This window comes from Podarcis raffonei, chromosome 5 (assembly GCF_027172205.1).
Source record: "Podarcis raffonei isolate rPodRaf1 chromosome 5, rPodRaf1.pri, whole genome shotgun sequence".
NCBI classification, from domain to species: domain Eukaryota; kingdom Metazoa; phylum Chordata; class Lepidosauria; order Squamata; family Lacertidae; genus Podarcis; species Podarcis raffonei.
This window is the reverse complement of record NC_070606.1, coordinates 60,077,785-60,199,680: the sequence shown is the minus strand read 5'-3', so window position 1 is coordinate 60,199,680 and position 121,896 is coordinate 60,077,785. Positions and strand designations below refer to the sequence as shown.

The 121,896-nt window shown below is 48.6% G+C and overlaps 4 protein-coding genes across 18 annotated transcripts; 3 read left to right on the top strand and 1 right to left on the bottom strand.

The window, feature by feature from the left end:
- Positions 1 to 1,395: 1,395 nt before the first annotated feature.
- Positions 1,396 to 16,110, top strand: HPS1 (HPS1 biogenesis of lysosomal organelles complex 3 subunit 1). Of its 4 annotated transcripts, none has more exons than XM_053389531.1 (19): positions 1,396 to 1,745; positions 2,949 to 3,065; positions 3,511 to 3,648; positions 4,357 to 4,499; positions 5,633 to 5,741; positions 6,386 to 6,546; positions 6,789 to 6,903; positions 8,072 to 8,164; positions 8,466 to 8,535; positions 8,958 to 9,025; positions 10,487 to 10,654; positions 10,732 to 10,911; positions 11,166 to 11,233; positions 12,863 to 12,988; positions 13,587 to 13,657; positions 14,344 to 14,483; positions 14,686 to 14,799; positions 15,167 to 15,249; positions 15,905 to 16,110. In XM_053389531.1, the coding sequence occupies exons 2-19, from the start codon at positions 2,949 to 2,951 to the stop codon at positions 16,065 to 16,067; spliced, it is 2,127 nt and encodes a 708-aa protein (XP_053245506.1). In that variant the 5' UTR covers positions 1,396 to 1,745; the 3' UTR covers positions 16,068 to 16,110. The 4 variants fall into 4 exon arrangements, with proteins under 4 accessions (XP_053245506.1, XP_053245508.1, XP_053245507.1 ...); XM_053389532.1 differs by having other exon boundaries at positions 1,397 to 1,745; positions 6,789 to 6,891; XM_053389533.1 differs by lacking the exon at positions 12,863 to 12,988.
- Positions 16,111 to 19,539: 3,429 nt separating this feature from the next.
- Positions 19,540 to 37,921, top strand: PYROXD2 (pyridine nucleotide-disulphide oxidoreductase domain 2). Of its 9 annotated transcripts, none has more exons than XM_053389522.1 (16): positions 19,540 to 19,749; positions 20,749 to 20,768; positions 20,977 to 21,070; positions 21,165 to 21,238; positions 23,025 to 23,180; positions 23,852 to 24,005; positions 25,003 to 25,064; positions 25,196 to 25,293; positions 26,532 to 26,673; positions 27,472 to 27,606; positions 29,262 to 29,328; positions 31,543 to 31,699; positions 33,277 to 33,431; positions 33,913 to 34,019; positions 34,276 to 34,396; positions 35,961 to 37,921. In XM_053389522.1, exons 1-16 carry the CDS (start codon positions 19,608 to 19,610, stop codon positions 36,029 to 36,031), a joined length of 1,755 nt encoding a protein of 584 aa, XP_053245497.1. In that variant the 5' UTR covers positions 19,540 to 19,607; the 3' UTR covers positions 36,032 to 37,921. The 9 variants fall into 9 exon arrangements, with proteins under 9 accessions (XP_053245497.1, XP_053245496.1, XP_053245499.1 ...); XM_053389521.1 differs by having other exon boundaries at positions 29,256 to 29,328; XM_053389523.1 differs by lacking the exon at positions 19,540 to 19,749 and adding an exon at positions 19,813 to 19,972 and having other exon boundaries at positions 22,993 to 23,180; positions 29,256 to 29,328.
- An 11,354-nt stretch (positions 37,922 to 49,275) lies between these two features.
- Positions 49,276 to 63,891, top strand: LOXL4 (lysyl oxidase like 4). The gene is made up of 15 exons (XM_053389519.1): positions 49,276 to 49,286; positions 50,508 to 50,792; positions 52,399 to 52,559; positions 53,034 to 53,239; positions 56,062 to 56,100; positions 56,469 to 56,685; positions 57,244 to 57,427; positions 57,918 to 58,072; positions 58,416 to 58,583; positions 58,822 to 58,984; positions 59,752 to 59,995; positions 60,521 to 60,636; positions 61,479 to 61,615; positions 61,734 to 61,845; positions 62,814 to 63,891. Exons 2-15 carry the CDS (start codon positions 50,534 to 50,536, stop codon positions 62,882 to 62,884), a joined length of 2,232 nt encoding a protein of 743 aa, XP_053245494.1. The 5' UTR covers positions 49,276 to 49,286; positions 50,508 to 50,533; the 3' UTR covers positions 62,885 to 63,891.
- Positions 63,892 to 70,634: 6,743 nt separating this feature from the next.
- Positions 70,635 to 107,752, bottom strand: R3HCC1L (R3H domain and coiled-coil containing 1 like). 4 transcript variants are annotated; one of them, XM_053389517.1, is made up of 7 exons: positions 107,695 to 107,752; positions 84,632 to 86,406; positions 76,432 to 76,607; positions 75,959 to 76,029; positions 75,725 to 75,820; positions 74,498 to 74,638; positions 70,635 to 70,887 (listed from the first exon to the last, which is right to left on the bottom strand). In XM_053389517.1, exons 2-7 carry the CDS (start codon positions 86,390 to 86,392, stop codon positions 70,832 to 70,834), a joined length of 2,301 nt encoding a protein of 766 aa, XP_053245492.1. In that variant the 5' UTR covers positions 86,393 to 86,406; positions 107,695 to 107,752; the 3' UTR covers positions 70,635 to 70,831. The 4 variants fall into 4 exon arrangements, with proteins under 4 accessions (XP_053245492.1, XP_053245491.1, XP_053245490.1 ...); XM_053389516.1 differs by having other exon boundaries at positions 107,639 to 107,729; XM_053389515.1 differs by lacking the exon at positions 107,695 to 107,752 and adding an exon at positions 104,269 to 104,522.
- Between the last annotated feature and the right edge of the window lie 14,144 nt (positions 107,753 to 121,896).

Below are 121,896 nucleotides of genomic sequence, written 5' to 3'. Positions count from 1 at the left end.
AGGAGACAGAGGAATCAAAGATAAAGGCAAGGCTGTCTGTCCCTGATCAAGAGGATGGATGGTGGTGTCAGTGGAGATGGAGTATGTACTAGGAGAGGAAGGCTTGTGGGGGAAAAGATAAGAAGTCTAGTCTTGACTATGCTGAGACTGAGACAGCAATAAAACATCAAACTATCAGACAAGCAGCTGTAGATATAGGACTGGATGGAGACACAAAGTTTTGAGGTGAAGCTGGGTATCATTATTGTATAGATGGTACTGAAATCCCATAAAATTTTATGCACTATTTTTACATTTATACCTCCTCCTTTCCTCTGAGGAACTCAAGATGGTGGGCCTGGTTCTCCTATTTTGTCCTCACAACAACCCTGTGAGGCAGGTTACACTGAGATTGCTTCCAGACCGTTGCTATTTCCAGGTGGGATTCAACCACGTGCCAGCAAATCAAGGCTGCCCAATTAAAATTGGTTTGGAGCCCTTGCACAACAAAGCCGCTTCCCAAAAGATCTGACTTCTGACGATAAGGAAAGTGTGGGTCAACACTTGCATGAAGCAACATCTTCTTACCTCAAGGTCACCTAGTGAGTTCTGTGGGTGTTTGAATTTGGTCCTAGCCTGAACCTCTAGCCACTAGGACACACTGCTTCTTGATGAAGTCACCCAGAGACGTGTAAGGCAGTAATGGGGTGTGTGTGTGTGTGCTGTTGTCCTCCACATCTTGCTGGAGCCCCTCGTCCATCAGTCGCAGCCAGCATGGCCAGTGGTCAGGGATGATGGGAGTTTTAGTTCAACAACATCTGGAAAGTCACAGGTTCCCTATTTGGTGGGGGTGGCAGGCTGAGTTTTTCCTGAGAACCCTAAGCAGCGCTGAGAAGGGTATACAGCGCAGGATCCGCAATGGGAAGTAGCGCCTTGTAGCATGCTTGCCACCAGTGAAGCCACAGCACCAGTGCTATCGTTAGGCCAACTAGGCAGCCGTCTGGGGCGCAGACCTCAGTTTTTGTTGTATCTTATAAATTTTTGATAATTTTTTACTTTTATTTTATATTTTGAAGAAACTTACCATTCCTACAATACACCTGTTTTTTGAAAATTTGAACTTAGCAAATTTTGGAGGGTGGTGTAATTAGCTAGGGCCTTGCCTGGGGTGCAAAACAGGCTGGCACTGCACGACCCTAGGGAGCTGCTCCCCAAAAGAAATCAGTGAACCTAGAGCACGGGAAAGCCCTGCCTTGCCAGCCCCGCGTTTCCAGGGGCGGGGTGCGTCCAGGTGCACAACCTACCTCCCTCTCCCTCTGCGCCCAATCGCTGCAAGGCAATCCTCCCTTCGCCCCGCCCTCGCCCCATTTCAAAGGACGTGGTTGGCTGAGCGGGCGCAGCCACCGCTCAAGATCTTCGCAGAAGTTTAGTTCCGGCTAAGTTTGCGCCTCCCCGCCCCCTGCGCCAGGTGAGGCGACAGCAAGTTCCAAGGCAGCCTCGCCAGGCGCCTCGACTCAGTCCCGGAGGAGGGGGAAGAGGAGGAGGAGCTCCTGGCCCCGCCTCGGCCCGGGCGGAGTCGCCGCGGCTGCTGACTTGTTTCCCCGGGACGGAGTCACGCGCGCTTTTCCTCGGGGCTGCTTTCGTGCAGCCCCTTCGGGACAGGATCGCCCAGCAGCCTGCGCGGTTCCCGCCCGCTGCGTCTGATTCCGGGGAACCGCCTGGCTCGCCGGCGACTTGCCTGGAAGGGGGTCTCTGGAGCGGGGAAGGTAGGGCTGTCGGCGCGGGCCCGGAGGCGCCCCTTCGCCTTCCGTGGGGGGCGGGGAGGGCGATCTCCGCGGGATCTTGGCACTTCGCAGCCAATGGGGCTTCCTCCCCCTCGCTTGCTCCCGCTTCTATTTCCTGCAGCGAACAGTGGACCTGCCTGAATTTCCTCTTTCCACCCCAAGTTTGGGCGAAACATGGTTTAGTTTCGTTGCACCTGGCCCTTGGGAAGGGAGGCTTGGATCAGGCCCGGGCAGCCCACGACGATTACTTAAGAGAGCTTCCTTTCTTTTACTAAAGTAACCCAGTCCAAAGCAACAGCAGCCCTTGTTTTACACGCTGCGTTTTGCTCAGCTTGCAGTCGCCCCATCTGCAACAAAACATGTCTCTACTGTATGGGATTTTACAGCCACAACAGGCGCTGTAACTCTCCAACGGTTTGACTCTGCCCCCAGAGGCACACTCCTCCATTGTCTCTGTAGACAAATGGATGCCAAAAAAAGTTGGTTCAGTGCTTTTGGATGGTCATCTTGTCCCTTTTATATTTATCTTTAATTTATGCAATACAAAATAGGGAAGAAAATTCTACCATTTCATACCTGCAGAGAATTAAATACAAACACAGTTGTTCCAATTGCCCAATAGCACAAGGATGCCTGTGGGTTTGTGAGCAGTAGGGGAGATGCACACTATTGGAAATTAAGCCTCCAAGCTCATCTATTGGCAGGGGGAGACAAGGAGTGCTTGTCAAAGGCAAAGAAACCAGGACATGTATTTCTCTGGTGTGGGGAATGGTTCCAGTGTCTCCTGTGCAGTGATAACCCTCAGCTTTTACAAATGAGCTTGCAAGCCTATGTTGTGTTCCTCAGCCGCCTCCTTCCCCCACTCTCCAAGAAAGGTCACCTCCAGACTGTCAGAATTTTGCAGGGATGGATTCACATGCATACTGAAAATGCATCATAGGACTGAGCTGAGCAAAATGGACTCTCCTCCCTCTGTTAACTCTAAATTTGTTCTGGTGTTCCCTCTAGTCCTCTAGAGCAGGTCTGGGGACAGGGTGGGGAATCCCATTGTGCTAGTATTAATCTTTGTGCCAGCGCAACTATTTAGTTGAATACCAGCTTGGGTTGACATTTGGACCAGGAAGCTAAGGAGCGGCCTTGTACCAGGGGCCTAGGTGATGCATTAATGCATATATTTATTTGCAGATGAAGTGTGTGCTGATTACTAGTGAGGTGGCAGAGGTCCTGTTCTACTGGGCTGACCCAGAATTCATGGCGATTCTGCACCAGCGTTTTGGGGGCCATGATCCAGGTGGTGGTGAGGTGAGATTTAAAGGGAGGGAGGGAAACGGAGAGTAAATGGATGCAGGGCCAAAATGACATTGTTGGCATTGCGTTCAGCGTTTGAGAAAGATGTTCTGCAAAGTTCCTGGAGTGATGGGGGAAAGTGTACTGGAGGTGGAAGTGTGTATGCTTATAAAAGCTTTGGGGCTTGTCTGAATAGGATCAGGTTATTTTTTTCCTGTTCTGGTTTTGCTTTTGTATTTGCTTTTTTTTAAAAAAAAAAAATGAATGCTATGTTTTAATTGTTTTCAACAGTACACTTCCTAGAAAACCCAAGTTCTTAGATGGCTATTGGATATGATATGTATCTGGGAGGGAACTGGGTTATGGCCTGTCCATGGGTGTCCATGCATATGCGCATGGGATATGGCAGGACTTGACAGGGCACAGTGACTGCTGCTTTTCCCTCTTTTTCTTTCCACAGGCCCCCGCTCTGGAAGACAGCATCAACACATTGTTTGCACCCATGATCATCTCCTGCACAACACTGCTAGAGAAACTAGGGGACACATACACTTGCTTCTCCTCTGAAAATGACGAACACCTCTATGTGTTACATATGGTAACCAAATGGGCCACTTGCTTAGAAATGTATAGATGTTGATGGGAATTTAGTGGACAGACTAAGGGGTGTGTGGGTGCCATCCAAGCACCTTTTCTTTGTTCCTGCAGTGGCAGGGAGGTCGTTTTCTTTGGCGATCACTCGTAGCTGAGTAAGATTGTCTTCCATGAACACGGTCTTAACATTGAGTCCGTAAGTGACTGTGGAGGCCAGTTCTGCATCCACACGTCCTTCCACAGTGGGGACATAGGTTTCCGGATGGGAGTTGGTACGGTGAGGGTTTGCCAAACATGCCTTCCTCTTAGCAAGTTTCTCCCTTTTTTCCTGAGTTTGAGTGTCTTCAAAGTCCATGACACCTTTGGTAAAAGCTGTTCTCCATTGGGAGCGCTCTCAGGCCAGTGTTTCCCAGTTGTTGCTGTTTATACTACATTTTTTTTTAAAGATTTGCCTTGAGAGAATCGTGAAACCTGTTTTGTTGACAACCAGCATTACGCTTTCCATTTTTCAGCTCGGAATAGAGCAGTTGCTTTGGAAGACAATCAGGCATCGCATCCGAACAATATGACATTGCGCAGATCTGTTTTATTTAAATAAACACCAAAATGCATCAATATTTTTGGAGCAAAGGGAACTTTCCATGATCATTTTACATCTGTCTTCATCTTCCTTGTAATGACTGAGATAGCAATCCTCTTGCTGCTTCTACAGTTTGGTGAGTGCCTGTACATTGCTGTGAACGGCGATGGCTCTGAGAGTGAGGATGACTTGCGCCGTAAGCTGTACGTGCTCAGGAGACTGGCTGAAGCTCACTTTGGACTAGTCACGCTTGACAGCCACCTCTTCCGCAGAGAGTAAGTTACCGTGCCAGAGTGGGGATTTCCTTCCTTCCTTTCTTTATTGTGATGAGCTTGTTTTCCTCCATCCCTGGATGGGATGTTTTGTTCACAGCATATGGGACCTGCTTTCCATGTGGTCTTCTCAGGCCCCTGTAACACTAAAGTCCCGGTGTGCTGAGCCACAGGAAAGCAGCTTCTCCTTGGTGCTGTTCCACACAGCTGGCGCATGTGAGACTAGTTTGTATGGATCTGTCATACTTCCTGGGCACATGAAGGAAAGGGAAACCTTAATGCAACAACCTTGCCCATGGAAGAGCAGTATTTTTGGAACACTGAGCAGTAGCTGCATGGGATGCCACCATAGTGCAAATTATGGTTTATATGCACATGAAAAGAGCCTGCCTTCCCTATAATTTGCAGAAAAGCAACAGCAAAGTAGGATCTGTTTGGGGGTTTGAGTGCAGCTCTCAACAATGCCTATGTCTGGGGATGGCTACACAGGTGAGATAAGACCAAGGAAAGATGAATTGTATGGCCTCTCTGCTCCACAGGCAGGTAGCTGACTTGAGTGCCCTGAGTGCAATCTGAAGATTATGAATGTAGCCCGAAGAAGTTCTCTTTCTGATTTGACTATGTAGAAATAAATTCTCTGCATAAGGTTTAAAGCCTTACTTGCAGAAACCTGGTTTAAACTTTACAAAAGCAATGAAAGATACATTGTCTCAGTTATACATTTCTAGTATTACATACACTGGTCGCAGTATAAGGCTCAATCTTTGCCAAAACGCAGTCATTTCAGCTGAAAAATAAAAGAATCCTCTCTGTTTTCCAGCTTGCTGCATTTTGATTAATGCTCAGGGAGATCTGTGTGTGCTTGAAAAACTACTCGTGAGTGGTGCAGGCTACTTCATTAACATAACTAAACACTTTGAAACTCTGTCCCCAAAAAACATAAAACTTAACTCACCCCATTTTTTGCAGTGGAAAAATACAAACCTTCAGCTGTGTGTTCATTCTTCACAGTAACTTGAATACAATACGACAATTATGCACCATTTTATGTAACATTAAATAACTTTAACACAATCTGTAAGTTTGAGGATTTCTGTCTCTGGCCTCCACTGATTTTGTGGGTTCTTGCTTTGTAGGCTGCGCCCAGGGGATTCTGAGCAGCGGGCTCACATTTGGGGACTGTTCCAGAGCCTCCTTCAGACCCATCACCAGCTCCGCCAGGATGACCAAAGCTTTGCTGTGGAGGTAAAGTGGACTGGGGCAGTCGATAAGTAGTGGTTGGAATCAAGCCAGGGATGCAGTTCTTCTACTGGGTAGCCTAGGATGGATGGAGCAAGCCAGGATACGTGTGTGTTGCTCCCTAGAACAGGGATGAGGCACCTTTTCCAACACACACACGTTGAGCCAGAAGCAAAAGAGCGTCGAACAATGGCTGTGTCTCTTACCATTTTCTACTAGGCTACATTCCAGGCATGCAAAAAAACAGAGGCTGCAACACACACCCTCAACACCACTGCATCCAGGGAAGCAAGATGCATTATCAGTATTAAATTGAATTTTTGATCTATATCCCACCCTTCCTCCCTAAGAAACCCAGGATGAGGAGGGGTGTGTTTTTGGAAGAGTCCTGGAGGCCAGACTAAGGGGCTCCCAGGCCTGGGTTCCCTACCCCTGAAGTGGGTAGCATTGTGGATAGTTCGTCTAGTCAGGCCTAGAAGGGAATGCATGTCCTGAATCTGCGTAGACTGACGGAGCTGGGGAAGTGGGCTTTTCATGTTGTGTGCCTCATGATAATTGCTGCCTGAGCTCTGCACAAGGGACCACACATCCCAGGGCTGGGAGGGAAGACCTTGCGCTGCAAACCTGTTCCTCTGCACCACCCTCTTTAGGCCGTGGAGCGACTGATCCACCCTCAGCTGTGTGAGCAGTGCATTGAATTCCTGGAGCGCCAGGTCGTGCAGCACATCAATGGCAGCCCAGAGCGTGCTGGACACGAAGTCGTGCATGCCTTCCTGCTCGTGCACACCAAGCTCCTTGCCTTTTACTCCAGGTAAACCCCCAGTTCCTCTCTGCAGTCTCCTCATCCTCCCCTGAGGCACGTCTTGCTCATGCCAGCCCAGCATCTTCCACTGTGCCCGTTGCCTCCTTTGGCACCCCGCACCTCTGCTTCAGTGCCAGCCAGACCACCCTGGGCCTCTGGTTGTCTCTAGGAGGATACCTCCCCCCTTCAGATATGTGGCTCCCCTAATAGATGGCCTTGTCTTCACCTCTTCTCTTTTACCTGCCTCCTAGCCGGAATGCCAGCTCTCTGCGGCCTGCCGACTTGCTCACGCTCCTCCTGATTGTGCAAGATCTGTATCCCAGCAGCGCTTCTGAGGAGCTGCCAGCCTCCCAGGTACCTGCCCAGGTGGGGAAGGAAACACATTCATACAAGGGGCTCTGTGTTTGTGGAGATTCCTCTTTGGGATCTTCTCAGACAATGACCTTGAGCTGGACTGAGCTGTGTGGAGTTGGGCATAAGTGAGATTCTGGGAGCTTGGTGATATTTTACTGTCACAGAGCTGTCTTCCAAGTGAATTGCACTTGCCTCTGCAATACAGGCCTGCATGCAGACTTTTAAATATGTGGCTACAGGCTTTGGTAAAAGGTTTAAATTGTGTTTTGTGCATTTTGAGGGGTGTATTGACCTATGCTTTATCAGGCTACTGTAACTAGATTTCGCATTTGGATGATTTTTTAAAATGTATATTGTATTTGGTGTGTAAGCCACCTTGGGAGGTGACCTAAGTGGCAAGCTTAAAATATTTAAATAAAAATGAATTAAATCTAAACAGGAGCTGGGATGGGTACCTGGATTAATAAATAATCATAATAATATTTGTATTTATAACCCTCCCATCTGTCTGTGTTGCCCCAGCTACTCTGGGCTGCTTCCAACACAAAAACATAATAAAACATCAAATATAAATTAATCTGTTCCAATATAAAAGTCACAATAACTTTAAAATAAATAAATAATATGAAACAAAGCAACATTGATTAAGAGCTGTTGCGCTGTGTGAAGTTTGTCTAGATGCCTGAATAGCTAAATGTCACAGAGAATCATTGTGGATTAATCATTAGAGACCACAGAGGCCCAGGTCCAAATTCCCACTGAATGAGTTTGGCCCAGTTTCTTATATGCCACTTTGAGCTCCTTGGAGGAAGGCCTCAATAGGCCTCTTAACCACCACTTTAATTTCCCATAATGTCCTGGGCTGACACTTAGTCCAGAGCACTGTGGGAAATTAAAGCAATGGATCGGCACAGGTTCCTTGTTCATTTGTAGGAGGTCCTCAAACACTTCTTTAAAGAAACAATTCAGATGTGGAAAATTTCATGGAGCTCAGGGTTTGCAAATTGTTTGCTGCGATTTTATTTTAATGTTAGTATTTTTCATGATAACGTTTTGTGCTGCTTTATTAGAAACGTGCTATTTCATAGTATAAGGAATGAGACTGTAAGCTGCCTTGTGAGGATAGAGACACTATCAAAGGCAAGATTTTTATTAAGATGGCTGAGCCTGTCTCTTTCAGTTCTCAGAGGATGAGTCAAGTCTCCAGAGGCTCCATAGCAGTGAAAACATCCCAATGAACAGCCCTTGTTCCCATGCATCTTCCCAAGAACAGGTGAGTATCTGCTGGGCTTTGGGCCTCCCATCCCAAAGGCCCAACCCTGGGTCCTTGGAATTTGTGGTTGATCAGGAGTTGGGTTGTAGGCTTAGCTTTAAAACCTGAGGGAAGCAGGGGAGACTAGGATGTTGCTGTGGCAAATGATACGTGATTCATTATTTGCTAGGAATGGTGAAGCCCCCATCACTGTCCTACTGGGATCCAATGGTGGAACCTATTTTGGCAGATGGGGAGGGAGCCATCCTGGGCTCGTGCTGAGTCTGTTCCCTCCCACACCCTCCCTTACGCCCTCCCTCAGGTAGCAGATGATCTCTCTATGCCCGAGGAGTTCTACACCCCCAAGGCTTCCCCTAGCCAACAGAGCACAGGTGAGTTTGGGGTCAGTGCGGAGGAGTATGAGAAGCGACTGTGGTCTCTGTAGATGTGGGGAGAGCTGTCAGAATGCAAAGAAAGAAAGAAAGAAAGAAAGAAAGAAAGGGTGACTTGCACGTCAGCTGGCTTGACTGAGTGGTGACTGTGTAGAAATCTGATTTCCCCCTCCCTGTTTTGGAAAGGGGCATTGCCCCGCTGCTTGGCTGGCACTCAGAAGGTGTGCAAGTGTGGCTCTAAAAGCAATTTCCTATAGCGCCTGCCAAGGGATGGGGTTAAGCGTAGGTGCTGCCCCAGCTAGGAGGTACCTGGATCAAAATGGTGTTCCGAGTCTTTTGTTAGTTGCTGTTGGCAGCCACCTTAACTGTTCCCACTTGTGGTGCTGGGGGTATCTGGTGTCTCTTCTCTCTGTTGCCTGAAGGAAGCACGGCCTGGGCTGATGGTGTGGACTTTCAGGGTGAGGGGGAGACGAATTCTGCTGACATCCAGGTATGTGCTTGGGCTTGGGATCGCAGCTCTGGGTTTTTCTGCTGGGCCTCCCTTTCTGCTCTCTCCATTTCCACTTTGCATTCTCTTCTGCGTCTGTCTGCTTTTTTGTTTTGTTTTGTTTTTGGCCACCTGTACTTCTCTTGTAGCCAAATCATATGGAACATGATCAGTTTTTTTCACCACCCTCATAGCTTCAGCCTTGCAGCTTGTGGTTATGTCCCCCACAAATGGGAAAATGAACGGAAGCAGCTTTCTCAGAATTGTGCAAAGCACCACATGTGATGAGAAACGGCAGCAAAGAAACTCCGATAATGAAAGCTGGACAAAGAGGATCCATTCCACAAGGATTTTAGGGCAGCAGGCATTAGGGATCCCTTATGATCACATTTCCCAGTTTGCTTGATAGAGGTGTTGCTTTCTTTCTGTATACTTAAATGTTTCTATACTTTACATCCCAGTTCTGTGAAATCTGGGACAACCTTCCCCACCACCTGAACCATTAACATACCACAAATGCAACCTTCGTGGTGTCATTAAGATTGCATATAAAGCTCACCGAAGCACATTGTAGTAAAGTTAACATTCCCTATGCTGGCCGACCAGGGTGTCTGTGGGTGGATGACCTTGGGGCTTAAATGAGGGGAAAAGAATGGGCAAGAGAGCCTTTAGAGATCTCCTGGCCTTGCAGGGAAAGGGTTGGAACAACATCCCCTCAGCTGCCCTCTTCCCCACCCCAAAAAAATGCAGATGGGAAAAACTGGCAGGGGAACAGGTCTATGCATTTGTACTGCCCCACAATTACCAGCAGCATGCGGATGGGAGCAGTTAGCCAGCTGGGATTGGGAGCTAGGCATGTCCTGTTTTTCATGTCTGTAGTCCCTAATCCCACTCCCTACCTCAGCCAGGATCCCATCAGCAGTGAAGGGGACTCTTCCCTTCCAGCTGAAGGGATCCTGGTGGTGGTTGAGGGCAAGGAGGAATGGAATTGGGCTCTGAGGCTGCATGTTCTTTGAGCCCAGGACCGTAAGCCTGTGACCCTCCAGGTGTTGGGATACAGACGAATGGCTGTGCTGACTGGGGCTGATGGGGAGTGGAAATCCAAGGACATCTGGAAGGCCACAGGTTTCCTCGCCTCTGCTTTAAACTAGGTGGGGCGCTGTCCTGCCTTGGCTTAATGGATGGAGGTGGGTGGGTGGACTAACTTGACTCTGGAGGCCTCCTTTCCTCTGAGCTCTGTTTCCCTCCCCACTTCCTTCGCCTGTGGAATTGAGTCGCTTTGCTTGTTTCCTAGAACTGGCACTAGATGGAGCTATTGCTTCACTTTCCTGTTAAGGGAGCAGCCGTTTAGTTCCTAAAATTGTGGTGAAACTGGAGTCCTTGGGACACCTCACCCAAGAATGTTCTATGTTCGGTCAGACAGATCCCAATTCCGTGACAACGGCATGCTAATCTTTTCCCCAGATGGCTGAGGATTCGCTGCAGTTTCTGGCGCCTCCAGCGCCAGAGGCTACCAATCCGCGGAGAATTTTCCTGGACGCCAACTTGAAGGAAGGCTACTGCCCCATGATGCCCCACATGATGTACTGCCTGCCTCTCTGGCCAGGAATCTCACTGGTGCTCCTCACTAAGGTGAGCCAGCTCTCCTGAGAGGTGTTTATGATGCCCAGCCTGCCTGGATCTCACCGAATGTCCCCTCCGCCTCGCAGAGCCCCAGTTCCCACGTGGCACATTCCATCTACCAGCTGCTGGATGGATTTCTGGTGCTGGAGAAGAAGCTGAAAGATGGGCAGGAGATCAGGCCTCACCTGCGCTCTCAGCCGGTCCTCGTGGAACTCCGGCATCGGATGGACAACTTTGTCAGGAGGTTGGGTGGGCAAGAGCCACAGGTGAGATTTGGCCGATTTACACAGGAGCTGCCCAGGCACAAGGGTGCTGGAGTGAGACCCTTTCCCAGAACACACTGCTAAGAGGGGCTGGGTGATGGAGTGTCTAGTGGGGCAGAGCTGGGCAGGCATGAACAGGGTGAGTTCCCATTTACAGGAGTAGGAAGGACAATAGAATCGCTGGGTAAGAGCAGACCCTGCAAAGAGATGAAATGATGCTGCATCTAGGAGCACCTCTCTCTCTCTCTCTCTCTCAGTTGCAGAATACCTGGCTGGAATTCAAGAACAGAGCTTTCTCTCGGAACGAGACTGGGAGTTCCTGCGAGTGAGTTACTGGTCGGGCTGGGCTGAAGTGAGGGAGATTAGAATACAGGGTTGGGATAGGAATTTGGGGGTAGCATCCTGGGGGCCAGTTACTATACCTTAGCCTCATCTGAGGATAAAATGGAAAGGTGGCAGTGGTGCAGCCATGCGTGGTCCCTTCACGGATGCAAATGTAGTGATGAAAAGGATGAATGGAGGTCTATGAAGCTTAAGGGCTCTTTGGACTGTGAGTGTTGTAGTCCTGGGACAAGGAAGCAGCTGGCTGGACATGCTGTGAGGAAAGGAGAACGTTCCAGGTCTTGTTGGATCTGAGCAACAAACAGACTCCTTTGCTGTCATATTTTGATTTGTGTGAGGGGGTGCGTGTGTGTGCATGCATGCCACAGCAATTCTCTTTCAATAGCTATGAGACACGGTTGCAGACAAATCTGGAAGAGCAAAAAATAGGAGGTAAAAATAGGAACCAATTTACAGAACAACCCGTTGTATAGCACTCCAGGGACTGTACCACTTACGAATGTGTGTTTGAAGCTCCCCTGTGTGTGCACAATCAAGCAAAGCTGCTTCTGCACATAGTGAAGAGCACATGAGGGAGAAGGCTCGGGTTCAAACCCTCCTCCTACTTCCAGACATGCAATAGACTACCGTGTGCCGAGTTCAAACTTTGGCAGGGGCCAAAGGAGGCCTGGCTGGTAGCTGAAGGGGGAAGATTTGGCGTGCATTTGGAAAAGGGGCTGGAGGGACAGGGGAAGAGAAAAAGATTCCGATTGAATAGAGTGGGGGAGAAATGGCTGAAAGGACCAGTCTGGTCTTTTCACCTATTGATTTGTGCTTGGGACACTAATGGAGTTACCAGCTGAATGGATTGAACAGTTCTTGCAGCTTGGGGAAAATGTTAACAATACCAAGTTAACCTCTATAGGTTAACGAAGATGGTGTATTGATGGAGACTACGTACAAATGAAACACAGTTTGAACTCAGGCCATTCCTACTGCTTTCTGCTTAAAAGAAGCCATTTTCTCTGCATGACTGTTGCAGATATTCCCTTTAGACAGGTGTTCTGTGGCGGGTGGGGCCTGCAACATGTTCTTGACAGCAGTCCTAGTGCACTAGTGGTGAGTTTGTTCTGCAATGCTTCCCTAATGCTACCACATTAACACTGTCCAGAGCAGCTGTAGCCCAACAAAAGGGGGGTAACCGAACTCCAGAACATCTGTGGTATGAAATGTTGCAGGATTTCAGCAGGAATCTGTGGAATCTGCGCTGATTGTAAATGAAGCCATGTGACACACACACACACACACACACACACACACACACCAATAGCATAATGTGCACAAATAATCGTGAACACACACAAAAAGGGACATGGTGGGGGTGATCCTGAATGCCCTTCATAGGTGACAAAATTCAGATAATGCTTCTGGCTTGCTTGGATGGGGGACAGAGGTGGGTGTGAAAACTGGCATTTCTGTACAGAGGTAAATTATGCATTTGTTGCTGTGGCCTCTTTTGCCTCTGGCCCCACCATTGCTCCTGCCATGTGGCCCCTGGGAAGGGAATGTGGCCCTCAATCTGAAACAAGTCCCTCCGCTGCTTCAGAGGCACACTGATCTCTCTTTGGCGCAGGCTTCTGCAGGCCTTCTGCCGCATCCGGAGGCAGCTGTGCGCCGTGTATCGGCAGCTCTTTCTCGGATCCTCTGGGACGCAGGGCCTGCCGCAGAACTTGCTGGACCAGGTGCAGCAGCTGACACGGTGAGTGGGATGGAGCGCAATGGCAAAACCACACAGGAAAGGGTGGCGGTGGCATACCTGAACTTGTATGCATTTGAGAGTTTGCACCTCATGATGGATATCCTGTAGGGCAGTATTGGTCAGTTGTTGTTGGACTACAGCTCCCATCATCCTTGGCCAGCTTAGCCATGGATGATGGGAGTTGTAGTCCAACAACATTTGGAGACCCGACATTGAGGAACGTTGCTGGAAGGTCACCCTGAGCACAGCTCTCTTCCACTCTTATATCCATTCAGTGCTGTCCAGGAGAAGCTGGTACACCCCAGTCATGCTCCACTCCTTGTGGCGGCTGCTGAGAGGCTTCTTGGACCCTCCACCTGAATGCCCATCTCTTCCTACCCCGTGCACTTTTGGGTCTAGTGCCTGCTTCTCCCCATGATAGTGGCCAACTAAGGAGGAAATATTGGGGAATTGAAAGGCTTGCTGTCTTTCCCCCCCAAGGTGGGGCTGGAAACTCTGGCTCCGAAGCCAAGCACCACTTGTTGCGAGGGCAGGAAGGCAACATGTGCACTGAGCTCTCGGCCCTTGTAGCTTATTCCCTGTTCCTTTTTGTTGGCAGGGACAAGCTGCAAGACTGGAGAGATTTCCTGCTGGTGAAGAGCAAGCGCAATGTTACCATAGTGTCATATCCTTCCATGCTTTCTCCTGGTCCCATTCACTTCTTTTCTCCTGGAGGACTTTTGAGCATCCCCAACCAAAACCAGGAGGTGGAGAGCTTCTTAGAGAAGTGATTGTGAAGTACTCCCCCCCCCCCGGCTGAAGATACCTTGGTCTTGTGGGAGAGTACTCCCTGCCCTGCCCCCACTTTGCATAGCAACCTTTGGGACAAGAAACTCAGCTCCCACCCCCACCTGGGCCATTTCCTGTAGCCCAGCCGGTAGAGACTAAGACTCTTAATTTCAGGGTCATAGGTGTGAGCCACACCTTGGGCAAAAGATTCTTGTATTGCAGTGGTTAGCCCTCACAGTCCCTTCCAATTCTATGATTCTGTGTCTTGGGCACAGAGCTGGAGCAGGTGAACGTTGAGGTTAGTTCTTTCCTGGGTTCTACAGGTGTTGGGAACAGGCTGGCAAAAGTTATCAGGTTGTACCAGGAAAGTACACTGTCCTTGGACAAATGTTAAGGTCTGGAGGTGGGGGGTGGGACGTTGAAGGATTTCCATCACTCACTTGGGTCAAGAACCCCATCCCTGCATTATCCAAGTTCCTTGAGAGGTTTTTGTGGGGAGGATCCTAGTGGGGCAGGCACCCAAGTTGAGAGGGGGCAGCTGCCTTCTCCCCAGCCACAGGCCCTTAACTGGCTGTCATCCACATATCTGGAGGAATTCCCAGGGCTGGTGCACTTCATCTATGTGGACCGCACAGTGGGGCAGATGGTGGCTCCGTCCCTTGGTGCTGCAGAAGACTCTGCTTCAGAGCTGGGCAAGGGGCCTTTGCCTGCCTTCATCAAGCAGAAGGTAAATCTCCCCAGCCTATACAAGAGCCCCAGCTCCTGCTCCCTTCCTGCCTGCAAAGTTTTCGCTGCAGCTCCCAGTAACGTGAGCATGTGATGGGAGTTGGAGGAGAGACCAAGAATCTTGGAGTGGTGATTTGGGGCTCAGAAAGGGAGGTCTTGGGGTGCCGGGTTTCTCTTTGTCTTCCCTGTCTCTTCCTCCCCAGGTGTGGTCCTTGGTGGCGCTAGCAAGAAGCTACTTGCAGAAGGGCTATACCACGGTGACAGTCCGGGACGGAGACTACTATTGCACCTACTTTCTTTGGTTTGAGAATGAGATGGTAGGTGCCGGAGCTTTGGGGGAGAGGGTGGGTGGGCTTGGGATGCAGAGATCTCCTGCAACTTTCTAAGATGTCGAGGTGATGCCCTGTCCTGAGCACTTACTCTGGATGTAAGAATCCCAGCACCAAATGATCATTCAGCTGCAGTCAGTCATCCTAACTTGTTCAGAGCTGATTTGAGGCTACAATTGATGCCTTCAGGAGGAAGGATAGGATATTGACATGGTGCATAAACAGTGTCCTCTGCTATGGTGTGGATAGTATGGGATGAAGACATTTGCCTCTACATAGCCTAAGAATGCCTGCAGTGGTCCCTAAGCTCCTGTCCTGTCCCTGACTTCTCCTTTCTGCTGCCACGCCCCTGCAGGGTTACAGGCTGGAGGTTACGGAAGTGCCGGTGCTTTCAGATGATTCAGCCCCCATTGGGACATTGGCCGGCGACTATTACAGGTGAGCAAGAATTCCAGTGCCCCAGATACTATTGGATACACAAAGGGCTTGGAGGGAGACTTCAGCCAGAAGATCCAGGTTGGAGAAGGGGAATCCTTTTACAGCTTGGCCATTACCCAGCCTCTTCCTCATCTTGGCACCTGTATACAGTTCTACAGAGTGCTGCCTACAACTTCATGGGAATTTCTATTGCATATAGTATAGTATATTTTTATGAACCGCCTTATTTCTGTGGCTGTAAGTTGTTTTAATTTGTTTTTAATGTTCTAACTTGCCCTGGGTCGGGATAGGGTGGGTAATATTATTATTTATCATCATCATCCCATGTTTTGGGATTTCCTAAGATGGGGGTGGAAAACCTGTGACTCTTCAGATGATGTTGGCACTACAAATCCCATCATCCTTTGACCATTGGTCCTGCTGGCTGAGGTTGGTGGGGAGTTGGAAGCTCCCTATAAGCCAGGGAGGAGCAACACAAGCCTTCAACTTGCCTTGGATTACATGGATGGGCTTCAGCTGTCTCTCCCCCCCCCATCCTGTCTCTAGTTTAGTGGTGCATCCTCTGCTGGCTGGGCTGGGGAAGCTATTTGGAATCCTCCTTGTCCCAGCAGCCCTGCCTCTTCCCCATTTCCTGACCACCGTCTCTCCCCTGCAGGAAGCTGCTCCGTTACTGCAGCAGGACCCATGCGAACGAAGTGGTGAAGTGCTATGAACTCCTCACCATCCACCTGGGTGTTGTGCCAACTGAGTTTGTGATCCAGCAGGCGTGTGACTTGGCCCGGCGACTTTGGGAGCCAACCCGCATCCCCTTGCTCTAGGGGTTTCAATTGCTGCCTCAGCGCCATGCTAGGGACTCCACTTTCTGGAGATCTCTAATGTCCACCTCCACCTCAGATCTCTAATGTCTCTGCTTCTTTGGGGTTCTGTTCTGCCTGCCTGCCATGCAGAACCAAATATCCTTGTCTCAAAGGAACAGTGGCTTTCCTCAGGACACTGAGACTAATAGGACCAAATTGCTTTCAAGGTCATGCTAGAGACACGTGGCACACTGACACTATGTGTGAAGTTTGACTCGATCAGCTCCATCTCCTTGCACACACATCCCCATACAGTGTTCTCCATCTGTGAGACAGAGGTTCGTAAGCCAGAAAGGTCAACCTGTGGCATGAGATGCCCACAACCAATTTCCCCCTGAAGCAGCTAGGAATAATTGGGAGCAAAGCTTTTCTTGAGACCATCACTTGTGGAAGGGTTTTTGAGAATGGGCTCTCAAACCTGGTGCCTGGTACATCATCAAACTTGCTCCGCTGTTGGAAGTTTGTCTTTGTTGCCATTGGGGAATCTCATCTTCCCATAGTGGAGAAGGAAAAGTGCGAGGAGAGCCAGCTGCATGTAACCCTCCCCATATTAAAAGTGACAGGTTTCAGCTGAACAATTCTGTAGGCTTGAGTGCCTTCAGAAATGTGTGATCTAACATAACAGATGGAGAGTTATCAGCAAATTAAACCCTGCACTTGTACTTCTGAGATGGAAGTTTGGTTTGGAGGGTGTGGGATGCTTTCCCACAGCACAGATAAATGCAAAGTGTCCCTTTCAAGGAAGTAGCCCCTGGAAAGAGGGAGATGAATAAACACAAATAAACCTTTACCTGAAAGCATCTTGCATACCAAAAAAAAAAACCATTGACTGTCTGCAGTGCAGGGTTGTAGGACAGAAATCTCTCTTGCAATTGGTATGCAAGTTGGCTACAAACTCTGGTAGCATTTTTAATTGTATGTTTTGGAAACTGGAGTAAGCTAAATGTTTTATAAATGTACTGTATTAGCTGTCTTAAAATAAATGTTACCCCTAGGTCACTATTTCTCTCTTTTGCGATATTCATATCCCAGATACAATACAAATTCAGTGGCAAAAAGGAGAGCTTTTATGTCTGTGAGGAATTAGGATTTCTTATAAAATGTTGCAAAGGAGAATAATGGGGTGGGGTATGAAAATACCCAATATAATCTACATTACAAAGCTTTATGAAAGACTGTGTCCTTATTGCAGTGCTTTCTCAGACTCAGACTCATGAATAACTTCAGAACAAGCTCCGCTGTTAGGAAACAAAGAAACAGGAGGTTGGACTAGGCCAGGGAAGGGGAACCATGCTACCCTCCAGACATTGTTGGGCTCCATCAGACTCGGCCAACTGTCAGAGATGGTGGACAGTCGTAGCCACAGGTTCCCCTTCACTAGACTGGGGTTTTTGATCAGCTGCCATAAAGCTCTTGTTTGATACAGAATTTATACTGCTGAACTCCCAGCTGAGGTTGCCACCTTTTCCTCTAAGCAAGCTCTGTGTTCTTAACAGCTACACGATGGACAGATTTTCCAAATGGGATGGCAATAAAATGAAGGGAGGGCTGTGCTTGCTGAATTTCTGCCTGTTGTGCAACTATTATTCTTTTTGTCTACTATTTATATCCTCCTCTGAGGATAGCTTTCAGCGGAATAAAGGATTTGTCAGGAAAAGGTTGGCTGCTGTTCTTCCAAGGATGATGGGCATAGAGCAAAGAGGACCTCGGCATCAGACTTTTATTAAAGGTTCTATATATACTAATAGTGGACTCCTAATCCGAGTGCGGGTGTTTAGCAAAAAAAGATACCATCCATGTGCCAGGAGGCTCTGAGAAACTCCCAGTAGGAAAGAGGGGAGGCGGAATGGTGTATCATGGATTTGGGGCATGGCTGGCTGCTTGGAACCCTGAATCGGGCACAGTGTTTTGCTGCAGGTCCCACTTGTGAAATAATCAAAAGTATGCTTCCATTTCATCAAAGATTGGTTTTCTAGGCTGAAAAGAGTGACAAACAGTATAAAGCTGTGTCTTTCTACATTGCCATTTCCTCCTTCAGATGGAAACCAATCTGTTTTTTAAAAAATTAAGTCACATGGTCACATTCTCATTAAAATGCTAAGCAGAAATATTCTTCAATCTCTGAGAGATCCCTATTTGCAAAGGGATGGTTTGGTACCAAAAACATTGTATAAGATAGTGGATATATCAGCCTAGTGTAGTATATAATTATACCAATAGATATCAGAGGTTAATTATTTCTTTAAACGCTTGACTGGAAACCCTTCTCATCTCGGCTGCCTGCCTGCGTTGGCATTCAGCAAGGGGAAAATTCTCTGCAGTGCTCTGAGCACAGTTCCTTGATTTGGTTTAAAGTCTTGCGTCACTTTTCCAATATCGTACTTGAGCTCAAGGTGCACCATAACATTTTAAAAGTAAAATATGTCAATCTATATCCACATTGGCATACCCAAGCACAATAGATGAAAACTGCAAAAACAGTAAACAATTCAATACACAATATAGTTCCATATACTTAAGTTCCTCTGGGTGCTTTTATTTAGAAGGTGGGGTATAAATAAAATAATTCAAAACTAATTATCAGAAAAAAATATTTATATTATTTGCATTACATTTATATCTCACTTTTCCTACAAGGTGGACAATGTGGTGTGCAGGATTTTCTCCATTTTATTCTCAAAACAACCCTGTGAGGTAGGTCAGGCTGAGAGATTGCAACTTATCCCAGGTCACCCAGCAAGCTTCATGGCTGAATAGGGATTTGTAGCCTAGTCTCACAGGTCCTAGCCCAATAAGTAAGCCTGACTGAAGACAGTGGTTTACCCCTGAGTAAACATGCATAGAATTTCACTGTTGAGTCTGACTGCTGCTCCCTGCCTGGAAATAAGAAATCCAACAACACAAAACACTGTGGCCAAGCCAAGGAAGCCCTGGTGTCTTCGTAGGTGGATTTCACGCCCATCTTTTTTAACCGAGGGTCGTTTTGAGTCGCCTCTTGCAGCCCAGACACAGATTTACCGCCTCGGTGAGTGCCAGGTTAGCCTTCCACATGCTTCAAGCTGATCATTGGCGTTGACAAGTTGTAAGGCTGACTCTTGATCAAGACAAATAGGCAGCTCGCCTGGAGCCGCATTAGCGAGGCTTTGCTTGTCTCGTCCCTGACTGAGGAGCTGCTTTGCGCGCTCACGTCGCAGCTCTGGCCCTCTTGCACTTAGTTTAGTACTCCCCACAACTCTTTACATGCGTCTCTTCGGCCAGATAAGGGCCCTCTTCTTGCATCGGATGAAGGAAGCTGCGACTTGCAGCCCAGGAAAGCAGATGTCTTCCCCCAATAAACTTCTCTCCTTCCTCCTTTCCCTGCGGACCTTTGCATTTGGGGCGGTTCACTGCCCTCCCTCCTCCTCTCGGCCCCTCCTTCCTTGCAAGCTCCCCGCCCCACGCCCCTTCTCCCTGGGACTGGACTGGAAGCGCGAGGCGAATGGCAAAGTCCTTCCAGGCGTCATGATGGCCGCGAGGCCCCCTCGGTGGCTGCGCGCTGCTGCTGCTGCTGCTCTCCTGAGGATCCCGGGGGGCTGCAGAGGGTGCCACGTCGGGGCTGCAGCCTCCCTGAAGCGGGAGTACGACGCCGTCGTGATAGGGGCAGGTGGGTGGCTCTGGCAGAAAAAGCAAGGGCCCGGCGTCCCCGCGGGAAACATAAAAGTGGGGGTCACTCCGTGCCCCTCCGAACAAGATGCCCAGGGCAGTCTAGCAGGGGGGGCCGTGCTAATGAATGCTTCCCACGAGGAAGAGGAAGGCACACTTTCCTGCAGGAGAAGAATTGCGAGTAAGTGGGCAAAGAATGGTCTTAGGCTGGAAAAGAGCAGAAGGTTGGTTTTGAAAGACGATTGGCCAAATATAGGGAGGAAAAGACTTGTTCGAAGCATCTAGCTGTGATGTCTATGCTCATCCTCCACAGTCGAGGCAGTCTGCTAGATGGGCCACTGACCTGATGCCTCAGGTTATCTATCTATCTATCTATCTATCTATCTATCTATCTATATCTATCTATCTATCTATATCATCTATCTATCATCTATCTATCTATCTATCTATCATCTATCATCTATCTATCTATCTTTCTGTCTATCTATCTATCTATCTATCTATCATCTATCTATCATCTATCTATCTCTATCTCTATCTATCTATCTATATTGCCTTTATATCCCACCTTTTTCTCCAAGGAGCTCAAGGTGGCATACATGGTTCTCCCCATCCACAACAACCCTGTGAGGTAGGATAGGCCAAGAGGCAGTGACTGACCCAAGGCGAGCTTCATGGCCAAGTGGGGATTTCAACCTTGGTGCCTTAGGTCTGGTTCCAGCAGGACATACTGGCTTACTGGTTTGGTGGTGCTATGCAAAGGGAGGACGCTTTAAACTGGAGGAAGGGTGGGTGGGATTGCCCATTTATTTGAGAGAAAGCTCCATTGAACTCAGTGGAGTTGACTTCCGAGTAAACATGCTTCACTTCAGACTGTGGGACACAGTTTTGGAAAAGAACAACTTTAAAGAAGCATTTAAAAAGAAGTGCATTGTGGCTATGTAAATTTTGGGAGGAGGAGGTGGCCCAAATCAAAGCTGCTCATCTTGTCTCTTTGCAGGACACAATGGACTGGTGGCTGTGAGTACTGAGAGCTCCTGAGGGGACATGGCGTCAGGCCTTTTGGGTCTCTGGGAAGAGATTGGCTCGGAGGGAGGGGGCTGCTGGTCCCTACCTGGCTTGTCATCTGGGGAAGACCATCTTCTTGCCAGGTGATTGTTCAGCAAAAGACATGGGGTAAGCAGCTGGGACTTCTTCATGGCTAAGGGGATGCTCCTTGCATCTTCAGGCTGCCTACCTGCAGAAAGGTGGTTTGAAGACAGCTGTGCTGGAGAGAAGACACCTCGTGGGAGGTGCAACAGTCACCGAGGAGATTATCCCAGGTAAGAGCTGTCCTTCCCGGTTGCTGCCCTCCTGCTTCTCCAGGCAGCATCCGACTGCTGCTCCTCAATGCACCTGACATGTCCTGTTCTACAGGGTTTCGCTTCTCCAGAGCCTCCTACCTGCTCAGTCTGCTGAGACCCCAGATTTACTCAGAGCTGGAGTTAAAGGTATGGGCTGTTTGCTTGTGCTGGTGGGGCAGGGTGAGCAATGACAGTGGGAATTGCTGGGTTCCTGCATGGTTTCTGGCCATACGTTGACCCTCCTCCATGAAAATAGCTGTTTACTTGGGAAATAGCTGTTTACTTACAATTTCAATTCAGTGGAGCCACCCTACTGCCCTACCCTCTGCTGGGCTTCCTGGGTCCTGGGACGTTGGCCTATGTGAAGAAAATGGGACTAGGCCGAATAGATTAGGCCTTGCCTTGCCTTTGCCCTGCCCCCTTGCACGCAGCCGATTTTTCTTGATTTTACTGCTGTGGTGTTTTTTTGTTTTTTGTTTTGGTAAACCACTTTGCAGGTTTTTAAAAATAAATTTTATTAAATAAATAAACAATAAATAAATACAAATAAAATAACACAAGCCAAAACACAATCCATCCTGTAGATTTAAGTATCTGTCCATAGTCGCCTACTTGTTATCAGAGGCCCAGAATCCACATTCCTTTTTAAGAAAATACGAAATAACGTAAAACCATTTTTGCAGGCAAAAACAAAACAACACAATGGGGGGGGGGGGACAAGAAATTTTCTGCACCAGGTACCACCTGACCTTTCTACGCCTCTGCATAGGCCCAGCCCTGTAGAATCCTATGCAAGCGGCCTCTAAACTCATACTGAAAAGTACTCTATTCTACTAGGCTTATGTAGACAATTAAAAATACATCTTTCCATAACAATTAATTCGATGATCTCTGGTTTTAAATTTTGTACGTGTTGTTATAAATTGATACTGTGGCAAACCACTTTGATATTTTAATGATATAGTGGTACACACATCTTTTAATAATTTTTTAAAAATAATGTTTTAATTTAATTTTTAAAAGTATAAACAAACAACAACAAAAACAATTCCAAATCCAAATATTGAGATTACTCTGAGCCTCCTGACTTCCCCCCTTCCCTTCCATGGGTCCTAATGATCATATTTACAACTGCATATCAGTATTTAGCCAAAAAAAATTCCTTCTAATTTATCCATACTTTCTGTTACTTTACAAGTGTGATTAAAATCCTGCTAATGTTTTAACTTGCTTACAGTGGTCTTGTAAATAAATTATAAACTTTTCCCATTCTTTTTTAAACTTGTCTTCTTGATTTCTGAGCTTCCCAGTTCATTTTGCCATTTCGGCAACTTGGTTTGCCATTCTTCTTTGGTCGGTGTTGTCTCTTACATCTTTTAATAAATTAATATGCTTGGATGACTAAGCTACCAGGTTCCTACACATTCTGACTGGAGTACCCCTGACACCCAAGTTGTACAGTCTGAAATAGTCATTCTCCATCCCTCAGTCTTGGTATCCCATTTGTCATTGAGGTAGATAAAGTCTTATAATCTAAAGGCTGTCAGTTACTAGGTTTAGGCTGAGAAGGTGAGGTTTTTATTCATTTAAGTTGAGAGATGACATGTGGTACAAGTCTATCCATGGTTGTTCAGAAGCGAGTCCCACTACATTCAGGGCTCACTTCTAGTTAGGTAGGCGCATGTGGGACTGCAGCCTTAATTGGCTGATGACACAGTTCATAAAATTCTGAATGATATGACCAATGGGCACAAATTCTAAGGCCAGTGTTCACAACTTGGTCTTGGTTGAGGCCCGTGGGCCTGTGACAGTGAAGCCTCTCCTAAAATCCAAGGACCCAACCGTTTATATCTGTATCTGCCTCACCTCGTGTGTGATAATTCAGCATGTTCTGTGTCCAGGCCTAGAGGCCATGCTGCCTTCTGTCTTCCAGAGACATGGTTTAAAAGTGCTTCCGCGTGACCCTTATTCCTACACACCACTGCTGGAGGATGCTCGGGCCGGAAAAGCCCCCCGCTCACTGCTGCTGGGGAACAACATGGCTGACACACAGAGCCAGATTGCTCAATTCTCTGTAAAGGATGCCCAGGTATTGTGGGGAAAACTTCCTCAGCCCAAGACATTTTGTTGCTGGAGGGGGGGATGGTCAAACACAGCCTCCCGCCCAGCCAAGTAATTTTGGCCCCTGCAGGGAAATCGCCCAAAGCATCCCTCTGGCAGTAAAAAATACAATAGTAATAATCATAGAAGCGGCTTGCTGGGTGGGCCAAAATCAATGTGCTAGCTTCCCAGCAGGTGAGTTGCTGTCGCTTACCAAGATGGGGAGCGGGGAGGCGGCAGGGAGCTCAGCACATTGCAAACACACTGGCAGGAGTGTTGGATTGGCTTCGCCATTGTGTTTGCACCATGACATCCTCCCTGCAACTTCTTGTAACCCACCTGCTGGGAGACTATTGTAGCATCTCCACCCCACTTGGTGAGCTGCTTCTGAATATTAAAGTAAATAATTTGCTTTCATGACAGCTAAAATCAGCTGCCTTAGGTAGCTTGCTCATTCTGCCTAGTGGTAGCATTGGCCTGGGCAAAAGTGTTGAATGAGTCAGGGCCACGGGGCACAGGTAACTGGGCCCAAAGACCTTCAGGCCCCAAACACTCACGACTGGTCTGTGAGAAAACATTCCCTTGGCAAATGGAAGTTGTTGTCTTGGGAGAATCTCTGCTTGACATGACTGATAGAACAGTTTTCTTTTTCCTTTGTAGGCCTTTCCCAAGTATGAGGAGTTCATGAACCGCTTGGTGTCAGCCATAGACCCTCTTCTTGATACCTGCCCTTTGGATGTGGCTGGTTTCAGCCAGGGCTCCCTTCTTCAGAAGCTCAGAGCCTTACGAGGCTTACGGGCCCTGATCCGAGCAGGTAAAGGATGGAGGGGCTGGACCAAAATTCTTGGGCTCAGGGTGGCCTTAAATCAAGAATGTGTGCCCACTGGATTTCCCCTCATTGGCCATTTTGTGTGTGTGTGTGTGTGCGACTGAACCTCTGACCTAACTACTTAAACCGAGGTAGCTAACCTTGTTGGTCTCAGACACACATTTGGAAATCTAGGGAACTGTTATGGGCACCACAAAATACCCATTTCACAAAAGAGAAATTGGCAATGCTCAGCCTTCCCCTTCAAACACAAAACAAATGGAAAAATTGCACTCCCCAAACAACTATATACGAGCCAAAACAGCAGGCCCCACCCCCCTCAAAAGAGTATCCTAAATAAACAGCCGATGAAAGCAACACTCAGTTGTTAAAAAATAAAAATTGGGAGGAGTAGGGAGATTGGCCGGCATCAGGGGGTGTCTGTAGCTCCTGTGGTGCTTGTGAGTGCCACATTGGAGACCCCAGATGTGGACGGTGTGTAACCCTATAATGGTTATGGGGCAACTTGTGGGCCTTTAGAGGTTGTTGAACTTCAGCTGTCATACTCCCTGCCCATTGGTCATGGTGCGTGGGCCTGATGGGAATTAGAGTTCAATGTTGTCTGAAGTTTAACAGGTTTCTCAACCCTACCCTTCATTTATCTCCCTACCAGCCCTTTGTTGCTCTAAGCACAGGTTGTTTACAACCTGAACAACCCCCCAGTGCTTGGGGGGCAACAGTGGGAGAGGGCTGCTGTCTTCAGGGCTTCTCAGAGACATCTGGTTGGCCACTGTGACAAAGGTGATGCTGAATTTGATAGACCATTTGTTTGTTCCAGCAAGGCTCATCCTTTGACTCGGCTCAGCCGCTGGCCTGACCAGCGAGAGAAGCAATGCTCACCTGGTTAAACCTTTCCTTAGGGACGGTCTGAGGTTCAGGGATGCTCTTTCACCTCTGGCTCTGTATTTGAACTACACCAGACCCCTGTTTTCCTTTTTGCCAGGCTTTACTCTGGGGAAACAGCTTCCGCAATATTATCAGGTTCTGACGGCCCCCATTTCCAAGGTAAAAACCACTGCATGACCCAGTCAGCATCTCTCCTGCTCATCAGAATGGTTTCTGCTCCTTCTATAATCACTTGGCTGGTTCCTTTAGACATTCCATACTGAGCCTGTTCCTCTTTCACCTTGTTGCAGATCTTGGCTTTGTGGTTTGAGTCAGAGCCCCTGAAAGCAACACTGGCAACAGATGCGGTGATAGGTGCCATGGCTGGTCCCCACACACCAGGCAGTGGGTAAGGTTCTGTTCAGGTGCACACAGCCTTTGGTTTTTGCCCATCCTGCCTCTGTGCACACCCTTCCCACTCCCCGTTTCAGGTCTGGCCCCAAACTCTGTTGCTTATGTGAATACCCAGAGTAGAAGTGGGGAACCTGGGGCTCTCCAGATGTTGTTGGACTCCAGCCCCCATCAGTTCCACCTGGTGTGGTCAGAGGTCAGGGATGAAGGGAGCTGTGGTCCAGCCACATCTTAAGAGCTTCAGGTTCCCCATCCCTTGTCCACCAGAGCCATCAGAGGTCTGCAGATGGGCAGTGCTCAACACAAGCAGAGATGAGTTATTCCATACTTAAGAACTTCGTGGGTCAGGTTCAATTAACTAGCTGCACTAGCAGAAGGCAGCACAATCAGTCCCGCCAGCACAGTGGGACTCCCCACCTTCTCAGTGCTGTTGTGTCCATATCCTGCTTGTAGGATTTCCAAAGGCATTGGGGATGTTGGACTAGATGGCCAGTGGTCTGGTCTAGCCCAGCAGAGAGCCAGTGTGGTGTAGTGGTTAAGAGCCGTAGTCTCGTAATCTGGTGAACCGGGTTCACGTCCCCGCTCTTCCACATGCAGTTGCTGGGTGACCTTGGGCTAGTCACACTTCTCTGAAGTCTCTCAGCCCCACTCACCTCACAGAGAGTTTGTTGTGGGGGAGGAAGGGAAAGGAGAATGTAAGCCGCTTTGAGACTCCTTAGGGTAGTGATAAAGCGGGATATCAAATCCAAACTCCTCTTCTTCTTCAGGTGCTTCTTGCACTCTTACCTTATGTTCCCTCCCTGCTCCCCCACCTTCCCATCAGCTGTGGCTGATCAGGAGAACCACCCGCCCCTCCAGGAGGAGAGAGGAGATTGTTCCCATCAGGCAAGCAGAAATGCTTGCGCCGACAGAGCGATCTCCTTAGCGCTGCTTTGAATTCTGCCCCAGGCTTTTAATTTTTTTGTCGGTCCTTTGGGACTGAAAATGTAGGGCATTAAATATTGTAATAAATAAAGCCATTAATGATAACAGTGTGCATGAAGGGGAAAGTGCCGTGCATTGTAATAGAGCCCTGCTTAGATGAATGCAAGCAGGAGGTAAAGAAAGCTGAGATGGCGCCAAGCCTGTCAAGCACGCCTGGCCAGCTTCTGCTGGGGAGATGCTGCGTCTTTTGCCATGCTCTGCGAGCTCTGAGCCCTGCCCATGGCAGCCCCTAACTCTTGGTCTTTCTCATAGGTATGTGCTGCTGCACCATGTGATGGGTGAGCTGGAGGGGCGCCAGGGCGCCTGGGGCTATGTGGCTGGGGGCATGGGAGCGCTTTCCCAGGCCCTGGCCAATGCTGCAACTGCACTCGGGGCTGAGATCTTCACGGAGAAGGTGGGTGGATCCAGTGAAGGGCAAGCAGTTCAGTGCAAGGAATACTCACATAATGGGATGGCACAGGGCAAAGAAGTTATCCTGGCACAGTTCCCAGAGGGGTAGTTGTGTTCATCTGTGTGGCAGCAAAAACAACCTAGAGTTTTGTGGCACCTTAAAGATGAACAAGTCTGGCAAAGGCTTTTCTGGACCAGAGTCCACTTTATCAGATGCACAAAGCCTAATCCTCAGTCGCAGCGACATACATATTTACAAATGAAGGCGAGAGCCTTGAAAGCAGTGAGGCCAGAGGGAAATTAAAAGCAGAAAAAGTGCAGGCAGAAGCAATGCAATTATAGCCAGAATGCACACAAGAGTCAGTGCAGTGCCCGTTTGCAACTGCAGTGAGAGGTGACAAAACTCAGCAAAGCTGAGTTAATTAACGTCTGCAGCGGGACAGGAAATCATTGTCTCTATTCAGACCCAAATGGATAGAGGCAAACCTCTCTGTGAATTGTGCTTCAGCAGACTCTGGTCCACAAAACACCCTGGTGATTTTCCTGGAGCAGTGAATGCAGTCGCTTGATCCCAATGGGATGCCACGTTTGGCATGCAGCAGAAGACAGAGGCAAAATGACACCCTCCAAAATGACAGTGATGTTGGCATCCCTGGAGATTTTGGTGGGGAGGATGAGAAGCTGAAGCCGGGGTCCTTCCTACCCCTGCTGGTATCTTGTTGATATGGGGCAAGTGGGAATTAGCTTTCTCCAGGGACGCATTTATACTCCCATTTACTTCTCCCTCTTCTCAACCCTGCAGGCTGTTGCCCAGATTCTTCTGAGCTCAGATGGGAAGGCGCAAGGTGTTTGCCTCCAGGACGGAACAGAAGTGAAGAGCCGCCTGGTCCTGTCAAATGCATCTCTGCAGCTCACCTTTCTGGAATTGACTCCTCAGGTGAGTCCTCCTCCTTGGCATAGCATGGGAAGCCTTGGGGGGATTCTCCAGACTTTTCCACTAGCCTTGCTTTTTCCTATCAAGCAGCAGGATGCCCAGAGCTTGCAAAGGATGTAAGGTAGGTCTATTTGCCCTCTGGTCCTTGAGGGACAATACCAGATTATTACAGATACCCTAGAAGAGTGGGGAGCAGAGGCGCCCCCTTTAAGGCTGAGCCCTCACCTAGGAATGATCGAGCAAAATATCCTGCTGTTCTGGTCCAGGCTAACTGTGAAAGCCCAGTTTCTACAACTCAGTAGCCAGTTGCACTGTCTTGCTTTCTGTACCTGCAAACCAGAGTGTTGCTGTGAAAGGAGGAACTGAGCTGACCAGAGACTGAATGCGTGGAGAGAGAGGGAGGGAGAGCTGAGGATGAGAGTGAAGAAGCTGAGCCCCAAACAGTGTGCTTCTGGTTTCTCCTATTCTTCCATAATATCAATGAACTATGTGTTTTCAGTAGAGCTGGGAAACCCTCTCAAATTTAATGTTTAATCTAATATTGGACCACTTTGAGCCACCCTACCTTAAAAACACTTCAGGGCTCTTTGGTCTGCTGTGTTTGGGATGGGGGGGAACTGTCTGGGAGTGCTGCCTTCATAGGTAGATTATTATTATTAGCTTTTGATGTTTTGGTGTGTTCCTTTATACTTCATTGGAAGCTGCCCATAGTGGCTGGGGCAACCCAGTCAGATGGATAGGGTACAAGAAATGTATTATTATTATTGGTGGACTTGTAAAAGGGTAAAAAAGTATTGGAAAATGATAAATAATGAATTGGAAAAAATGTTCAAAAGTACTTTTCCAAAAAAAACCCAGTATCTTTTCTGTTGGGGATAATTCAGACTGAAATTCCTAGGTGTCAGAAAAGGTTATTTGTGTATGCCACTACTGCGGCCCATGTTTTGTTAGCCCCCAAATGGAAAATGAGCAAGGTCCCAACCAAAGAAGAAGGGCAACTTAAATGGACAGAATATGTGCAGCTTGCCGACTTAACATATGGAATAGGAGAACAAGAATAACATACATTTAGAGAAGATTGGAAAGTGTTTATTTAATATATGGAAAATAACTGTGTACAGCTGAAAACGCTGGCAGCATTATGATAAATTCAACAGTGTAGATAAGTTTTGATGGATGTAGTAATGGAATACTGAATGGTATAGTTTTTGTAAAATATGCAGGCGTTTATGATATGCAAAATGAACCATGGAAAGAGAAGAAGGGAAGTCACTGATATCTTAAGGATGTAAAAATCAGTACTTTAAATTGTAAAACAAAATTTAATAAGAAAATTATATAATGTGTGTGAAATGTTGAAATGTATTATTTATTATTATTATTATTATTATTAGCATTAGCATTGGAATCAGAGGCAATGATCTGGCTGCCTAGGATGCTAGGACAGCAACACCCCTTTGGGGGACTGATTGCCAGCTGTTAAAGTGTGTGTGTGTGTGTGTGTGTGTGTGTGTGTGTGTATATGTGTGTGTGTGTGTGTGTGTGAGAGTGAGAGAGAGAGAGAGAGAGAGCGCGTAGTTCAACCTCCAGTTTTCTTCCAGATACCAAACTTTATCCCAGGAGCTCATTCTGTGTCTGGCTCTTCTCTCTAGGAGCAGCTGCCCCCAGAATTTGTCCAGAGAATCTCCCAGTTTGACTCACGCTCTCCAGTCACCAAGATCAATGGTGAGTATTGCATGGAGGCAAAATGGGCCAGATGCTTACATGCAAAGGTTCTGCACTTCCACGGTCCTGCAAACAGCAGGCAGGAGAAGAGTCACCCTGTGGATGAAGAACGTGAGCATTTACACGTGGAAGAGAGCGGAAGTCTTTCAATGTCTTGCCCAAGGGAGGCCAGCAGCACCGTGTGTGGCCAGCAGAGGGAGCAGTAACACTACTAATGGGTGGTTTTTCAAGAAGGTTTCAAGGAGCAGGTTCATTCATTTGTATGCCTCTTCCCTCCGCCTGCCCCCCCCCAATCATGCTCAAAGCGGATAATAACAAAGAAAACAGGAATGCATTTCAAGCAAACACTACAAAAACAATTTCATCACAACAGCAAAACAATAGCAAATGTAATAACATTTTTTTAAAAATGTGTTTCGATACAATAAATATAACAAGGTTGCTTTTTCAACATGCAGCATTCAATAGTAAACATAACAAGAGGGCATCAGTTTCACGTTTGTCCTAGAAACACCCCTTTCCCTGATGTTGCTCAGGGTCCCCCCCCCCACCCGCAGCATTCGCAAGTCTTCCAAGGGCAAGAAGGGTAGTGGTGGCTGGGAACATAATGATGTGGTCTAAGTCTTCCCAATAAAATGCCCAGGCTGGCTGCTGGGAGAATAGAGGTAAGAACTGGGGCAGCAAGACTCCAGGGCTCCCATTTTCTCTTCCGTAAGAGCCTTGGGTTCACCCTGCTCTCCCCTCCCCATGAATATTTATGCAGCTTTCTCCTAAAACCTCTTAATAATCAAAGAAGTGGTTGGTAGCCATTTTTTCCTTCCCCGCCCCCTCCCCTGCTGTTTCCTTGCTGATAGTGTGTTGGTGGCAGAGGGACATGTATCCAGCCAGGACGGAGGGACTGGATGCTCCCCTTCTCACAGATGACTGGCCTGCCTGCTCTTTCCTGAAGACGCTGTTAATAAATCCAAATACCACTTGGCTATAAAATAACAATGAGTTCATGCAGCTGCACCCGGACGCACTCTAATAAATTAGGTGCAATGTGCTAAAAAGTGCACCTCCCTCTTGCACCAAAAGGCAAGCCACTCTGACACCACAGAGGGTGTTTGTGCTTTATTTGGAAATGGGGACATTGCTTTTAGAACTTGGAAGCAGGTCCACCACACAAATGGGCATGGATGCAGAGCAGGGGTGGGGAATCGCATGCCCTGAAGGCCTTCTATCAAGTGTCCTTGGGACTCTTCCCAGAATGCATCCTCAGCCTTACTTTACATCCTTCTTGTTTTTGCCCAGCTGGAATGAAGATCATGAGTGGCTGGGGTCTCACTGGCACTGCACCTCGCAGAGTCCCAGGTGGCCTGAAAGCAAAGTAATAATAATTTATTATTTATACCCCACCCATCTGGCTGGGTTTCCACAGCCACTCTGGGCAGCTCCCAACAGAATATTAAAAACACGATAAAAGATCAAACAATAAAAACTTCCCTAAACAGGGCTGCTTTCAGATGTCTTCTAAAAGTCAGATAGTTGTTTATTTCCTTGACGTCGGATGGGAGGGCGTTCCACAGGGCGGGGGCCACTACTGAGAATTCTTGCAGTGAGGGAACCCCCAGAAGGCCCTCAGAGCTGGACCTCAGTGTCCGGGTTGAACGATGGGGGTGGAGACACTCCTTCAGGTATACTGGGCTAAGACCGTTTAGGGCTTTGAAGGTCAGCACCAACACTTTGAATTGTGCTTGGAAACGTCCTGGGAGCCAGTGTAGGTCTTTCAAGTCCAGTGTTATGTGGTCTTGGCCAGTGGCGTAGCGTGGGTTGTCAGCACCCGGGGCAAGGCAAGTAATTTGCGCCCCCTAACCTGTGGATTTGCGCCCCCTAACCCGTGGATTTGCGCCCCCTAACCTGTGGATTTGCCCTAACCCCAGATGTTGTGCCCGGTGCGGCCGGCCCCCCTGCACCCCCACGCTACGCCACTGGTCTTGGCGACCACTCTCAGTCACCAATGTGGCTGCCATTTTCTGGATTAATTATAGCTTCCAGGTCACCTTCAAAGGTAGCCCCACGCAGAGCACATTACAGTAGTCCAAGTATTGAAGATGAGGGGGAAGAAGTGGGAGTTGTGGGGCTTAGCACAAAAGACTTGGTTCTTGGGCCCCCTTTGCCCCTCCCCTGACATCACCCCTGTCCAGCCTCACCCTCCGTTCCTTCTGTCCACAGTGGCTGTGGATCGGTTGCCTGATTTCCGAGCGGCCCCCAATGCCAGGGATGGCTGCCCCTTGCCCCATCACCAGTGCTCCATCCACCTCAACTGTGAAGACATGCAGCTCTTGCACCAGGCCTTTGAGGACGCCTGCCAGGGGAGACCGTCAAGCAGGTATGGGTGGGAATGCTAATCCCCGCAAGGACTGACTGGCACAGGTGGGCAGGATGGGGAATCCTTTAGCTAAAATTGGCCCCATCCTAGCCAAGGAACAAGAACAGCTAAGGGAAAGAGTGTGCTTAAAACTGAGTTACAAGGGGCTCTTGTCTTGTGTCAAACAGTTGTGAGTGGACCTTGGTTGCTGCTTTCTTGCATCTGTAAAGCCCTGCCAGGCAAGTCCCCTGAGTGACCCAGGGCCTCATGTCCTGTTTCCTAACACTGTGCTTGTTTGCGAATCAGAAGAGCCCAGATTTGTCTCCCTCGTTGTTGCCAAAGCCCAAGCGGAGATCAGCTGTAAGAAGGGAGAGAAAATGTAAAAATTGCAGAGGAGAGCTGACCGCTGCAGAAACCCACATTGCTCACAGCAGCCTCTTTTTGGCATAGTTCCTAGTCTCAAGACCTTACCATGATACGATCCTGCTCTAATGAGATAAAACTCCTCTTCTTGAAAAACAAATGGATATTGTCAAGTTCTTCTCCAGCATATTTATAATCCTGTGTGTGCTTTGGGAAGCACTGTTTCCTACACACACAATTAGCTGTTTTAGACGCTGGAGTGTCTGCCAGCCATCTGCCCCAGGGATGAGTGCAGGGCAGACACTTTCATTTAGATGCACCTCCTGCACCGCCGGCTTTTGGCAACCGTTCTGCTCTGCCTTCCATTGCAAACTCCCTGAAACAGCAAAAGGCTCTGCTAGGTGTCTGCACCACACCCCTGTGTCGCTCTGGTTATTATCATTTGTTCAGCCCTTTAAGAGCAGAATATAAATTACATTCCCTCTTGCAGTTCACCTTGGAGTTCAACCTCTTATAGAGTCCATTGTACAGAAAACAAATAAACATGCATGAATGCTAAGTTCCACTGAGCTTAATTTTACTTACTCCTAGACATATGTGCATAGAATTGCATCCTTGGGCTTTAAGCATCGTGTTCTTAACAACATGTTAGATTAAGCTGGAAAATGGAAAGCTGCATCTTTCAGATTCAACACTCCGAAGCCCTGGGCCACATCTGTCACAAATACAGTACATGATTCCCTCCTCAACGTTTACTGTATTAGTTTATGGGAATAACCATTGCTCAAAACCTTTTTTTATTTTTGCAAGATCAGCACCAAGCAAGTAGGAAGTATGCAGCATTGTCCTGCATTGTTATCACTCTACATACTACGGGTCTTTTCAATGAGTTATTTCTAGGCTTGTGGCCATCTTCTCTTCTAAATATGTGTCCTCCTTACATCCCCTTCTACTGCAACAGTGATGGTGGCCCTCCAGAAATTGCTGGACTCCAACTCCCATCATCTTCCGCCAGCATGGCCAGTAGGTCAGGGATGGTGGGAGAGTCCAGCAACATCCACAAGTTCCCCAGTCCTGCGTTACGTGATACCTGCAGGTCTACAGCCAGAGTAGAGTCACTGCTGGAAGCCTTGCTGGTGCTAGATGGAAAGTTCAGTAGGGCTGAAGCAGCTGCACTGAGGTTCTTCTGGACTTGACCCCAAGGATTCCTGCTTGGCCTCTCTCTGCCGTTCCAGGCCCATGATTGAACTGTGCATCCCGTCTGCCCTGGACCCCACACTGGCTCCGCCGGGCTGCCACGTGGTCTCTCTCTTCACTCAGTACACCCCCTACACACTGGCCGGAGCGAAGCAATGGGACGACCGTGAGCGTGAGGACTATGCTGACCGAGGTACAGCCATTGCACGGAGGACTGGCAGGAGCAATGGTGGTTTTGCGCTGCCACTTGAGAAAGGGGAGAATTTTCCATTCTTGGGAAGGCTTACCACCACCCCAAACCTTACTCCTTTGGGCCATGTCTCCCATTTGCACACCCTTCTACCCTATGCTTCGCACCCCTTCTCTTTGGGGAGAGAACCCTCCTGCTTAAAACTGTGTAGCACAATCTTCTCTGGGTCTAGATGTTGCCCACTGGTCTTCCATGAGTCTCAGGGGTGGCTGGAGACCAATGCCCAGGGTCAGCTGAGAAGGGATTTCTCCATGGTGCCTAAGTGTGATTGTCTAGTCTTAGTGACTCCTGGGTGCTGAAATTCCAGTTGAATCCCTGTCAGAAAACCAGGTGTCTTTGGGGGGGTGGATCCTGGGTGACTAATACTTAGCCTTCCTTGAGGCAACTCTCAATCTTTCCCATGTGGCATCTCTTCCCCTTGTAGTCTTTGACTGTGTTGAAGCCTACGCCCCTGGGTTCAAGGCCTCTGTCATCGGCAGGGATGTCCTGACGCCTCCAGACCTTGAGCGGATCTTTGGCCTGCCTGGTGGGGTATGTACTGGCTGAGAATCTCTGCCCATAGACTCTCCTGCCCAGCTTTGCCTTGCCATGCCCTTCCAGGCCAACCTCCCCAAACTGACTGATACGGCTTAGATGTTGCAGATGAGTTTTAACACCCACACAGACTTCTGCCCCAGCTGCCTCCCATCTCCCAGCCTCCACTTCTCGCCTCCCTTTGTACTGGGAAGCAGATACAGGGCGCTGCTGCTTCCCAGCTACCTTGTCTGATGCTGCCTCTGGTTTTCAGAACATATTCCATGGAGCGATGTCTCTGGACCAGCTGTATTTTGCCCGGCCAGTGCCTTCCTATTCCAGCTACCGATCTCCAGTGGAAGGCCTCTACCTCTGTGGAAGTGGCGCCCATCCCGGTATGTATCTGGCAGGGGCAGCGCAAGGCCAGATGAGGCGTGTCTGTGCTGCTGCAACAACGAGGGAGAGAGCCTGGCCTCGGTGGGAGGGGGATGGCTAGAGAGGACCAGGGAGGAGGGTGGGGCGTCTGGTTGCGTTCATGGTCCACATTTTCCTAAAAGCCCACTGGATGCCGCATTGCTGTGGGGTGAGTTTCCTCTAAGGTGTCTCTAGAGCTGGGTCTCAGGCTGTGCCTCTGGGGAGAGGAGCAGAAGACCTTCTTTGCCCAAGGACAAGAGAGAGGGGGTACTCCATGGGTGCCCAACCCTGGAGTGGGTGGAAATGCTGGGTTTTTTTTTACTCTTAAAGATCCTGCCTGTGTATGTAAGCGTGCTTGTTTAATTTTTCAATGTATTTCTTTACGTTTCAGTTTTGCCTTTTGCCCCGCCCACTTCAGCCTTTTGCCCCGCCCACTCTTGGAATGTGACCCTCCACAGAAGGTTGGGCTCAAAGAGGTTTCCCACCCCTGCTGTAAAGGGCAGACATTTGTCTGTGCTAACCATTTCCCCTGTTCTGCAAATCCCAATGAAACCCCTCCTCTCTTTTACTTCACCTCAAGGAGAAGGGGTTTTTCACTGTGACAGGAGAAAGGGTTAACACCACTGACCCTCTCCCCCATAGCTTCTATTTAAAACAAAACAAGCAAAATTCAACATGTACATCAAATGCAAGCACACATTTTGTGCTCTGTGTCAGTGGCTTTGGCTTGGGTCTGCCTGGGATAGGTAGAGCTTTTGGTGTCTGGAAGGATACTTGGAGATATTCCCTGCCTTGTCTTCAGCCTCCTCCCTCCTGGCTAACGCTGGCTTGGGACTGGATTGTGAATCTTCTCTTAGGTTGTTTGAATTCTTTCTTACGATGCAGCTAAGAAGGGGAACGAAAGGAGGTGCTCTCCCTTCTCTGGGTTCTTGCTGTGAGGAATTGTAGTCCCTTCCTGTAAAGGGAATTGGGGGTTGCTCGTGCGTAAGGGGGCTGCTGCTCTAGGCAGCGTTGTCTGGCTAAACCTTTCCCTGGCTGGACAGCCCTTTCTCCGTGGCTGTGTCAGTCACTGGCAGAATCCGTCAGTGGGCGTTTCCTGAACTTCTTCCAACATAAAAGCTCTTTGACGCCAAGTCTCCGCCTAGCCTCCCTGCGCGGAAGTCTTCTGCGCAGAGTGGGCGTGGCCAGCGGAGGTCCTGGGCTCTCCCCGCTGGTCTCTGTGGAAGAGTCTTGGAGCCATCTCTCCGAAGTCCTTCCCTGCTCCCCTTTCTTCCTGGTGTCACGCCGATTTCCTTCCCCAAAGGAAGTGTTCTCTCTCTCCCTGCTGGTCCCTTCTCCTGCATCGTTGGGGAGCCTTACCTCCACTCTTGGCTCCGATGGCAGTTCCCTGACACTTCCCATTTCTGCCCTGCTAGGGGGTGAGTGAACTGGGTTCAAGGATTCCCAGTGGCAAATACCCACAAGAGTTCTACCATTTGGCTTGCTGGCTGTGGACCTGGTTAAGCTGCCCACCCCATTCTTGCAACATCTCCCTTTTCTTCCCAGGAGGAGGTGTCATGGGAGCGGCGGGGCGCAATGCGGCTAGAATGGCTCTGGAGGATTTTAAGAAGCTGTGACCTCCCCAGTAGGATCCTTGAGCTGCCCTGGCTCAGGAAAAGGGACAGACGAGAAGCCACTCTGCTGCAGTCTGTCTCTGGGCCCAGTGCTAGAGAGAGATCTCCAGTCTTTTGCCCTGGGCATTGCAGAGCCATGCAGCAGGAGGTGGGCACTGCTCTTGCAGATAGGTAGACACAAGTGTGCCGCAAGCGTGTTTGCAAAATGCTCTTGCTACCATTACCTCTCCCAGCTTTATAAATCAGCTAATGTGCGCTCCTCCTGAATGCTCCTATTGTACCCGAGGCTGCAGTTTCTTGCAAAAGCTCTGGTTTCTGCTTCCTTCCTCCTTGGGCTGGTTGGGAGATGCATCCTGTGCTTCCTGCTACAGGAAAAAGGGTAAAGCTTAGAGTCCTGGGTGAGGCTGGCTCCTGAGTAGAGACTGGGTATTTTAGTAGAATAGGGACCCACTGGGTTAAAATGCCCTGCAGTAGCAGCATTTCTTCTGAAAGCCCATCTCTGCTGCCAAACTTGGGAAATAGGAGTCTGCCTTTGAGAGTCTGACCATTGGGTCCATCTAACTCAGGAGTGTCTGCACTGATTGGCTGTAGCTCTCCAGGGTTTCATGCAGGGATTATCTCCAAGCTCTGCCTGGAGATGCCAGGGATTGAACCTGGGACCTTTTGCATGCAGGCAGATGCTCTGCCGCTGAGCTTACATCCCTTCCACCCCAACTTACAAGACAGCATCTTGGCTTCTTAATGCGCTAAAACACAGACATTCTGCAAACGTGGCTCCAAACACTGAACAAACTGTCCTGAGAAACAGCTTAAGATCTACACATCTCTGGAAGCTCAGTGTTTCATGCCACCCCAATCTCAGAGCGGCGCAGGATTCCAGAGTTTCCAGGCACTTACCCAGGGTTTGTGTTTCCTTTGGAAATGAGGCACAGCAGAGACTGTGGTGTCTTTATGATATATGGTTTATTTACACACATATACAACCTGAGCCTGCGATAGAGGGGTTCCCAGTATCAACACCCCACGAAGGTCTTGTTTTTCCTCATAGCCACAGCCTTGGCATCCAGCAGAAATCAATCATTGCTCTGCTTCTCTCCCTTTCCAGCTTGCTGCTTTGCTTCTAGTTCACATCACTACAACTCTCTGCCCTCCACTCTGCCTTTGTCCTTCTAAGTACCCACCACCCACTTGCACAGAACCCCTTTTCTTTGTTCCCCATAATGACCCATTGCCCATGCTATCGCCTCAACAGGAAGCTAGCCTGGCTTATGTTTTAACACTTGCTGGGTCCAGGGGTTAGGAGTGTTCTAGCATATAGCCTATTTCCCACCCCCAATTCATAACACAAGAAACAAGGCCAAGTTGTGACAGTGCTGCCTTAGCTAAGGGGCAAGGAGAGTCGGCTGCTGTTCATGTCTGTTGACCTTGTGCTCCCTATCCAAAGCCGGACATGCCTGGCTGAGCCCCAGTCCAAAAGGGCCATATTTCTCACTAGCAAAGAGCAGCTGCTTGCAAACACCTCTCTGCATTCGGACTGCAAATCCAGCTTAGGAAGTGGCCGGTAGCCAGCTGTCCTCTCTGGCAAGAGCCACTGTTGGGTTTTGTGCCTGAGGCAGCCTGAGGATCCCACGAATCAGTTGCACTGGCTTTCATCCAGTTCCATCCCATTGAAATCAATGGGGATAAATCAGCTTAAATCTAAATACTTTGCTTTAATTGGCGGATGGAACCTAGCCAAAGTGTGTTGACACAATAAGGAAAAATCGATAGCTAACTTTCCTCCCTAGCTATGATGGATTGATTTCATGTGAAGAAATGATTGTAAAATCATTGCCAACGGTACACTTAGAAAATATACGTCCAAAGATTAAAGTGTTTTTAAAAGACTGAGAACCCAATCTTCCTTTGTAATAATCTTTCTCACTTTTTGGGGGTGGGGGAGGGGGGGACTCTGCCACTGAACCCTGGGATGAGAAAGGCAGCCAAAATGCAACAGCTTTGCCGGTGAGGTTGCCAGCAGTCACAAGGTGCTGTTTTCCCAGGTATTCTTGCTGAGCGCAATATCCATTCATTCCAATGCGGCACAAAACTCAATTGAAATAAATGGGAGTTGTGTGCAGCAGTTGACGGACTTTCCCAAGGAGAAAAGTCTCGTGCTGACTTTGTGTTATGTAATGCTCTGCAACTGATGCCGTTTAAGTTAAGCGTCTTACACAATGAGGATGTCAGAAAGTTGCTTTGAAGAAACAGAAAGCACATTCTATACAATAAATAAATGCCAAGAGCTATGAACAGAGCTCTCTCCTCCCCCCTCCCCCCCCCCGCCGGAGGGGCTCCCTAAACATTGTCAACTCCAGAATATGCTGGCTCAGTCAAAATGCAACCCACGAAGCTTCTCTTGCTGCACCATTGCCCTGCTGATTCATAATCTGGCATCTTTCCCCTTACAACCTCTCGATTCCTTTCTTTTTAGTGTTTGCTTTTCCAGTGTATGACAGTGACTGGAGTTATAAGTGCAAGAGCAATTAATTTTGCCTAACGGCAAATTATAAGCTGATAAATTCTCTGTGCCCTGGCTCTCGGCTATGTAATGTTGCCCCAGCATTGCCATATTTTGAAGAGAGAAAAGAGGACACATTTGCCGACTTCTGCATTTAGCTATGGATCGCTATGACGACTCTACTCATGAAAAAGAGGACATATGGCTACCCTAGATGTCTGCCAGTGGATGCTTTCGCAGACAGGACTTTCCCCTCTCTGAAAGAGCCACAGCACAGCCTGATGAAAGCCACACAAAACCCACCTTAAATCCTTTGAATGTCCGCTCCGCGCCTGTTGGACCAATCGCTTCCGCTAGGTGGAAGCATTGCTCCTTTAGCATAATTTAGCAATGTTTAACAAGCGCAAAGCCAAATACAGCAGTGATAACTACCTTGCTAAAGCAGTTCCATACTTCTCATTGTTTTATGTCATGCCGGCCTTATGTACAGCTATTTTAGCATCGCCAGCAGTAGCTGGCAAGCACTGCACCCGCTGCATCGAGGCTGACGGAAGACCTTCCTGCTTGAGATATAGCGAAACGTGGCAGGGATGATGAATGCGGTGTTGGAGCAAGGCCCTGGTAGGAGCTGAGAAGCAGGCAGGTCTCCCATGGCCCGCAAGAGCCACAACTCCCCAAAGCAGGAGCTGCTGATCCTGGCTAGTGCATCTTGACAGCTCAGGTTCCTTAAGCTGGTGGAGCAGGTCACTCAAGGTAATAAGAATACTAACCTCAGCGCTCCCAAGAAGTGGAAACCCTTCTTCACTCAAGGTGTCCCTGCTTTTCCGACACCAGAGGGCAGATGCATGCGTCATGATTTCCTGCATGGAAACCAGTATGACTGACGGCCCTTTGTGGACGTTGTCTTCCCAGTCAGCTTACCCAGGAGGAGGAGGAGAGGGCTGAAATGTCATATGCTGCACTTCAGGGTTTCAGACACACCCAAAGCACTGAGGCTTCTTCTCTTGCTCAGCTGTCCATGCCTCCCTGCCCCTCTGCCTCCTCCCTGGCCTCTGCTGACCCATCCTTTATTTGACTTTGGGTTAAGCATCCCTGCAGTCCCAGGGACTGCTCTTTTTGCTCTGCCATTGGCTCACTCCCCACACCCTGGCTGCCTCTGGGCCAATGGGATTGCTAGAAAGCACAGCTTCTGAAATGTTTTTAACTCACCCCCTAAAGGATGAAGTACCTTGCTCAGTTCTATACATTTTATATTTGAATTGTTCGCTATGTGCAATTGTTTAAACAGTTTTTCTATATGTAGTAGTTTTATCACATGTGGACGGTATTGTAAGTTGTTCTCAGATGCCTGATCGGGAGAGATTCATAAATGAGAATAATAATACTGGATACATAAATGAAATAATGATGTTCTTGAGGAGCATAGGAAGCTGTTACGATAGTTACACTGTTTTAAAAATACAGTTGAAACAATTTACAATCAGAAGACTGAGAAGGGTCCTAAGACATCACCTATAAGGAGATTCCGACTAAACATCAGGAAGAACTTTCTGACGGTAAGAGCTGTTTGACAGTGAAATGGTCTCCCTCTGGAGGTTGTGGACTCTCCTTCCTTCCTGGTTTGGTGTTTTTTTAGCAGAGGTTGGATGGCCCGCTGTCACGAATGCTGTGGTTGAGATTCCTGCATTGCAGGGGGTTGGACTAGATGATCCCCAGGGTCCCTTCCAACTCTACAATTCTGTGTACTTATCTCAGCTGTAAAAAGTCAGGGTAAAGAAATGCTTCTTTAGCATATGCTGAAAGCTTTGCTAGGTGTACCTCTATGTGGAGGGAATAACACAGTTTAGGGGCTGCCACAGAGAAGAATCCCTCCCAGATAGCCACCCTCCCACCCCCCAAAAAACCACATTTGGGGGTGTGGAATTTCCACTAGCACCCCCCAAAAAGAAGCATTGCATGAAGAAGTTCATAGACCTGGCTTGGAACTGACTGCAGGCTTGGCACTCTGGGCAAGGTATGGCTCACAACACAGGCTCCCCTGAAATACCCGTCAACTTTAAATTTTAATCCAAACCAGGCTACAGGGTGCTTTCTGAAGAGGAGATGGCAGCCTCCAGCCTCCTATTGCACAGCATCTTGCCCTGAGTCTCCCTCCTCCTTCCATCTTCTCTTTGCCTGCCTTTGTGGGAAGAGGAGAAGCAGGGAGTGTTTGTGTGGCCTAAGGGTGCCCTCCCCATCCCTGCCAGCTCTCGCAGGCCAGCCGTCAGCCTCCGCGGGGAGCTGAATGCTCTTCTATCCGTTGGCTCGACCTCCGAAACCTCTTCCTCCTAGTGACGCTTCTCCCAATTGAACTCTGCGCCCTGCCTCCCACCGGCCCCTAAATAAAACGTCCCTGGAACGAGGTGCTGCACCTGAGACAGCTATATAAATATTGACGGGATGAGAATAGCTCCAGGCGGAGCTGTTTTTAGTGCTGCCTGAGCTGCTCCCTGGCCTTAACCACAGAACAACCCGGGCCAAGGGCCTGACACGTGCTGAGGCAGCAGCTGACAGGGAGGACCAGCTCGCCTCCTCCGCTCCACCCTGTGCCACGTTGGACTGGCAAACGGGCGTGCCCAGCCCATGCAGTCAATGACACAACAGCTTCCCAGCCTTGAGCTGTGATGGCAGCAGAGCTGAGTGCTCTGTGGGCAGGTCAGAGGAGGAAGAGGAAACACAACAAACAGGTGCAGGGGGAAAGGATGCTCTTATTGCCATGGGCAAAAGGCCTGCAAGGGATGTAGGGAAGGAAACTCTGCAGCTTAGTAGGAAATGGTGGTGGTTTTTATTTATTATGTATACAGTCCTGGGTTTAATTTCCCATTGAGGATCTCAAGTATTAGGGCTGGGAGGGTATTTCCCCCCTGCCCCAAGACCCGCAAAGAGATGCAGCCAGTCAGCCCTGGGCTTGATGGGTCTTTGGGAAAATAATAGGTAAAACACAAGAGGGACTAATTCCTGCCCGTCCAAGGTGGGCCATTTGACAAATATGGATGAGGGTAAAGCAGGTGGCATTCCTTTCTACTTTCAAGATTCCCCAATCATTCGTCCTGCTTTGTGTACCGCGTCTGAAGTGAGCTGCGCTAAATCAGTGGGGTGACAGGGTCCCATTAGAAGCCATGTGGGGCCCCGAGATATTTCCTTTGCACATGCATCTGCGCAGGCAGGTCTGGCTCTTGATGGATGAGTCTGAAGGAAGCGGCCCAGCTGGACTGGGGTGGAGAAAATGGATCTATGCTTCTCTGCAATCCTTTGGAGAGTCTTCTTGAGCAAAGCAGAGCCATTTTCAAACTGGCCAGCCTGCTATATTTGCAGGCTAAGCTGTGAATCGGCTTGTTCTCCTTTTCTTATGCAGGTTGTATAGGTTACACATATATTTCCTGATGTATTAACCACTTTCCATTGAACAACAGGTTTCTTTCCTTGATGTAAGATTCACTGCCAGTGTTTTGTTTGCTTTGAATCATAACCAGCATCCATTCTGTTCTTGGCTAAACCACACAGGTTCGTGGTGTCACCAGATTCTCTGTCTCAGGTCCAAAGCAGATGTGATGTGTGTCGCCCGTTATCAACCACCCAACACCCTTTTCTTGGGTTAAAAGCACCTATGAGAGAAGGAGTCATTTGAAAGCAGGCCATGATGACACTTGAGGAGGGGGCTAACATTCCCCCCCCACAGTCCCAGTAAAAACCCATCCCCGCAATTACAGTTGGCTGTGAACAGCAGGTGGGGGGCAGAAAAACTGATACCCATATATTTCCTGTCTCTCCTTCTCCCACCCCCATGGCTAATAGAAGTTTGGGGGGATTGAGATCAGAGGTTCTACATGGGGGGATCTGGTTAAGCCCCTTACCTTGCACCATGGCTGTGCTTCACCCTTTCATCTGTGTTTAATAAATGGGAGGCCTGATCAAGAATCTCCCAAATCATGTTTAAATTAGTCCTCGGTGCATGTAGGTTTGTGTAGTATTTTTGTTGTAATACTACTGGATGGCACTTGGCTAAGTTTTAGTCAGAGTAGACCTTTTGAAATTAATGGACATAACTTACCGGTAGTCACGTTCATTAATATTCAGTTAATGATTGAATATGTCCATTAAAGATGACATACTGCAAAAAAATTTTTTTAAAAAATTTAATATCAGTGGGTCTATTCTGAGCAAAACACAGCAGAATACCACCCATTGTGTACTGTTTTTATGTTGCATGCTTCCTAGTGCTCTTTTAAAAATATTAAGCTTGTGAGTTTATAAATGTTTTAAATAAATAAAACAACAGCAAATCTATTTTGCATTAAAAAAGTGCTACCTTTTGACCTCAGTGTGTACCTCTGAATTGCATTACTGTGGCAATGAGGCATGTGTGTAAAGCTGGAGCAAAAAAAAAGGGGGGGGAGTTAATGCCTATCTGCATTCATAAATTTATTATACCTTCTTGTAACTCAGAGCATGAGTATCAGCCCATATTATTCTGGCATGTTCTTTTGTCTCTGAAACTAATTTGATGCATAGCTAAGCTAGAATGTGTTTTTAATGCTTCCTTCATCTTATATACATGGTTTTATGTTCTCTTCTGTTGTTCCTAAATAACCATTTTTGTTTCGTTTGTGTGATTTGCCTTGGTTATACAAAAGCTCCGTCTTCCCACGCAGCCCTGGATTTAGACCTGAGGCTGGGGCGACATGGATTCAGATCCCCAGTTGGCCGCAATACTTTTCTGAGTGACCTTGGGCCAGTCACTGTCTCTCAGCTTAACCTACCTCACAGGGTCAGTGTGAGGATGAAAGAGGGACTACACTCCTTTAGAGCAAAGGCAAGATAGAAGTGCTACAGAAACAACAGCATTAGGAATCAGTATGAAAGTTGAGCTTGGAATCTCCAATGTTGCAAATAAACAGATGCTGCTGTGATTGAGTTAACCAGATTTACCTGTGTTGAGCTAAAACGGATGGTAAAGTGGTGGCAGCTCGTTTGAGATGCCATTGAGGAATTGGTTCTGCTCACTCCTTGTTTTCTATGCTATGACAAGTCACTCAGGAGAGGGGATCTGATTGTAAGAAATGTGCAAAGCATCTGAGCTGGATTGAGACAAGCATCCCTGATATTTGCAGATACTTGGCCAATGACGTGTCCTGGCAAATCTTCCTAGAGCTGGCAAGACGGGCAGGAAAACAAATTATTGTCAGCCCACATGGCAGGAAGAGTCCCCCTTTCTGGTTCATTGATGCTTAGGATGGGCAGAGCCTCCCTTTGATTCACCCCAGCCAGCCATCCAAAGGTCCTCTATCTTGCCTATTCTCCTCATGTTTTGCACAGAGCAGCTGCCCTGCTGCTGACAGCTCTGGGTCAAAGGCAGTCATTTTTGGAAGGATCTGGTATTTTGGCACTTGCTCGTGCCTTGACATCATATAGCCAGAAGCCACGTGCTGGGCAGAGATGCAGAAAGTGTGCCACTGCCAGCCTCTTGGTTGACCAAACTGGGCAAAAGTGGGTAGCCACAGGACTCTGCCAACAGACACGGGAGGATACTCCCCTGTGCCCTTCTCATAAGAAATAGGGGCATGAATTTTTCTTCCGTGGTCTCGGTCTTTCCCTGCAAAGGATTGCCAGAATGGTGAGCTCACAGGGGTATTTGGGGCCATGCTTTTTCTGGCTCCTCGTGCCAGGAACCTACTCCTTAAACTCTAAACAAACAGCCTGTAGCCACTGGCACATTCCTGCCTGGGATGTGGACTACAGCATGGGCAACACTACTTCCTGTTTATTTCCAGCCTTGTAACAGGGCTAGTTGCTGCTAGGCGGAGGCCACAGACCGTGATGGGCAGGGCCAGGATGAGTCCCAAGGAAGTGTTGCACGAGGAAGGCAGCAGCCCAAGGAGACACCTCGCAGGAGTACAGCTGTGGACCGTGGTTAAGGTGCCTTGGCAGAGCTGTCAGAAGAATCCCAGGAGCGAGAAGCGCAGAGCTAAATTAAAGCTGGCTGCAACTGATGAGTCGTGCATCTGTTGATGGCGTCCATCTGTCTTGGGAGACAATGGAGGAGTGTGCCTTTGGGGGGGGGTGAAGTCAAGCTGTTGGACAGTTGCAGCTTCTGCTGTGGTTGTAGAGACCAATGCAGGAGAGACATGTTTTGTTGCAGCTGGGGCAGACGAAGGCATCCAGTTGTGCTGCTGCAGATGCACCGTGGTGTTTCTTCTCTCTGTGCTCCACCCAGCAGTCATTTCTCCTCTGGCCACTGCTATTGATACAAGACCTGACTGTCTGTTTCCAGGCACAGCAAGGGATTCCCACAGGGTGGGGTTGATGTTGCCAGCCTTCATGTCACGTTTGCAGACATCTTTACAACACAGAGTTGGTCTGCCAACTGGCCTGGGGCTAGAAGCCAGCTCCCTGCAGAGCACATCCTTGCTCTACATGGAGTTCAGAAGTGATCACGAATCAGGGAAACGAGGTCTGTTTTCTGCTCCCATGTTTCTTTCTGTTTTGGAGTGGTGCCTGTGTCTGTGTGACCCTTAATAGAGCCTATTTTAGTGCATTTGTGCACACATCATACACCCACGGTCATGACCTGAAAATATCCTCACATGTTTCACAAGTGCCCATAGGCTCACTTTTTTTTACGCCTATAAAATTGACACACACATTGAAAACAAAGCATGCATCTTTTTTCACGCAGTGAGCCATTAATCTTCGCAGCTTGCAGCTAGAGGGCCAACATTCCTAAACACGGTTAAAAGACATGACTAGGCAAAACGAGGAGGAAATGGGAATATCGGTGGCTATTATTAAGCAAGACAGATGGGCGAGAGTTGCCCCCGTTGATGGTGTCCCCAGTCAATCAGCTTCTTGAAGGTGGAAATGATTGACAGAGAGCAGAGCTCTCTATTAGTATCTTGAGCTGTTATCCTCTAAAAGCCTTTGCTGGAGAGAGCAAGGAATACTCCGAAGGGACAAATGGTCACAACCTGTAAAGATGAAAGTTTACCCTGAAGCAATTTTGCAAGCAGAAGAGGAGGTATTCTCTCCTCCCCCCCCCAAATCTAATAGCACTTTAATAGTTGCTACTAGGGAGCTTACTGGGAATTTGGGGAGCAGATTTATACGGAGACAGATCATTGGCCCATCTAGTTCAGCATTGTTTACATCAGGGCTGGGGAACCTTTTCTCTATTGAGAGTTGAATTGCCACAGGCAATGCCCGAGTATGAGCATCTGTCAGGGCCCACATGCCAGAGGTGGGTGGGACTGGAGTCAAAAGGTGGTGGATCGCCCACTCTTGCCCTCCCTTTCTTGCCATCAGCATGGTATTAGGTCAAAGGCTGCACGTGGCCCTCAAGCTGACCCTTGGTCTACACAAGCTGCTATCAGCGGTTCTCAACCTGTGGGTCCCCAGATGTTGTTGGACTACAACTCCCATCATCCCCAAGCTCTGGCCTTGCTAGCTAGGGGTGATGGGAGTTGTAGTCCAACAACATCTGGGGACCCACAGGTTGAGAATGGTTCTCCAGGGTTTTGGTCAGGAATCTCTCCCAGTCCTTCCGGAGATGTCAGGAATTGAATACGTACAGCCAAAGCCTGCACTTTGCCACTGACCCACAGCCCCTTCTCTGGCACTTCATTGGTGCATTCCTCTGTCAAATGGTCCATAAGAGCAGAGGGGGTTCTGCCCACCAACCTCAGCCTGCCTTCTTCCAACCAAGCAGGGGCATCTCTGCCTGTCACTGGCTCTGGCTCCGCCTACTGTTGGTCTCATGACGCCTGCCCCACCAATCCCAGTGGGCACTGCACCAGCCACCGCAGCCTATTTGCACATAGTGGAAGAGGGCAGAACTAACCTTGTTGCTAAGGAATTACATGCTGCAGATGGGGTATCCTTAAGAGAAGTAGAATTCTGAATCTCCAGTGGAACAATAACAGCAAGAAAAACTGGGGAAAAAGTAGTTTATATTGGCACAGCATTCACAATGTCTTGGGGACCATTTTTTCTCTCTCCCCTACCCCAACAACAAGCTGTTTCAAAGATGGGAAAGGAACCTAGCTTGGGGAGAAGGCCTGGGGGAAAGGTTACAAAAGAAATACTGCCGGATGAATCTATTGATTCTCCTTGCAAATGCCTCCATATTATAATTAGACAACAAACACATTTGCTGAAGTAATGCACAGTTCCTCCCTGTGGTGGATAATGTGAAAAATAAGTATGTTTAAGATTAGTCACAAAGCAAACATTCCTCACAAGCAATGAAATTATCCCTTGAATGAGCATCATTGCAGGCTTTTTTGTTTGCATAAATGCCATTGGATCTCTCAGTTCTACAAGTGGGCTCATCTTCCATCAGGTCTTCCCGGATAAATGAAACAGAATCACTGCCTCAGTTCCTCTTTTTCCTCTATTCAGCCTGAATGCACCTGTGATTTTCTTGAATATCCTAAAAGGAGAGGCGTCTAGTCTGTGTACTGGTGAATTCCTTTGTATCACCAGTTCTGTTCTTATAGAGGAAGTTCATGGGACAATTACATTTTGCAAAGGGCATATCTAGGCTGTTGCTATTTTCGGGTGGGATTCCATCACACACCTGCAAATTCAGGTTGTACAATTAAAGTTGACTGGGATGTCAACTCAAATGGTCAGACTTTTTGTGATAAAGGGAAGTACTGGGAAATACTCTGGAAAGTGTGGGATAACACTTGCTTTGATGCAACATCATCTAACCACCCTGAAAACAAATAAGAGCAAATGCTCATTAAATAGTCGATACTGTCTAATATCCCCACAAACAAATCAGGATGGTAGTTTTTTGTTTTTTTTTAAAGGTTGTGTGAAAGTGCCCTTAGAAGATTCTTGGTCCTGCAATCTTTTGAAGGGAAGGGTTGTGTGAATAACCAGCAGCAAGCTGTTTTGGAGATTTGCAATTTTGTTGAGCAGACAATTGTTGTAGGTACCATCTTAGGTGAGAATAATTATGCAGATGTGTGCACACCGTGTTGAGATGTAATTTGGTGCCGACCCTACCATTAGGCAGAGTCAGGCAGATGCTCAGGAGTGTGGAACAGACAGAGGTGTGCAGAAGACCACATGACCAGCCCTGCACCCCACCCTCAGGCTAGCCTGGCACCCTCAGATTCAGTTGAGGGCATTGCCATGTTGCCAGTGTGGAAGAGTCAACTGCCAATGTAGCTGGTTTCTATACACTGACTAGGAGAAGGCACCATCTTGTCTTTCCTCAGGCAGAAAAATGTCTTAGGCAGGCTTTGATGTAAGCTGACTCCACATCCAAGGCCGGAGCATTTGAACCCTGCATTTCATTCTATTCACAGCCTTGGCTCTCTTGTGATTAGGCAGACTCTCAAATGAAAGGGAGCAGAGAGGCAAAGATCCTCTTCCTTTGTTGGAGAGAGAGAGAGAGAGAGAGAGAGAGTATCAGAACTGCTACCTGTGAAACCTAATGTGAGATCCATCATCCGTAGCCTTTGAAACACAGGCTTCTTATTTCCTTTGGAGAACAATTTTGGGGAAACAACTGCCTACCACTACTGCTTAGCGAAGTTAAGGAAGATGGTGAGACTTGGCTGTGGCCACGTGGGCATTCTGGGACAGAGCTAAGGTTTCCCATCCCAGGGATGTTGATGGGATCAATGCAGGAAAAGTTTACTCAGATTCCAATCCTGCTCCAGGAGTGATGCCAACTAGTAGGGTGTATCAGGAGCAAGTCTGTATTGCTGCTGCTTTAGCTTCCTCTACCCTTCTTCAAAAGAGAAACCTTCCACACACACCCAACAGGCCAGAGAGCCTCCTGGGTTTCCCCTTAAATATGTGGCATAGCTTATCTCTCCAGCCCTGGTCATCCAACAGGGTCACAGGATGCCCATGCACTTTGGGCCAACTCAATCCTGGACACGTAAGGTTTGGAGAGGCACAAACACAAGCATTCAACTGGCAGCATCCTGGCAGGGACTTCCCCATCCTCCCTGCAAATCACATTGCCCTTTTCTCTGCCCAGGTGCCCATTCAGGAGGATATCCAACAGGTGAAGTCTACCCCAGATGCATCAATACTTCAGCTGTTGAATTCTTCTCTTGGCAGCTTTCAAGACTGGGCTGGCGAACCTGTGAATCATAGAATCGTAGAATTGGATGGGACCCCATGGGCCATCTAGTCCAACCCCTGGGCAAGCAGGAATCTTCTTATTGGACTCTGGCTCCCAAAAGCCGGAGTCAGCAAGAGCAATGGTCAGGAATGATGGAAAGAGCCCTCCAACACTATCTGGAGGAGCACCACTTCCCCAGCCCTGATTTAAACGCAAAGGGACCTTCCAAAAGTGTTTTCCCCCCCTGAGATGGAGAAAGCAGCGGCAGGCTGCGGCCACCCTATTCGTGGGCTCTTACTGAAGGCCCCCCTCCCTCTTGAGCATCCAGGCAGCCGAGGCTCCGTCCTGCCCTGCCCATTCTCGGATCTGTCCGAGAGCCAGAGGGGGCGGCCGCCACGATAAAAAGGCTGGACGGGACGGGCTGCGGACGAGAGGCGGCAGCGCGGGGACAGGCTCGGCTCACATCTCGCTCTCTGCCCCGCGTGGACATCCTGGTCGGGATCGACGCCGCCTGAGCGCCCGCAGCCCCTGCGCTTCTCCTCTCCGGCTCCGTCGCTCGTGGCCGCCAGCATCGCTCACTTGTTGCCTGAAGCCCCGTCTCTCCTTCTCCTGGACTGGCTGAGCCGCGCGTGCACGTGAGTATTCAGACGGGAAGTCTCGCTGGGGAGAGAGGTTTTGCGGGACTGGCTCTGGATTTCTGGGGAGATTTATTATTTTGGGGGTGGGTGAGAGGGGGGGTCCCCTGCAACTCTTTTCCAAAAAAATTGGGCGCGTTAGTTATTTTGCAAGACAGAAACCCACCCCCCCAAAACCAGGTGGTAGAAAGAAATGGAACGTGGGTCCCAACAGCAAGTGCATTCTGTTGATTTTGAGGGGGGGTGTATTGGGAAAAAATACACGATAAAAGAGGGGAGGGTCCAGCAATGTTTCCTTTTCTCTCCCATGACGGGGTTGAACTAGATGACTCTGGAGTCCCTTCCGATTCTGCGAGCTCTGCATTCTCAGGTGAAAACACTGACAACCGCTACTCCCGTCCCCCTCCCCCCAAAACCACCCAAGGCAGCGTCTAAATAAAGGAAAAGCAGACAAACAAACATCTCAGCTCTCTGAATTGGAGGTATTCAGCAGAAGATTATAAGTCACCATCCCGCGCGTGTGGGTGGCTGGAATGTTCTTGCCTCAACCTGTTCACATCTGTCTCTCTGTCCCTCCACATCTGTCTGTCGGCCATCCATTCATCCTGGAGGAACGGGCTGTGCGTTTTTTGTTGTGTTTTAACCCTGTACAGAATCAGTGCTAGGTGCTTCGCGTGGGATAACTATCATCATTTCCTGGTCCTGAATTTTTTGTTTTGGCTGTTTTCACGCACACTCTCCCAAACGAGTGTTAGTTTTAAAATACTGTGTTACAAGCCACCTTGAAAGTCTCCAGTGAAAAAGCAGGATATAAATGTTTTTTAAAAATCAGTCGCAGTAATTAACAATAGAAACCATTTAACTGCATAGTTTTATTCTGTCTTCATTTGTCCCTAGCATGACAATAGGATGGGAAAAACTAACGTGATGACTCTGGACTACAACTCCCATCATCCCTAGCCATTGGCTATGCTGACTAGGGCTGATGGGAGATGGAGTCCAACAGCAACTGGAGGACCCTGCTGTAGTACAAAATTCAGTCTTTTGGGAAGTACCAACCCTGTTAGACTTACCCAGCCGCTTTCCTTCTCACCCTGTAACTTTGTGTGTCTGTAATGATACCTGATCAAACATGGATTCATTGTAGTAGGGAGTTCCCCTGACCTCGTTCCTTACCCAGAAAACTATGTTTCCACTAATCAGGTTTCTCATATTTCCCAGGTCTCCCAGTCATCCTTGGACCCACGATGCTCTCCCATCTCACCTTCCTCCTGCTGGCATGCCTGGCTGTGCCCAGCGGGGCCCAGCGTCCACAGATTCAGCTGCGGCTGGTGGGGCCCAGGAGCCAAGTAGGCGAAGGGCGGCTGGAAGTGTTGTACAATGGGCAGTGGGGCACCGTCTGTGATGACGACTTCAACATCCATGTGGCGGGCGTGGCTTGCAGGGAGCTGGGCTACGAAGGTGCCGTGAACTGGGCGCACAGTGCCAAGTACGGCCCAGGAGATGGTAAGGAGAAACTGGAATGGGGGGACATGGGGTGCTGCTGCTGCTGGGCTCAGATTTAGATGGGTTTCATAATAGAATCATGGAATTGTAGAGCTGGAAGGGACCACGAGGGTCATCTAGTCCAACCCCCTACAATGCAGGAATCTTTTTGCCCAATGTTGGGCTTGAACCTACGACCATGAGATTAAGAGTCTTGTGCTCTACTGACTGAGCTATCCTGCAGACTTCAGCCTTCTGACCTATTCCCAGTTTCCAAGCTGAGGACCTGCAAAGAGGACCTCTGAGCAGGTACAGAGAGCATTGTCTTCACTGTCAAGTAACCACAGTCCACATTAAGATCATGGGCCCTTGTTTTCAGGATCTGAAATGCTGCTTCCAGGCCAGTCTGAGCTGTGCAGCACTTTTCCTTTTTAGAAAGGAGTGCTTTGGTCAGGCTCTAGCCTTCTTATCAGCTCCAGTATCACCAAGGGCTCGCAGTGGGTGGAAGATTTGGTTTGGCACACCTCAGTAAAACTGCTCTCGGCAAGGGGCACCATAAAGAGCAGGGCAAGTGTGCCACCTGGAGTTTTTTTAGAAGGAACTCCCTGTTAATGGTTCACTTCAACCCTGTTCAGTGTTCCAAAGTGCTGGCTGCCTTGCCAAGGGCACAGAGATGCCAACCTGGAGTGGCACCAAAGGTGGAGAAATTACTTTTGAAAATGGGCTTGTCTGTTGGCACGCACAGCTGAAACGTACGTCTCCATCTTGAACCTATGCATCCAGGTCTAGGGGGCTGTGAAATGCCAGACCCCGTCTATGATGCAGTGTATTTCGTTCAGGCTAATTTATATCCATGGCGCTTTTTTCTTTTCTTTTCGGTCAGGTAATTCTACTGAAAATATCTCAGGTCTGAAAATATCTCATGTCGTCGCAGATAGGCTGGCATCCGATTAGCACAGTCAATCTGCCCAGAGAAATCTGCATGATAAATTAAGTCCTTGTTCTAATGTCAAATGCTTTGGTGTTGTGCTAATGGGAAGAGTTACCTTAGCAGGGATGGGCAGACTTCAGGTTTAGGGGATATACTCTGGATTCCCCCCCAACTTGAACCCCAATGTTCACCATCCAGAACCAGGTACAAAGAGGCAGATATTTATTTATAATGACTGAGCACATAAGCAGCACAGAAACCTGGTTTTGGTACCCAAACTGAACTCAGGGGTCTTTTTGCTCCAAAATCATCTCCATCTTTCCACCCACCTTCAGCAGCCTCATTTAGAAAAGGATGGGTGTTTTTTCTTTAACAGTACAATCCTATACATGTTAACTCAGAAATAGCTCAATGGGATTCCCTCCCAGGGAAGTGGGTACAGGAATAAGGCGTTATCATTCCTGTTTTCAAGCAACTAAAATTGGGAGCTAAGAAACCCTTGATCATCTACTGAAGATCACCCAGGGGTCTCCTACCAGTAGGTTTTTGTCTGCTTTCTGCCTACCCCTGCCTTACAGTATAAATAGGAGAGTATGGGTTTTCTTAGGAAAGTGGCACCTACCTGGAGGAAATCGGGCTGTGACAGCCATGCTTGGAAAAAGAATAGCTAGGAATCCTTGTTCTGTCTATGCACAGGCCCCATCTGGCTGGACAACATGCGCTGCTCTGGCACAGAAAGTTCCTTGGCTGAATGTGAATCCAACGGCTGGGGTGTGACAGACTGCAACCACAACGAGGACACAGGCGTGATCTGCACAGGTCTACGCCGATCCAACCCAGCTACGGCACGCATCCAGGTGAGGGCCTCTCATTGGACACTGGAGCTCTGCAAGAGGTGTTTAGAGCAGGTGTGGACAGCCTCTGACCCTCCAGATGTCGCTGAACGATAACTCCTATCAGTCATGGCCAGTTGGCCAATGGGTAGGGATGATGGGACTCAGAGTTCAGCAACATTTTTTTTTCTTTTTGTATTGTGTGTGGTTTTGCTCGTTTTTTTTTTTTTTTTTCTGTTTGTATTTCTAAAATGCAATAAAGATTATTTAAAAAAAACAGAGTTCAGCAACATCTGGAGAGCTAAAGGTTCCCCACATCTGGCTTAGACCCACATCTCATGCCTATTTGCTCAGATGTGAGCCGAACTGAGTTTCATGGTACATATTCCTCAGTAACTGGCCATAAATCTGCAGCCTAATGGGAGACAAACCCAAACATGTCTCCCCTCATCTGTGGACGAGTGAAGTAACACGTACCATTTCCTTTCTTTCGCGCAGGACTCCAGAGTGGAAGAGGTGCGTATCAAGCCCATCCTGGCCAGGGCCAAGTTGGCTTCCCCCATCACAGAAGGCGCCCTGGAAGTGAAAATCCATGGGCGTTGGCGCCAGGTGTGTGATGCCGGCTGGACACGCAACAACACTCGAGTGGTGTGTGGGATGCTGGGCTTCCCCAAGGAAGGACGAGTTGCCACAGGCTTCTACAGGTCAGAACCGGTGGGGGGAGGGGGCTGCCCAGGTTGAAGGGCAACTTGCCTTGTCAGGGCGCAGTGGTGCAGATACGGCTGAGAAAGCAACAGAGGGCACCCATGATGGGAGGCAGCTTGATGTGCATGCACAAAGGGCGCATATGCATCAGTACAGGATGTTTTGTGGGAAAGCATTTGGTGCATAGGAACACTGGAAGCTGTTTAAGTCAGATGATTAGGTCTACCTTGCTTGCTATTGTTACAGAAGCCTGGCACCTGTCCCTCTTTCTGCCAAGCCATGGCAAGAGCACACAGGATCTCAGGCGCCCACACAGATTCTGTGTCCCTTTTGAGAACAGAGGACACAGCAGAGGTTGTCATGCTTTAAGAAATAGGGTTTATTCGCCTATTTACACCTTCCATCTGCATGGAGAGGGTTCAGATCCTACAGCATGGTCCACAGCAGTGCAGGCAGTCTTTCCTTCACCCTCGCCAAGATTTCCCCCTTTCCCCGAGCAGTTACCCTGGTAACCTTCCAAATCTCCAGTCTCTGGTCAAACCTGGGACAAGGAGTTGTTGACGACCCTCAATGGCTCTCTAATTTTTATTATTTTTAATTTTTTGGAACACAAAATATAACAACTTTTCAAAAACAAATCAAATACTTTTGCTCCGCCGAGCACACGACTTCCCTCCTTCCCTTCAACTGGTTTCCCAATTTCTAATAAATTGCATGCACATTTCAACTGCCAGTTTCTGTCCTTCAATATATATCAAGTTATGTTTTGGTCCATGATCAGATACTATTTTTATGTTACATTACAAGATTTATTTCAGTCCTGCTAGTGTCTTCACATTTTTGCAATAATCTTTCAAGTACTCAATAAATTTACTCCAATCTCTTTGGAATTTCTGGCCGCCTTGGTTCCAGATCCTAAAAGTCAGCTTGGCTAACTCCACATAGTCCATCATCTTCGTCTGCCACCCCTCAGTCGTTGATGATTCTTGTGACTTTCACCTTTGGGCTAACAAAATTCTTGCTGCTGTTGTGGCATGCATGAATAGTCTTTGATCTACTTTTGCAATTTTGCAAAAATTGCAAAATGGTTCTCTGTTGCTCACAGCTCTGCTCTTCCCTCAGCCAGCCAGGAACCCCCTTGCAGCTTATATTCTCCCTTCATATCACAAAGAACCCCAAATCCTAGCATTTCTTAACTTCTAGGGTCGACTCCACATCTCTAACACTATTGTCTCTGCTGACTGACAGTTTTGGGGAGGGAATCTTTCCCAGCCCTACCTTAGAGATGCTGGGGCTTGAACTGGGGAGCTTCTGCTGCAAAGCAGATGCTCTACCACTGAGCTATGGCTGTTCTCACATAGAATCATAGAACTGTGGAATTGGAAGGGACCACAAGGGTCATCTAGTCCAGCCGCCTGCAATGCAGGAATCTTTTGCCCAACCTGGGGCTTGAACCCACAGCCCTGAGATTGAGAGTCTCCTGTTCTACCAACTGAGCTACCTCAGAGTCTTATGAAGTATGTGATTTGGGTTTTTTTAAAAACACCATTTTCACAATAGTCCTGCATACACAGGTGACTGGTGCGCATGAGTGGCTTCCTGGGGCACAATGGCCTCTCTATGTCTTGCCTCAGTGTCCATTTTTGTCTCTCACGACTGTCCTGTCCCATTCCTGTGGCTTTGTGGGATCTGACCATGCCCCCCCTTCACGTGCTGGTAGTCCCACGTGCCCCTGTTTTCTTCTGCTCATCTTCCATGCTCCACCCACCATTCTCTCTATAAATATAGCCCTGCAATGAGCAGGTGTGGGTGCCAGGACCATCTCTCCGGCGGGATGAGCCAAACCGCAGTGGGGTAATTACAGAGAAGGCTGGGGCTGGCCCAGGCAGCTTCTCACAGAGGAGAAGGACCTGCTGTTTCTGGCTCTGAGCCTGGGAGGCTTCCTCCCCAGACCAACATATTTCTTGCAGCCAAAGCAGGCTGTGGAGAGACTTGGGCCCATCTTCCCAGACCATGAGGGTGAGGATTCAGCTAAAGATGCCAAGGCCCTTGGTACAGCTGCACAATCTTGATTTAGATTACCCATCCTTTTCTGTGGCTGCTGGCACTCTTGTACCATTTGCCACAGCTCTGGAATTTGTTTACAGGAGAAACCGTGCAGCTTTCCAGCAGTCCGGTGGTGGTGAGGGCATGACAACAGTAGCAGCATCCAGTTGCTGTTTGAAATGTGGTCAGCTCCCCCAGAGGGAAAAAGTGGGAGAAAGGAAGGGCAGTTGGATGAATAAGGCTCTGGCAGGGGTTTTTACTTTGTATTGTGTCTTTTAAATTTACTGCTGTTTTCTGTGTTGTTGGTTTTTTTTACTATTTTTATTACATGTCATACATTGCTTTGAGATGTGTGAGAAAGGTGATAAATAAATAAATTGTTATGACTATTAGTAATAGCAGTAGAATAAGTGTTTAGAATCTATGATGATTAACTTTTTGATAAAGAACCCACCCAAACAAAAAGTCAGTGCTTTTTTTCTTAAAAAATGTTTAGGGGTACTCTAATTTTGACTCAAAAAATAAATAAATCACCATTTTATAGTTCAAATCGGGGAAAATAAATACAGTAAATGGACAAAAGTACAAAGATACACAAGATGTTTAGGGGTATGCGTACCACTGCGTCCCCCCAGAAAAAAAGCACTGCAAAAAGTGTCAATAGAAAGCACATTTGGGTCTCTATAGAAGTGGTAACTCCAGTCACACACCATGTGCTTGGTGTTCTCAATACCACTCTCCTGATGCACTGATATTCAATCTTCTCACCCTTCAGGAAACTCTGGAATCAGAAGCTGAAGGATCCACGGTCCAGGTGAGGATTTCTACTAGTCTTGTTCTTCTGTTCAGCAGTGCACAATCAAAATGTGATAAGAGGAGACTTGGAAATGCTAGGAAGGAGAAGCATCATCTCTAGAGGCCAGAATATGAGATCTCTGCACAAGGCTGACCCCTCTCACCTACCCTGTCCAAAAGTCAGAGTGGGCAACATCTGCTGCAGGCTCAGAGCCAGAAGTGAGATGTGGGTCTCAGGGGTTCGTTTGCCCCCCTCCCCTTTCCCTGCTTGCTCCCAAGAGTCCGTAGCATCAAATTTTTGAAGCACCAGCAAAGATTGTAAGAGGAAAGATCATTTGGGATGGGGTCCACGCACCTCCCTATCAGCTCCGCCTTTTAATTTTACAGTTTAAAGAGCCTGACCGCGAACAACACGTTTTGGATCCACCGGATCAAGTGCCTGGGCACAGAGGCCCATCTGGGTGAATGCAAGCTGCATGTGCCTCCCCCCGCTAGGAACCAACCTTCCTGTCCCGGGGGCATGCATGCCCTGGTCAGCTGTATAGCAGGACCACAGTTCCAGCCTAGCAGAGCCAAGCTGCCTGGCCAGGCCAAGCCCAAAGAGGTAAGCAGAAGGGGGCACATTTCCCACTGGGCAGAGTCGGTGTCAGACACACCTTGCAAGAAGGATTCCTTTATTTATTTCATAAAATTTAAACACCACTTGATTGTAAAGGGGAGAAAAACATCTCAAAGCGGTTTACAAAAGATAAGACTATAAAATCAAGAACTAGACCAAAGGCTTCCTATCAAGCGTGGGAGAACTGATGGTGCAGTGGAACTGCAGAATCCACCAGCAACTGGACTGTCATGGCAAAAAAACCATTATTTTCCTCTTGGTCTTCCCTGCCATTGCTACTTTAGAAGTCACCCAGTCCTATCAGCCAACTCCTGGGGGGCAACGTCCCTTCGGCCCCCCAATAAAATATTTGAGGGGGCTGCTGCCCCAAAGTTGATGGGCATTGCCATTCAAATGGTGTGCATGTGCCACATCCTGTGATAAGCTATGTGGGGTGGCACTTACCCGCCCCATACCAATATTTTATTCAAGTTGCAGTTTTGTTAAGACAGGCAGGTGCCCTCATGCCTGCTTTGTCTCATATCCACTTTTCCACTCCTGCAGGAGCAGCAGGTTCGTCTCCGTGCGGGCGCACAAATAGGTGAAGGGCGTGTGGAAGTGCTGGTTGGTGGCCAGTGGGGCACCGTGTGTGATGAAGACTGGGACCTGCCTGCCGCCAGTGTGGTGTGCCGACAACTGGGATATGGCACGGCGCGAGAAGCTCTTTCCAGGGCTCAGCTGGGCCAAGGTGAGTGGAGGATGAGGCTATGCAAGCATTACAGGGGCGCTTCCCTCATCCTATGGGGGAAGGAGAGACAAGGAAAGGACCAGTTCTGGGCCCTCTAGAAGACGCCACAGAGCCACACAGTTTGGAAGGGGAAAGGGAGACCCATGGAGGGTGGCAGAAGGAATCTTTGGTGACGGAGAGTGTGGGCTGGGGAGAGAGATCCAAGGGACTGTTGAGGCAGGGGAGGAAGAAGAAGAAGCAGGGAGAGGAAGAGCCAAGCAAAACATCCTGCTGGGATAGCTCAGTTGGTAGAGCGTGAGTGAGACTCTTAATCTCAGGGTCGTGGGTTTGAGCCCCACGTCGAGCAAAAGATTCCTGCATTGTAGGGGGTTGAACTGGGTGGCCCTCGTGGTCCCTCCCGACTCTACAATTCCATGAAAACAGAGGTTGGGGAAGCAGTGAGGCCAGTCTGGTGACTGTCCATCCCTACTAAAAGCGGCTCCTGTTACAGGCCTGGGTCCCATCCACTGGACAAGAGTGCGGTGCAGGGGCTACGAGCGCTCGCTGGCAGAGTGCCGCTCCCAAGGGGCGATGCAGACGGGGTGCCGTCACGAATCAGATGCAGCTGTTCGCTGTAATGTGCCCCGGACAGAAGCTCGGAGCCAGGTAAGACCTGATTCCTTGGGGGCACAAAGGAAGCGAGACAAATAACACGAGGAGGGGAAGCAGGTGTTATTCTTTTGGACTTTGGTAGCTGAAATGACACTTGCTGGGCCCAGTGTTCAGGGCTGGGGGGCTGGAAAGAGGCTGAGGCCCATCTCAAGCCCATGTGAAGACAAACAGCTGCCACTTGGTTCATCCAAGAGGTGAGGTGCCCTCAAGCCTGCATCCCTTAGTCACTGAGCCCTTTCCTTCTCTGAATTCTTAGCAGCGGCCATAGGTACACCTGTGACCCAGACCTCACCACACTGGAATGATCTAGCCCCATTAATCCATTTCCCCCTTTCAGGTACGCCTGGCTGGAGGGCGCACTCCAGAGGAGGGCGTGGTTGAGATCCTGGTTTCCAGGGGAGGTGCCTTGCGCTGGGGTGCCGTCTGCGGGGAACACTGGGGACTCCAGGAAGCCATGGTCATGTGCCGGCAACTGGGGCTGGGCTTTGCCAGCCATGCTCTCCAGGTGAGTTCTTGCACCCAGAGCCAGGTTCTGATCCTGCCTTGAGCAGTCAGCTGCATGTGGCTCACTTCCCCAGTCGCACAGATGGAGGCTGAGGCTTCCTGTCCAAGTATCCAGAGCTGGGGAGGAGTTGAACAGGGCACTTTGGAGCTTGTGCGATGAAGAAGGGCTGCTTCGCACGCAACGCTCCCAGGGTCGTGTGGGGTTTTGCTCAACAGAATTGCCTTTGCTCTCTTTCCAGGAGACGTGGTACTGGCAGGGAAACTCTGACGCTGCCAAGGTGGTGTTGAGCGGCGTGCGCTGCAAAGGCACCGAACTCTCTATCCTGGAGTGCCAGCACCATGGGCCTGTGCATTGCCCGTCCGGAGGGGGGCGCTTTTCTGCCGGAGTCACCTGCACCAGCAGTGAGTGGAAAGGGGAACAGACCAGCATCGGTGGCAGCACATAACATGATACGGCAGCTACATCTGCGGGGATGTAGCAGCCACGTAGAGAGCTAGTGTGGCATAATGGTTAGAGTCTTGGACCAGGACCTGGGAGAGCAGGGTTCGAATCCCTACGCGGCCATGAAGCTCTTTGGGTGACCTTGGGCCAGTCGCCTTCTATCTCTTAGCCTAGCCTACCTTGAGATCCTTGGAAGATAAAATTGGCATATAAACGTAATAAATAAAAAACATGAGAAGCATAGTTCTGTCCTGGGGGAAGGCAGGCAGATTCATCTCTGGCCAGGTCCAGACAGAGGGGGGGGCCATATGGGCACTTGGCCTGGGCCTCCGATTCCAAAGGGGGCCTCGGTCAGCATATTCACAATCGCAGGGGATGCACTGGGGTCTTGAAATAAAATTATTTGTCAGCATAACGTTTGTGAAAATTATTTATATACTTACTTATTTATAAGACCTCAGTTATCCCCAGGGTAGAAAAGGGGGGCCACATTATCTACCTGGTCCGGGCTTCTGCCTGGCTCTGCAAGGCCCTGTCTCTGGCCATATGCCAAAGCTGAGCCAAGGACTGCAGTGCTGAGTTCAAAGGATACAGCTACTCAGGAGGCGCTTGGGAGGGAGCAGTACGGCAGATCAAGGTTGTCTGTCCTCAGAGTTTAACCTCCGACTACTACACAAACACTTGGGACAGCGTGACACCTTGTGTAACTTTGGACTTCTCTTTGCAGCTGCCCCAGATCTGGTGATGAGTGCCCAAATAGTGCAGGAGACTGCCTATCTAGAGGACCGCCCACTGAGCATGCTGTCCTGTGCGCACGAAGAAGGCTGCCTTTCTGCCTCTGCCGATCGCATGGAGTGGCCCTACGGCCATCGGCGCCTGCTGCGCTTCTCCTCGCAGATCCACAACCTCGGCCGGGCTGACTTCCTTCCAAAAACTGGGCGCCACGCCTGGATCTGGCACCAGTGTCACAGGTAGGGGGTTCCCTCTTGACACAGCGCTGCCACTCCTGCCATATTCACCGCTAGCAGAGGGATGCAGGTGCCCTATGGAGCACGTGCAGGATTTGGAGCTGGATGCCAGAAACTGATTGTCAGGTTCTCCCCGCTATGCATATGTGGTCCAGACTTCCTTTCCTCTCCCCAAACCCAGTGGCTTCCTCTCCCTGTGAGATGAGGCTCACGTGTCCAAAAAGCAGCATTTACCCCCGGCGAGATGTTTTGTGGTGCGAGCGGAGTTTGTTGCATCTGGGAAAATAGCAACGTTGACACCAGGCTTGTCATTATGGGTGAGCGGGGTTGCAGAGCTATAATAGTAGCTCAGCCGACAGCCCCACCTAATCCTCCTGCACTGACGGGCTTCATGGATCAGCAGATTTCTGCTCCTCCCCACCCAAAAAAAGGGCTCCAGTGGCCACTACCCAGCCCAGCCCACTTTCTCCCCAACCCTCGCCTTCCCCTGATTGCACAGCAGGCTCCTGATGGCCCTTCCTCCCACAGACACTACCACAGCATAGAGGTTTTCACCCACTATGACTTGCTGACTCTCAATGGCTCCAGGGTGGCTCAAGGACACAAGGCCAGCTTCTGCCTGGAGGACACCAACTGCCCAGATGGTAAGTGCCAAGAGGGTGCAGGGGCAAAGCCAGAATCTGGGGTTGCCTCTACAGCTGGGGTCCCCCAACTTTGTTCCGAGCCACTTCCGCCCCCTCCCCCCGTTCCATAAAGTCCTCTCTAGTGCCCTCTAGGTAAAGGGTAAAGGGACCCCTGACCATTAGCTCCAGTCGTGACCGGCTCTGTGGTTGCGGCGCTCATCTCGCTTTATTGGCCGAGGGAGCTGGCGTACAGCTTCCGGGTCATGTGGCCAGCATGACTAAGCCGCTTCTGACCAACCAGAGCAGCGCACGGAAACGGCGTTTACCTTCCCGCCAGAGCTGTACTTATTTATCTACTTACGCTTTGACGTGCTTTTGAACTGCTAGGTTGGCAGGAGCAGGGACCGAACAACGGGAGCTCACCCCTTCGCGGGGATTCGAACTGCCGACCTTCTGATCGGCAAGCCCTAGGCTCTGTGGTTTAACCCACAGTGCCACCCGCGTCCCTTCAGTGCCCTCTACCTTACCCTTAAAAAACATTATCCAGAACAGAGGTTTGCATGACCCACTAAGGAAGACAATAGCATAGCAAAATTCCAAGGCTTAAGTCAGCAGGATAGCTCAGTCGGTAGAGCATGAGGCTCTTCATCTTAAGGTTGTGGGTTCAAGCCCCACGTTGGGCAAAAAGATTCCTGCATTGCAGGGGCTTGGACTAGATGACTCTCATTGTCCCTTCCAATTCTATGATTCTAAGTTATGCAGGCAAGCAGCCCCTGAAAGCAGAGGACCTCGGTAGTGATGCAGGGCAGGCCTTATTCTGTACCAGTGCATTGAGAACCCAACCTATGGTCATTCCCATACAGGACAGCAGCGGCGCTTTGCCTGTGCCAACTTTGGAGAGCAGGGTGTCAGCGTAGGCTGCTGGGACACGTACAGACACGACATTGACTGCCAGTGGGTGGACATCACCGATGTGCCAAGTGGGAGTTACATTTTCCAGGTAAGTGGTGGCAAGTGACAGGGATGGGCAGGTGGACTGTTCTGGACACAGAACATCCCCCTCCCACAATAGCTCTCTGAGCCACACTTACAGCAGTCTCTGCCCTCTGCCCTACCAGGTGGTTGTGAATCCGAAACACGAGGTAGCTGAGTCGGATTTCTCCAACAATGTCCTTCGCTGCCAGTGCCAGTATGACGGACACCGCATCTGGGTACACGGGTGCCACACGGGTAAGAAGAGAACAGCGAGGGAGCCTTGGCTATGGCCAAACCTGGGTGGGGGAGATGCGCACTGCAACAGCACTGCAGAACATGCATAGTGTTATGATGTTATGTTGCATGACAGCAAAAGGTGTGGGCAGAATTTGGGTCCTCAATGGGAATGTAAATGCCCCAAAATACATTCAAATGAAGGAAAGCTACTGCATATCAACCCAAGCAAGTTGTGTTTCCTTTTTCTGGTTATTTGGCCATAACTTTTGATAGAATACAGATAATTTTACAAACTTTGTTGCATTACATTCTTCATTTAATTATCTTTCCATTGATATATATTTTATGGTATTACAAAAAATAAAAGTGATGTTATGAGCCATCAAACCTTGGAAATACACTTTTTCCAAAAGGTTTCCAAAAATTTGGCCATTAGTGTATTATTATTATTATTATTATTTACCACCCATCTGATTGGGTTGCCCCAGCCACTCTGGGTGGCTTCCAGCAAACTATAAAAACACCATAAAACATCAAACATTAAAAACCTCCCTATGCAGGGCTGCCTTCAGATGTCCTCTAAAAGTCAGATAGTTGTTTATTTCATTGAGATCGGATGGGAAGGTGTTTCACAGGGTGGGCACCACTACTGAGAATGCCCTCTGCCTGGTTCCCTGTAGCTTCAATTCTTAAAGTGAGGGAACCACCAGAAGGCCCTCAGAGGAGAATCTCAGTGTCTGGGCTGTATGACAGGGGTGGAGGTGCTCCTTCAGGTATACAGAGCCGAGGCCATTTAGGGCTTTAAAGTCAGCACCAACACTTCGAATTGTGCTTGGAAACGTCCTGGGAGCCTTTAGGATTGGTGTTATATGGTTCCAGCGGTTGCTCCCTGTCACCAGTCTGGCTGCCTTATTCTGGATTAGTTGTAGTTTCTGAGTCACCGTCAAAAGTAACCCAAAGCCACTGTTTCTTCCTCTCACTTGTAGGCGATGAATATGGAGCCAACATAGAATGGGATGAAGAGGCACAGCAGAGACTAGCCAGCAACTTGGTCTGAGGCAAATGCGGTGCAAGGAATTCAGGTTCTCAACTGTTCCTGGGCCCAGAACCTGCTCAAAACTCAGAGCAAACAGCAGATACCAGCTGGCACAAAAATGATAGCTGAAAGGATTGTCTCCCTGCCTCCCTGCCTCACCACCAGCCTTGGGGTGACATGCAGCAGCAGCAGCAGCAGCAGCAGCAACAACAACTGTCCTTGCAGTGCCTGTTGCCCCTTGCCTGCTTATCACAGCCCAGCCTGCACGGTCTGCTTCCTATTTTTACAGAGGCTGGCAGCTACGGACAAAAATGGGGCTGAAATGAGCTGGGAGGCTATAGAGTCTTCTCTCTCCACCCCCACCCCTACCCCACCCAGGCCAAGAAAGTAGCACTGCTCAGAAGAGGCCCTTTCCTCTTGCCTCTCTGGCAGATGGGCACGGGAGCAGCCCAGCCCAGAGCGACTACCTCAACCAGCTCCACCCGCTGAAGAATTCTGCCTCAGGAGCCCACGTATTTGGGGGCGGCCCTGTTTGCTGGCTAGTCCCACAGGCATCCCCACCTCTACCACTGGCATGGAGGAGCCACCTTCCTGCCCACGGGCACAGAACCCTGTGACGTATCTCTGAGGGAAACCAGGCGTCTGGGCCCTTGCCTGCTACACGCTCCAGCCGCGACGTTCCTGAGGCTTAAACTTTAAGGGATTGGGGAAGAGGGTCTGGTGCTATCTGTGGAGTTATTTAATGTGCAATGGACTGTGATGGCCGACAGCATGGAGGGCAAAGGCCCTGTGTAGGGGGTCACTTGGTCACCTCAGGGAAGAGTCCTCGACCCCACTCCACCAGCCCAAGTGCCAAAGGGCTCTCCAGCTCCACATTTCATAGAGCTTGTTCCTGCCAATAAAGGTTGTTGTGTTTTGTTTTTTTAAAAAAACTAGGCGTTTGTGTGACTGAGTCATAGAGTGGAGTAAAAACACAGAGGTATGCAGTGCCTCCGTTGGGGGTTGCTGCTTCTTCGCTCTTGCTGCAGGAGGCAAGACCACAGGGGCAAGCGGAGAAATAGCAGAGGAAGGCAGAGGGGTGGGGGACTCTGAGGGCCACATTCCTTTCTGAGCAATCTTCCAGGGGTCCACATGCCCAGAAGTGGGTGGGGCAATGAATGTAAACATCGCCTATGGCATCCCTCTCCTCCATCCAGACAAGAGTTCCAGGACAAATTCCAGCCACTGAAAAGCTCAAGGAGCAAAGTGAGAGAAGGTTGTGGCCTGAGAGTCCAAAGGGCCAAACAGAGAGGGCTGGGGGCTGCAACTGACTGCTGGGCCTAACATTCCCCATGCCTGGAGAAGCACTACTTCAGGGTTTCCCATATTCCAGCTGTTTTTGGACTACAATTCCCACCATCCCTGACCACTGGCCCTGCTAGCTAGGGATGATGGGAGCTGTAGTCCAAAAACAGCTAGAGACTCAAGCTTGGGAAACCCTGCCCTACTTCACGAGCCACGGCATTTATAGGACAATCCCTGAGAAGGCTCTTTCTCTCCGCGGGTGCAGCAGAGGGTGGGAACAGCTGGTGACTATGAAGCCAGATGGAGCACACACCTTGCAGGAGGAGTGAGGCTGCTGTCCTATGATCAAGGACGACAGTGTAGATAGCTATCGATGTGTGGAGCCTTCATGCGATGTTTAAAGAAGTCGGGCTGAAAGTCCGGGTCATAGCAAAGTGGTACCTCTCCCCTCACTCAGCGCTGACTCCATTGCAGTGCTCCCCCTCCCCAGGCAATGAGCAAAGCCTGGAGAAATGGCAGATGGACAGCAGCTGCTTGCAATCCATCAGGTCTTGTGGGTTGGGGAGGGGGGGGTAGCCCTCAGGCCTGTGTCAAGGCATGAAGAGGAATGGGTGGGAGTGATTTATGCCTGCCTGCAGCAAAGGCAAGACCCTGCGGCCTTATTGATTCCCCAGCACCGCAGTGGAGCCATATACCAAGACCAACAGCTTCACTCTTACCTCTTGTCCTTCCTTGCCTCGCTACTGAACTCAAATAAAAGGGCCTGTCCCTGTTCCTAATCCTGGCCTGCAAGAGATCAATAAATACCTGAAGTTCTGCTAGCGTTCCAAAGCCCTTCTGGCAGTCAGCCCCACCCATTTCAGGGTGCATCTTGACCTAAGGAAGAGGAAGGGTGGAGGGCACAAATATATGCCTCTGTTCCACCTCCAAAGCAGAGCGAAGGGAGCAGAAGGGGGAAAGCGAGCAGAGGTCAGCTTGACCAAGGCACTCCTGAAGCATTTGGCTAGACAGGAAATTACAGAAAAAGCAAAGGCATATAAAGGGCCGAGCCAAAGAGTTGCACCCCCCAAATTAAGCAGCACCTGCTACATTCCTCTGTAGAGAATGTCTCACTACCCCTTCTAGCCAGCATCCAAAGTGTGAGCCAACATTTCGGGTTAAACTCTTTAAAAATCTTCTGTGCTCCTTTTGTCCAACCGATGTTAGGATAATTTGGAAGGGCTCCATGCTTTGACAGATCTGGACGTCCTGCTCCGTGGCTGGATCAGAAGAGCCAGCGGCAACCAGGGACACCTTGTGCAGCCTTGTTCATGTCTGGCTAAAGGCAGAGAGTATTAACTGGGTTCTGAAGAGAGCCTGTTCATAGCATGAAGCCCCAGGAGGGTGAGGCACCAGAAGGTAATCACTCCTGGAGCCTGGGTGGGAGAGAGAGAGCAAGGAGGAGTGTTCAAAACAGGAAGACTTCATGATGTAATAAAGCCCTTGTGTGGAATTTAGCGTCATTTTCAGTTCCCAGTTTTTGTGAAGAGTGTTTTTTTGCCCCTTCTTGCTCCCTTTTCACATTTGGCCGCCAGCCTCGCCTCCATTTCTTCCACTTCCAAAGTTTGGACATTCTTATGAATTACACTTCCTTTGGCATCCTACACCCACTGGCACCCCGTCCTCTGCTCCCTCCTTGCTTGGGTGGGGTTCCTTGTTTTCAGCTGCTTCCTGAACTTTCAGTGCCACAACATTGCTTTGAAGATCTGCCCGGTTCCTCCGTTCCCAATAGCTCTCATGCTCTTGCTTTGACTACAACCTCCTCTCTGATCTTGCATTAAACCATTTCCACCTGTTTACCACCCTCTTTTTACGCTATACTAAGATTAGCCAGCTCACCTACCACACAACACTTCAAGAGAGAGAAAAGGGAAGTGGGAAGCTTTCATTTCAAAATAGACCAGACTCGATTTAGCCTGTGGTCCATTCACTTCAATGCTGGGATTAAAAGGATGTGGGGCACCTTCATGTTCCTCCCTCCCCATCCTGAGCATTACAGCTGTCCAATATTCACTGGTTTCCTTTGGAGCCCAATACAAAGCGAGTGTTGTTGCCCTCCTTCCCTGGGCGCACTTGCGTCCTGCCCAGTTTCATCTCCTGTTCTCCGTGCCCCTGATCTCTCTGCTCTTCTGTCCCAGGACATCCCTACCTGAGATTTCTGCTCCTCCAAGCTCAGCCATCTGTTCTCTCAAAAGAAGGGCAAGGGAACCTTCTTCATTCTCAGGGCCGTATCTCCTCATAGGCAACTTTCTTGGCGATACGTGTCGACGGTGGACAGGGCTGGAGACCAAAGCAGGTGTAGCCACAGACAGGACACACACTTTGTGGTGCAGGCTACATTCCAGCCACAAGGTTTCTACAGAGACAAGCACCTCTTTGCTGTCACCCAAGCAAGCAAGAGGGGCTCACGGTTGAGCGGCACATTACAGCCTGGCAAAAGCACTCAGAGAGGGTGCAGAGCAGGACTGGTGGGCTGTGTGGGCTGAAGAGAGTGCAAGGGCCAAGCAGAGAGGCCTAGAGGGCTGCATTTGCCAGGCCCTGGACCTGAGGCACCTCGGCTCCTTCATTTTTGTGTTATACACTAATTCACAACCTTGAAAGGCTGCTTCGAAGATCAGGAAAGGTGTACTTTGGGAGATCCAATACAAATCAGCCATTGAAGATACTATAAGCTCAGTGGGGGGGGGGGGATGACAGGTACTGAAGCTGTACTTGTCATCTTCTTTTCCTTTGTAACGTTGCAGAGATAGTAGCGAGTTTGGGAGGCTGGGGAAATTAGATTGGTAAAACAAGGGCAGAAAGAATTAAAGGCACTCTCCCAGACTGCCACTTCCCCCATCTCTGAAGCAACCATATGGGGTTGCTAATTAGTAATAATATGTTTTTTTATTTAAAGCATAGTTCTCCAGCATTCTATATAGCTTGGCAGTGTAAGGCAGCCAATTCAGAGGGCATGTGAAAGGTAAACATTAAACTAGCTTGATGGTTCAGTTCTGCTCTCTTAAAATTCTCTTTCAAGTTGAAACCCACTCAGTGCAGGCTCCGGGCAATTTCTCATGTTGGGAAGCCAGGAGATACACATTGGGACCTGGTCTCTGGCTTCTGGGGCTACTTCAGCTGCTTCCCTGGATATTAAATCAGTCTTCAAAGTCTTGGTCTCAGTCCCAGTGGACCTGGGTTCAGAGTTCAGGTAAAACATTCCTTCCTGTAGAAGACAGCCTCTATCATGAACTTGAATTCCCAGTGATACGCATCCATGGTCACAATATACGTCGATGTTTTCAGGCTCATTGCACAGGGAGCCGTTTTTTTTAAACTCTTCACTTAAGAACTCTTCACTTAACTATCTATATTGCCATAACCAGAGTTTGCCTGACCACAATCTTCCAAGCGCTTGTCATTACCAACAAGTCCTATCCTACAGTTGTTTGCTGCAACCAAGGCTTGTCTGGTAACGCGCTATGCTGTCCTCTTGCAGAGTGCACATTTTACAAGAGGATGGCGGCCTTAAAACAAAAATAACCCACGTATTATCCTTCTGTACAATATGGGCCATTGTGTGCTAATGCACTGCTTTCCCCTCTCCCCGAGGTGTGATATACTCAAAACACGGTTGCCAACTATTTTTTTTAGAAAAAAAGCACTGTGTGTACACACACACACACACACACACAACCCACACAGATAGTCCCTACATTTTATTCTGAAGGCCTTCAAAACAATGGTCAGCTGCGTGTGTGGCACAAATTCTGTCAACCTAACACAAAGGCAATGAGAAGGAGCGAGGAGAAGAGAGACTGAACCAGGGTCCATCAGGATGGAGGTGTAGAAACAGCCACCCAACACAGGACTTGAGGCACAACTTCATGAGGAATGCTCTGCATTGTGGCATTAAGGCGGCCCTGACTAGAGAGTAAGTCCCACTGAACTTTTACTTCTGAGCAACACGCCTAGGACTGCATGAAGTCTCCTGATCAAGGTACAAAAGAAACAAGCCAAGCATTTCTGAGGGAAAGAGTAGCCAGAGCAGACACATTTCCAGCCCTTGTGCTGATGGAAACTCCCTCTCAAGTTGCTCGCAAGGCACAGATGGCTCATGGCTGCTGGCCTTTCATGTCGGCAGCCTCCACAGGCTGCCAGAAGCTATAAACAGGGGTGGGACACAGTTTAGCTGCTGCGCTGTATCAGTATTTAGAGTATTTAATTGGCCCAAATAGACGGGGTTTGTTTTCGGGGAGCAGCTGGCAGGCTGGAGCAAGCCAGGCCTCACCAGGGGGTTAGAGACTACTGGAACTGCCAGGAAAAGCAGTGAGCACCCATCCGCCTCCCCTTCCAGAACGCTGCCCACATCAGAGTCCCGGGCTCCACCCTGCCCAAGAGGAGACACAAGAGAGAGCTGTTCCAGCCAGGGAGATGCCTGCGAGCTTGGCTGGCCAGTAAACACTCGGCCTGCCAGCACATTCCAGGCTTGAGAGCTGTCTTGGCCTACCTTGACCTGACCCCGGGCAAAGCTAAACAGGACTGGATGCTTCTGAGACAATATTTCCCATGCAGCGTCTCCCCAGGCTCTGACAAGAGGGCTCCAGTCTCCTTTTTCCCTCTCTGACTGGAAATCAGGCCATGTGGCGCCACAGACACCCTTTCAAATGGGCTGGGAAAGTTTTGCAGCCTGGGGGCCACATGTCCTCTTTGGCAGCCTTCAGGGGGCCACTAACCAAAGGCGGGTGGGGCCAGAAGCAAAAGGGACTGGAGCAACAAGTGCCGATTTGCTCATCTCTCTGCATTTGCCATCCAGGCAGTGCAAGGATACAGGCTGGGCAGGCAAAAAACACTCAAGGAGGCTGCAATGCAGGGCCAGTGAGGGGCGTGGCCAGTGGAGGAGGGGTGTGGCCTGGGGAGAGTTCCAAGGGCCAAGCAGAGAGTTCTGGAGGGCCATACAGTGGTACCTCGGGTTAAGAACTTAATTCGCTCTGGAGGTCTGTTCTTAACCTGAAACTGTTCTTAACCTGAGGTACCACTTTAGCTAATGGGGCCTCCTGCCGCCGCCACCGCCGCCTCGCGATTTCTGTTCTCATCCTGAAGCAAAATTCTTAACCCAAGGTACTATTTCTGGGTTAGCGGAGTCTGTAACCTGAAGCATCTGTAACCCAAGGTACTACTGTATTTGCTCCCCCCCCCCCATCCCTGCCTTGAAGCATCAGCCAAGAGGACTCTGCCTCCCCACTCCCATTTAGTCCTCCCGAGCACCACTCCCATTCTTACGGCCTGTGAATCCGCTGCTGGGCCTGGGACACGTTGTGCTGCATTTGGGCTGCAGTCGTGCCTGCTCCCTCTGTGCTGTTGTCCTTGGGTCTCGAACTCTGGGGCAATCAGGCAGCGGCAGCCGCTACTCAGGGAGCCAAGTTGCTCCCAGGGTGTTGACCCCAAACACAGCTGGGAGAGTCTGACCACAGGAATCTCCGGCACAGCCTAGCAGGGGCGTGTTGTCGATGTCAGTTTACAAGGAAGTGGCCAATCTGCCTGCAGCTCGGGCGTTTGTAATCAGGCTACCTGGAACAGAGAGGACTTTGTCTGCTGGCCCTGGGGAGGCATTCCTGAGGGGGTCGGTGCCCGTAAAGTGAAATCCAACCTTTCCTGCAAGCTGGCCAGAGCAAGCATGTTTGTGCTGTGACCTGGGTCCGGCTGCTATTACAAGCCCTATATTCACAAGGTGGGAATGACATGCTGTAGGGGCCTCTGCCAGAGCATTCCAGCTATGAGGAGGGGAATCCCAGCAGCAGCAGCAATATCCTGGTAGGGCCAGGGATCTTGCATACAGCTTGGGTGGCAAAGGCCTCCGGTAAACATGCCAGCTTCCCAGCACGCACAAGGGAAAAGAGCATCTCAACACCAGCTCTTTACTGGATTCTGCTAACATACAAGAGTTGCTATTTTCTGTGCATCTGATGCTGACTTCTGGTCAGCATTTGGACATCCTGAGGAGCTGGGAGTAGGTCTGGTCCAGCCACAGCGTTAGCAACTCATTGGCTGCCACCACCGGCTGTTGCTGAATCCACAAGGTTGCGGAGGTTAATTCAAGAGCAACTTGGAAGGAGTGAGGCTGCGTTGCACACTGCACCACGTGAATTTTTTTAAAAATAAAAAAGCCTTTATTAAGAAACTCAATGGCGGGCACTTGATCATCCTAGAGGGCCCATTGTAAAAGCTGCCACAGCTCAGTCCAGTCCCACAGAACCCAAGGGCACCACACTGCTCAGTGGTCTTCCTGCTGCCCACAGTGGAGGAAGGCACCGCATCCAAGAAGGGCTGAGCCAACGTCCTTTGGATATTAAGGGTTATGTTTCCATGGCACAACAAGTGAAACAGTGCCCAGTCTTTGGGCCAGATGCCCAGTGGCAGCTCTTGCAGAGGCACTGCCAACTCCAGCTCCACTGTTTCAGGGTCCCAGGGCAAGGCTTGCTGGGGCTCATTTGAACACGTTTCCGCTGCTCAGGAGTGCCCATGTTCTTGCTGCTTAGCCCAAAGGGAGCGGCAGAACTTTCCCCGATGCTGCCGAGCAAACCTGCCCGCCTGCATCCAAGCCCCAGTCCTGCTCAGGTGAAGTCTCAAGGCATCTCTCCCCTTTCTCCTTGAGATGGTGCGGCCTCACTCACGCCCTTCCCAGGCATCTTCTCGTTGTTTCATCTCCAAGCGCTTCCGCTCTGCGAGGAGAAAAGGGGCAGGTGAAGCCATGGGGGATGCACTCTGCCAGCGCAGGAAAGCGCCACGCTTGGAAGGTGCAGGGGACTGCAGCCTGTTAGAATTCCTGCTCCATGATTGCAGTCATGGGATTGCTGTCTATCACATGATGGTATATGTTTTGACTCCACAGAGTGGCGCTTCTCCGCAGCCTTGGCGCTTCCTCTCCCTCCTTCCTCCATCACCTCCCGCCCTTCCCAGCGCACCAGGCTCCGCTCCCGTGACACAGCACAACCACTTTCCTCAGCAAACTGTGGTTGCCTACCCTGCTGGCACTCAGAAAGCATGTGCCCTGTGCTGACCTTGCTTCACGCCGCCATGTCCTTCCTCCCATCTCAGCCGCACTGTGCCTGCCCCTTGACCAGCCTCTATCGGCAGTGCCATGCCATGTTCCGATGGGCTGCGTCTCACCTGTGCTAGGATCAGAAAGCCTGCCTGGTGACCCGAGGGAAAGGCTAGTGAGCGGAGAAGAGCAGGGAGACTGCAGAGTTGGCAGCTTCAATTAAAACAAATCACCTATTCCTATGCATGACTTACACTGCCTCCTGCAGCTGGCACTGGCTCCCAGTTCCGCATCCTGGAGCAGTAATCAGGATTGGAGCACCACCTAGTGCCCAAACCTGAGGATCACAGACCTGATGCCCCCTCATTTCACCATATAGCATTTTGGGAGAGCAATTGAGGAACGGGGCCAAGTATATGGGAGCGCCGCTGCTGGTGCCTCCTGTCTCATAAGCATCTGGCCAAAGCCATAAACTAATCTTCCAGCTTTTGTCCCTCGCAGCGCCATGGCAGAAAAATGGGCAAAAAAGAAAAAGAAAAAAAGAATAAGAATCACTACTCTAATGTGGTCACAAAGAGGACATCTGCAAGGACAGTACAGTAAAAATATGAGAGCAGGGGGAGGCCTGGGCTGAACGAGGCTACAGTAACCTGGACATCATATGTATACAATGAGAAATCTGTTGCAGGAATTAGTCCAAAATGCTGTGTTCACAGGGCACACGCCATCATTGGCAGGGGTAATAGCGCTGGAAACGCTGCAGTGATTATTGGATTCAGATCCTATTCAAAATGCTAAAGTGAAAGCTATGGAGAAAAACAATTTTTAACAGCTTCTGATTATGCTGGGAATGTCAGAGAGACCCAGAGTAATCCATGCTCATACTCCAGTTTCAAAAAGAATGACAGAAGGTAATAGAGTCATTGTATGAGAGAAGCTTCCTCAGAAAACTCCATAGGAAGGGGCCAGGCTGTGCGGTGTGTGTGTGTGTGCGTGGAGTGGGGGCTGGAGAGGAGAAGGTGTAGGGGGAAAGAGGCTATATTAGAAACAGGAAAATCACGGGGAAATTTATCACCTGAACTGACAAACAACTATCAACACTTTTTTAATGTGCAAAAAACTTGTTGTTAAAGACATATACCTACAGTGACTAAAATATTTGCATTGTTAATTACCTGCACCCTCTTCTCCTGATTTTCACTGCTGCCTGAAGGGTCTTAGCAAGCTTAAAATACTGTGTTTTGTTTCAAAAAGAGCAGCAGGGTTTTTTGAAAAAGGCAAAGCCTAACTTGACCTCTCTAGGATGTACGGTGTGCTTCTTTGAGATCAGAGGCTATTCAGCTTCCCTCTTCAAGCCCAATCTTTGACTGTCTCTAGGGGGCATGATCCATCAGCTCTGCCCCCATCCTCCACCTGCTTCAATAAGAGGCCCTGCCTCATCCCACTTCCCTGAAATCTCTTCTTCCTTCCACATTTTAGGGCAGGGGTGAGTAGCCGGCAGCCCAAGCAATGCATGTGTCTGAAGCAGATGGCAAGGTGGGGCGGGAGGACCAGGGGGAAAGAAAGTGGCAGAAAGAGAAAAGTGGGAGAGAATGAAAGAAAGAGAAAGTGAGAGAGAGAGAAAGAGAGAGAGAAGTGATGCTCCCCACTTTTGGGTCAGGCTGCCTCCACTGCTGGCACACAGTCCCCAACAGATCATCCCCAAGAGAATGTGGCTCTCAAAAGAAATAAAAGGTCCTTCTCTCCCTACAGCATATATTCCTGCAACAAAATCAGAGGCTCTGGATAAACTGAAAACGAACATGGGAACCAAAGAGCTGCCAGCTCCTTTGCCCAACCTGCCAATCTGGAGTACAAGACAGATCTGAACATCTTCTAGACCACCTGCCCTCCAAGGCCCTTAGGCCTACTGTCAGGTTCCACTATATACAAAAGACTTTATTGACGTAATAGAATCAACTCAGCCCAGAGGGAGTCCTTGCCTGTGACTTTCAGTACCAACTAACCCTTTCACACCAATTCAATCCAGTTGCATCTTCCATAAAACTCCTCCACTTCTGAGCCAAGTCTGTGATCCTTGGTTCCACCTACTGCTACCCCTAGGGCAAATACTCGGCCGAATCAAAAGTCACATATCCATCAGGGTTAAGGGCCATACACCACAGGTACAACATGTGTGTGAATTTTAGTCTGGGAGAGTGGGAGCTTTGTGGAGAGTGGGAGCTTTGTGGATTCCCATGAAGACTAGAGATGTCAAAATATCCCAGCCCAGAGGACTAGGACATTGGGAGCTGGTACCTGGAGAGACAAGGTACTCCCTAACTACTCCTTTCTTAACAAAGGATGCTGAAGATGCGATTGACAGCTGTAGGACAGGAGCATAGCATCCTTAGGCTCCCAAAAGCTGCTCTGCAATGGCCGGCTCCTGCTACCCAACAGAGCCCTCCCAGTCCTAACAGAAAATAACAGACATGTGGGGAATCTGAAAGGACTTCACTGATCTCATTACAGTTTCCAAACAAGTATGGCAAAGCTGCGCACTCCCCAGCTAGGCGGGCACGCTCCACCGCTGTTATCTAGCTGGTGCAGCTGAAGGGCAGGCGGAGAGCCAGCTGCCATCGCACTGGGAAGAGACAGGGCCCTTAATGGATACAGTAAGCCCAGGACAGCAGCATGGCTGAGGTGGCAGCTCATCTGACCATGGGTCTCCTGTGCCCTGGAGAAAGCTGGTAGTGGTGGGGAAAGGGGGAAACAACCCCTTTCCCCAGCCAGGCCACCTGGTTCCCCCTTTGTTGTGCAGAGGATGCTTCCCTTTACGCCGTTCTGCCTTAGCAGCAGAAAGTGGAAGGAGAGGGGAGGGCTAAGAGGGAACCCTTTCCCAGAATGCAACACGACACCAAGGGTGATCCCCTCTCCTGTATCCCTGCATGTTTCCGCCAGGCACACTCGGTGCCTTCCGTGACCTAGACATTGGCTGCCTAACAGACTCCCTCAGGTCCTCAGGCAGGCAGAGCTGTCTGTGTGACAGCAAGGAGAGTGAGCGAGCACGTGGTTGGTGTAGCTTACTTGCAACCCCGCCTGGAGGCAGAGAGCCAGACTCCCCAGAGACTCCCGGGACGTGGGTAGTGAGTGAGAGCAGGGAGGCCTGAAGCAGAGACACTGAGAAATCCCCCAGCATCCCTCGCCTGCACTCCGCAGCACCGCAGCCTGGGCCACCTCCGTCTCCAACACACTTCCTGCCTCTACAACACAACGTCAGTTCACGTCTTTCCCCGCATCCTTAGGCTTACCTCGGGCTGCTTGCAGCTGCCTGCGTTCAGCTTCCCGCTCGGCCTTGCTTTGGTTGCTCCGCACACCCAGGGCGCCTGTCACCAGTCTCCTGGCCAGAGCGGCTGAGGTCTCGGGGCGCTCTTTGGCTGGCTGCAGGAATTCTAGAGGAATTGGCAGAGGGAGGACAACAGTCTCAGTGCTCAGAATCAGGATTCCCATTTCTGGAAGATGAGAGTATTTAGGCACTACATCAGCAGATGAGTCCTCTTCCAAAAGCACATATTACAGGAAAAGAGATAAGGCGGGGAAGAGCATCAACCACAGCCCGGGTGCTGCCCTCTATCACATACAAAGGAGGATAGCAGAGGAGGCTGAGAGCACCTCTAATGGTCAGGAAAACGGGAGTGGAAGCAGCTGTCAAAGGGATCTGCCATGGGCAAGAGACACGTGGGAGCAATGGGGCGACAGTGAGTGTGTGGGAAACACTGGCTGGATGGGGTATGCAGGGCTGCACTGTTGCCTGCCTGCCTCTTCTCTCCTGTGTGTCACACACCCACAAAGCTACATTGCAAACAGGCCATGTGACACCGGAACATTTCGAATTGTTTTAAATATCTGCTTCTAATGTTATCTTCTATTGACGATTTTAATGTTTGTTTAATTTTCTGTATTTTTTTGTAAACCGCATTGCAGATTCTACTTTCAATATTAATTTTGTTACTTTTTTTTTTAATGCACCTTTCAATTCCCTAGGTGTTGCCTGGCATTGCCCTAGGAAGGCAACCAGACTTCTTGTTATTCTCAGCCCCGATGAGATGCAAGGGTGCTCAGGGACTAGGGCAGCCGGCAGGAACCCAAAGGGGGGCAACCCATTCTTATTGATTCCACTGTTACAGTTAACAAGCCCTGTTCGGTGCTAGCAGGAGAACTTCCACTGGTTTAAACTGCAGCTGCTTCCCTGGAAAGGTGGTTGTAGGATTTGGGAAGCCCAGTGTTCGTGTGAGAGACTTCCAGCAGACCAGGTTTCATAAGCAGTTGTGCTGAAGAACCAGTGCTCATCAGCACCTGAGAGGAGCAGAGATGGAGGGTCCAGGTGGGTGGGTGGGGCTGTTGAAGCCCTACAATTATGGCTACCTACAATGATCCAGGATAATCTCTGCAAGGTACGAATACATAGTGCAGCTATGAGCTACAGGCTGGAAGATGCTCAGCACCCCAGGCATTTAATCTCTCTCTTCTGGACTCACCAGAAAAGGCTCGGGCCTTGGTCTTTGCAGCTCGCGTGGCCTGGGACAGCGGACGGGTTTTCACCATCAGGTGCTTGGTGCTGAGAGCATCTCGGGCTGCGAGAAGAGGAGCAGGTATCATATGGGGAAGAAGACTCCCTTCCCAGTGAATGCATTAGACAGGCCATCCCCACCAGGTACCAAGACAGCCGCTTCCTGTTGCCCAGTCAAGCCCTGCTGAAAAGCAAGCCTCACCTGTGATGGGGCTGGAGAAGATCCCCAGGGCGTGTGTGTCATCCACCCATTTAATGTCAAAGCCTTTCTTCCTGGAGAGCAGAAAAGAGAAATATGGGGACATCAGGGTTCTTGGAGGGGGTGTGCGTGTTCAGAGGAAGAAAAAAGCAATTGTGTGCAGTCCTGAGGGGAGCTCAAGAGGAGGTGCAGGGCTAGGGAGGGTTGGAAGGATGCCTGGTGGGTAGTGATGCCAGAGCATGCCTGGGCATCTTTGGAACAAGACTGGCCTTTGCATCTCTGAGCCAGGGGGGACATCTGGATCCAGGTTTAAGGACTCATAGAAGTCAGGAGGCCATGGAAGGGAAAGCTCCAGGTGAAGAGAGCCATCACCCCCAGCCCTGGTGGGAGAAGGTGGGACATGGGACATAGAATCACAGAGTTGGAAGGAGCCAGAAGGGTCCTCTAGTCCAACACAATGGGGACAAATGGCTCACTGGTAGATGCAGAAGACGCGCAGAAGGTCCTCGGTGCGAAACTCCGCTGGGAAGTCGTAGATCTCAATGATGTGGGGCAGCTCAGAGTCACTCAAGTCCAAGTCAGCCGGGGTGTAGTTGTAGTAGTCAAAGCGTGGCTCCTGTAGCCCCGCAGGGTGTGGTCTGTGGGGAGAAAGCTGGAGGGAGGAGAGAGGAAAGCAGTGAGGGGTGGCGAGCTGTAGCAGCAGCAGAGCAAGGCCCTCGGCCTCTTGCCCCTTCCCCCAAAGCAGCCCAGGCCACCGGTGGACCCCCACCCCAATGCCATTTCAGGGAGCTCATCCTGATCCCCAACACACCACCTTTGAAACGACAGCCAGGCGCTGCCTCTGACTGCTGAGCGCCGTGGTGCATCTCAGCCCCTGAGCCCTTCTGGCAGCCCTGGAGCGGGTGCGCTGGCTGATTGATGAAGCCGTGGGCTCGTGTTGCGGAGAAGGATTGATGGCCCATGGGAGATTGGGAGTTATTGATCAGGTGCCTCCTGCTGCTTGCATACTTTCCCCATTAACCGTTTCGCCAGGCTCCCTCGTTCTTTTCAGGGGAGGAAGCTGGAGTGGGTGCCCAGCTCCCCAGCAGATGTCTTCCTGCCTGCTCCGCGCTCCGCGGAAGGGCGTTGGTGGTACCCAAACCAAGGAAGCTGTAAAACCCAGCTTACAGAGCAGGCGTGGCAGCCCCCACTCCCCATGGCTAAGCAGGTGAAGCTAGAAGAAGTGTGGGACAGAAATAAAAGGGGTGATTGGGTTCAGACACAGGTGGGAGAAGACCTGGACCCATGTTTTACTTGCGATAGCTATTGCCCCAGTAAACTCTGGGCCAGAAAAATATATGAATTGCAGAACAGTTGGGAATAATGATAGACAGCAGCCAGAGATTTTTTATTCTTTTTAAGACAGGCTCAGGGAGGAGACAGGTGTGCTGCGACCCGGCTCCCGGGATGCTGTGCACCCCAAAATCAGAGAAGAGAGTGGGAGAATGAAGCAGGCTGATCTCACACTGCTCCTAAGGGAAACAAATTACGCTGTGATTACTAACACACTCTAGATGTGAGGTTGCCCTTGAAAACTTTTCAGAAACCACAGCTGGTGCAAAATGCTGAAGCCAGAATAATGTCTGGTGTCTGCTTTTCTGGCCATATTACACTGGCCTTGTTTAAATTGCAGCAGCTTTCAATTCATTTTCAGACCCAATTCAAGGAGTTGGTTATTATCAATAAAGCCCTAAATGGCTTTGGGCCAGGATATATGAAGGGCTGTCTCCCCTCACATGAACTTTCCCATCAGTTGTAGTCATCTTCCGAGGCCCTGTTCTGTATTCCACTGACAACATATGTGCATTTATTTATTTAGAGCTTTTATTTTCATCCCATTCTTTGGCTATAAAAAGCTCCCAGAACAGCTTATAAGTCGCTAAACAAAGATTTCTCTGCACTCAAGACACATCACAAAAGGGAAATGGATTGGGAGGGATGAGAAAATAAGCAAACTCAGGGTCAACTTCTTTGTTTACAAGCAGTTCCAATGGTGGAGGACATTGTCTTTTAGATGGGCAGTTAAGAAGGTTTTATTTCATCTGGATTTTAGCGTATATCCTATTCTGGATGTTTTATTTTGGCTTTTTAAATGCTTGCTAGTTTTAACTGCAGCGAGATTTTAACAGCTGTAAACCACCTTGGAGGATTTGCAAGAACTAAAAGCCAAAATGCAAACACGGTTCCTTCCCCTGCAAAAGCGGAGAGGAAAGAGACTCAGGCCTCTGGGAACAACCGCGAAATACTGGCAGATCTCATGTCTCCAGGTCTGCAACATCATGGCCTAATGAACAACGACCCTTCACTGAATTGCTTAGCCTGACCACTCAGCTCCCCTCCATACGTGTGCCTGGGCAAACCTTTACCCCCAAAGTCAACCATCATAGCTGCTGGGAGACTGAAAGCTGGATGCAGCTTTCCTAGGGAAACGCACTTGTGCTAGGTCCCTAAGCGGCACAGCTCCGCGCACATCCTGTGGGCAAGGGAGTCTATAATTCAGCCAGACTCTGTCTGCTTCCCCAAGTACCTGTACCAACAGAAGCCACGGCTGTACAGGGAAAGTCTATAAATTCCAGCTACTTCGGTCAATAAAAGACAGCAATTCAGATAATTTCTTCGGGAAAGTGAATTTGTGGGTGGGTGGAGCACGGAAGAACGAGCCGGCGAATCAGGGAGGAAGAGGTGGATCTGCAGCAAGAGGGACAGGATGGAGTGTGTGCCTCGGTGGATTTAACAGGATCCAAGCTATTAACTTGATCGTTAAGGAACCTAAGCGAACTACACTCGGTCGCAGCGGGAGCTGGCCAAGAAATGCTTGAGGGAGCAGCCTCTCATAACATTAAGTGGCATGGCAGATCTTCAGAGACGATGGAGAGCACACTGCATGAGCACCCCTGACCTTCACAAACCACTGGGTGCAGCAGAAGGCACACTGAGGGCCAGGAGCTGCCTGCCTCGCAAGGGTGGTAACAATCCGTGCACAATGCATAACATGTACAAACCTGCCCACAAAGCCTGCTTGTCTCTGCACACAACTTCAGGCTTGACTGATGTGAGCCTGCTCTGCAGCGACAAAGCGCACGCGTGTTTAGCTGGGAACACAGCACCGCATTCTTACAAATATGCTTGCAATGGTTCGCGCAGGGAAAAAGCGAGCCCATTAATGGGCTTCCTGTCTTGGGTTGCTTACAGGAACCGTGCGCCCTTGTGCCGCATTAACACAGTCCCAGCCTCCTGCTCGCAGTCTCCTTCCCAGAGATGGCTAATGTTCAGATGTTGTCCTGTGCTGGGAAAGCTTCTGCCAGCGGATGCACAGGCAGCAAGGAGCAAGAGGACACAGGAAATGAAGACTGTCTGCCACGGCTCAACGCTCTCCAAAGATTTATCCACGCTGCTGCGCTGACTCTCGCTCGCTCGCTCAGCTTTTGAGACGGAGAAGACAGTCAACATGCAGCGGGGGGAGAGTGAAGCACAGTGGCAGAGGCCGGAGGAGCCTTATAGAGATAAAAGCGTGTAAGGCAAGAGGCAGAAATGTGTGCCCGTGACAGCCTGCTCTAGTACACTCCTCCCTTTTGCAGACAGGGCTGGCTAGTTACAATCTCTCCAACAGAACTGGCCAGTTTAGCCAAAAATAATCCTCCCAGAAACAATGTATTACCAGCTATTGCATATTTTCCATGGATGACTGAAAAAAAGCGCATCACACGGCACACGCATTGGCCTCTTGGGTGCGCAGCCTGCAAGGACAGCTGGGTTGCTGGTCAGTGCTGGACACCCAAACTAGACAAGTAATGGCCTTCAAAATGACAGAATGAATTATTTTCACTTTTTCCATTGCATGTTAAAGTTTTCGTTCTGATTTGGCAAGGATATTTTCCTCTTCTTTTGAGTGAAGGGAGACAGGTTGGACCGGACCAAAAGAAACAGGAGGGATGGATCGAATAGCCTTTTGGTGGTCCCTTCCAACTTTGTGAAATGAAAATGAAAGAATCCACTCTAAACTTCAGGGCCATGAGGATCAAGGCTTGGCCCCAGAGCAAGACCCCCCAAGTCACTGAAAACAGGGTGTTCCAAAAAGGCTTTGCAGATTCCCAAACAGGAACCAGCAGCAGTGGTTTCTAGGTAGTGAGGAAATGCCCAAGGCCTGTGCCAGAAGAAGGCAACTCTCAAACATCTGCACAGGGCCTGAACATAAACCCTTACCCTGATCCCCAGGCAAGCCTGCACAGAAGCATTTACTCCCAACTCCACTCTTACACACAGAGAATTAAGCAAACACATCTCACCTGCAGCTCAGCACCGACACACAAGCCATAACATCAACTCATGCAAAGCACCCTCTTTTGTGTATGCCAAGATCTGATCGCTCTCATTCTAAATCCCACTTTCACACACCTGAACTCAGCGCAACACTCCTCCTATGCAACGAAATGAGTTATACTGACCTTGGTACGAGAAACTAGAGTGAGTTTTTCACCAGGGAAAGCAATAGCAGAGGAATAGCTTTATTTAGTCACGAGCTGTTTTCCCCCTCCTTCCATTTTTATCTCACCATATTCTTCTTTTCTTAAAACACAAGCAGGAGGATATAGATATGTGCATATCTGCATCAGCACAGTCACTAGGCTGGAGCTGCAGAAATGAAGCCAGACTCTGAGCTTTGCAGGAATCTTGCCTGTGAATTTTCACTGCCACATTTCTCCAGCGCCTGGAGATCTTCTGATACCCGGACTCTGGGGACATTCATAGTTTAAAGGAGAAGCATTTTCACCAAGGACGGGATCTTCCTGTAGTATTTTAAAAACACTCCAGGGAACAATTTACTGCTGGACAGATGCAAGTTGACCCAAAGCAGGGGCATGTCCCAAAGTAAATATTATTAAACGCTCAGGAGAAATTGCTAATGTGGATGGACCCTCCATTAGAGATATTGGCCGGCATCACTCACAAATTCTGCTGCTGATATTCGCACGAGGAGCAGCACAGCTCACACCACATCCCAGAATCTGTCACTGTAGGCAACCCAAGTCCTGTCTTATCCACACAAAATCTTGTACCTCATTAAAGCGATACAAGCTTTTGTGTAATTGGTCTTGACAAAAGTCTCATGCTGTCCCTTGTCCCAGCCATCGTCCCGCCTTCTCTCTTTCATTATCAGAACTCTTTTCTTCCTCAAGGTGAATTTCCAGCACTGTGCCCATTTGCCAGGGCATTCTTCAGCTATATCAACTCATTTTTCTTAGCAGACAGTAAATCTCGTGTCGGAACTATGTGATTCTAGAGAGTCCAGCTATTTCACAAGGTTCTCAGCTTTTTAGGGCCGGGAGGAATCAAAGCTGATAAATGGATTGGGTGAAAAATATATGTGGGTATATTCGTGCGATCACACATAGTTCAGTGCTCATTAAGATAAATATGACAAGCGTGGTGTTCATTAAGATAAATATGAAAAGCCCAAACTACAATTCTAGGAGGGAAATGAATACACTTAAGAACATAAAAAGAGCCTCCTGGATCAGTCCAATGGCCCATCTAGTCCAGCATCGTGTTCTCACAGTGGCCAACCAGATGCCCGTGGGAAACCCATGCACAAGAACGCTCTCCCCTCCTGCAGTTTATTCTGAAGCTTTATTGCTTCTGACTGCGCAGGCAGAGCACATCCATTGTGGGTAGTAGCCCAGCTCTCAGTGAACACACACATTTATTTATATTTTATTTAACAAAGTGCACATACAGTATTGCTTGATTGTAAGAAGACCCTCGAAGCGGTTTACAAAGGGGGTGGGCAGAGAGTCAAAGGTTTGATCTGGTACAGTGAAAAGAGACTGCTGAAACGAACTGCAAAATGGACACGGCCTGGTGCTCCACAAAGGTTTTGAACTACAGCTTCCACCAGCCAGTATGCTTGCGCTGGCTGAGGCTTAAAGGAGTTGTAGTTCTAAGCATCTGAAGGACATCAGGTTGGGGAAATCAATGCCTCCACAATTATTACATGATATTCTGCATCACCACACCATCTACATTTTTTTTTTTTTTGCCCGCAAGTACAAAACAAAATTGCGTCTCCATTTTTTTAAAAAAATGGCTAAAAGCCAACTGCTCAAGTTCATTCCTCACTGTGGCAAATGAAAATTCTGGGGTTCTCCGAGCGTGGCACTGTTAGAAAAGATGCAGCTGCAACTGTGTTTAAGAAATATGTAAACCACATTAAGACCCCCTCACCCCACCCTAAAGAGCCTAAGTCATCCCCTTAGCCTGTCCTAATGCAACACTGAGCCTTTTCCCAGAGTATCGACTCCCGAGACCTCACCTTCATTCTCTCAACTCTGCAGTCTACACCTTCCTCCAAGTGGTTACTTGTGAGATAATTGAAAGGAAATTATCCCTGACTTTTCTAAAATTAGTGCTTTCTAATGCAGGCAGTTTACTGGTATCAGCTCTCTGATGAAAGCAGGCGCAGAGTTTGTTTAAACAAAGCAAAGCGATTTCATAATGCAGAATTCACAATGCTACAAATAGGTCATGCCCACAACTAGGCACGCATCCATGCGGTCAGGCCTTTGGGATCAGAGGCGAGAGCACAGAAAAGCTCTCTGGCCACAGGACTCGTCCCCTGGTTGCCCCTCCACTTCTGTCCAAGCCCAGCCATGCTATTGCCCTACTGCTCTCCCTCTGGCGACACAAATGCAGTAGATCCAGCCTTATGGAAGAAGGAAAGCAGACCTAAAGTAGATCATCTAGATTCCTTCCTCACCACACCCGCTTTCCTTGTGTCTTTCAGGATACAAACATTTCCACCCAGCAGTATCCCGAGCATCGTAGCTGCAGAAACATGTGAACATCCAGTAAACCCTGCAAATTTTCCTTTGCACCAGGATTTGTTTATATGAGCCTGGGAGTCGGTGGAGGTTATCTATGCACCTTGATATGCAAGACCAGCACCATACAAACACTGAGCCACACATGTGCAGCAAAATCGGTTTGGAGACAATTCTGTTCCTGCTACACCTTTGACACCTATGAAGACAAGTTCTGCTTGGTGTGCTGTCACTTCTGCACAGAGGCGCAATGGGTAGCCTGTGCACCGATTGCACGATCCGCCCTCACTTTCAACTGGCCGGTCACCTGCCAGAAAGGGAGATTTAATTTCCTTGCCGTTAACTGACTGGAATAAGCAGCAGTGAACCCAAAGCTACTTCCTGTAAAAGCTGCCCCCATGGAGTTTTAACAGCTTCCATTACCAGGAGTTTAGGATGGTTTATGAGCTAACCCTTGGTAATGAGCCTGCTTAGTTAATTTCAATGGTTCGCCGGAGCTATTAGCAAGCCGAATCCATTCAGATCAACCCCCGGCTCCTAAGCAGGCCTGAATGCACATCGCAGCAATATTAGGACACTTTGTTACTTTAGGTACTATTGTGTCACTCCAAAAGTACAGGGTTTATGGTATTGATTTAAGCTTTAATAAGGGGCTCTCAGCCATCCAGCCGACACAGTGCTTTCCTCATAAACGGAAGGCAAGGCTGCACGCTCCCCGTGCTGAGCTACTCATCGCAACACATTTCGCGCTATTCTTGCAGGGCGATATGCTAACAAGCCAGAGCCAATTAAAAACCTGCCATTTCCATGAAACTTCACGGTACGTCTCTGCACGCCTCGTGGTCATCATGAAGGCTCTGCTCCGTAGCAACGCAGCCGTCGTGCAGAGCAACTTCCGCCTGCCTTATTTTACGCATTTTATTATATCCAGTCAGCCAAGAGAGTTTGGCAAGCGTTGCGGAGTTCAAGGTGTTGGGGAGTCCTCAAGCCAATTGCTGTGCTCCTCTTGTTTAATGATTTCTCAAGCACCACTTCTGTTGGAGACTTCCACGGACTACTAGGCCGTTCGTGGTGTTTCTTTTGAGTCCTCCTCTAGCCTCATGACAGAATACATGCGACCATCTCCCCACAATTATCGAAGGGGACAGAAATCGGCTCAACCCAGAAAGTGTTATCATCATGCGTTAAGTTTGCAAAAGCTTTCCCCAAACCCTCTAGCTCTCATCATGACTTCATAAGGAAGCAACTTAGTAGCTCCCATGCCTCTGGTGAAAAGCTTCAAAGTGTGCAGGCAATCTGTGCTAAATGCTCAAAAAACAGAGTAGAACTTGGGCTCTCTGTATCTGCTGATCACCAGTTTCCTGTCCCTGTACATACAGAGACCCAATGTGGCTTCTCTCTCCTCCACCTCCAAAAGTATGGAAAAGTTGCAATAAATGGAATCTAAAAACTGAAATCAGGACAACCTACAGATTTAAACTGGGGTGGGTGGGTGGGTGTAAAAATCAGTTTCTCCAAGAATAGAGGTTTGGATTTTCCAACAGAAAAATTTAAATCTCTTGCTTATGGTATGACCTTCTGGGAAAGGGCATCAGATAAATACTGAGATTGAAAGAGAGAAAGAGAAGGCGAGAAACAAAGCACAAACAAAGCTACAGAATAAAGGCATTGCAGACACACCAGGTCAGCCAGCCATGCAGGACCTCAAAACTAAAAATGCATTCTCTGTAAACCGGCTGTGTCACGTGCTCCCCAACATGCAACTATCTCCATGTCTCATGACACCCAGATCCAGGAAAAGTCCACAGAGAGTACTCACCCCCGCCAGTAAATGCGGATCCAGGCAGTCACCATCGTCATTAAACAGAGCATCCCAGCTCTCATCTGCCACGCCGTCATCTTCATTGCCGGTTGCCGGATCAATGCTGGTTCCAGCAGGCTCCTCGCTCCATCCAGCTTCTTCGCCTGCCTTGGCTTCAGACGGATGCCACCACCTCATGCCCACATCCCCATGGCTTGGCTTTTGCACTGAGGCGTCCCCTGAGAGAGCTCTTGCTCCCTCCATGACTCTCTCTGCGCTGCACGCCGCCTTCTTTGAGGCACATCCCAGTGACTGGCCAGCAGCCTCCCTTCCTTCAGCGCTTTGCTCTCCCATGCCCAACATCGCTTCTCCTGTTGCCGGCGCAGCCTCAGCCCCAGAGACATCGCCTTTGCACCGACAGGTGTGATGGGAAATGCTGCCTCCCTCCTCGTGTTCCCTGCCACACCCTTGCCCCACTTCATCCTCCGAGACACAACTGGGGTGACAATCCCTTGTCCCGTAGTCACTATCTGAACAGTTACAGCCTGCAGCCACCCCTGAACCACCTGCCTCAATTAAAGGGCTCTCATCCCTGTTTCCAGACACATTATCAAAGCTCACTCCAATCTGATCAGACATGTGTTCAACTGCATGACTGGGAATGCTACTCTCATTCTCCTCGCCATGCTCTAGTGTGCTCTGCTCGTTGGCTTCTGGCTGAGCAGCGACGCTCCCGTTTGCATCTTTGATGCCACTGCCTTCCTTTGGTTCTGTCTGATCTGGAACTTTATTGGCCGTATAGTCCAACATGCTACCGTCACTCATCTCTGTCTGATTGGAGTTGCTCTTATTGGTGCCTTCACGTCCACCAGGCTCAACTGTCTCAGGGCAAACCAACGTGTTTCCCTTGCCTGCATCTGTTGGATCAGACACTCCCTCGCCTGTACATGCTGAGAGGCAATCCTCATGTGCCCCTGGGCCACCTGGAACCCCCTCAGCTAAACTTCCAGACACATCGCCCTCACTTATTCCAGCTGGTTCTGAGTCACCTTGGCTCGTGGGAGCCATGGTGCTTTCCCTGCTGGCCAACAGGCCACCGTCACCCACCTCTCCCTCATCCGAGAGCCTCTCGCTGCTGGATGTCTGCACACTCCCTTCACTCAGCCCTACCTGGTCTGTGAGGAGTGTTCCTGCCTGCTTGCTCACGCCAGTGTGGGGAGTCCTTTGCAAAGAGAAAGCATCCTGCTCTGCTGACGGACACATGTGCTGCTGCTCCCAAGAGCAGTCTACCTCATTACGCCTTGGCTGAAGCTGGAGTTCGGCCATCCTCCACAATAGATTAGTATGAGAGAGGGCAGTGCAGGACTCTGCATGACGGCTGGGCAGTGCAGAGGGAGTTGTGGCTAGGAAGCTGGAGGAAGCGGGCAGTCTGTGTGACTCAGCCTTCTGGTGGGACTCTTTCCGAGCCTTTGGCCTTGTGCAGAAGGCATTGCTATAGCTTCCTCCTTGGGATGAGGTTCCTCTTGGTTCTCTGGGTGCATCCACTCCATCCCGGTCCTCGTGAAACAGGCCTCTCCCAGCTCTGGGACTCGGCTTTCCCTCACATCCTTTGGTGATCTCCTTCCCTGAGGAGCAGGAGAGGCTCCCCTCGCTCCCGTGTCTGGTGGCTAATGAGGTGCTGGTTTTTGAGCCGGCCGTCTCACGTAGAGCTCTGGGGACGTACAGGGCCTTGTCTGGCTTCTTGGGCCGTATCCGAGTCCTCTCCGTATCTGGCTGCATAGTGCTGCCAAGATCTGTAAGAGAGGAAAGAAATCAGTCGAGTGAGCAGCAGAGCAATGTAGCCCCACATAGGTGTTTGGGGGACCAGGGAGGGGAGGATAACCTGGAAACAGCAGCACAATCTGTGTCCCACCTGCTGCCTTTTACAGAGCAGAAATAGTCTGCAGCCAGGGGAAGGCAGAGGTGGAACTAGATCAGTAACTCATTTCCCTGGCCAAAGGACGGTGGATTTGCGCATGCCGTTATGCACAGTTACAATAGCCTCATAACCATGGCTGCATTCTAAGCGCAGGGTACAGCTGTTTTGTCTTACTTTATTTTGCTTTCATGATTCAAATTTTCAGTGATTGTACCAGATCTCTTTCAGCTTAAAAGAAAAATGGTACAGGAGTTGGCAAGGGTTGAGGCATGTAAGGCAGAAAGGCACAAAGACAGAAGTTGGGAATTGGGATGCAGCCCAGAGGGTCTCAAAGTTTTTTCTCTGGTTCACACTTTCATAACAAAAATTTGCTCGTGCCATGCCAAATTTTTGAAAATAAGAAATACACTGGAAAACACAACTAGGAATGTCATTAGTATCACTTGAGGCTCCCACTCTCATTTGGAAAAGATATCTATCTATATTCTTCAAAGAAAAAATATTATTTCAATATTATACTTGTACTATACTATGTAATATTGAAATGTATAAATGTTTTTTTGATTGTCCTTGGGTTTTCCCACAACACTTGCCATCCTCTCCTGCTACACTCTTTGAGAACCACTGATGTAGCCAGTTATAGAGCAGGAAGGGGGAGCTGAAATACTATCCACTGACATTTGACAACCTTGTGTAGCCTCTCCCCTCTACAATCTTTGCCAACGTGTTTCCAAACTTCTCTTTGCAACCATGAGGACTAAAAACATGCTCCAAGCACCAGTAATTTCATAACGGTGTTGAACTTCTAAAACCGAGGCGGCTCTATTGATTTGTTATTTCCTTAAACAGAGCTACACCTGGAATCAAACATTCTGCCAAAAAAGCTCTATATACCTTCCATTACTCTGTATTTTGATTATTCTTTTGTATCGAGGAACTACCCATGCATCTCTTATGTGCCTTGCACTTGGGATTTAATGGCACCCAGCCCTCTTTGTGGCTTCCACTCTCCCCCTAAACACTTTCAGAAACAGCTCTCTAGAAAGCAGGGCAACCGTGTCCCAGGAAGTCACGGTGACTTTGCACTGGATGTGGGAGAGAGCTAATGCTACATGGCCTTTTCATATGCTGGACCTACAGCTACCTTGCTATTTCCAAGAAACTGGTAGAAGCAAGCTCCCACCTGCACACCAGCATCCTGACCCCAGATGCTTCAAGCCCTAACCAAGATGCTCTAAGGCTTTTATCGGCTTTGCCTCAATCCGGCACAGAGAACCACAGCAGTGCTTGTCGTTGACTCAGAGCACTTCAAAGTGCATGAAAGCTAGAAAATAGATTGTTGCCTTTAAAATGCCAGAGCCATCCTCTCGATTTGACTGTTTCCATGTCCAACTTATCCATGTATACTGGACAGTGTTAAGTACAGGACTGAACAAGCAAAACAAGTCAAAATAACAATAATGTAGTTTTAGCCTACACTTGCAATAGTTACCTCCCAGTCTCTCAGCTGGGGCAGGGTAGGGATGGGGGTCAGACGGACCAATGGTTCCCAAACCATCCACCACCCCCCCATGGACCACTTGAAAACTGCTGAGGGTCTTGCAGAACCACTTAATGGGTTTGTTTGTTTTTTTGGCCTGTCATAGCAGTTGATGTGCTAGTTGCTGTCTGCTTTTTAAGTATGCTTTTAATTGCTTCTTTTATTTCTACGGCATTGCATTTTATGGTATTACAATTTTAATTCCACAGAATTAAAACTGCACTATAATAAAATACAATATAAGAAATAAAAGATAATTAAAATACACTTAAAATCAGCATATTTAATTTAAGGATGTGCCATTTCCTGTATTCAATCCAAAAACCACAGACACACCATAGTCCACCTGAATGGAGTTCATAGACCATGGATGATCTATGGAACTCCTGTTCCAGGCCTTTCTTTTATACTCAGACTTTGTAATCCATGCCCCACAGAATTGGCAATGGCCTTCTCTATCTTTTGGGTGGGGGTGGAGATCCACTATCAAGATTAGTCAAGCTAAGCCATCTCTTCCATACGTCTGCCCTCAAATTAACAAGCCAAATCCACAGCTAGGTCCCCTAATAAGGTAAAGTCCAGATACTAACTTCATCTCACTTTTAATAAACTGGGCATTAGCTGGCAAGACAGATTAGCACAGAGAGGGAAAAGCTGTTCTTATCTAATTAGAAAGGGAGGACGCATTTCTGAGCAATTACTGTTCAGAAGCAAGGTTAGCCCCAGAGGGTGACAAGGTAATATTTTTGCTGCGATCCCAAGAAATGCAAAATGCCCATTGCCTAAGAACGTGGCCATTCTTGTTTTGCACAGAGCACCAGGAAGTACAGATGCCATGTGAAAGAATCCAGCGAGCAGAGGTCTCTAGCAGAGGTACCCACTATGATGCTCTGCATATGTTACTGGACTACAATTCCCATCATCCTTGATCACTGGCCAGCTGGCTAGTCCATCAACACCTGGAGGGCACCATGTTGCCTCCCTCTGATCTAGAGGTATTAAAGGTAGGTAAAATCTAGAGGTATTACCATTCTTGCTCAGGGAAAGAGAGGTCCTGTGTTAAATCTAGGAGAAGAAGCTGAAAAACCAATGCTCAGTGGCAGCGCACATGCATTACATGCAGAAGATATCTAGTCTGATCCCTGGCATCCTTTAAAAAAAGGATAAGGCAGCAGATGGTGAGAAAGACCTCTGTCTGAGACCCTGGAGAGCTATTATCAGTGCAGACAGTTGCTGGGGTAGGTGGACAGATAGTTTGGCCAAGTAGTCTTGCCCAAAGATCTCCCAAATTCTGGATCCAGAACTGTTAAGGAGAAATAAATAACAACATGAGGAGTCCAAGCCACCAAGGTTGCATGCAAACTTTGAACACCCAGAGATTTGGGTGAAATTTAAAGAGTCTGTGATGACCCATTTGCTTGCATCCATCTGGACGGGAACCTAGGCTTTCAGCCGATCCAGGAAGCAGCCCGTCCTGCTTCCTAATGCAAAACAACACCAAACCCCTGCTAAGTCCCAATCTTGCTGCCTCCAGGCGGAAATGATACAGACACTCATCAAAGTCTCCAGTGCTTAGATAAGAAGGCCAGAGTGTTGCTTTGTACACTCTTCCCCCACCCCTAATGGCAAGGGGAGGGGGCTGTGGTGTGCCATCTCCTCCTTGCAATTGCATTCCCATGGATATGCCATAAGTGCAGCATATAAATCCTAAACCGCCAAGCACCTAAGGGACAGATTTAAGCTTCTGCAAACCAGAGATCTACAGAATATGCTAAACACGTTGTATCTCCTGTTAGCTAAACTTCTGAAAATATATAGTGTGTGCTGTATTAAATTAAGGTCCACACATTAATAAAGCAGCAGCAGCAAAAGATGTTGCCGTGAACATATCACATGTCTGCAACAAGATCGGCTTTGTGCTATCTTCCCCTTCCTACTGACACTATCTAGTCACCTCCACACACCTTACTGTGAAGCCTATATGCTGAACTTGCCCCGTTTAATGTACGGTGACACCTAATCCCCCACCTCAATAGACACACTCAAGCGACAACTAAGGAGATTCATGCCCCATCTCTTCTCTTACTTCAGATAAGAGAAGCCCATCAGACTATGAGGCTTATGGGAATGACTGCTGCCACACCAAGCCCATCTTACATGCGCATGAGGGGTCTAACGACTGCAGCACAGATGAGTTATGCTAGTAAGGGATAAATGAGTTATGGAGAAAGCTGGATATTAGGACTAGCAAGAGGAAGGAGTGCTCTTGTACCTATGGAGGTGAATGTCTAGGTTTGACCTTAGTCAGCCCAGCTGCCACCAACCCTAAGGTTCAAAAGATATAGAGAGGATAAGAAGCATGCAGAAGTGCTAGAAATAAGCCTAACATGTAGTGCAAGGACCCCCACATTTTTGCTCACTTGCCACTCACCAACTAGAACACCACTTGATGTTACCAACACAGGATCAGTAAAATGATGAGCCAGTGATGCGCTGGCCCTTCTGTGCTCGCTTAGACAGAGCAGGTAGAGACAGAATCCCCAGGACCCCTGCCTCTATCAAAGACCAACCAGCACCCCGCATGCTCAGTGTTTCAGAAATGTAAACCCAAAATGCACAGGCTTTCCTCCTACCAGGACATGTTCCTTTGGGAGCACAATGCAGTTTCTACACTTGCAGATAGCACAAGCCACACTGAAAACAGGCACTCATCCTCATGCCACTTTGGTAAAGGGTCTCACGTGCATTCTGCAAGTGGTAAAACTACACGACTGGCCAAGTTCACACATGCAGCCAATTAGGAACAGGTTTGTGAAACACACTTGGAAATCCTGGCTTATAGGGCTTCCATTTCAGCTCATCTAGGGTCAGGAGCAAGTGTGCGGCACACACACGAGCCCACTAGGCCATACTGCCCTCCGTGAGCCCTGCATCGGTGCTCTAATCACCAACGGCGCCTACTTCTTTCTCAACGGCAGGAGCGCAGTCCAGGAATCCTGGCTCTCAGTCCTATTGACGGCTGCTAGGCCACGTTCTCTTCCTCTCGCTAAAGCCCCCTTGACCCTTTCCTCAAACCCCAGACCACACAGCCTTCAAGGCTAACCGCCACCCTGAGGCCCCAGGTACTTGCGGCCCCCCTCTTGCCAGAGAGATTTATTTTTCATAAGCTTTGGCACAAACAGCAAGGCTGCTATCTGCCAGGCCCCAGGCCCCTATAAATATGCATCAGGCCACATTTATGGAGACGGATGGCTCGGGGGTCTGTCCTGTGGTTGTGGGGGAAAGGAAGAGTTGGGGAAGGGTGTGGCCGCAAGATTAATCACTGCCCACTCCGTTTAGGGGTATTCATCATGGCCCACTGTCAGGTAAATCACTGGAAAAACACCTCTCTAGTAATTAATGGGAAGTGACGGATGGACAGCCCCTGGGCCCATTAATCTGGACCATCAGAAGCAGACCAAGATTATGAATGTCAGGATGCATAAACTGTATACCAATCAATAGGGCCAGGAATTCATCCAAGGTTCTCATTTCCGAGGCACCTCCGGTGCATTAGGCTCCGCTCACCTTCCCCGCCCCTGCTTCTCTCTCCCCTTTCTTCTCCCCTCTGCTGATTTGAACTGAAAACAGATCCCTCCCCAGCCAAGCAGACAGTATGTACAGCCCAGAGCCTGGAGGGGCAGGAACGCCGCCAGAGAGCCACGCAGAAGCCTCAGACAGGGCAATGGAAGCAAACACCCCCCAAATGAAAACACAGGCATGGCGGCCGGATCATTCATGCCGCACCTTCCATCTGCCTGCACTTCAGTCTGCTTCATTCCATAGCAAGCGCACACATCTAAGGGGTTAAAAAAAAGTAGGCCTTGCACCACATAGTCACTGGATCGTGCTGGTAATGGGAACCCTTGCCAAACGCCAGTCTCTACTCCAGTGAGATTCTGCCATGGTTGAAATGCAGTGCCCTGGATTTGGGGCAACCTGTTCTACCCAGAATGCAGCACGTGGCTATTACTTCACCTGCTCCCACAGTTGTCTTCACTGTCTGCTGACTCAACCTTAGGTGGGAACTAAGTTGGGCTGGGTGATATATTGATAGATAGATAGATCTTCCAAAACCAGTTCGAAGTCCATATCGTGATATCAGTTTCATAATTTTTGACCTGGCAATATATTGCAAATCATGATGTATGTGCACGCACTATGCAAAAATCACGATGCAGGAAAAAGCCAGAGCTCTTGCCTTATTTCAGACACATATATCAGTGCTATATCAGTATACCGTGATGTTTAGCTGGTGATATATTGTAATGTTGAAAACCAGATATTGTTCAGCCCTAGAACCAAGAGAGCATTCACAGGGCAAGGTGCCTGCTCTACACTTGAAGGCAAGTTGTGCTCAAGTTCTTGTTGGACAGGTGTCGGATGAAACTGCTAGTAGACACAGTGACAAAGATGGTGGACACAGTCCTTTTCTGCTGTCTCCTGAGTTGCACAGGACCTTCACTCTAAAGCAGAGATGGGGCCCTCCAGATGCTGTTGGACTACAACTCCAATCATCCCTGACCGTCAGCCATGCCATCTGGGGCTGATCGGAGACTAACAACATCTGGAAGGTCACAGTGTCCTCAGGCCTGATCTGCAGCCTAACCAACTCTTCAGAAAACTAGAAGGGTGGCGAGGATTCCCTAGATGATGAACAAAATGGTTTTCATGCAGCACAAGTTAGCACGGGTGCCGGTAGTCAAGCTGCTAAAACATTATCCCCTGCACCCGGGGGCAAACTTTTTACACAGATTGTAAGGAGTCTAGCAAAGAGACCAATCCATTTCCTCACCAAGAAGCAGGCAGAGCTCTTGGATCTTTTCCATTCTCCAATAAGCTAATTTCACCTGCAGAATAGTCCCCTTCATCTTTATTGACTCGGTGAGAAAAGAACGTATCATTAAGACAGCTTCAGCCCAGAGGAGTCATTTTTCAGCACAAAATATAATCTATTTCTTTCCGAACAGCCACACCCACTGTGAACAAGGAGCTGCGCTCAGCTAACTGGGTGCTCTGGGGGTCTCTCACGGCAACAAAGCCTGCTACTGCTAGGTAGGGGCAACATCACACAAAAGCCCTGCTCATAACCACGTTACAAAAACCATTTGGGTGGCAGATACAGAACTGGGACCCTGCAGAGCGGAGGCAGCCTTGCGGAAACCCAAACATTTAGCCGAAGAGGCCATAAGAGCCCCAGAAAAGTGAAGATGGGAGGGCTGAAAGAAGAAAGGCAGAGTTCCCCACCTAAAAACATAATGGCGGCTTTTAGGATTGAAAGTCTACTGGGCTTGCTCTCAGGCCAGCCACATTCCAACATCAAGATGGCAAAGTGAATCTGGGGACATTTATTATCTTAGGGCTGCTGACATTTGCTGATTCCAGTGCTTCCTTACAGTCACAGTTGCTGAAACAAAGGGGGTCTCAGGTTCTCTTCAATGCTTTTTAGGCCTGATGATCATGGAGATAAAGAAAAGACGTGACTGCAATGCATCCGAGAGCTCAAGACTCAGTACCAGGAAGTCTGGAAACAAAACCCCAAAGAATACAATACGTATTTTAAGGAGTGGGGGCTCTGGAACAGAGTCAATTTTTTTTTAATCAACAGTATTAGTGACCCTCTCATCACCTAGACCAGGAATAGCTAACTGGCAGCCTGCCTCTGGCCCCCAAAGCAACTTAATAAGGTCCCAATAATGCTACCAAATTTTGAACTGCATTGTTAGAAGGAAAACCACAGCTTTACTCATCAGGAAAAAGAAACAATGAGTCTATGTCTGTTTCACTGCCAACCTGCCACTTGTTTAGGAAACTTTTTAATGTTTGATTCTATTTTAATATTCTGTTGGGAGTCGCCCAGAGTGGCTGGGGAAACCCAGCCAGATGGGCAGGGTATAATTTTATTATTATTATTGAAAGAATCAGCCCCAGTTCCCATTCCCTATTAATAATCCTGTATCATCTGATCACATGCTATCCGCATCTACAAACCCAAATTAACTACAGAATCTGGACAGGCATGAGGTCAGGTTGTTCCAGCTCTGGACAACGTACAGTCCAGGGAATAGAGTAGTCCTGAGAACAAGGAGGTTGGCTTTCCCTGACCTACACTCCACTGATGCAACAAGTCTTGTGCAGAGCCAACACTTTCAGATAGCCCAAACTTAGCCTGCAAATTGTAAGCCTTCCTGAAAACGGCTTATCTGTCTATCTCCTCCCACCCCACCACTGCTCATCTGACTGGAGAGTCGTCCATCATCTGTGCCGAGACGGCCCTGCCACCATCTCTCATCACAAAGCAGCACAACCTGCACCTTGCTATGGTCTGAAGAGCCACAGCCGGTCGTGCCTCCCATTAAAACCCTCCGGAAGTCAGAATTTGTAGCCTTTTCAAGCACCTCTGGTTCTCCTTGTTGCACCCTCTTTAGGAACATCTACCCTTTATGCGGCAAATACACCTATTAGACGTACACTGATGGACATGTACACAGTGTGGACATCACATAAAATGTAGACATAGATTTGGGAGCCCTGCCCCAAGTTCCCAGACCCATCCTGATGGTATGCAACATTCATTTATTAAATGGAAATACTAGCGTAACATCAATGTACACACAGCAGTTGTGCTTGTTGTGTCACGTGTGAAAGCATTTGCCAAGCTGCCCTTATCCAGGCAATCAAATGAAATCCAGCTCACAGGATGGCAAAACTGTACAGCCCAGGTTACTCCATCTCTAAAATGATACTGTCGAGCTAAAAAAGGTACAGAGAAGGACAACTTAAGAGTAGAGACTCAGAATCATAGAACTGCAGAGTTGGAGGGGACCCCTGAGGGTCATGCTAAAAGGGGGTTCGGCCACCCTTTAAAATGCAAATGGTAGGGAGAAAGTGAATATTTCCTCCCTCTCTGACAACACAAGAACTCAGATCACACAATTAAAACTAATTAGCAGTAGATTCAGGACACACAAAAGGAAGCTCTTATTCACCCAACGCATAATTAACTGGAAATTGACTGCCACAAAGGACATAGTGATGACCACTGGCTTAGAGGGCTTCAAAAGGAGATTAGAGAAATTTCAGAGGAGTAGGAGGAAGTCAGTCAGCAGCTATTTCCCCAGGATTGCTAAATGGAATTTACAGCTTTAGAGGCAACATGGCCCTGAATAACTGCCACTTGGGGACCTTAAGGAATGGGGAAGAGCTGAGGCCTTGACGCCTGGGCTTGCAGGTGCCCCAGAAGAAACTGGGTGGCCACACTTAGAAGCAGCATGCTGGACTAGATGAACACTTGGCCTCATCAACATATATTTGAACTATGGGACTCACTCACACAGTGATAGCAACCTCCTGGCTTTAAAAGAGGATTGAACAAATTCATTGAGGATGTGGCTGTCAATGGCTACTAGCCTTGACAGGTAGGCTTTGCCTCCACGGCTGGAGGCAGTAATGCTTCTGAATTATGGAAACAGGAGAGGAGAGTGCCCTTGCACTTGGTTCCTGCTTGCAGATTTCCCACAGGCATCTGGCTGGTCACTGTGAGAACAGGATGTTGGAGTAGATGGGCCATTCACCTGGGCCAGAGGGCTTTTGAAAATTATTATTTCAAGTACCCTGCCCTGTGCTGCAGGAAGCCTAGCTAGGCCATGGCTACCGCATCAGCCTCTGCAGAGATTTGTTTTGTTCTGTTTGTTTTTTAAGGGCAGGGAGAGAAACTGCAGCTCACAAATTCCATTCCTTTGGATCCTGTATCTCCCTCGCATCCGCAGTCTATTACACACTCCATCAGACGCCCCCCGCCACGCCTCGGCACCAACCCATTTCATGCTCAAGAGGGTCGAATCAGTGTCCCTTGGCGTGTCTCCTTTTCACACTACACCGAGCAACGTAACTTCCAACTTGCTGCACTAACTTCTGCGCTAAAGCCCTCCGTCCGCAACGAGGGGCAGGGCAGGAGCTGAAGAATCGCAGGAGCAACAAGGCAGCTCCCAGGCTGAGTCAGCCGTTGTGCCAAAACTGAAAGAATGGTGTTGGTTCTCAAGCAGATGAAGGTACGCACCTCAGCTTACTCTGAGGGAGGCTTTTACCACTAACTACATGAGCGTTTTTCTTCTCGTTTTACCGTGTTTTCTTTTTAATCCATTCTCTGTTATGTTTTTCTCTCTCTGCATCCCATCTCAAGTGCGATCCTCTCCCTGCACCATTACATCTCTCTCAAAAGTATTCTGTGGACCCTCCACTCCTTCTTTCTCTCTCCAAATGCTCTTATCTAGCTCTCAGTTACCCCATTTTCCTGCAGCCTCCATGACTTTTACTCCCTGTTTTCCTCTCTGTACCTTAAACGCTCTTCCTTTTCTGGATCACATCAAGTCTCTTAGGGTCCTCACTTCTTTCACTCCATGTTCTTTCCTATCAGCACCCTATGGCCCTCTTCTCTGGCCTCTGTTCATTAACCAGTCATTTCCTCTTTTCTCACCCTATAAGACTTTCTGTGAGCCCATTCACCTGCCCTCCCTTTTCTTCCTCCACTGCCTTTCTTTGCTTCTGTTCCTCTGCTTGCAACATCTATTCTTCCCTTCTTGGAATTCAGTGACAACAGCACAGCTGGCTTCCACTCTGCCAGCAACAGGCACCTTGAGGCAGGCCAGGTGACACGGCAAGCCGACTGGAAAAGCTGGTGCCAACTCCTTCACATGCCTCTGAGATGGAGTGCAGACAAAGCGACACTGAAAGCTCAGGTTCTAGTGGCCTTTTGGTGGGATTTCCTATGCAGCAGCAGGGGAAAGGATCACCACCAAGGGGTATCTGGAATTCTCCCAGGTGGTCACAACTAAGCCGCCATCAGTCCTCAGGCATCAGGTTGTACGGGGCTGATCTAACGAAAAACATAAGACAAAAGACAAAGCCCACTGAGCCTGCTGAGCAACAGAAGCCCAGAATGCCACAGTGACCCAAGCTTAGCAAAATAAATAAATATATATTTAAATCACCCAGCAACCGCATCAGAGAAAACCCAAGCAGATGTGCCACATGAAAATGCACACAAACAGCCTTCTCTACAAGCCATCCTCAGAATATAATTCCATTGGCGCGCCTGTCTTGGCAAAAAGCAAGTGATATCCTGTAAAAGGAACACAGCCAGGATGAGCGACTGGGACCTGAAGCCACTGCTATTTGGAACAGGGAACTCGTTTGTTTATCGGAAAAACAGGGGAAGCCTACTGTGTAATCAGGACACCCCCAGAGCAGAAATCCATCCACCACACCAGCTGCAGCACAGGCTCAAGTGGCACCCCAGCAGCTCCCAGCAGCCTATATTGTTTCCTGGCAGCAAACTGTATTTTTAGCCTTTGAGGTTTCCGATTCCACTCAATCCATAATTCCATCAATAGAATATTTAACCTTAGAGCCTTGATCACAGGAGAGAAACGGCAACCCCTTGGACCAGGCAGTGAACGGAAGGCAGTGCTAAATCTCCCTTGCCCCAGAGCACTGAGGAAGCAAAGCTCACGCCGGCTCCTTTGCCAGCCCGAGGGATTTGGCTGCTGCCCTCCCTGGGCTCAGCAGTGACCAGAACTCCACCTGCCCACCCGCCTCCTTTCTGCAAAGTGGGAGAGGCTCTTGATTGGTGCTTGGGGAACAGCAAAGTGCCCTTGAGGGACAGCACCAGGTGTCACTCAGCGCTCGCACATGCACAATGTCACTCTTTATGGCGTGCTGCAGAACGGGTGCTTCTTCCAAAATAATAACGCCAATAAAAGAGAGAGAAGTGCAAGGAGACTCCAAACAGCCCAAATTAGAAAGCCCTTTGGACACCGCCACTCATTTAGTCTCCAGGCACATGGTAAGAGTGCCTCCCCCTCCCCAGCACGGAAACCTTGGCAAAGGAATGACGAGGCTGCGCAGAATCTTTTCCTCCAAGTTCCTTACTATACAAGCTAAATATAATCAAACACACACCAAAAAATCCCACCTACCTGCTCTCAGCAATAAATAAAGCAGCAGTGGGCCAACCCCCAATATCAGAGTCCCATTCCCCACCCCAAGGACAGCCCACCTTTTATTTCCCTTCTCTTCCCTCCCCCTCCCCTTTTATGAAGATCGCACGCTCTGAGACTCCACAACTAATTCTCTCCTGGCCTCCTCGCTGGCCCAATTCAGCCAGCTAGCCCTGGGGATTATCTAATTGATTTTGATTTTTGAATTTTATTGTTATTCATGTTTTTATACAGTATTTTATGCTGTTTTTATAATTAAGTGTTTTAAATTTGTTGATAGCCGCCCTGAGCCCGGTTTTTGAACCAGGAAGGGCGGGGTATAAATAAAAAATTATTATTATTATTGTAGACCAGGGGAATGCCTATGAACAGCTAACAAAAGTCTAGCAGTTGAGACAATGGACTGTGTGGATTATCGCAACTCCTAGCACTCAGATCTGTGCTGCTGTACAGGAAAAAGGAAATGTTGGTTCTAGACAGGGATGAAGCTTCCTTACAAGCAGTATCCAAAAGTCTAATAAAACCCAAAGCTGGCAACATTCAAAACTCAGCAGTCAGGAACCAGTTAATGCCACGGGGAGGGGGTGGGTAGAATGGGAAGCATCCAATGAAAAATACAAAAAAAAAAAATCAGGAGAACCAATCTCAGGATGCTGAAGAATATTGCACTAGTCATTGATGCCCAATGTGCTTTGGCCAGAACACGCCTTCCTCGGGGGCCTTTATGCTTCCTTACAGGCAGCTCAAAAACCTCTGTTTTGAAATCCCTGCAAGGCAAAGCTGCCCTGCACCACTCCAACCATTATGCCCCTTCCCCAGTCTTCCTGGGCAGAGGGTGATGTATCTTCTGTGGTGGGGAGGGCTACAACACTTGCAGGATCTTTCATCCAGTGGTCTGAGGGAAGGCTATAAATACCGTATCATTTACGCTTGCTGTTGGAGCAAGAGTGTAAAGCTTCCCATTCAGCAGCAAAAGACTGAGCTGACTGCCATCAGGAAGCAGCCTGCAAAGCAGAAGCGGAAAAACATTGCCTCGGGGCTCAGTCATGCTCCCTTGCACCTTAGGAACACTTGCAACACTTGTCATAAAGCCAGTAAGTAGCTCTGAATCCAGCCAGCTGGATGGCAGGAGATCCATATCCCACCCCTGCCCTGATTCTCAATCACCTTTTAGAGTCATACAATTTCACATCTATATTATTCCACATTCTTTTCTTTTATAACAGGAAAAAACCCTCTTGCCCTCCATACTTGATTCCCCAATGAACTATAAAGACCCACACAAAGAACAGGGAATCAATTGCACTTCACGAGGCAATTCCAAACATGCAAAGACAAATCTCTTTAAAAATAATAAGACACAACAGAGGAAGCAGTTCATTTTCTGCCCGTTGCCCGTCTCCTGAGTTAAGCACTAACACCAGTCCGACATAAGAATGGGGTCTGGAGTCAATGGCATTCCTTTAAGGCTGCATGGAAAGGACAATGCAACCACGGAGGAAAGTGAATTAATGTCTGACCAAAAGAACTAAGGGAATTAGGCAGGATTGTACAGATATATCAAGGGCAGAGGCCCAGCCAGAGAGCACATCAATAAAAAGGGAGAGAGATGAAAATAACAAGGAGTCCAACAGGAATAAGATTATTTAAAAAGATGAGAGGAATGACCTTGTGGAAAAAATATCCAGCACATATACATCTCAAACCAGCACCTCCTGATAACATGCATACCAGGCCAAATCAGGTTTAGCTAATGAGCTGACTGAACCCCAGATAAGCTATTGCTAATGGCAGGAGGGGGGGGCGGTCTAAGCAAGAGGCGCCTTGCATTGCTGGTTCTTGCATTCCCCACCTAGCTGCTTTTTTTTAATTGCCCTCTAAATGCAGCTTCTCCCTAAGCATGGCTGGGTTTCCGGCAGAGGAAAGGGACGTGCAATTTCTAAAATGTCTGCTTCTAAGCATAGCATCAATACAGGGTATAAGAGAAGGGGGAGACGAAGAACGAGTGACAGTGATGGGATCAGGGGCACCCAGGATTAAAAGAGCACAAGACCAACTCCGTCAGAATTGCTATAAAAAGATACTGAGTGGAGAAACAGCATTAAAATTCGATGCAACTGAACTTCAGGGAAAGTTTCCTCAATTTTTATTTCCCAAATGCCTGACAATTACATTTGCAGATGACACTAAAGGGGAATTTGCGGCAAAGAGCTGAGAGAACAAGGAAATAATTCAAAGGAAGTGAGGGAGGCTAGAAATAAGACGCGATTCAGCCGGGCAAGGCACAGCTTGCAGAGACGGGAAATGCAGACGCTGAGCAGGGACAGAAACCTGGAAAGAGACACAGGATGAGAGCAAATTGGAGATGAGCTGACAATGACGAAAGAGCTGCTGCTATTTCAGGCTGAGGAAACATCACACCCCAGAGGAAGGGGGGTGACAGGCAAGGTGCACCCACAATCAGGAAGATCAGCTTTGCCCAAAGGAACCTGGCAAAGTGGATGGAATTGGTGGGGCAGACCTGGCAGATTAAAAGAGCCAGAGGCCAAAGGAAGTGACATTCTCAGTGGTGGGTAGGCCTTTGATCTCCCGTGTGCAAGATGCCCCTCCATGAATCCCTTAGGCAAGCTCCTCCTTTCCTTCAGTTCCATGCTCAGACAGCCATATTCAACACACAGTATGTCCCTCTCCCACAAGAAGCAGCCCTTCTGTTGTGCAGGGTCCGTATAGGCTCACCAAGACTGCAAAGCCTAAAGAGGGATGGCAGGGGGCCTCAAGCCATCCCTAGTGGCAGCTCTTGCAGGACAGCTGACAGGCCTCACAGTGAGAAGCTGGCTGTACTGCTTGCCCTTCATGACCCGGCCCTAGTACCCACACTCCTGAGAAGAATTCATGCCCACTAAGCCAAAGGATGCCTGCTTGGCCCTTCCCACACCCATCCACTTGAAGCCCACACAGCAAACGTGAAGCCCACAATTCCTCAAACATGGGCTGCAGCTTCAACAGCTTCACCCATTAGAAAACTGAGTTCACTGGTCAGAAGTTGGAATCCACAGAATTCTATTTTTGCAAAGGACAGTAGGTGCTGAGTCTCCTAGGCTGCAGAGGAAATCTTGAAAACCTGGGAGGGAGACAGTTATCTAATTTGTTTGCTGCTCTCTTTGCAATTTCCCCCCAGTCACTTTGTGCTCCCCCAGAACCTCTATGCTTACATCTCACTCTCTTAATTGTGTGAATTTCTTCCCCCAAGTAGGAACTGAGCGTTTTAACAGGAGTGGAGAAACACAGTTGATTTGGTTTGGGACACATAATGGAAATAGGGTTTCACAACTTTAAAAAACAGAGTTCAGAGAGAGAGAAAGAGAAAATGAAATTGAGCCCAAAGGTTATAACATGATACATTAAATGCTATTCAGAAAATGGATTCAACTAGGGGCCTTCAACCTTCTGGGGCCAGGGACACATTTGGAAATCTAAGAAACTGTAGTGGGCACCACAAAATGCCCATTTCACAAAAGAAGAACTGGGGATGCCCAGAGACATGCTCCTAAAACAAGTGGAATACCTACATGCATCCCAAAGAAAACAACACACTGGGGAGGAAAACAGGGAAACGCCCCCCAAATCACAAATGGCCAAAAAAGGCAGGTGCTCAGAAGGGTGTCTGAGGACACCATGATGCTCAGAGCTGCCATATTGGGGATTCATTAATGTACTCAACAGCAGAGTCCTAAGTTTTTTTTATTTTGATTGTAATCTGAAATAACAAAAGGATCTAAATCACAGAAAAGCAGCACACAGCTAGGCATAGGTTACTGGAATCCACCTTAAATAACATAATTTATACACTGCTCAGGCTTAGTAGTTGCTACATGTGCTTGCCTAATGAAAGAATCTGCAAAGTTCATAAGCCTGGTCATGTACACACCAACTTGTCAGCAAAACCACGTTTATGCCCCTAACTAAATCCTGGCCTCTCCTTACTGAAGGACTACCCAACACTTCTCCCCATCTGAATTCCAGCACAAGCACTGTTCTTGCCAGAAAATGATCCACCACACAGCTGGTCACCAGCAGCCGCCTGTGAACAAGACAAGAGAGCTGAAAACACCACAATGAAAAATGGCACTTATGGCATGCACTAGCAGGAGACAGTGAAAAACACAGCCTGGTGGCTGGGAGCGAAGGGATGTGTGTTTTATGAGGCATCGAGTGCCTGGGACTATGAGTGCGTCAGGAGAGGAGGGAGGTACGCCGCAGCTCTTCTGAGGGACACCATATAACTTCCCTCCTGCAGTGGCTCTGACAAACAGAATTTCTTTCTAATTCAATAAAGGCCCGGCGGTTACCATGGCTCATCCATTGTACCCAAAAGGGTTATAGCTGCTGCTCACATAATTTTCCCCTGTCCAAAATGCACAGGAAAAGGCCTCACCTGGTGGGTGAGGGGCAGTGATGACCTTCCCAAAATGCAGCACCAGTTAAAAGGCAGGGAGGACACAAAGCACTGCCAGAACTCAGAGCAGGAGACCCACGTAAGGTAAGGAGCACAAAGTCTCTGAGACTGCTCCAGGCAAGAGGGTTCCTAGAACCAGGAGTCTGGATGTGTGGTGGGGGGAAATCAGTTTCAAAGACAGTTCATTGTACCAGGATGGGTAACCTGTCCAGTTATTGCTGGACTCCAGTTCCCCTCAACGACACACCGAACAGCCGATGGTTAGGAATCATGGGAGCTGTAGTCTATTGAAGGCCCCCCCCCACTATCACAGCATTAATCTAATCTATTCCAGGGCTAGTCATGGATACTTTCACATCCCACACAAACTATAGACAGAGATAACTGAATATCATGCAGGGCAGTGGGGGATAACTGAAATTCTTTTATCACTCTTACACAAAGGAAATTTACCCAGATGCATATATTTGTACTGGCTTCTATTATCTTCCAGGCATCAGGCTGGTTGTGAACTAGAAGGCTTTAAGAAACTGAGCCAATGTATCTAAGGGGCTACTTCTTCTCCTATGACTTGTTGCAAAATTAACTAAGATCTCTTAGTGGACAGTTGCTATTTGCCCACTAAAAAGGATGTTAAAATTTACATAAGCATCTTGAATCCTTTCACCACAGCTTTTAAATGCCTTTTCCATTGAGATATGATACATAGGATTTCAGCCATAGAATAGACTTGCTGCTGGTGGGGAAAATACCACGTTGATTTGGGGGGTGAGTAGGAGCAGCAATTTTTAAAAAAATAACAAGCAACAGAAACCTCGTGGATCTGGTGTGTGTGTGTGTTCCAGTACCAGAGACAAGAAGCAGTCAGCATTTAAGCAACTATCAAGACAACACCTATCTGGAATCACACCATCTTCCCGATTAAAAAAGCAATGAAAGGCAAATATGACTTTAAAAAGAGTTCTCTAAAACGGCACAAACATCAGGAAGAGTTGTGTTCCCCAGTGCCACTGATGTCACAGGCATTATCCAACCGAAGCTCATCATAACTGCAAAACTGTATTTCACGAGGTAATTCACAAGCTTCTAAGGAAAGAAAGATTTACCCAGTGACAAAGCGCTGCGGCATGCGCGATGGGGAAATGCAATAACCCCACGGCAGAAGTGTGAACTTGAAGGAAGAGGCCCGGATCCCTTTGAACAACTGCCCTTGTGATGCGCAAACACGACGCCCGTCTGGAAAAGTTCTAACACAAGGCTGAATCTCCCTGGACAGCAACCACAGCACGACCCGGGCCCCACCTGAACCACGGGGCAAGGTTTTCCAGTCCGCGTGGGGCTTCCAGGTAAAAATACAACCCGCCTGTCCTATTGCTTTATATGGATAAAAGTGATTTTGGATATTACATGCAGAGACGACTCAACTATCTAAAGTTTAAGCCCCAGCCGCTTCCTTCGTGGAAATAAACTGCTCCCCACCTGTTGCTAGAGTGCAATAAGCTTCTGCGGGGAGGACGCAGTAATAGCCTCCGTCACATTATGGGATGGAGGAACACCGCGGGATGGGGGGGAGGACCAACAGCAAAAGGTGTCGATATTAGGGGAGTCCAGTCCTAAAGTGGGGAAAGGGCAGGAGGGAGGCAAATATGTTGCTTTTAGGACCCGATATAGGAAAGTTTGGGGGGTGGGGAAGAGACAAGTTACCGGGCGCACGGCAGGGTCGTGCTGGCTCTGTTGCTTCCGCCTTCGCCGCTTCCGCCCGCCCCCGTCTGGCCCCGCCCCTCCATGGCGAGGAATGCTGGGAAATGTAGTCCGTAGGGGTGTAGGAGCGCCTGATCCGCAAGCGTCTTCTCGTTCCATCGCGTTCTGTCTCTTTGCTTTGGCGGATGCCGTTCACAGCGCCCACGAAACGACCCAGTGGCATTCGCGCAGTCGGCTCTCCGTGCTGCCATCGACTGCAGTGCTGGGGTGTAACGCGGCTGTCCGGAACCTATAAAGCATTCCCACACACCCGCCCCCCATGAATCACACGTGCGTTTCTGTCATCAGCGGGGGGAAAGCATCTGCATCTGTTCACACGTACTCTTTGCAATCCCCGAGGAAGCAGAAGGCGCGCTTCCGGGCATATATTTGAGGGAAACTTGGTGTGCCCTCAGCACCCAAAGTCAATCAAGGTATTTGGGTCGTGTGAAAGGTCCCACGTAGGTAAATCCTGAAGATGGAAAGCCCACCGCCTGCACTGTGGAACATATGTGTGGTTGCTTAAGGAAAGGCACTTTGCACATGCTCAGAGTACTTTTTATAATAATAAATCTATATACTTTCCACAACTCCACTGCCTTGCAGGATATCTTTGGGTGGAAATCTGGAGTGGAATCCCTAAGATGATTGGGTGGTGTCTTGTAGGCCTCCTCCGGGCAATTCCTGCAGTCAAAGTGGTGCCCAATGTATTGCTCTGCTTTCCTTTGAGCCACATCAATAAGGCTGAGAGCAGCGACTTGCCTCTGGGCAGCCCAGGACCTCCATACATTGCCCAGACTTGCACCCGAGGAAGGTCACTTTGGTGCTACTAACACAGTGGTTTGACTTCACCCCCCGGAGGCGCACTCCATTGTCTATTGAGACAGATATTGCCAACAATAGGCTTCTAAAAGCAGTAGCTCGGGGGATCATCACAAAAATAAATTCAACCCCCCCCCCAAAAAAAAAACTGCTATGAAGCTGTTGCAGCAAAAAGCAACACTCCTGTGGCATCTTAAAGACTGACAGGTTTATTGTGAAATACAGTAAACATGTTAGACTGTAAGACGCCACAAGTCTCTTTTTATATATATAAAGAGTCGGTAGGTCCTCATGGGCTCACTTTCACCTGCTGCAGGTGATAGAATTGGAGTGGGGGCGGAGAACCTTCAACTCAATCAATAGGCCATAACTTCAGTAAAAACATATTTAGGATTATCGTGAAATTCTCTGTGATTTCTCTTTCAGAAATCTAAGTTGCAGGACAAAAGCCACACCTTCTGTGCCATTCCAATATTTTTCAGTGGTGTCTCTACTATGCACCCAGCCAGCTCCATTGACAACTACTGCTGAATAAATCACACCAGTCCAGGCTACCTCACTGGTCTGTGAGGAGGGCAAATGCCACAAACCGGAACAGCTGCAGCAGTAGCATTTATTGTTCCAGAGTTAAGTCCTAGTAAGCCATGTCTCCATTCAACCAAAGTTCAGAGTACAAGACTAATTTCAACTGACAACTCCAGATACAACTCTCCCCCCCCCAACACAGTTAAATCTTACTCTGACATTAGGCATGGGACAGGGTCTTCTACAGCACCTGAGGACAGAAGGGTGGGGGTGGGGCAGGGTGGGCCATATGCCACACCTAGGTCTGTAGGCTCCCTTTGTTTCAGTTGAGGTGACTGTCTCACTATTTCCTGGTAGAGCTGGCCATGGGTGTAAAGCCATCTAGGAGACCTACCTGAAACCTCCAACAATGGCCTTGCTTTGACTGTGACAAAATGTAGCATCTAGACCATAGCTGTCAACTTTCAGATTTGAAAATAAGGGATCAGCAGCCTCGAAAATAAGGGATCAGCAGCCTCGAAAATAAGGGATCAGCAGCCTCACCTGTGCTGGGGACAGTCTACAGGATATCTAACAATCCGGGATAGCAGCAGGAAGCAGTGGGAAACGGCGCTGGAATAAGGGGATTTCCCACCAAAAAAAGGGAAGGTTGACAGCTATGGTCTAGACACGTTATTGCCCCACCAATATTGCCACAAAAGATATTATGTTCCCTAGTCCATGTCAACGATTAGTACTGAGGGTCAATTAAATAAGCCAGTTGTAACTGGGATTCCATCACACCCCTGGGCCTGGCACTGTCACAATAAATAAATAAGTTGTTTGCTGTAATTGAATGATATAGGGACTAGCTGCTTATCATATATGGGCCAGGAAGTAGTCCCCTCTGCAAAAGGGGGCCTGGCTCATTAGCTTGAGTCTCCTTGAGCTATTTATCTTGTAGGCTCCCATCTGTGATGCGTCCACAGCTGGTTTGTGGCACATTGTAAGCTGATTTTCTGGAGGCTGGTGGTTCTGCCTTGTACTGAAGCTTGTACCGGAAGCTTTTTTGATGTTTTATGATGTGACGGAGATCTAGGGCATAAAAGACTGACCCATGTGGAATGCTAAGTCCCCCAGGTATTCAGGCTAAAAGGAGACTACCTTTTTCTCCTGAACTTCTTTTCTCTCTGAACACTTCTGTTTGATGCTGCTTATCTGATTCTGGTGAGCGTGTTCATGTGTAACTGAAGAATGGCAATGCCACATTGCAGTGTCACACAAGCACCAACCGGCAGGATCTCTTGAGAACTGCCAAAGCTGGAAGGCTGATGCTGATAACAAGGCACTGACAACACTGAAAATGCACATGTTTTGAGTAAAACTGGAGCCAACAGGGAGTGCGACTGGGAGGCACACGTAGCCAAGATTTATGGGATTGTCAGGATCTAGCTCTGGGTTAAGACTCTGCGCAGAAGAGTTGCGTCTTTAACTTCCTTGGACCTTACCCGATTATTAGCTGAGAACCTCTGGGAGTTACAAATTACTGTGCTAAAGTCATCAGACCCATATCACCAACAAATTGGTTTTTCTGGACCTCGGTAGAAGCATGCTGACACCTCCCAGTTAGGATGCACACTCCCATGCCAGGATTTTCCCCTGGTACCATAACACCTGGCTCCCTCTCAATCCACAAGATACAGTAGTTTTGTTCCTACAATTTCTACCTTTTTTGTTCTATTATTTCTTCTTCTGTGATGTCGCTGGGCAAGTATACCTCGTGTGAACGAGAGATGTCCTACTGCTCCACAATCCTTTGTATCTTAATCATATAACTTCTCTTATCAAACTCTGTTCTCGCCTCTACTGTCTCATATCCCGATGCTAGACCAGCCTCCGCATTTTGAACAAGGATTTTCCCTTTTCCCATTCCTCATCTTGAACACCAACTTCGCCCTGACTTCCAAGGTTCAACAAAACCAGGGAACTGCCAGCTAATTGTACACACCTGGTGAAATGCAGAGTGCCACTTTTTATGGCCCAGGTCAACCAGTCAAGCCATACCTTAGGCCAGCGAACAAGGAGGGCGTTGGTGTTGCTCCTGCACCACTGCCGTCTCTACAGCCTTCCGTTCCTTTGCTATGCAGACTCCCCAGGATTCCAGTTCTGATACTGTAATAACCTCCCTCTCTGTGACAGAGTGTTTATACATATAAGGTCCCAGGTTCCATTTCTCACTGTCGTCTCCAGTTAAAGCCAATCATTAGAAGAGTTTGAAGGAAGACTTTCCTGTCTGAGACCCTGTCTGGTGAACTGTGTAGGTTGGTCTGGACCATTTGGGGTTTCTGTCTCAGCGTCAGAGGCTAGCCCGGGCCTATGTCTCTATGACTGAATCTCTGCCAGGCAGGGTGTCCCCACTCCTTTCAGGAAAGGAGGTAGATGGGCCGACATCTTCCTCACACAAGGGGGAGGCTGTGGAAGTGCCATTAAATCATGATTCATTAACTCCCACTTCCCGGCATGCCATGGCCCAGTTCTGAGGGACTCTACTTCCGGGGTCAATGCCTGCCACGACAGGGCATTTTCCCACACAGAGGCAAGGGTGCTCACAGAATTCACTGCCAAGGGGCCAGGCGTGGGGCCTTGCTTACAGTGGATTTCATGCACCAGTGTCCTCTGTACCCACCTATCAGCAGCCCTGTCTTCAATGCCAGAAGAACTAGAAGGGCTAAACAAAGTGTCTACGAAAGAAGGACATACACAGAATGCCTTTTGAAATCTGGACTCTTCTCACCCCCAGCTCCCCCCAGCGTCAGTATAGGCCTTTTGGGTCTGTGTTTCCTCACCTCTTCACTTCCTACAACTTCAGTGCCCATGGGAAACTGCAAATCACTTGAACTCTCCTAGAAATGTAAAGTAGGGATGTTGATATTCCAGTGTATTTATTTATTGAATAAATGTATGGATAAAAAAGTATAGCTTTAAAAGGCCTTTCTTTTGATATTTTTTGTATTGGACTCAGAAGTGTACAGACATTTTCATTTCTTTTCCAGTGTGTATTTGTTCCTTATTTGCTTACCTCCACCCTCAGAGAACTACTGCTCTGGTTTTCCGTAAGTGAGACTTGGTATGTTCTGTAGTGAAGAGGTGAGGAACTGTGAGGAACTGGTCAGCTCTGGTGGTCATCTTCACAGAGGTAGTGGTGCTAGCCTCCTTCGCATCATGCCCTCTGGAGCATCCTGGGTTTGGGTTGAGCATCACTGCCAGTCCTTAGGGAGGAATGGACAGGTGGAGGATGGCAAATGCCTGAGAAAAACTTGCATGTATCTCACATTGCCTGGGGCTAAGAATCCTGCATAGAGGAAGGGTCAGTGGTGGATCATTCCTGTCCATTTGGAGAAGGGCTGTAGCTCAGCAATAGAGCACCTCTCCTTTGAATGCAGAATTCCCCAACTTCAATTCCTGGCATCTCCAGTTAGAACTGGGGATGTCCCCTGCCTGAAACCTTGGAGAGCCTCTGCCAGTCAGTGTAGATAACCCTGGGCTAGATGGATAGTCTGACTTGGTATAAGGTAGCTTCCTACTTTTCTTGCAGTGGGGATCACCTGAACTCTTAAGTGCTGAAGAGCTGTGTGATTACTAGCATCACATATGCAAATCCAGGGAGGGCATAAAAGCCCTCAGAGCAGCCCAGTTTTCTTACTGATGGAACAGATTCAAGGTGGGCATCTACATCACCCAGATTCCCATTCGCATAGGCTGTCATGCTGGAAGAGAACTACTGCATCTGTATGCTAGGCAAGGGGCAAGCTGGGTTTTTATTTCATTTTGCAGCGTAAGTTAATCTTGTTTCTCCCTTATCCTATCCAATTATCTCTTCTATCATCAATAAACAAATTTTAATTTAGCATAATTGGACACGAGTGTGGTATGATTGAGGGCTGGGATATAGATTTGAAATAATCAACTTGGGAGGGTTTTGTCTCTTCAGAGGCAGCCTGCAGTCCAGTGTCAGGAGTCCCATGGAGGTGTCATGGAAGGGGTGGTCAGACCCTGAAGAGGAGTGGGGGAGCTTGGGGAATTAGATCTGGAGGACCCTAGGAAGGGTCCTAGGAGGGTTGGGTTGCAGGTTCCAATCCCCAAAAGTTGTTTGATTCTAGGGAGGCTCTTCGTGGGTTAGGGGGTCATCCACCCTCCAGAGGAGGCTCAGGCATGCTCTCAGAAGTGCTTCCCATTGCCTCACCTCCAGACATGCAATCTTCAGCTTCTCCAGCCAAAGTGCTGCCTCTAGTGACTTCTCCTGTTGCACAGGAGCTTCTCACTTCCAGGGAAGCAACTGGGAGTAGATCTGATGCTGAGCCAGCTCCAACCAAATCTCCATTGCCTAAGACAAGTGCTGGCACGCACAAACCATACAAAGGCGGGTTTGGGTTACTGCTTTTTTTAAAAAAAGAGACATTCACAAATAGATGTGGAAATGAGCAAACTGCACTTTAGGTTGGAAACATGAGAGACCCAGATCAACAGGCTCGTCCACCTTACTTGTAAGCTACCACCATGGTTTTGGCTTAGCACCTTATCCATTGTAGGCTCATTTAAAGAGCTTAGATGTTTTGGCTAAGAGACCCTCTACCACTATCACAGGACTACAAGGCTCGTGGCAGATTTTCTCTTCAGCACAGTTTGTCTGCTTGCACTAAAGGTGTAGTTAGATCATTTCAGACTCTGGGCTTGTTGAGTCTTCTTTAAATACTAATGTTGTTTGCTTGACTTCCTTCGAAATGGGAAAGCAGCCAGGCTTCCTGCGTTTCTGGGCCCTCCTTCATATTCTGCTGAGTGGGGTCCTAGACCTCTGTCCCAAAGTCCTGTCCTGAGTACACCACTGGTTTTGACCACCTCAGTGAGAAGGTGCTGACAAGACTAGATCAGAGCTAGTCTTTTGGTGGGGGGCGGGGAGAGAAAGAGAAGGAGAGATTGTAATTGTTGTGATGAAAGACATATGCCCACGGTTACATGGTGATGTCCTTGAAGCCAGCACAAACAAGCTCCACATCTGCTTACGGGGAGCAGGCAGCAACCAAGATTCCTGTGTTGCTTAAAAACAATAACCTTAGAACAGGGAGTGTACGAAAGAACCCTGGTGACATGCCTTCAATGTATATTCCACACCTTTGACATTTTCCCCAACATGGTCATGGTAAAAGCCGTATGCAAAACATGTGCTTTACAATTGATGAGGAAAAATACACACTTCGTTATGTGTGCTTGGAAGCAGCAGCAACAACTAGAACATCTCCCTCCATAATCGGTGAGCAGAGTGCCACACCTAGTACCAGTTGCTCCCCGCCTATGGAACAAACACACCCCAATAAAGCAGCTCTGGATTTATCAGAGCAGAACAAAGATAGGTTTGCCATCTTGCTCTGTTTTAACGGGTCTGCTTTGAAGTAGCGTGGGGTGGTGAGGGTGGGGGGTGGGCCACTGTTTTGTCTTTATTCAACCTTACCAATATGCCTTTTTCCCCCAAATGCGCATATGTTTAAGAAAATTAAAACATACAGTTGAGCAATGACTTTGTTCCCCTGCGAAACGTAGCAGTGCTCATTAGGACAGCTGTGCCAGCTGTTGTGTCTCTGGGGGCCCTGCTGTGGCCAATTTGAAGAGGTTGGGGGACAGGAGGAAGAACGTGCAGGATTCACTCCCTTACTGGATCACTCCCAAGTCGAGGGACCTGAGTCTAGGGAGCCGGAGATGTTTGTGTATTAGGCCCCCCCCCCCTGCAGGCAGCAAAGTTAATTATTATTTGATTAATCTGTCTCTCGGGTAATGAAAGAGCAGTTATCGCAGCCTTGAGCACACAGCACCCTCCACCTGCTCAACACTTCCCTGCAGCCACGCCTTGTCTCTTCACCTCCCTCACCCCAACCCCCCAGGACTCTAACCAAGCCCCCAGATCTGGTGTACGGTGCAAGCAGAGGTATTGCTTCTGAGCAAATTCCCCTTGACTGAGATCCTGCGTTGGGGGGCCCATAAAAGTTTGCTTGGAAGCCAGGGTCAAATTGTGAGGGAGGGGGAGAGGGGGAGGCTGCATCCAAACCAGCAGCATAAATTCACTCCAGGAGGGACAGGTCGCTCTGGAGCAAAGGATTAGGTAATGCAACAAAGACGGTGCCATTATGATCCATTCAGAGGCTTCTATTGAGTTGCCAGCTTGGCATCATCATAAGAGAATACACAGAACGCCTGCAGTGGGGGGAACTCCATGCCACACACTCTGCAGCATAGACACCAGGTGCCCTGTTGTGCATTCCGGCAGCAGCTAGCACAGGTGATCCTGGCCTGTGTGCTGTTTTGTGCTGTGTTTAATTTACTAAGCAGGGAAGTTTTACTGATGGAGGCGATAAGCTTCCATTTCTCTAGCAGAGAGAGGATGTAATAACGGCGATAACTCCTGCCCTTCGCTCCTGGGATATGAATGCCTCTTCAGCGCTTAATAATTCAACCTTGCATTTGCACATGTACGTCAGGGCACAGACACGCATGCATATACACACAAACATACACCCCTTTCATCCACCCACGGTAGTTTCAAATTCCAGCTCCAAATTCAACCCTCTTCTTGGTTCTTCTCATTACTGATCAAAGGAGTTTTGAATTATTTGGGGCCGACACTGCCAGCACCAGTTCCTTTGGAGGCTTCACTGAAGATGTTCCCAAATCCCATGGGGTACACAACTATCGTTCCCTCTACCTGTCTCTATCCCACCTCGCTCTTTGCCAGAATGATACCTGAATTCAGATACAGAACACTCAACATAGTGGGTGATCTGGTCTCCCTTCGTAGAATCATAGAATTGGAAGGGACCACGAGGGTCAACTAGTCCAACCCCCTGCAACTCAGAAGTCTTTCACCCGACATAGTGCTCGAACCCATGACCTTGAGATTAAGAGTTTCGTGCTCTACTGACTGAGCTATCCAGCTTGCATGCATGCCCTGCTTGTGGACTCTTCCCACAGGCATTGTACATGGAGGAGAGGGCTATCAAAGGCTACTCACCAAGATGGCTATGCTCTGCCTCCACAGTTGGAGGCCATAACACTTCTGAATACCAATTGCTGGAAACCACACAAGGGGAGAGTGCTCTTGTGCTTCAGTTCTGCTTGCCAGTTTCCCAGAGTCACCTGGCTGACCTCTGTGATATACCAGGATGCTCGATGGATGGGCCTTTGGCCTCACCTAGTAGGACTCTTTGTGTGTTTTTAACCTGTCGGTTGGAGTTACTGGGAACTGGGATAAAGTCGGCACAAGGCTCATGGAGCCAACACAATACCTTTGTAAGCCACAGGAACCCCTGGCACCAGGCCCCAGATGGCAGCAGTTAGGGTGGGTGTATATGTCATAACTGCTAAGCTGGGTTTCAACAGCCCAGGATCCTCACTTGGGCAGTAGCCAGAATTGCAAAGTCCCCAGCTCCCTGCTATTGCAGCTCAGGTACATCTTGCATCCAAAATACTCACGCACACACACTTTCCTGGGCATTATTTAGGACGGCACGACGCAAATAGTGGAAATAACAACAGGTGACGCTTTGTACAAAAACAGCTGCGCCGAGGAGAATTGCAAACCTCGAGATCTCTATTCTCCTTGTATGGTGCTTCAATTATTCAACATTTAAAATGGGAGCCGCTGCCAAATGAATATCCCATGACTTGTCACAACACATGAAACCCTGGCACAGCGTGAGGCGTGCAGCACCTGACACCTCCAGCTCCCCTGGCACTGCCAAACAAATACGGCTGGTGCCTTTGTTGCACTTGCTGCGGAGGGAACCCTGCTGTTGCTGGGATTGATTTTCCCATTACCTTTTAATGTCGCATATTAAAGCCATATGGATTCACTCCGTTACTCCTCTGCTTTATTAGCTTCCGGCAGGGCTGAACTGGCATTGCTGCGACTTTCCAGGGCTGCGTGTAGGCAAGGGTGCTGTGGGGGAGGGGGGGCGAACACGGGGCTGGAGGGACAGTGAAGGGACCGGGGCTAGTGCCAGACAGGTCCAGAACCCATGCAAGGCAGGCAGCGCTCTCCTGGGCAGATAGACTTAGGTAGCTGGACCAACAGATTGAAACTTAGGGCCAAACCAAAAAAGACATAAGAGGGGATTCTGCTTAATTTATTTACCCCTTACCCCAAAATGAATGGGGAGCATAGGCACCAGTTCCTGGGGTCTGAGGCAGTTTCAGTCCCCCCCCCAATGTTTTTCTTGAGGGCGCTGAACCCCCTCAATGTTCAGAGGTTGTCTGGCTCTGTCCCCTGGTGGGCAGTACTTATGGAGAAACTCATTCATCTACCTCACCCCTGCTTTTATCCTGAAACCATCTCTCTCTTTCTCTTTCTTTCTCTTTCTCTTTCTCTTTCTCTTTCTCTTTCTATGTACACACTATACAGTACCTTTAAAGCACATTTCCCTCCTCAAAGAATTATGGGCACTGTAGTTTTCCCCTCACAGTTACACTTCCCACCAACACTTAACAAACTACAGTGCCCAAAATGTGCTTTGAATGTGCTTTAAAGCTATAGCCCCTCCCATCTCTCTGTCAAAAAGCCATTCATGACTGGAATTCAGTGGTGCATTGGTAAATTTTGAAGTTGCAGTTCCCATAGAAACACAGGAAGCCAGCTTAGGCCAAGTCAGACTATTGGTGCATTTAACTCAGTATTGTCTACACTGACTGGCAGCAGTTCCCCAGAGTACCAGGCAGGGGACAGTCCCAGTCCTACCTGGAGTGATTGAACTTGGGGCCTTCTGCACACCAAGCAGATGCTCTATCACTAAGCTATGGCCCTTCCCTAAACATCCATGGCCTCAAGTAGATGCCATAGCCACAGTAGTGTAGCATGCGGGGGTGGGTGTCACAGGGGCAGTTGCCATCAGTGCAAAATGTCAACACGCAGTGTCACCTCAATACAGCTGGGCGCTTCTGTTGCTGGGCTGCATTGAAAACAGCTTCTCCATGAGAATCCGGAAGTGATCTCTCTAGATGATGGAATGACTCTTAATCTCTGCAGCTGTGATCTCCTGGGTGAGGCAGACACTGTTAGGCAGTTGAATGCACAGGTGTACTCCGTCCATTGCCTTTGCACCCACCCACCTCCTCCATGCAACCCCGGGCACTGACAACCCACGCTATGCCACTGCTTAGCCAAGGAGAGTCAGAAACTGTTCTGATCCATTATGCAACCCCTTCCCAAGAACAGCAGCTCCCAAAGAGCTGGCAGTCTGGAAACAGTAGTCCCACCTTTAGTTGGTGAGAGCGGATAACATGGTGAGTGAGGCCCATGCATCTGCAACGGGAGCAGCCCAAACTGAACGCATTCCTGCACACCAGCAGTGCCTCTGCTTCCAAAGAGTGGCCGCACAGAGCACACACCATTTGCCGGGCATTGACCTTTCTGTTCCCTGTCCCCCAGAATTCATGGAAGATCTCGCCCAGAAATATTTGGGTGGGTTATTGTGGTGCTACAGCTCATAAGGCAGCTTGAGAAACCCATAGGATTGTGAGAAATATGAGGTTAGCTGCTCTCTCCCAGGAAAGTTCTGAAACTGATAAAAAAAGCCATTAGCAGCTAGTGCACAATTGCCTGTGGAACCTGCCACTCTGAGAGCTGCAATGCAAATGGGGAAACTATGTAGAAAAAAGAAAGAAGCAGTCAATGAGGCAACTGTCTGTGGCTGCAGTCCTTTAAGCACACTTGCATACGTTAGAATGAGATCAATAGGATATGCTGCCTGCCGTGCATTTTTCACACGATTCTTCCTTTACCGGGGATCTTAACTCAGGCTCCTTCAAGCATGCTGTGGTTCCATGTGGTCTTGGTTCCTCTTCATCCATCCACTTCTCCCTGCGTGTCTGTCTGTGTGGGTCTGAGAAAAGAATAAATGCTGCTGGGAAACCATCTTTATTTTGCCTTTCCAACAATGGGAAGGTTCAGACAGCTGCTTTGTTGCTTTAGGGAGCCTCGCAGTGATGATTCTAAATGTCTAGGGTGGGGAAAGATTTGAAGTAACCACTTTAGTGGGCAGAAAACAAGGGATTTCTTCTGCAACGTGCAGCATCCCTGCAGCCAGCACATTACTGTGAAGCATCCAGCTCTTAACAGAGGACGGCCACTTATGCCTCGCAAAAAAGAGGACAAAAGATGGCACAGATTTGCATAGGTTAATTTATATATATAGATGCAGATTTAGAAATAATTACTGACCAGGTGACCTGATGGATCTGCTGTCCAGGTGCTGAATGTTAATAGGCAACTTCAAGTGGCCTCCTGCTCTCCTTTATTTATCTTTAAACTGGGCTTTAAAGCAGGAGTGATGAAGCTACAGCCCTTCAGATGGCACAGGGCAACTCCAGTCTTTCTTGACCATTGGACATGCTGGCTGGGGCTGACTAAAGTCTGTTTATTTATTGCATCAATACCCCACCTTCTTCTGCCAGGAGCTCCAGGTGGCCCATGTGGTTCTCCCTGTCCTCATCAATCCCCACAACAACCCCGTGAGGTAGGTTAGGCTGAGAGGTAGTAACTGGCCCCAGATCGCCCGTTGAGCTTCGTGGTCGAGTAGGGAATTGAACCATGGTCTCCCAGGGCCTCATCTATGCCACACTATCTAACAACGTCTGGCGAGCCAGCATTTCCTTAACTATGAAATAGAGGTTGCCCTCAAATGGAAGACTGTCCTCTGTAAAATGGGCCACATGGCCACTCTAGCTCTAAGCCACTGTTAAGAAAGGATAATGGTGTAGGTGCATGAATTTGATGATGATGACGACGACAGCAGCAGCAGCAGCAGCAGCAACAACAACAACGTAATCAGGGCCCATTTTCACTGCCAGATTTTGTCCCACATATATTGGAAGTACCGTATTTTTTGTTCCATAAGATGCACTTTTTTCCTCCTAAAAAGTAACGGGAAATGTCTGTGCGTCTTATGGAGTGAATGTGTGGTCCCTGGAGCCGAATTGCCCAGGGGCAAAAAGCAGATTGTGCTTTTTTTTTAGAAAGAGGAAAGGGGGTGTTGAAACAAAGCCGCTGAGCAGCTGATCGGCAAGTGATCGGGAGGGGAGATAAGGGACTCTTATCTCTAAAGGAGGTTGCCTGGGAGGGGGGAGGTAAAAGCACACAGATCCTCAGGATTTTTGCACTGAGTCACCCCAAATTCACCATCAGATCACATAGCATGTCCATGACTACAGCCTGCACCAAAAAAATCACGTATCCAATGTTTCATGGAGCCGCAATGTTGCAAAAACCTGGTTACAAAGCACGGATCCACATGGATCCTCAGGATTTTTGCACTGGGCCACCCCAAATTCACCATCAGATCACATAGTGTGTCCATGGCTATAGCCTGCACCAAAAAAATCACACATCCATTGTTTCGTGGGGCCGCAGTGGCGCAAATATGTGGTTACAAAGCACAGATCCACATGGATTCTCAGGATTTTTGCATTGGGCTACCCCAAACTGACCGTCAAATCACATATGTCTGTGGCCACAGCATGAACCACAAAAATCATACATCCACTGTTTCATTCAGAATAATTTTTTCTTGTTTTCCTCCTCTAAAAACTAGGTGTGTCTTATGGTCAGGTGCATCTTATGGAGCGAAAAATACGGTATAATGAACGAAAAAAATGTTTAAAATAACTTTTGTAAAAACAAACCCAGAAGCCTTTTATTAGGAATTGTAGGTACTGACATTCCAAAGGAACAGAAAAGACTTTCCATGTATGTGACAACAGCAATGCGGATGCTACTAGCCCAGAGATGGAAAGAAGACAAAGTCCCTACCAGAGAGGAATGGACCAGGCCGAAATGACAAAACTGACCGGAAGGCTCAGGAACCAAGAAGACCAAAACTCCAACAAAGAATGGGGGAAAATAATAATTTATCTAGGAGACCACTCCTAGTAAGCAGATGAAAACCTTAGCAGGATTTTAATAGCATTTTAATAACATTTGTAATGTAGCGAATATTATGGATAATATTGAAATATATAAAATATGGACTATGAAATAATAAAATAATATTTATTACTTTTAAACCTTACAAAAAAGAAGAAAGAAAGAAGAAAGAAAGAAAAAGGGGAAAAAACAAAAGAAAGAAAATACAATACAATATATAAACAATACACAACATTAACACATTAGGCTAAATAAAACAAAGCAACAACAATTTAAAAACATACATCATACCATTTCAATGCCCTATCTTTCATTCCCTCGTTTCATCGACCTCCTCTCACCTCCCTTTTTGTATTCCACTTCTATTAATTATTTCAGCAATTCCTTTCCATCTTTCACTATTTTCTGTCATATAATTTTCTTAACTTATTTTAACCTTATTTTCCATTAATACTATAATACTTATTTATGCTTAACTCCTTATAACATTTCTACTGAAGCCATGTAATTTCATTCCAACATTTTTCTAACACTCATTAATTTTGCAATATTTCTATAAATAAACTTTAAACTTTTTCCAATCTTCTTCCACCGTCTCTTCTCCCTGGTCTCGGATTCTGCCAGTCCTTTCCGTCAATTCCATATGGTCCATCAACCTGGTGATCTTCTGTCCGAGGCTCTTAACTTTTTTCCAAGTCCCTTCTGCGGATCTTCTTCATATTTATATATGCACTTTACTTTGTCTTCTGCTGATCTTGTTCTTAATTTCCTTCCTTTGATGCTGAAGAGTAGGTCTCGGGGAAGCTCCGACTAGGCAATGTTTTTATTCCTTCTCGGCAGTTCAGCCAAATCTCCATAGTTAAAACTAAAATCCAAAAGATATTTCAGGACGTGTTTCAAAATCCATCCAAATCTGAAGGTCCCCACAACTCCAATCTCCTCCTGACCCAAGTCCAGGTCCCAAATGTCAATACATCCCTGCATGGGGGGATCTATCCAACTTTCCTTCTCCAGTCCAAACAGGGCTCCAATCTTCAAAATCTGACTCTCTAAATTCAGTCATGGAAGGCAACAACTTATATTCATCAAATTGCCTCTGTAAGGCTGGGGCTCTCTCCTTTTCCACTTGTATTACTTTAGGTTCCACAACAACAACTTTCTCCCTCGCCTTCTCCACAATTTGCCGTGTCAAAGTATATTCCTGTATCGATTCCTGAGTAGTTTCTGTATAGATATTCACTTTTTGTCCCAAATTAGTCACTTTTTGTCCCAAGTTATCAATTTTAATAGTCATCACATCCGTCTTCTTATGGAGCTGATCCAATGAGTCACTTATCTTGCATAATGCAATCACTAAGGCTTCTTCTGTCGACATTCTTACCGATCCAAGGTCAATCCCTGGTTCTCACAGTTTTTTATCTTGCAGCTGGAGATTCCCCCAGCTCAACTCTTGTAACAGTTTCAGAGGCTCCCTCTAGAGGGAAACAATTTCTATTTGTATCAATCCTTTTAAGCACGGTTCAAGCAATAAAATCAGTTTCAATTTTCAGTTACTTTTACTCCTTTTTAAACGCAGAAGGAAACAATGGAAACAATGTATTTCTCTTATTTAACTATCTGTCAACATACGTTTTGTTCACAGTCAATGAACTTTTCCAAAACGTCAAACTTGCTAGCAGCCCGTTTCCAGGTTCAGAGCAGTGGTAATTTAACTTTCTTCACTCTCTCTCCTGCAGGCTTGTGCGGTCCAAAATTTCCCCCCTCTTCTCCTGCCTCCAAGGGGGGTTTAATGATTTTAGCCGATGGAAGTTTAACCCTTTACAAAGGACTTTCCAAGACTTTAGCTTGCAGCCTCTTTGCTTCAGTCTATTTACAAAAGGTGAAGGCGGACTTCCTGTTTAGAACCTCCCCGTTTTGGTGCCAAATTAAGACATTTAAAAATCCAATTTTCCGTTCTACTCACGGGTAGTTGTTTTAAGATCAAATTGTCCACAGGAAAAAGTCAGCTCTCTCCGGCAACAGCAATGCGGCTTCACTCTGTGAAAACAGCAGTCGATTCAAAGCACCGCGCCACTCACCCCACGTCGCTCCGGATCCCCGAAACCGGGTTTCCCTGCGAGTAGGGGAGGCGCAAAAGGTGCCAGCCGAATCCCACGTTCACAGGCTTCTCCCGCCTGTGATTTTTGGTGGGTCCCCGCCTTCGCCGTGGCGGCCAGACCCTAGTTTCCACGAAGCAAATTCCTCCCAATCAGAGGAATTCTGCCATTGTCCGGAGGTGCCAACCCGGAAGTCCCTATGGACTATGAAATAATATGCAGATGAGAAGGTGGACAATAGGATCCATGGAGGGGAAGTCCAGAGATTTGGAGAAATCTCTAAATAGGGATATGTAATTTGGATTGTTATAATTCTATATTTGTAAAATCAAATAAAAATTATTATATATGTAAAAAGGGAGGCTTGGGCAGTGTGAGTTGGGGCGGCACCTTCCCATTTCATACTGGTTGACGAAACAGGATGGCACTGTCCTTGCCCGTCCCTCAAAAATGCCATCTAAGAAGAGGAAAGGAATTCCTGCAGCAGGGCACTTTCCCTCCCCTCCCCTTCTTGAATGTACACTCTGTAAAATGGAAGACCCTGCAGTATGAGGAGACCAGTCTTATAGCACACAGTCAACCCAAGTGGAGGTGACGATCTTCTTCTCATTGCCCCACCCAGTCCCATCCTTGAAACTACAGTCTGTAAAGAGGAAAGAAGGAGACACTCTAAGCAGAACAGGAGGAGAGAACTGCCTTCTATTGAGCTCATTCACAGGGCCGTCTTAAGCATATTTGACTCCTAGTAAGCTCCAAAGCTTGGAGGAGACTCTTGAGAGTCCCATGGACTGCAAGAAGATCAAACCTATCCATTCTGAAGGAAATCAGCCCTGAGTGCTCACTGGAATACTTTGGCCACCTCATGAGAAGAGAAGACTCCCTGGAAAAGACCCTGATGTTGGGAACGATGGAGGGCACAAGGAGAAGGGGACGACAGAGGACGAGATGGTTGGATAGTGTTTTTGAAGCTATCAGCATGAGTTTGACCAAACTGCGGGAGGCAGTGGAAGACAGGAGTGCCTGGCATGCCAGAGGGTCCATGGGGTCACGAAGAATCGGACACGACTAAATGACTAAACAACAACAAAAGCTGGCAAAAATGTATAAGACAAGTGCAAATATCTGCTGGAAATGTAAGCAAAAGGAAGGCACCTTCTATCATACGTGGTGGACCTATAAGGTTCTAAAAGCATTCTTGGAAATGATATACCAGTAATTAAAAAAAAACAGTGCTACTGGTCATGAGTAGAGGTTGGCTGGCCATCTGTCATGGATGCTTCTGTTGAGATTCCTGCATTGGGGGGGGCTGGACTAGATGCTCCTCGGGGTCCCTTCCAACTCTACAATTCCATGATTCTATGTCTAGAGTGCCTTTCCATCAAAAACTAGTCACAAGCTCTCCACAAACATTTGCAATTACAGGGCAGAGTGCGTGTGTCTGATTTCCAAGCAGAATCGCACCCAGACATTGCTCCTTTTGTAAACCGACACCTCAAAATGAAGCCCGAGCAAATGATATTATTTTGACCCCGTAGAGCATGACAGAGCCCATCTCCAAAGCCAAACATTTCCCATGATAAAATGTCCGAATAATACTGCTCCACAAACCTGTCCTTCCCACAGTTCTGTCAGGAGTCTTCTTATCTGCTCCTTGAGCTGGGGTAGCTCAGTTGGTAGAGCATGAGACTTCTTAATCTCAGGTTTGTGGGTTTGAGCCCCACATTGGGCCAAAAAAAAACCTGCATTGCAGGGATTGGACTGGATGACTCTTGGGGTCTCTTCCAACTCCACAGTCCTATGATTCTATGATAAACTATGCTAACATCCCTTGAAAAGCATGCCCCACGTGGCCTATCCATAGGGAGAGTCCTTGCCCGCCTCAGTCAACAGCACTGCAAGGAAGCGTTAGAGCATGAATCGTGGGCAAGTGGCCCTCTGCACAGGTAATCAATAGAGGGAGCCCCGGTCGCTCCACCGAAGGATTATTATTATTTTCTTATGCATGTGTGCACAGGAGATTTATCGCCGAGGCTGCCACGGCAAAATCAATTATTCATGTTATAAATTAGAAAATGATTTATGGCACCAGGAGGCTAAGGGAGTGGCAGGGAGCCCAGACCCTGTACAAGATACAGCTGAGTTCAGACAATCTTGTGCTCCTATGCGTTCCTTGGACGACCTTCTGCCAAAACGAAAAGGGTTCCTAAT

Excerpts from the sequence above, each read along its gene's own strand:
- LOXL4 (XM_053389519.1), top strand. The coding sequence starts at position 50,534 with ATGCTCTCCCATCTCACCTTCCTCCTGCTGGCATGCCTGGCTGTGCCC. Across the intron at positions 58,073-58,415 it reads GGACAGAAGCTCGGAGCCAG|GTACGCCTGGCTGGAGGGCG; the intron begins GTAAGACCTGAT and ends TCCCCCTTTCAG. Across the intron at positions 60,637-61,478 it reads GGACACCAACTGCCCAGATG|GACAGCAGCGGCGCTTTGCC; the intron begins GTAAGTGCCAAG and ends ATTCCCATACAG.
- HPS1 (XM_053389531.1), top strand. The coding sequence starts at position 2,949 with ATGAAGTGTGTGCTGATTACTAGTGAGGTGGCAGAGGTCCTGTTCTAC. Across the intron at positions 8,165-8,465 it reads ATGCATCTTCCCAAGAACAG|GTAGCAGATGATCTCTCTAT; the intron begins GTGAGTATCTGC and ends GCCCTCCCTCAG. Across the intron at positions 9,026-10,486 it reads CGAATTCTGCTGACATCCAG|ATGGCTGAGGATTCGCTGCA; the intron begins GTATGTGCTTGG and ends TCTTTTCCCCAG.
- R3HCC1L (XM_053389515.1), bottom strand. The coding sequence starts at position 104,488 with ATGCCACTGGGTCGTTTCGTGGGCGCTGTGAACGGCATCCGCCAAAGC. Across the intron at positions 86,407-104,268 it reads ACGACCCTGCCGTGCGCCCG|ATCTTGGCAGCACTATGCAG; the intron begins GTAACTTGTCTC and ends CCTCTCTTACAG. Across the intron at positions 70,888-74,497 it reads GCAGCTGCAAGCAGCCCGAG|AGCGGAAGCGCTTGGAGATG; the intron begins GTAAGCCTAAGG and ends TTCTCCTCGCAG.
- PYROXD2 (XM_053389521.1), top strand. The coding sequence starts at position 19,608 with ATGATGGCCGCGAGGCCCCCTCGGTGGCTGCGCGCTGCTGCTGCTGCT. Across the intron at positions 19,750-20,748 it reads CGCCGTCGTGATAGGGGCAG|GACACAATGGACTGGTGGCT; the intron begins GTGGGTGGCTCT and ends GTCTCTTTGCAG. Across the intron at positions 25,065-25,195 it reads TGACGGCCCCCATTTCCAAG|ATCTTGGCTTTGTGGTTTGA; the intron begins GTAAAAACCACT and ends ACCTTGTTGCAG.